The sequence below is a fragment of the Etheostoma spectabile genome, unplaced genomic scaffold, assembly GCF_008692095.1.
Source record: "Etheostoma spectabile isolate EspeVRDwgs_2016 unplaced genomic scaffold, UIUC_Espe_1.0 scaffold00018595, whole genome shotgun sequence".
Lineage (NCBI taxonomy): Eukaryota > Metazoa > Chordata > Actinopteri > Perciformes > Percidae > Etheostoma > Etheostoma spectabile.
The window spans coordinates 1-132,614 of record NW_022604340.1 but is presented as its reverse complement, the minus strand read 5'-3'; the positions used below and the strand labels follow the sequence as shown (position 1 = coordinate 132,614).

General features: G+C 41.8%; 2 protein-coding genes, 1 long non-coding RNA gene, 22 other non-coding genes and 1 pseudogene across 25 annotated transcripts; 16 read left to right on the top strand and 10 right to left on the bottom strand.

Annotated features, from left to right (window-relative positions):
• Positions 1–13,295: 13,295 nt before the first annotated feature.
• trnaq-cug (transfer RNA glutamine (anticodon CUG)) lies at positions 13,296–13,367 on the bottom strand. The gene has a single exon. It is a non-coding gene; the product is annotated as a tRNA-Gln (tRNA).
• A 364-nt stretch (positions 13,368–13,731) lies between these two features.
• trnas-uga (transfer RNA serine (anticodon UGA)) lies at positions 13,732–13,813 on the top strand. Its single transcript has one exon. It is a non-coding gene; the product is annotated as a tRNA-Ser (tRNA).
• A 3,590-nt stretch (positions 13,814–17,403) lies between these two features.
• LOC116681210 (U5 spliceosomal RNA) lies at positions 17,404–17,517 on the top strand. Its single transcript, XR_004329982.1, has one exon. It is a non-coding gene; the product is annotated as a U5 spliceosomal RNA (small nuclear RNA).
• Positions 17,518–19,744: 2,227 nt separating this feature from the next.
• On the bottom strand, positions 19,745–19,817 carry trnak-cuu (transfer RNA lysine (anticodon CUU)). The gene has a single exon. It is a non-coding gene; the product is annotated as a tRNA-Lys (tRNA).
• A 3,763-nt stretch (positions 19,818–23,580) lies between these two features.
• Positions 23,581–23,653, bottom strand: trnak-uuu (transfer RNA lysine (anticodon UUU)). Its single transcript has one exon. It is a non-coding gene; the product is annotated as a tRNA-Lys (tRNA).
• Positions 23,654–28,014: 4,361 nt separating this feature from the next.
• On the bottom strand, positions 28,015–28,085 carry trnag-gcc (transfer RNA glycine (anticodon GCC)). The gene has a single exon. It is a non-coding gene; the product is annotated as a tRNA-Gly (tRNA).
• A 3,078-nt stretch (positions 28,086–31,163) lies between these two features.
• trnak-cuu (transfer RNA lysine (anticodon CUU)) lies at positions 31,164–31,236 on the bottom strand. Its single transcript has one exon. It is a non-coding gene; the product is annotated as a tRNA-Lys (tRNA).
• A 5,472-nt stretch (positions 31,237–36,708) lies between these two features.
• LOC116681205 (uncharacterized) lies at positions 36,709–39,643 on the top strand. The gene is made up of 3 exons (XR_004329977.1): positions 36,709–36,721; positions 37,714–37,720; positions 39,573–39,643. It is a non-coding gene; the product is annotated as an uncharacterized LOC116681205 (long non-coding RNA).
• trnag-ucc (transfer RNA glycine (anticodon UCC)) lies at positions 37,594–37,665 on the top strand. Its single transcript has one exon. It is a non-coding gene; the product is annotated as a tRNA-Gly (tRNA).
• A 230-nt stretch (positions 39,644–39,873) lies between the features above and the next one.
• Positions 39,874–41,578, bottom strand: LOC116681203 (tripartite motif-containing protein 16-like). The gene is given in 2 exon segments (XM_032509582.1): positions 39,874–40,064; positions 40,067–41,578. Coding segments are annotated over 2 exon segments (1,665 nt in total). The 5' UTR covers positions 41,556–41,578; the 3' UTR covers positions 39,874–39,888.
• A 4,406-nt stretch (positions 41,579–45,984) lies between these two features.
• On the bottom strand, positions 45,985–68,238 carry LOC116681204 (zinc finger protein 271-like; the record flags this gene model as incomplete). Its single annotated transcript, XM_032509583.1, has 3 exons — positions 45,985–46,935; positions 63,213–64,003; positions 68,161–68,238. Coding segments are annotated over 3 exons (1,794 nt in total), but the record flags the coding sequence as incomplete, so codon positions are not given.
• Positions 68,239–74,708: 6,470 nt separating this feature from the next.
• Positions 74,709–74,780, bottom strand: trnaq-cug (transfer RNA glutamine (anticodon CUG)). Its single transcript has one exon. It is a non-coding gene; the product is annotated as a tRNA-Gln (tRNA).
• Positions 74,781–79,425: 4,645 nt separating this feature from the next.
• trnam-cau (transfer RNA methionine (anticodon CAU)) lies at positions 79,426–79,498 on the top strand. Its single transcript has one exon. It is a non-coding gene; the product is annotated as a tRNA-Met (tRNA).
• A 409-nt stretch (positions 79,499–79,907) lies between these two features.
• trnak-uuu (transfer RNA lysine (anticodon UUU)) lies at positions 79,908–79,980 on the bottom strand. The gene has a single exon. It is a non-coding gene; the product is annotated as a tRNA-Lys (tRNA).
• A 1,397-nt stretch (positions 79,981–81,377) lies between these two features.
• On the top strand, positions 81,378–81,593 carry LOC116681215 (small nucleolar RNA U3). The gene has a single exon (XR_004329985.1). It is a non-coding gene; the product is annotated as a small nucleolar RNA U3 (small nucleolar RNA).
• An 8,854-nt stretch (positions 81,594–90,447) lies between these two features.
• LOC116681209 (U5 spliceosomal RNA) lies at positions 90,448–90,564 on the top strand. The gene has a single exon (XR_004329981.1). It is a non-coding gene; the product is annotated as a U5 spliceosomal RNA (small nuclear RNA).
• Positions 90,565–90,839: 275 nt separating this feature from the next.
• Positions 90,840–91,031, top strand: LOC116681206 (U2 spliceosomal RNA). The gene has a single exon (XR_004329978.1). It is a non-coding gene; the product is annotated as a U2 spliceosomal RNA (small nuclear RNA).
• A 7,406-nt stretch (positions 91,032–98,437) lies between these two features.
• Positions 98,438–98,553, top strand: LOC116681208 (U5 spliceosomal RNA). The gene has a single exon (XR_004329980.1). It is a non-coding gene; the product is annotated as a U5 spliceosomal RNA (small nuclear RNA).
• A 275-nt stretch (positions 98,554–98,828) lies between these two features.
• Positions 98,829–99,019, top strand: LOC116681213 (U2 spliceosomal RNA). Its single transcript, XR_004329984.1, has one exon. It is a non-coding gene; the product is annotated as a U2 spliceosomal RNA (small nuclear RNA).
• An 11,334-nt stretch (positions 99,020–110,353) lies between these two features.
• On the top strand, positions 110,354–110,470 carry LOC116681207 (U5 spliceosomal RNA). Its single transcript, XR_004329979.1, has one exon. It is a non-coding gene; the product is annotated as a U5 spliceosomal RNA (small nuclear RNA).
• A 5,888-nt stretch (positions 110,471–116,358) lies between these two features.
• On the top strand, positions 116,359–116,539 carry LOC116681214 (uncharacterized; annotated as a pseudogene).
• An 8,822-nt stretch (positions 116,540–125,361) lies between these two features.
• On the top strand, positions 125,362–125,433 carry trnaa-cgc (transfer RNA alanine (anticodon CGC)). Its single transcript has one exon. It is a non-coding gene; the product is annotated as a tRNA-Ala (tRNA).
• Positions 125,434–127,469: 2,036 nt separating this feature from the next.
• trnas-aga (transfer RNA serine (anticodon AGA)) lies at positions 127,470–127,551 on the top strand. Its single transcript has one exon. It is a non-coding gene; the product is annotated as a tRNA-Ser (tRNA).
• Positions 127,552–128,813: 1,262 nt separating this feature from the next.
• On the top strand, positions 128,814–128,929 carry LOC116681212 (U5 spliceosomal RNA). The gene has a single exon (XR_004329983.1). It is a non-coding gene; the product is annotated as a U5 spliceosomal RNA (small nuclear RNA).
• Positions 128,930–129,729: 800 nt separating this feature from the next.
• Positions 129,730–129,800, bottom strand: trnap-cgg (transfer RNA proline (anticodon CGG)). Its single transcript has one exon. It is a non-coding gene; the product is annotated as a tRNA-Pro (tRNA).
• Positions 129,801–131,048: 1,248 nt separating this feature from the next.
• LOC116681216 (small nucleolar RNA U3) lies at positions 131,049–131,264 on the top strand. Its single transcript, XR_004329986.1, has one exon. It is a non-coding gene; the product is annotated as a small nucleolar RNA U3 (small nucleolar RNA).
• The last annotated feature ends 1,350 nt before the right edge of the window (positions 131,265–132,614 follow it).

The following is a 132,614-nucleotide window of genomic DNA, read 5'->3' as shown; positions in this document are numbered from 1 at the left end:
TCAGTTGAGGTCAACAAATCCCATTCTTACTGTACACAGCTTGGATGATTCCTCGCTTCCCTCTCCTGAGGTGGCGAACAGCTTTCCGAAGACACCTTGGTGCTGACCGAAAGTCCTTCTCCATATCTTCTCTGAACATCTCCCTTTCTATATAAATATCATCAAAAACAAAATAATAAAACAATAGGCAAACAATAAAATATCAGAGAGGCTCAGTCTCTGTGGCGCAATAGGTCAGCGCAGTTGCTGTTAACCAGGATGGTGGTCAAAGTCCACCCAGGGACGGTGTTGTGCTTAATTTCTTCTATATTTACATCTTCTTCTAGTATTTGCGTTAATCAAAAAAGAAAGTTTATGTGTATATGTATTAATATAATAGAAATTTGATGTGTTTGTCCATTAATCTAAAACGAAGTTGATGTCATAATGAACGATGATGATATATATGAAAAGAAAGTTGATTTGTATATGCAAAATCAAAAAGAAAGTTGATGTGGTATATGTATTAAGAAAGAAGAAAGTTGATGTGTATACGCATAAATCAAAAAAAAGTTGTGTGTATATGCATTATCTAAAGAAAATTGATGTGTGATGGCATTAATGAAAAAGAAAGTGTATGCGTATATGCATTACTCAAAACAAATGTTGATGTGTGTATGCATTAATATAAAAGAAAGTGATGTCATAAGGAATTGTGATGATGACAATGAATGGTAATGATATAACGAAAAAGAAAGTGTATGCGTATATGCATTACTCAAAACAAATGTTGATGTGTATATGCATTATATAAAAGAAAGTTGATGTCATATATGAATTGTGATGATGACATAATGAATAGTGATGATCACATAATGAATGGCAATGATATTAATGAAAAAGAAAGTTGATGTGTATGATCTAAAAGAATGTCGATGTGTACATGCGTTAATCTAAAAGAAAGTGATGTGTATGAGGGGCCGTTAGGGACTTTATTCAGAATTACCTCTCACAAAACACATGTGAAATGCTCTTACACACACTACTGAAACGCTCTCACACACTACTGAAACACTCTCACACACACTACTGAAACGCTCTCACATACACTACTGAAACGCTCTCACACACACTACTGAAACGCTCTCATATACCATACTGAAACGCTCTCACACACACTACTGAAACGCTCTCACACACTACTGAAACGCTCTCAACATACACTACTGAAACGCTCTCACATACACTACTGAAACGCTCTCACATACACTACTGAAACGCTCTCATATACACTACGAAACGCTCTATACACTACTGAAACGCTCTCATATACACTACTGAAACGCTCTCACACACACTACTGAAACGCTCTCACATACACTACTGAAACGCTCTCACATACACTACTGAACGCTCTCATATACACTACTGAAACGCTCTCACACACACTACTGAAACGCTCTCACACACACTACTGAAACGCTCTCACACACACTACTGAAACGCTCTCACATACACTACTGAAACGCTCTCATATACACTACTGAAACGCTCTCATATACACTACTGAAACGCTCTCACACACACTACTGAAACGCTCTCACACACACTACTGAAACGCTCTCACACACACTACTGAAACGCTCTCACACACACTACTGAAACGCTCTCACATACACTACTGAAACGCTCTCATATACACTACTGAAACGCTCTCACACACACTACTGAAACGCTCTCACACACACTACTGAAACGCTCTCACATACACTACTGAAACGCTCTCACATACACTACTGAAACGCTCTCATATACACTACTGAAACGCTCTCACACACACTACTGAAACGCTCTCACACACACTACTGAAACGCTCTCATATACACTACTGAAACGCTTTCACACATATAAGTGAAATGCTCCGGAAGAGTATTGAACAGTGTTATTACAGGTGTATCAGTATACAACCAAAGAATTGAGAGACTATGGGCAGAACTCAATAGATTAGATAGTGCATCTAAACACTTTATACATTTCTTTAACTTCAAAGAGGAACAGTGTGTACTGGAATCAGTGAATAAACAACATGTATTTTGTCTGCATTATGTTTATTTTAGGATTGAAAGAACAGTAAAATTCATCAATCAATCAATCAATCAATGGAACAACCATGCCCTTTCCACACAAGGAGGGCAGACACCTCTCCAGCTGTGGCATTCAAGTGTCAATAATAATGAAGGAATCCATACATCATTTTTGATGCAGATAACTGCTATGGCATTGATAAAGAAGGGCCATTACCTGAACTTCAAACCAATAATAATGTTGTAATTCCAGACATAGATTAAAAAATTAATGAGACCACAATGAACATTATTCAACAAGTGAACCCACTTGAAAATGATGGGAATCATGGGATAGATGTTTTTTCGTCACTTCACAAACAGAGAAAGCAAGACACAGACAGAATTTTTTTTCAGAGCATGACATGTTCACACCCTGCCAAACCCATACGTGTTTCAACAATGTGTTTGACAAGAAGTCAAACTTTTCCTTGAACAGTTGGTAAGACACATGTAGTTGCAAATTGGTACCACATTTGCTCCACTTGTGAAGGCCAAAATCTTCTCTAGTTTGGATGGCCCTTCTTCTGTAAAAACAAAATTATCATCAGTGGTAATTGGTCCAATTAATGTGTATGTGAATCATCTCTAAAGCAATTAACATCACCTGATACTGAATAAATTGTCCACTAAGAGTATTTCACGTCTCAAAACCAAAGCGTCTAAAATCTGAATGCATCTTATTGCAATGGATTTATAACAGGTCTTTCATCTTTCAACATTCACAGGTTGCTTTGTAATAATGTTAAGACTACGAAGATAATAAATAAATATAATGATACTAAAAAACAGATGCAGCAGTTTATTTGACCATTAAACAATTACCTTCTGCATCTTGGAGATAATTCCTACAGAAAGTCTTGTTGCTCCTTTCTGGAGTGAGATGAATGCTGAAAAAATCCTCCACCCGGTCAGCAGTAAGTGTGTTTGGCTCATAGCAGAACAGGGTCGGAAGCTGTCTGGATCTCGTCATATTTGGTCCAGAACCCCAAAGAGTTTACAGTCCTTCAAAGAATCTGTAAAAACAACATGGAAGAATTGTACAATCCATAATTCAATTGTACATTGTCAAATGGTCCCTTAGTTTTATACAAACAATAGATTTTGCGAAGCTAGTCTTACACCTTGTCGGTCAATTAATAGCACTTATTTACATGATTTCTCTCTGATCCATGAATCTTACATAAAAAAACCACATATCTGCCCAGACTCCTTAGCTACTGTAGGCTGTGGACAGGGCATGGAAGATCATAATTTGTCCACTGAGGTGTCAATCGCAAGGTCACAGTTCAGCAGCCACCTTGAATTAGGACTAAGTGATATAAATGTAATGTAAAAAGGGGGTATGTAATAAACAGTCATTCCTTCATGCTGAGACATAGATGACAAATAAGCAAAAACACAAAAGGGGGCATATATGAAAAATATTATGTATAAATCAGTATTTTTTCTAAATTACTTGACTTAAAACTGCAAATAATCAATAATAATCAAGTAAACAACCAATATGGCCAAATAACAACAGTAGATTATGTTTGGTGCAACAGCAGTGCAGAAATTACATAACATAATAGAAGTGATGAAGACACATTTAGTAAATGGAAGTTAGTCTTTGGAGAGATATATAGTACAGTAAACGTGAATTCTTTTAGGTGAGCTTTAGTTACATTTCAATGGGTAAAACTTGTTTAGCTGCAGCTGCTCTTACACAGCAGTTACATTTTTAACTTTATCATTCTTTAACTTTAGCTTCCTGAAGCAATGCTCCTGCTGCTTCTCCAAACTTACCCACATATACTGTAAGCTTTGTTTTCACTGTCTGCTTTGCTCTTTTTGCAGCACCTCATTATCATAACAGCACCAAAAAATAACCTTCTCTGACTCACTAGCTTCTCAGACTTTTTTCTGTCTTGTCTGTGTCCAACCCACCCACTCAAGTTGTGCTATGAGTCCTGTCCCCTGTGCTAGAGAGAGAGAAAGAGAGAGAGAGACGCTGGTTTGTGTGTATTGCAGCCAAATGTTCCGGCAGTCCTAAAACATTGAGTCAATGTGTGTTATCGATATCAAGCGGCATTCACACACCAGGTAAAAAACAGCTGATTTCACTACCTTCTGATGTACCACCACGTGACTCACATTGCCGTATGTTACCATAGCAGCCACGCTACAAACGATCCTAAGTTAGCTGGCACCTACATGCACCTAATTCAAACCTATCTGGGCCCCCTGCAAGACATACTTCAAGTTTGCAGTAGATCTGAGACTCTTGGTTGTAGTGGAGGCACCAACTGTTGTACTCACTACCATGCCTTGTTGCGTTACGTTGGATTAAACAATAATTTAGAAGAAAAAAAACTATTTATAATTACCTTTTCCTCCTTGTGACTGATGTCCAAGAGTTGCGCTTGGTAACGCGGAGCAGACTCTCTCCGGACTGGATCCACAGCTGGCAGTGTGACGCTGCTGTGCTGTCCGGGGGGGGAAAGCGACGCTATGTGACAGTCCAGTGTGTCGCGGCTTGAAGTTGCAACGGTCTGTTGTTGCCCGACTGTTGCATTTGACGAGGTTCTGATGGTCTCCGTTGACGCCAGTACAGTCTGAAGTAACGCTGCGGCCTCGGTTAAGCTGCTTGCAGGCTGTTGGGCGGACATTCGGGTTGCAAACAACGTGGCTGGCGAACAACAAGCGAATCGCGTTGTGAATTCCTGTGAATTGCGCATTTTCGTTGAACGGAAGCCCTTCCTTTTTTACTGAAACACCTTCCGTTTTCACTGAAATGCCTTCCGGTTTTACTGAAACATCTCTCACACACTATAGTGAAATCCTTTCACACATTATAGTGAAAAGCTCTCATACATTATAGTGAAATATTATAGTACATATGTATATATATATACATATATACTTATTATATATATAGCCTACATATTATATATACATATATATATATATATATATATATATATATATATATATATATATATATATACATATGTCCCATAGGGAGGCCATTCCTCCAACTTTAGGCTGGACAGCCCTGTTGCAGGCACAGCCTTAACACTGACACCTATTTGTCCTACTTTTGAGAAAATAACAAAAAGGTCCGCCTTTTGACATATTACCTTGTTAGTTTATTACTTATTGGCTAAAAATCTGTGTCAAAAAATCTGTGTCAAAATAAGTAATTTCATTGGTTACATTTCCATGGTAACCTATCAACACATAGCTAATTTTAATTGATTTTTCACAACACATGCTCACCTGCTGCACCACCAGGCTGGCAATCAAGAACATAACGTTAACGTTGGTTGTTGGGCTGAAATTCTGCTCATACTTATTATATGTATAGGCAAAGCCTATAGATCTGAAACAGAATTTGCTGTATTTTTTACCCTTTATCTTTCCAGATACGAACATTAACAACAGTTTCTGTATGATGTTTATTAGACCTATGTAATCTAAATTGGAAGACACATTATCATGAGCTGTATCTTGTACATTTATTATTATCTATGGGGTATGTGTATGCATCTTAAAATAAGATGTGATATTCCTTTTACTTGTCCCACAATGGGAAATTTCCAATGTTACAGCAGCAAAAGATAGAGGAAAAAACAGTAAGCTAGGAAAATAATAAAAAATATTAAAACACTATGTACAAGGGAAAAAAGTAAGAATTCACAAACAACAGATAACACAAATTGTAGCAGCAGCAGCATCTGCACATGGGCAATAGATTGCACAGTGAATATGGAATGGTATTGTACAATAATTATTGCACAGTTACATATTAAAATTCTCGTTATCAATAATAATAATGAATGAATATATTCATTCATTATTATTATTGATGACAAGAATTTTAACATATTAAAATTTAAAACGGGATCATACTAAACAAATATCTGTTTGCGTGTCCCTGTGTATGCAAAGTGTACTCCTTTTTTATTGTGGCCACCCTCGTGACCTGGTGGAAGCAGCATTAAAACATTAAATAAAACACAAAAACTCTCTTAAACAACATCGTTAGAAAGGCAGGACTTCAGAGAGTTACAGTGAGAAAATAAGAACAAACAAAAAGAGAAGAAAAGTTAAAAAATAAAAACAAACTCAAAGGGTGGAGTAACGTAACAGGCAGAATGCATCTTTTGTGCATGCTTACTAGGCTACTGATCATCTTAATGTACATATAAAAGCGTTTCACATGTATGTATGAGAGTGTTTCAGTAGTGTATATGAAAGCATTTCAGTAGTGTATATGAGAGCGTTTCAGTAGTGTATATGAGAGCGTTTCAGTAGTGTGTGTGAGAGCGTTTCAGTAGTGTATATGAGAGCGTTTCAGTAGTGTATATGAGAGCGTTTCAGTAGTGTATATGAGAGCGTTTCAGTAGTGTATATGAGAGCGTTTCAGTAGTGTATATGAGAGCGTTTCAGCGTCAGTGTGTGTGAGAGCGTTTCAGTAGTGTATGTGAGAGTGTTTCAGTAGTGTATGTGAGAGTGTTTCAGTAGTGTGTGTGAGAGCGTTTCAGTAGTGTGTGTGAGAGCGTTTCAGTAGTGTGTGTGAGTGAATTATCCTCTACTTGTTTATGTGAGAGTGTTTCAGTAGTGTATGTAAGAGCATTTCACATGTGTTTGTGAGAGGTAATTCTGAATAAAGTCCCTAACGGCCCCTCATAGATGTGTATATGCGTTAATCTAAAAGAAAGTTGATGTGTATATGAATAAATATAAAAGAAAGTTGATATGTATATGAAGAAATCTAAAATGAAGTTGATGTGTATGATCTAAAAGAAAGTTGATGTGTATATGCATTTTTTTTAAAGAAAGTTGATGTGTATATGCATAAATCTAAAAGAAAATTGATGTGTTTATGCATAATTCAAAAAGAAAGTTAATGTGTATATTTATTAATGAAAATGACAGTTGATGTGTATAAGCATTAATAAAAAAGAAATTAGATGTGTATATGCATTAATATAAAAGAAAGTTGATGTGTACATGCATTAATCTATAAAAAAGGTGAAGTCACAATGAATAGTGATGATGACATAATGAATGGTGATGATAAATCAAAAAGAAAGTTGATGTGTATATGCATAAATCTAAAAGAAAGTTGATGTGTATGCATTAATCAAAAAAAAAGTTGATGTGTATATGCATTTATTATAAAGAAAGTTGATGTGTATATGCATTAATCAAAAACAAAGTTTATATGTATGTTTATTAATGAAAACAAAAGTTGATGTGTATATGCATTAATCAAAAAAAAGTTGATGTGTATATGCATTTATTATAAAGAAAGTTGATGTGTATATGCATTAATCTAAAAGAAAGTTGATGTCATAATGAATTGTGATGATCAGATAATGAATAGTAATGATGACATAATGAATGTGCATATGCATAAATCAAAAAGAAAGTTGATGTGTATAAGCAGAAATCTAAAAAAAACGGTTGATGTGTATATGCATTAATGAAAATGAAAGTTGATGTGTATATGCATAAATAAATAAAAAGTTGATGTGTATATGCATTAATCTAAAAGAAAGTTGATGTTTATGTGCATTAATGAAAAAGAAAGTGTATGCGTACATGCATTACTCAAAACAAAAGTTGATGTGTATATGCATTACTATAAAAGAAAGTTGATGTCATAAGGAATTGTGATGATGACAATGAATGGTAATGATATAACGAAAAAGAAAGTTGATGCGTATATGCATTTATTAAAAAGAAAGTTGATGTGTATATGCATTAATCTAAAAGAAAGTTGATGTGGATATTTATTAATGAAAATGACAGTTGATGTGTATATTCATTAATCTAAAAGAAAGTCTATGTGTATAAGCATTAATAAAAAATAAATTAATTGTGTATATGCATTAATCTATAAAAAAAGGTGAAGTCATAATGAATAGTGATGATGACATAATGAATGGTGATGATAAATCAAAAAGAAAGTTGATGTGTATATGCATTAATTTCAAAGAAAGTTGATGTGTATATGCATTAATTTCAAAGAAAGTTGATGTGTATATGCATTAATCCAAAAGAAAGTTGATGTCATAATAAATTGTGATGATGAAATAATGAATAGTGATGATGACATAATGAATGGTGATGATAAATCAAAAAGAAAGTTGATGTGTGAATGCATTAATATCAAAGAAAGTTGATGTGTTTATGCATTAATCGAAAAGAAAGTTGATATGTACATGGATTTATTAAAAAGAAAGTTGATGTGTATATGCATTAATCTAAAAGAAAGTCGATGTGAACATGCGTTAATCTAAAAGAACGTTGATGTGTATATGAATAAATCAAAAAGAAATTTGATCTGTATATGCATAAATCAAAGGGAAAGTTGATGTTTATATGCATAAATCTAAAAGAAAGTTTATTCATATCTGCATTAATATCAATGAAAGTTGATGTGTATGATCTAAAAGAAAGTTGATGTCATAATGAATTGTGATGATGACATAATGAATAGTGATGATGACATAATGAATGTGCACATGCATTAATCAAAAAGAAAGTTGATGTGTACATGCATTAATGAAAAAGAAAGTTGATGTGTATATGCATTGATATAAAAGAAAGTTGATATGTATATGCAGAAACCAAGAGCTACAGAGGTTAGAACACAGAATTTCTATTTCCGTCCAAGTAAATCATCTGAAAAATTAATAAAAGCACTACTGTAAGCATATTACATGGGCTATATACTAAAATAGTACCCTAGCCACATGTCTCAACTTAGAACAGAAAATATCCAGAAAAAAATGACTTATAAAATGGATTTTATATGAATGTATTTCTACAGATATGTCTGTGCATTTGTCTTATTTCTTATTTCTAAAAATGTGCTAAATACAAAACTTCTGAAATACAAAACACATCCACATCACTCACACATATACCTAAAAGAAGTACATACATAGATTTATAGGAATAAGTAATCATAATTTGATGAAATGGTGAAATGCCATAAGAAGGTCTTAGTTTTGCTTTGAAAGGGCTGGAGCCATCACAGAGATAGTTTTTTCTGGCCATATTTGATATCAATCAACTCGTCTTCTTATTGGCTACACAGGGATGCAAGTTTTATGACCTCTTTCTCTAACTGGTGGGATATGCTGTCAGTTTTTCCCACGTGGGCCCAATGGGGACTGAGAGATTTCATTGGCTTAGCTTGGGAGTATCTTGAGAAATACTGAAGCTATTGGCTGGGAACAAAGTTCAGTGGAATCTGCAGAAGCCACAGAGTCTGGCGGTGTGCGGCGTGAGGTTGTAGCGCGCAGAGGGAAAAAGATACACACAATCAAAACCGAGAATTGATGCACTATCTAGATTTCTCTACATCGAAACTTGGCCAGAAACTACAAGATTGTGAGGGGACCAGATAATTATGGATTACAAGGCTTGGATATTCTAATAGCTTGGAGTGTTGGCGATGTAGGAAAACAAAGTCTTTGGCGATCTTTCACCGCTGTGATTAAAGACACAAGGAGACAGGTAGGAAAGCACACTCGATTTAGACTCAAATCTTTCTGTCTTTCTTTACTTCAGAACATGATTATAACCGTTGTGAGTCACCTTATTGCTTTGTGTGTGGGCTGGATAGATTTATGAGACTTTAAGCTTTCAAATGATGTATGGCATGAGCGTGTTTATGACTGTTTAATGCTTACAATTTATGAAGGAAGTCAGCACTTCCAAAAAATGGCGAGGATACGTCCCGGTGCCGGGAGCTATACTCCCAACATGTTAAGTCCACACAGAAAGCATAAGATGACTTACAGCGGTTATAATCCTGTTATAAAATAAAGAAACGCAGAAAGAAAATAATTTGGATCAAAAGCATCATGGGATCAAAAGCATCAAAGGATCAAAAGCATCATGGGATCAAAAGCATCAAAGGATCAAAAGCATCATAGGATCTAAAGCATTATAGGATCAAAAGCATCATACGATCAAAAGCATCAAAGGATCAAAAGCATCATAGGATCTAAAGCATTATAGGATCAAAAGCATCATACGATCAAAAGTATCAAAGGATCAAAAGCATCAAAGGATCAAATGCATCATAGGATCAAAAGCATAATAGGATCAAAAACATCATAGGATCAAAAGCATCAAAAAATCAAAAGCATCATAGGATTAAAAGCATAAAAGGATCAAAAGCATCAAAGGATCAAATGCATCATAGGATCAAAAGCATCACAGGATCAAAAGTATCAAAGGATCAAAAGCATCAAAGGATCAAATGCATCATAGGATCAAAAGCATCATAGGATCAAAAACATCATAGGATCAAAAGCATCAAAAAATCAAAAGCATCATAGGATTAAAAGCATCAAAGGATCAAAAGCATCAAAGGATCAAATACATCATAGGATCAAAAGGATCATAGGATCAAAACATAAAAAATCAAAACATCAAAAAATCAAAAGCATCAAAGGATTAAAAGCATCATAGGATTAAAAGCCTCAAAGGATCAAAAGCATAACACTAGCGATCGGGACCAAAAACTCAATATGAAGATGTTTACTGAGATAATAAATCAAGTGAGAAGTGGGTAATTTTCCATAGACGTCTATAGAAACCAACCTCCTTTTGCATCCACGCGTGTTGCCCTCTGCAGGAATTCAGATAGAATGCAGGTTTAAATTACTTCCGCAGTTGCAGCACTTTGCCGAACCGGATGCTCTGTCCATTAATCTATATACAGTCTATGGTTGGAACAAAGTGCAACTTTGAAATAAGCCTTTGAGATACAAGAACAATTCAATTGGCAATAACAAAATAAGATCTAATCAACTCACTTTTCCTTTTAAGCACAGTACATTCACATTAAGTACTTGCTTCTCCTAGTGTTGAAGCTAAATCCTGCTCCATTCTCAGGGTTCAGTCAATTAGTAGTCAAAATCTCAGATGTTGATGTGTGAATCCTTTTTATTACATAAGATATCCTGAGACAAATACAGAGTCAAGCTAACAGCTCTCCCCCAAATTTGTCTGGCTCTTTGGCTCTTGGACCCCTAGTCTTATTCACAAAGGGTGGGGTCCCCAGGTCACAGTGGTGTGATGTGTTTGTGTGCTTATTTGTTATCTTTCAGTTGGAATGTGACTGAAAGTTTATGACCCTCAGTTTAGGAATTGCAGAGCAAAAGAACAGTGGACGTAAAAGTGGGACTGCAACCAGGGACAGGATGTGTTTCTAACATAATCAATTCTGCTTCTGACACGTTTGTAGAGCTGGGTTATAACAAAATGTACCAGAACATCTTATATTATATAATGGGAAAATCCCATTTAACCAATGATTTTCATATTAATTATTCATAATAAGATCTCCAATGCCTCTCAGAGTATAAGACTTCTGTATTTGTCATCTGTGTGTTTCTCCTTTATGGGAGACAACTGGGCTTGTTATGACTCCACACCATTTCCTTGAAGAATAGATGACGTGGACCCTGACAGAAACAGTATTCTAAAGTGGTCACTCTGTAACTCTGTTCATTGTGAAAGCTGTTCTTGTCATCAAATTGTTTTCTCGAGAAAACAATTAAACCTTTTCACATAATACCAAAACCTGTAATTCAGTTTTTAGACTGTCTTTATTCTGTTTCAACAGAGTCTCACTTCAAACCAAATTCCTCCTTCGCTGTTAAAGAAACTTCCACAACAAACTTGGCGTTGTCGGCAGGATTTCAAGGAGGGATCAGATCGGGACTCCACCGGTGACTGATGAGGGCATGCATCCAAGGATCTGATGATCACCTGCCTCTAAACCTTGCCAAACATCTTTGAGAGAGAGAGGGTCAGAAACCACTGAGGGCTCGCTGACTCCACTCTGAAATCCAAATGACAAGGAAGCAATTTCAAACAGCGGGGGTAAGTTAAAGTTTCAATTCTGTTGGATAAATGATTTTAATTGGACATTGAGACAGTTTGTGAGACAAATATTGACTGTGATTTAACTGAGGGATTTAGTGAAAGTTATCTTTTGTTTTGTAAAACTTTGGGTTGTGTACAAAACAGGAGAAAAGAGAAGCTAGTTTTTTTTCTCCAATTCTTCTGGTCTCAATTGACACTATTTGACATCTTTTGTCTGTATTCTGTCAGGGCTTTACTCTATCTCCCCCACCTCTTCTTGTTGTTTTTTCTTGTTATGTCTCGCCAATAAGTAATATACCATGTCTCAGAAAAACGGTAGCTGTCGGAAGTGGGATTTGAACCCACGCCTCCAGTGGAGGCTGCGACCTGAACGCAGCGCCTTGGACCGCTCGGCCATCCTGACTGATCCAACAGATTTTCAGTAGGACCTGTTTAAAAAATTATAATATAGTAAATTAAACATGATATAGTAGGTTCTCAGTCATCCATGTCATAGTTAACTAGGGAAGTTTTCTCAACTGTCTATGTCCAAATCCTATGGTGGGAATCAAGATCCACCACTGTCCACCTGAATCCAGAAATGTCCCTGCCAGATGGGAAATAGACTGACAATTGGGTCAACATTGTGCAATTATCTTCAAAATGTCCAACTGTGTCCACAGATATACCTGCCAGATGGGAAATATACTGATAACTGTCTTCATGGTCTAAACGTGTAAAATATTGCTGTACAATGCCCACATTGAGTCCAGATGTGTCCGTTTTGGTTCCTGATCCATGTTATTACCCCAAAAGTTCACAACTAGGCCAAGGGCAACTGGACTTGGTAAAAGATTCTCCGCAAAAGTTTTGTCTCTCATCCAAGAGACTTCTTTAGTTGTTTTTTTTACACAGAAAGGGGTTGGACACACTGCCCACTACCCCACCCATATCTGACAATGGAGAGCTGTGGGTTGTTCCAAAGCTAATAGACCATTCATCAAGCAATTCTGATGCTCTATACTGGCCCATTCAGGATGAACACTGTATACTCAGACTGCAGCAACACAAGTTCAAATTTCAATGATAGCTTATTTTTATGGTGATTATGAGACTGAATACAAAGTTTGTATCCCCCATGCAACTCAAAGTCTATCACTTCCAGTCAATACTGTCAAATTTGGAGGTCCTTCAAGTTACATTAACAACCAGGTGACTCCTCAACATGCCCCCACCAACATAAGCTTACTTTAAACTAGATGTGGAAAGTTGAAAGGTTGAATGTTTTCACCTGTGCTGTGGCTTAAAACCAGGTTCCACCGAGATTTGAACTCAGATCACTGGATTCAGAGTCCAGAGTGCTAACCATTACACCATGGAACCTTCAATAGAGTTTGCTAGGCAGTTTCTTTCATTATATCCACATGTGTGATATTAAAGGCACACAACAATCACAACAATTAAAATATCACACCCCAATATATTCTCGGTTTTGAGTCCTCGCCCCTACTATTTACGACATGGCCGGACGTAATCCGGCTAAGAAGCAGGACTTTTCAGAGGTGGAGATTGAAACCCTGACATCTCAGTTTAATTTGCAGTAAAGTATACACCTACATGTAAAGTGTACCCATATTTAAATAAACACACGGTAGCAAAGTTTATGCAGTGTTTTTTAATTTTACTCGTGTTTTTTTCGTGAGTCAGTGTAAATATTAGTGCAAATCAGTATTGCACTGCTTTTCAGGTTGTTGTGGCCGAGTGGTTAAGGCGATGGACTTGAAATCCATTGGGGTCTCTCTTCGCAGGTTCAAATCCTGCTAACAAGGAGAGGCGCTCTTTAATTGTGGTCATACATCTCATTATAACAAATGGCAGATGTACCTTCATGGACAATACTATAATATCAAATAGTTACTGGAAGCCACTGATGCATCTCTGAGCATTTATTTTCATTCTCAATGCCCAGATGTGTTGCAGTTGATATGGCTTTGGTTCCCAGCCAGTAACTTTCTTTGAGTGACGTTACTTACTTTATCTGTCAAGAAGTAACCAGAAAGGTTACTCTCCCAACCAGGTTTGATAAAACATTAGATCTCTGTTATATCGCACAAATAAGGGAACATAACAATCAATCAAGCTGCCTCCATGAGGATCCACAGACATAGACATGTTCCACCACCCGCAATTAAGCCTGTCTCCTCAGCTTCTAGACGCCGCTGCATCACCTCGCATCTGCGTTTGTGACAGTTTCTCACAGTTAGCAAAGCTCACATAAAGCAAATGCTTCTGGCTTAAAGATCGAGCTCCCTGGAGTGATCCAACTCTGGGATTTATCCTTCTGCAGAAGACCACAGAGGCAGCTTCTCCAATTTCTGAGTAACAGGAAAATAGCCTGATAAGCATACATGTGCAGCACAACCTCAAAAGGCCATAAAGCAAATGCTTGTAGCTTAAAGATCAAGCTGGCGCTCATAAAACTTCAGCCAGGCGCAGTCTCTGTGGAGCAATAGGTCAGCGCGGTCGGTTGTTAACTGAAAGGATAGAAGTTCAAGTCCAACATGGGACGTTTGTTGCTTAAATAACCTGGAGAGAGCCATCTCTAGGATGTATGAGCCCTAAGTGGCCTTACCTATATTAGAAGGTACAGTTTTGCAAACCATATGCATATTAATCTTTGCAGTCATTGGTATGCAGGTCACTTGATGTAATACAAGCAAATACATAATGTCATACCCAACAGTTTTGTGATACGTGGCGTGCAACTGTATGTCAATGATCAAGCTTGTTGCTGTGACCAAGAAATCACCAGCAAAATGACTGATACATCATCAGTTCAGAAATGTTCTGCCAAATATTTGAATTCAATTGACATGTAAGAACAATACAATGCACGTGGCGATTGTTGAACCTCCTTGCTCATTAAGATAATGTAATTAATAGTGGGTTTATTGTTATTATCTACTAGCATATATTATTCCTATGCATTGTGTATGGTAGCCTTTACAATGTTATTTATTTCTTTTATTACCACACACACAGCCATAGCAGAGCTACCCCCCCCATGTTTATCCTGATGCTAGATAAAGCATCAACAGAGAGAAGTCGTCTCTGTCTGTGTTTTAACAGACACACCTGGGCCAAGTTGGAAACCAGAATCAGCTTTAAATCCAGTCCTAATCTAGTCCTCACTAAATTTCAAATAATTTCACGGGAGTTAGTTATTATTTTTTTGTCGTCAATACCAAATTGAATCTAATTAGATGGGAATATACACAGACTTGTCACAAAATCACAGCTAAATTCATATCTTGCTACTTAGACAGAATCTTATTAACCTGGAGTCCCAGTCTCTGTCAATATAAATAGGCTATATGTTTTTATATGTTTTAGGCCTATTGGCAGACGGCCATTTAAAATGTAGGCAATGGCATATAAAGAATAACGAATAAAGAGTCTTTTCTCCATGTCCACTGAAGATTCTCAGCAGCTCTCTAGTAACATCTGTCTGGTCCAAGTAGCTTTGTCATTAATAAGGCTACTTTTACTTTTATACTTTAAGTAAATTTCTAAGCCCTTACTTTGTTACTTTTACTTGAGTAAAGAAGTTAAATCAGTACTTCAACTTTTACCAGATTATTTTTTAACACAATTTTCTGTACTTCTACTTGAGTACGGGCAGTGAGTACTTTTGCCATCTCTGCTAAAAAGAGGAATTTAAAAAATCATTGTTTTGGAAATTGATCTTAATGCCTTAAGTTAATAAAAAGGAAAAATCCAACTTTTAAGGACATCGACTGTGTTGTCCAGTGATGGTGGTATAGTTATAGAGCATTGGTGCCTTCCAAGCAGTTGACCCACTAGCCGTTGCAGTAAATTTTGTTGTGTGGTTACTTTCTTTTATTTGTCAAGAAGTAACCAGAAAGGTTACTTGCACAACCCAATTTGATAAAACATTAGATCTCTGTTATGGTACAAAAAAGGGAGCATATCAATCAATCAAGCTGCCTCCATGAGGATCCACAGACACAGGAAGTGCACTACGATTTGCACTTTGTCAGTGTCTGGTAACTTCTAATAACCAATCGAAAAGTTTATGAACATTTGTTCCAATAGGTCTGGCACTAAATTGCAGGTAGCTGTGGCCAAGCGGTTAAGGCGATGGACTAGAAATCCCATGAGGTCTCCCCGCGCAGGTTTGAATCCTGCTGACAACGAGAGGGGTTCCTCCAGAGTGGTAGCAAAGACAGTGTTATCTCAGAAGTAGTGGAAGCAGCCCATCTCCACCAATGCATCTCCTATCATTTATTTTCAGTCTGTGTTGCAAAATTTGCAGTGAACATTGTATTGTCCAGCAGAAAGGCAACAGGTGTGTTACTTTTCAACTATGATTTATACTTATACCATAGCAGTACAATCATTTTGCCCAGGTTTGATTTCCAGCCACCGCAGTTGCATTTACAGGTTTTGAAGTCATAAACAACATTAACATTACATGTTTTACCCAGGTTTCTTCTTTTAATTAGTGATATTTCAATTTCCTTGCGGGAGTTATCCCAAAAGGATTAATAAAGATAAGTCTAAGTCTATCTCAGAAAAAAGTAAAAAAAATCTGAAGATCTTCAGGGGATGTAGCTCAGTGGTAGAGCTCATGCTTTCCATGTATGAGGACAAGACATCTCCAGCAGGTATTATGGTAGAGTCTTTAAAAGAGCTGCAGAAGATATTACCTCCTGTGCTAATCTGACTGGTAGGGTTATAGAACGTAGTGGTAGACTAAGACCTCCTGTGACACAAACTAAGCGGTATGCTCTCTCTTTTATACCTCAGACTATCAGCCAGCACAACAAGCACTTTAAATGTACATGTTTTACAGTCTCTATTTTACTGTATTTATGTACTTGTACCGTTGTGTAGCATATTTATTGTATTATGCAATTGCAGAGATTTCACTTCAGACACAGATGCATTGTTAAACATCAACAAACAGGAAATAGGCTTGATTTGAAACAAAGCACAGTAATTAGCAGAGGATGGTTTCGATCCATCGACCTCTGGGTTATGGGCCCAGCACGCTTCCGCTGGGCCACTCTGCTCCGCTTTTCTGACCTTCAGGTTCAGGAATCTGTGGCAACCAAGGTTCCAACCGCTTACGGGTTTTAAAGTTAAACATTTGGTAGACCTTGCAACTATCTTTTATGTGAGCTTCCTGATTACTCACACAGTGATTATTCACATTTGACACTTGAGATTGGCTGGTGTTTTAAAACAGGGCATTGTGAGTACAGATATAAACATCAGTAAGGAGTCTACCATGTTTCCTCTTATCATTTTAGTTTGGACACCCAGTGAGGCTTACCGCGATGGTTTGGACTGGGTCGACTAGGGTTTTCTGCTGCTCTCGAGCAGACGGCTGTACTCACTCTGGTTTCTCTTTATAACGCACAAGTCTTTTGCCTTTTACTAAAGACTTCCTTGGAGGGGAAAGCCAATGAGTATAAACTATTTTTGGTGGGCTTTGCTGTTTAGCCAAGCCTTTTGTACTTGTTAAAAACAAATATGCTGTCCTCAACTAGACTCAGATTCTTAACAGCAGCTAAATAATAGAAGCAAGAGCCTTGCCAATTTTCATGGGCCGTGGACAGCGGCTGAGACGACAGGACTCCCCCTGACTGAAAAATGGCTAGAATCTCTTTTCTGGGTGGGATACTTGTCAATTGATCTACGATTTTATGTGAATGTTTTTGTTTCCCTCCAGGGGATCCTGTAGTAGCTCCCTTCGATAGCTCAGTTGGTAGAGCGGAGGACTGTAGAGGCATAAAGTTGAAATCCTTCGGTTGCTGGTTCAAATCTGGCTCGAAGGAGCACTTTTTTCCAGAGTTTCCCTTCGGGGATCTATAAAGTATTTCTGATTCTGATGTAGAGATGGACAGACGACCCAAAAGCATAATACTTCTTGCCGACACATAACAAGAATCAAAAAGAAGAAGTGTGGGAGATAGAGTTAAAGAACCTTTTTTCAGGACACCTAAATTTTGTCGCTCAATATGGCAGGCATTCTATGCATCCAGGGCCAAATGTTTTACCATTTCATCCACTACGGGCCCCTAAGGAAACGTGTGACTGTGAACTCTTGTTACCCATAGCAACGCCAGGTAACAACGAGTGGAAGTACTTCTCTCTTTTCCTATAATCGTCACTATACGGCCCAGTTTAATCTCGGTAAATTTTGCGGAAATCCTGCAAACAGCTACGATGACTGTTTATCTGTAAGGATTTTAAAATCTATCTGTCAACCCCGTCTGGTCCGTATTGGATGGAATGATGTCAATTTGCGCTTTTTATCTGTTATACATAACAGCCTGGATGCAACAAAGAACCCTTTTCTCCTGTTTTGTGCACAACCCAAAGTTTTACAAAAAGAAGATAACTTTTACCAAAACCCTTCAGTTAAATCACAGTCAGTAACTTTATATGTGGTGACAATAAAGATGCTCACAAAACGCGGTACTTGCAATTGCGTTTCTCGTGCACATTCATGTCCTCTTGAATACAAAGAACTGCTATGTTCTTAATTCCCAATATCATGTCTTAGATGTTAGTTCCAAATGAAAACAATTTTTGTCAGAAGTGGGATTTGAACCCAAAATGAAGACCACTGTTCAGAAAGCTTAATGAAGCTTCATTTGACCATAACTATTAACCACCTGAACCTGGTAAAAGGTATGAGGTACTCTTGCAATTTTGTATCAAATGTTTCCTGTTGTCAAATGAGATCGGAAAGCTGAATCGGGCCGTGGAGCCATGAAAGCACCCCATGACAGTCTACTAGACTTAAATAGCTTTTAAGTGGCTCGTTGGTCTAGTGTTATGATTCTTGCTTCGGGTGTGAGAGGTCCCGGGTTCAACTCCCGAACGAGCCCTGATGGCAGGAGCTGTTAAAACCCTAATCTGTAATTTAAAATCCAGTTAATTTAACACAGATTAGGAGCAAGCAATGTGTTGGCAATTTTTCATATCCTGCTTCGACTGCACGCAATAGAAAAAACTGGGTAAAAATGTGAGGAACAAACGAGCAGGACAGGACTCTCCTTGTTCGTTGGTCTAGGTTTATGATTCTCCCTTAGGGTGGTGCGATAGTTCCTGGATGAGACTACTTTGCATAGAGGTGGAGTTATGGATTGAATAATCTGGTTTATTTATTGAGTGTGATGGACGAGAAAGTGTCACCTATTTGGCAAATTCATCACAATATTACTATTACTTTTTACTGGCAAAATCAAGTCTGTGTTTTGGTAATAATATTCTGTATCAAATGTTTCCTGTTGGCAAATGATATCGGGAAACTGACTCAAGCTGCATTTCCTTTTTACGAATATGAATGTTAACCTGCAGTCCTGGAATGTTAAGTTGCAGTTCTGGAACAATAGGTTGAAGTTGTAGAATTTCAAGAGTTGCGGTCCAAAACTGTTAATTACAGTTCTAAAATGGTACATTGTACTTCTAGAATGTTAAGCTGCAGTTCTAGAACAACAGGTTGAAGTTTTAGAATTTGAACATGCATTGTCACCAGACTTTAGTTTGATCTGAGGAACAGGAGTTCAGCACAGGCCATGATTGTAGAATGCAGGCACATTTAGTCTGGTAAATTACAGGGATTTTTACACTGGGATGGAACTGCTATTCTTGCGATTGACAGACCCAATACAGCCACATTATACAGTGCAGAACTCAGGCATTCCTACTCTCTAAAACACCACAGCCCAACGTGGGGCTCGAACCCACGACCCTGAGATTAAGAGTCTCATGCTCTACCGACTGAGCTAGCCAGGCACTTCTTAACCCTTTTGTTGTCCTTCGGGTCCTGGGGACCCGTGCAGTTTTACCCATAGTGTTGTCCTTCGAGTCCCCGGGACCCGTGGCGTTGTACTTTGGGTTCCAGGGAGCCGTAGCATTGTCCCTTGGGTCCCGGGGACCCAAAGGACCACGTCAAGGGTCCTTTGGGTCCCGGGGACCCTTGACATTGTCCTTCGGGTCCATAGGACCCGTGGCATTGGCCTTGCGGGTCCCAAGGACCTGTGGCATTGTCCTTCGGGTCCCGGGGACCCTTTACGTTGTCCTTCGGGTCCATAGGACCCTTGCCATTGTCCCTCGGGTCCATAGGACCCTTTACATTGTCCTTCGGGTCCATAGGACCCTTGACGTTGTCCTTTGGGTCCCGGGGACCCTTGCCGTTGTCCTTCGGGTCCATAGGACCCGTGGCATTGGCCTTGCGGGTCCCAAGGACCCGTGGCATTGTCCTTCGGGTCCAGGGGACCCATGACGTTGTCCTTCGGGTTCCAGGGACCCTTGGCATTGGCCTTATGGGTCCTTGGGACCCGTGGCATTGTCCTTCGGGTCACGGGCACCCTTGACGTTGTCCTTTGGGTTCCAGGGACCGTGGCATTGGCCTTATGGGTTCTTGGGACCTGTGGCATTGTCCTTCGGGTCCCAGGGACCCGTGGCATTGGCCTTATGGGTTCTTGGGACCCGTGGCATTGTCCTTCGGGTCCCTGGGACCCGTGGCATTGTCCTTCGGGTCCGAGGACCCTTGACGTTGTCTTTCGGGTTCCAGGGACCCGTGGCATTGACCTCATGGGTCCTTGGGACCCGTGGCATTGTCCTTCGGGTCCCGGGGACCCTTGACGTTGTCCTTTGGGTCCTAGGGACCCGTGGCATTGTTCTTTCGGGTCACATGGACCCGTGCCGTTGTCCTTTTGGGTCACGGGGACACGTGTTGTTGTCCTTCGGGTCCCTAGGACCCGCGACATTGTCCTTCGGGTCCCAGGGACTCGTGGAATTGTCCTTCAGGTCACAGGGACCCTTGGCATTGGTGGTACACTCAATCGGACGTATTAGTTCTGCTACCCTCCCATCGTCCTGCTTTTGAGTCCCGGGATTCTGGCCAGTGGCTTGTAGTTGTAGTAAAAACAGGAAAGGCAAAGGCGAGTGGAAAGGGAGGTTAAAAAATAAAACTAAAGGCTTGACATCAGTCTACTCATTATTTTTATTACACACACACACACAATATACACTTTAGACACATTTGTCTTCTTGTTGTCGTCATTTTTTTTCACGTCATCTTGTTTTGGACCTGTGCACTTGTTGCACGTGGCTCGGCACAGCCGGGGGAGCAGCTGCAGCATGGCCCGTCGTTTGACTCTGGAGTTGAAGCTGCATCGGATTCTCGTGAGCGGCGTTGCCGCTAGCAATGTCTCCGCTGAAGTCAAGGTACAAAAAGGAGAAAACCCACAAGAGGCCTGCGACAAACACGACGACGACAACCACCACCGTGACTGTGATGGCGGTGGGTGTGCGTCACAAGAGGACCAACACATACACGACCACAGCGGCGAAAAAGACTACTGCTGCTACGACGACGACAACAAAGATGATGACCAAGGCCAAGTGGACGTTGACGTTCAAGACAAAGAAGGAGAACAAGTGAATGAAGAAGAAGAAGTAGAGGAAGAAGAAGACAAAGACAAAAAAGTATAAGTAGGAGAAGACGACGAAGAAGAAGAAGAAGAAGAAGAAGAAGAAGAAGAAGAAGTGAAGACGAGGGCAAGAGGAGATGAGGAAACATTTGTGTCAAAAGATGGCAAAGATGGTCCTCGAAAACGTGTCATCCCAGTGTCCCTAGACCTCATTGCCATGCTACCGAAAAAGACAAACCCGACCAAGAAGAGGACACAACAGACGCTGCTGTTTGTGGCTGCCACAAATCTCGAGGGTCAAAGGAGATGCGCCACAGCCGGAAAGTGGAAAGAGATGGACGTCACGGACCTGCGAGCCTACCTCGGGCTGCTGCTCCTCGCGGGCGTGTACCGGTCCCGCAACGAGGCCTTGGAGAGCCTGTGGCACGAGAGCGGCAGGGCCATTTTCCGTGCCACGATGCCAATCAAGCAGTTCCACGCGTACTCTAGACTGTTGCGATTCGACGACCGTGAGTCAAGAGCTGTCCGCCAAGCCTTGGACAAACTGGCGGCCGTACGAGAGGTGTGTGACGGTGGACGAGCAGCTGGTGCCCTTTAGAGGTGTTGTATTTGTTGCTTTGTTGTTGTTTTCGGGTTTTTTTTGTACCATTGCCGTACAATTGTCTTAGTGTGTGTGTGTGTGTGTGTGTGTGTGTGTGTGTGTGTGTGTTAAATTTTTTCTTCCATCTCTTTCCATCATGTTCCATCTTCTTGTTTGGACACGCCACTTTCACACACCCGAGAGGAATCTGGTCGCCCGCGTGGTGCTGGACGTGACCTAGGGCCTGCGTAACGTGACGTGCGACAACTTTTTCACCTCCTACGTGCTGGTCCAGCGGCTGCTGGTCCAGCGGCTGCTCGTTGAGCGGCGCCTCACCGCGGTGGGCACGATGGGCAAAAACAAGCCTGAGCTGCCGGGGGCGTTGCTCGCCACAAAGGGCCGTGCGGTCTTCTCGTCCAAGTTTGCCTTCACGCCCGTCCCCACTCTGGTGTCCTACGTGCCCAAGAGGCACAGGAACGTGGTGCTGCTGAGCACGCTGCACACGGGGGATGCGCGCGTTGGCGCCGGCAGGCAAGCCAAACCTGACATCATCCTCCACTACAACCACACCAAGAGAGGCGTGGACAACCTGGACAAGCTCGTGGACACATACAGCTGTCGCAGGAAGATGGTGCGCTGGACCCTCGCCGTGTTCCACAACATCCTCGACGTGTCCGCCTACAACGCCTTTGTGCTGTGGCGAGAGCTCAGGCCCGAGTGGATGCGCGGCAAGCTCAACAAGAGGAGGGTGTTCCTCGAGCAGTTGGGAAGGGCGTTTGTGAATCCGCTCATCGAGAGACGGCGGCGTCTGCCTCGCACGGAGGCGTCCGCCGCACTTGTCAAAGCCGTCATCAAACCGAGGAGGTCCTGTGGTGGTGGCGGCTGTAGTGGCGGCAGCGGCGGCGGCACAGTCACAAGGGGCCTAGAGGAGGACGGGGATTCTGAACCGGACACACCGAGGGTGCAAAGCAAAAGGAAGCAGTGTCAGCTCTGTCCAGAGGGAAAGGACTGCAAATCACACATTGTGTGCGGTGGCTGCAAGAGATACATCTGCGGGAGCTTTACGCGGGCCTACTACTGTGCAGACTGTGTTTGTCCTTAGCCTCTTGGCCCGCGTGGACAAAGCCCCGAACAAACCTTGAACCTTTTGGATAAACACACACACACACACACACACACACCCCTGGGTCCCAGGTACCCGCATGGCGAGGCTTAGGCATCAAGGGTAGGAGAAAGATGACATTGAAGGATGAGGGCGCCACGGCATTGGTGGAACTTACGTATAATGGCATGATAAATAAGACAGGGGGTCTCCGAGACCCGAAGGATGAGGCCACGATGGCATTTGACATGGAATGAAAGCGGAGTCTGGGGAGCCCGAAGCGGAACAGCAGGCTGGTACAAAAGGTCCCAGAAGCTAAACATGTCCCTGTGACACAAAGGCCAATACAAGGGTTAAATGACACAACAATGTCTGAAAGTGTTCAGGCATGCCAAAGTGTACAACTCATCATGGCAGCAAGCAGAATGTGCAACTCTACGCCTGAACAGGGACTTGAACCCTGGACCCTCAGATTAAAAGTCTGATGCTCTACCGACTGAGCTACCCAGGCTTCTAAACTGAGTGCCTATGGAAAAAAAAATCTCCTGAACTACAGATTGAAGTGCAATTAAGTGAAGACCATTAAGCTGTTGCCATGATCACGGTCTTCTGGACAGCAGGAGGGTAGACCATAATTTACACAATGCCTGAGAACACCAATTGTTATTGCACAAACTGGTTGAAAATTGGCTAAATTGGCCATAAAACGGTTAAAAAGCTCAAAGTCACAACTCATCAGGGCCACTAGCAGACTGTGAACATCTTGCAAACCTGCATTACAGATGACGATAGCGAGCACTTCATACATATCCCACAGTCAAGCTGTTGCTTTACCAGGGACTTGAGCTGTGGTATTCTTTTTCGCTCAAAACGTTGATAACCTAATGCAATTTTATGGCTACAGACAAATAAACTTTACTGCTAGTGGGTACAATAAAACAACTCTCCCTCTGGTTCCGCTTCTATTCTCTTAGTGTCCTCATGCGGAAGCACTATACGTAAATCAAGCAAAAGCCCTCGTGACAGGAAAATCCACCAGATGACTTGCCATCCAGCAGGGAGATCAGCACAAAGATTTGGATGCTAGCAAGATGGATGTAGGTTGCCCATTGTTCATTTAGACGTACCACCAACATTGAAAACAGAGGTCTGTGGAAAAAACAATCTCCTGAACTACAATTGAGGTGCAAGTAAATGAAGAAGATTAAGCTGTTGCCATGGAAAGACAAATCCACCAGATGACTTGCCATCAAAGCATAGAGATCAGTACTTTATACATATCCCACAATAAAGCTGTCGCCTTACCAAGGACTTGAGTTGTGGTATTCGTTTTTACTCAAAACATTGATAATCTAATTCAAACAACACAGCTTTAGACAAGTAAACTTTACTGCTGTTTGGGTGCAAAAAATAACTCTCCCTCTTGTTCCGTTTCTATACTCTTAGCCCTCGTGACAGGAAAAAGGCACCAGATGACCTTCTATCCAAGCAGGGAGATGACTACAGAGATTTGGGTGCTAGCAAGATGGATGTAGGTTGCCCATTGTTCATTTAGACTTACCAGCCACATTGTTTTGATAAAAAACCTGATTGAAAAACAGGCACAATTGTTTTTAAAGAATTATGCATGGAACACAAATTATATGGCAGTGTCTGAAGTGTTTAGGCATGTCAAATGGACAACTCATCTAGCAGAACGTGCAACTCTACACCTGAACAAGGACTTGAACCCTGGACCCTCAGATTAAAAGTCTGATGCTCTACCAACTGAGCTACCCAGGCTTCCAAAGCAAGGGGCTGTGGAAAAAGCAATCTCCTGAACTAAAAATTAAAGTGCAAGTAAATGAAGACCATTAAGCTGTTGCCATGATCACAGTCTTCTGGACAGCAGGAGGGTAGACAACAATTTGCACATTGCCTGAGAACACCAATTGTTATTGCACAAACTGGTTGAAATTGACCAAAACGGTTAAAAAGCTCAAAGTCACAACTCATTATGGCCACTAGCAGATTGTGAACATCCTGCAAACCTGCATGACAGATGATGATAGCGAGCACTTCATACATATCCCAGAATCAAGCTGTTGCCTTACCAGGGACTTGAGCTGTGGTATTCTTTTTCGCTGAAAACGTTGATAGCCATAATGCAATTTGTGGACAAATAAACTTTATTGCTGGTGAGTACAATAAAACAACTCTCCCTCTTGATGGAAAAAATCCACCAGATGACTTGCCATCCAAGCAGCGAGATCAGCACAGAGATTTGGGTGCTAACAAGATGGATGCAGGTTGGCCAATGTTCATTTAGAGATACCACCCGCATTGTTATGATGCAAACCTGCATGAAAAACAGCCACATTTCTTTTTAAAGACTTGTGCATGTTACTTAAATGATACAGTGTCTGAAAGTGTTAAGGATTGCCAAAGTGTACAATTTATCATGGCAGCCAGCAAAATGTGCAACTGTACGCCTGAACAGGGACTTGAACCCTGGACCCTCAGATTAAAAGTCTGATGCTCTACCGACTGAACTACCCAAAAAGAAGTGCCGTTATTGCTTCCTAAACCCACCGTCCCATTGTTGTCCCGCGTGTCATGGTTAACACAAATATGCCCGTTCGTACAAGGGCTAATCCCGAATATTAGTAAAGGAAAGTTGCATTAGCCGGGAATCGGACCCGGGTCTCCCCGCCCCCACTCAGGAATTCTTCAGCTAAAACGCCCTAAACTGACTCCCATTCATTTCCTATGGTACTGCTAAACCACTACGGATGTAATATATCCTCGGCCACTAGTCAGAGCACTGGAGGCGTTTGGCGCCCTGGAGCAGTTCAGCGAGTGAAGCTTCCGGCCCCTCTCAGTGCTCGTGTGGACAGCGGATTTACAGCACACATCGATTGAGCTCCGCTGAACATTATACTAAAAGCTAAGTTATTTAAATGATATGAATGAAAAGATGTTAAATGACCAAACGTGTAATTAATGTTATGTTGTCCCTGTCTGACGTTTTCTATTTTAACGGTACATGAATGCTATAAAGTTAGTCACTGTTCATGTTAACACCACTTTCGGATGGATAACATGTTAACTACAGTTAATGTAACGCTAACCTTAAACCGTGGTTTGATTCATGTGGTTCTTTATTGTCTATTTATGTTCGTGGTGAGTAGAAATTGGCATTATATTAAGTCGAAAGCATTACTGTGTGACTTAAGGTTAACGCAGGACAGGCATGAACTCTGGCACTCTCTGACCAAGGGGAGTAAGACTACCAGTGTGCCAGTTGTTACCATGTCTGCTGCAGTTGTTCATCCACCACCACCACCACCTGTGCAGACCCAGGCTACGCCTCTAACTCCAGACTCTATTGAGAAAATAGTTAGAAACATAATGGACAAACAGCAGCAACAACAACAGCCAGCAAAAAAAAAAATCCGGACAAAAACATGTCTTTCCTGTGGCCAGCCAAAGTCGCGGTATGAGAATGATGGTTCTTCCGTCCACTTCTTTTACCAGCAAGGACCTGTCAGGTATTTCTACTGCTCCACTAAGGTTTTTAAAGCCTACAGTGCTGAAGGTCTGACAAACCCAAAAATGCCCTTTAATGACTTTGCGCAGACAGAGTTCTTTCAGCAGGAACTGGATGCCACAAGGAAAGGGTGGAGGACAGAGGACAGCAAAAGAGGAAAAGGACCCCCACACAGGAGCCCCAGCTCACAGGTCGCAAGTGTCGGTTTTACAGAATGGAACTGAAGCAGGCCCAAACAGTCCTCACATTCACACCGGATTCCCTGGAGTAGCAGGGATGTACATTTACTGCCCTGCTAAAGTCTTTTCTATTTACAAAGACCAGGGCATGGAGAAGGAGATGTCCTGGAAAGAGTTTCAGGAGTCTGCTTTTTATGAGTCAGAAAAACAGAGGTGGGAGGGGAAAATGGAAAATGATGGGCAATGAGGGAGGGTGTTAAGTGTGTATCTACTGTATATTTTGCCCATTTCTTATTTATTTTACATATTATTTGGTTTTATGTTTTATGTGTGAACTTGCACTATTGGATTTTGTGTGTTAAACTGTCATTGTTGTATTTAGTAAACAAGACATTACATTGACCCATGTTTACGTGTCTCATTAATAAGTGTATGACTTTAAGAGAACAGTAAGATTTCTATAATTGAATGCAAAGGTTTTAAGAAATTGTAATGTTACACATACTAAGAAAATATCATATAAGTGGTTAATAGCCATGAGTAAGTCAAGTGCAACCATGTTATTATATGTTTTTAGTTTTGTTCTGCTTTAGTATTTTTTGTAATCATACCCTACCTTAAAATGAATAATTTAAGGTATTTACTTGACTTAAGATAAAAAAATTATAATAAATACTTATTTATCTTTAATACTGCATCACAGACATAGCCCCAACTGGGATTCGAACCTGCGTCCAGATAATAATTATTAAATATACAGGAAAAAAAACTCGGCCGGTTCAGCACCTCGGACAGCACTAATAATGCTGCAACTTCATTGGCTGTCAGCGAATGCCACCTATACGCGACAGGCCCCCCGCTGGCAGGCGAGAATTCTACCACTGAACCACCAATGCTTGACGCGGTATACATTCCCCCACTGAAAAAAGTCAGTCTGCATGGCCACAGTACGGTTTCACAATTGTCAGCATAAAGGTAATTTAATCCATCTTCCATCAAACACGGATGACAGTCTCTTGGGCTGCCTATTGCCCAACAACCAAAACGGAGCTAACATGCATGACTGAAATCTAGAAGTTAACATCACCAGAAATTTGCTGTTTGCCTTCACACAAACATGCCCCTGCGTGCAAGGGCTAATTCAGAATAGTACTAAGGGAAACCTGCATTGGCCGGGAATCGGACCCGGGTCTCCCGCGTGGCAGGCGAGAATTCTACCACTGAACCACTAATGCTTGACGCACATTAAACTGCACCACTGAAAAAAATCAGTCTGCATGGCCACATTATGTTTTCACAAGTGTCAGCAAAAGGTAATTTTATCCGTCTTCAAGCAACCCCGGATCCCAGTCTCTTGGGCTGCCTAGTGCACCAACAAACAAAATGGAGCTAACATGCATGACTGAATCAAGTGGTTAACATGACCAGAAATAAGTTGTTTGCCTTCACACAAACATGCCCCTTTTGTGCAGGGGTTAATTCCAAATAGTAGTAAAGGAAAAGTTCATTGGCTGGGAATCAGACCCAGGTCGCCCACACGGCAGACAAGAATTCTACCACTGAACCACCAATGCTTGATTGGGTCAAAATTGCACCAGTGAAAACAATCAGTCCGCATGGCCACATTATGTTTCACAAAAGTCAGCAAAAAAATCTAATTACAAAAAGAAGTAAAGGAAAACTGCATTGGCCAAGAACCGGACCCCGGTCTCAAGACTACGGGGTTGAGAGGGCACAAGTCTCCAGGAAAGGGAAGAAGTTGAGTTAGTAACATGCATTAATGGGATGAGATTGCATACAGATGGAGAGAAGGAGGAGAGAGGTGCTTAGTGCTCAAATCAAAATCAAAAAGAAGCAGAAACAGATAGTGGCAATACAGTCAGATATTTTAATAAGTGGCAGAAACAATATGATTATTATTAGAGTCTACTTGAAGCTTTTTATATTTGTCTCTCTCTCTCACTCACAGACCTACACACACACACACACAGTGTACTACCACGTTGTTCTGCATCCATCTCCTCCCAGCCCTTGACATTTAGCAGCCCCACTCCCAACACACACACACACACACACGCACACAAGCCACAAGGTCTACTTACTAATGCATATACACATCAACTTTATTTTGGATTAATGCATATACACAACTTTATTTTGGATTAATGCAAATACACATCAACTTTCTTTTTAGAATTTGAACATGCATTATCACCAGACTTTAGTTTGATCTGAGGAACAGGAGGTCAGCACAGGCCATGATCGTAGGATGCAGGCACATTTTAGTCTGGTAAATTACAAGGATTTTTACACTGGGATAGAACTCCTAATCTTGCGATTGACAGCATATCCACCCCAATACAGCCACCTGATACTGTGCAGAACTCAGGGATTCCCACTCTCTAAAACATCACCACCCAACATGGGGCTCGAACCCACGACCCTGAGATTAAGAGTCTGATGCTCTACCGACTGAGCTAGCCAGGCACTTCTCAAGTTTTAAGTTGCGGTCCAAAAGTTTTACTTAAAACCTCTGAAATGTTACAGTTCTAGAATGTTACTTGGCAGTTCTAGAATGTTAGGTTTAAGTTCTAGAATGTTAAGCTGCCATTCTACAATGTTAGCTTTAAATTATAAAATGTTAAGCTGCAGTTCTAGAATGTTATGATGAAGTACTAGAATGTAAGGATGCAGTTCTAGAAAGTTAAGCTTTCATTCTAGAAATTTGAGCTGCAATTCAAGAACAATAGGTTGAAGTTTTAGAATTTTTAAAAGTTCCGTTCCAAAAGGTTGCTCATAGTCCTAAAATGTTACATTGTAGTTCGAGAATGGTAAGTTGCAGATCTAGAATGTTAGGTTTAAGTTTTAGAATATTTAACTGCAGTTCTGGAATGTTCAATTGCAGTTCTAGAACAATAAGATGTAGTTTTTGAATATTAAGAGTTATGGTCCTAAAATGTTACTTACAGTTCTACAATGTTATTTGTAGTTCTAGAATGTTAGGTTTAATTTCTAGAATGTTAAGTTGTCGATCTAGAATGTTAGGTCAAACTTCAAGAATGTTAACCTGCAGTTCTGGAATGTTAGGTTGCAGTTCTGGAACAATAGTTTGAAGTTGTAGAATTTTAGAGTTGTGGTCCTAAACTGTTAATTACAGTTTTAAAATGTTACATTGTAGTTCTAGAATGTTAAGTTGCAGTTCTAGAACAATAGGTTGAAGTTTTAGAATTTGAACATGCATTGTCACCAGACTTTAGTTTGATCTGAGGAACAGGAGGTCAGCACAGGCCATGATTGTAGAATACAGACACTTTTTAGTCTGGTAAATAACAGGGATTGCTAATCTTGTGATTGACAGACGATCTGCCCCAATACAGCCACATTATACGGTGCAGAACTCAAGCAATCCCACTCTCTAAAACACCAACGCCCAACGTAGGGCTCAAACCCACGACCCTAAGATAAGAGTCTCATGCTCTACCGACTGAGCTAGCCAGGCATTTCTCAGGTTTTAAGCTGCGGTCCAAAATTTTACTTAAAGGTTTTGAAATGTTACAGTTCTAGAATGTTACTTGGCAGTTCTAGAATGTTAGGTTGAAGTTCTAGAATGTTAAGCTGCCATTCTACAATTTTAGCTTTAAATTCTAGAATGTTAGGTTGAAGTTCAAGAATGTAAAGATGCAGTTCTAGAAAGTTAAGCTTTCATTCTGGAAATCTGAGTTGCAATTCAAGAACAATAGGTTGAAGTTTTAGAATTTTTAAAAGTTCCGTTCCCAAAAGGTTGCTCATAGTCCTAAAAGGTTACATTGTAGTTCTAGAATGTTAGGTTGAAGTTCTAGAATGTTAAGCTGCCATTCTACAATGTTAGCTTTAAATTCTAGAATATTTAACTGCAGTTCTGGAATGTTCAATTGCAGTTCTAGAACAATAAGATGTAGTTTTTGAATATTAAGAGTTATGGTCCTAAAATGTTACTTACAGTTCTACAATGTTATTTGTAGTTCTAGAATGTTAAGAGTTGCGGTCCAAACTGTTAATTACAGTTCTAAAATGTTACATTGTAGTTCTAGAATGTTGAGTTGCAGTTCTAGAACAATAGGTTGAAGTTTTAGAATTTGAACATGCATTGTCACCAGACTTTAGTTTGATCTGAGGAACAGGAGGTCAGCACAGGCCAAGATTGTAGAATACAGACACTTTTTAGTCTGGTAAATAACAGGGATTGCTAATCTTGTGATTGACAGACGATCTGCCCCAATACAGCCACATTATACGGTGCAGAACTCAAGCAATCCCACTCTCTAAAACACCAACGCCCAACGTGGGGCTCGAACCCACGACCCTAAGATTAAGAGTCTCATGCTCTACCGACTGAGCTAGCCAGGCATTTCTCAAGCTTTGAGCTGCGGTCCAAAAATTTACTTAAAGGTTTTGAAATGTTACAGTTCTAGAATGTTAGGTTGAAGTTCTAGAATGTTAAGCTACCATTCTACATTTTAGCTTTAAATTCTAGAATGTTAAGCTGCAGTTCTAGAATTTTAGGTTGAAGTTCAAGAATGTAAAGATGCAGTTCTAGAAAGTTAAGCTTTCAGTCTGGAAATCTGAGTTGCAATTCAAGAACAATAGGTTGAAGTTTTAGAATTTTTAAAAGTTCCGTTCCTAAAAGGTTGCTCATAGTCCTAAAAGGTTACATTGTAGTTCTAGAATGTTAGGTTGAAGTTCTAGAATGTTAAGCTGCCATTCTACAATGTTAGCTTTAAATTCTAGAATATTTAACTGCAGTTCTGGAATGTTCAATTGCAGTTCTAGAACAATAAGATGTAGTTTTTGAATATTAAGAGTTATGGTCCTAAAATGTTACTTACAGTTCTACAATGTTATTTGTAGTTCTAGAATGTTAAGAGTTGCGGTCCAAAACTGTTAATTACAGTTCTAAAATGTTACATTGTAGTTCTAGAATGTTGAGTTGCAGTTCTAGAACAATAGGTTGAAGTTTTAGAATTTGAACATGCATTGTCACCAGACTTTAGTTTGATCTGAGGAACAGGAGGTCAGCACAGGCCAAGATTGTAGAATGCAGGCACATTTCAGTCTGGTATATTTCAGGGATTTTTACACAAGGATGGAACTGCTAATCTTGCGATTGACAGCATATCCACCGCAATACAGCCACCTGATACTGTGGAGAACTGAGAAATTCCCACTCTCTAAAACACCACCACCCAACGTGGGGCTCAACCCCACGACCCTGAGATTAAGAGTCTCATGCTCTACCGACTGAGCTAGCCAGGCACTTCTCAAGTTTTAAGTTGCGGTCTAAAAATTAGGTTGAAGTTCTAGAATGTTAAGCTGCCATTCTACAATGTTAGCTTTAAATTCTAGAATGTTAAGTTGCAGTTCTAGAATGTTAGGTTGAAGTTCTAGAATGTAAAGATATAGCAGGGCTGCCAACTTTTCCAAAAACCTTGGAGTGAGATTTGGGAGGGGCCAACCCATATTTTTCCGCGTACAAAGCAATTTCTTTGGGTCTTTATCCTTTAGGGCAGGGCTATTCAATTAATTTGGAATTGGGGCCAGTTCATGAAACTGAGGCAAAATAAGGGGCCGGAGAATATGAGTAATTATAGTAACAAATAAAGAAATTACAACAACATACTGAAGGAGTCAATATATTCTATTTTGTAAATGCAGAACAACGTATGCATATTGTGGTACACTAAGACACACAGGTCCATGACATTGTTCCATTCAAAAGACAATACAATGTTGAAAAATCAGAGACAGACAATTAGAGAAATGCAGTTAACTAACAGAAAACATCCACTTAATTGCACATAACTGTACAAAATTTACAGCTCATTATCCTCAATTGACAATGAAGAGATACATTTCAGTGTTACAAGTAAAGAGGAAATAATCCTCAGAAATATCAAACTGTCCCCGTTCTCCACTGGTTGAAAATAGAAATGCAGCTAAATGGAAACTTAATACAACACACGCTTTTTCCTTCTAAAAAAATAAAATAGACTGCCCCATAAATCCTCACATGGACTACTACTGTACTCACTTTGTCCAGTTTGAACATAAATCAGACACCTTAACAATCAGTCTAGGTCAGCCATATCACAGATATTTAAGAATGCAGTCATTTGAGTGACAGGCAACGACCAACAAAAATAAACCAAAGTGCATAGTGTGGTACAGAATAGAATTAAAACAACATAACAGTGCATGGCACTTTATCAAGGCAAAAGATTTCAAACTGCATTCAGCAATAATACTACATCAAGAAAAATTGAAGTGCATAACATGGAGTGACAAACATGTTAATTGCATCATAGTGTTCAAAATCCTCATTTCTTGCTTGACTAATTATGCCTGTTACCTTGCATGTAGTTTGCCAACATTTGTCATCTAATGAGAGAAATGGCATTTTTTTGACTTGGCAAGAGCAGTGAAGTCAGGTGTATATGTTGTCAAGGCAATGCGCAAGCAGTGTTGCAGATGCTGGTCAGTGAGGGATATGCGATTGTGAGTTTTAATGGCATTCATGTGTGAGAATGATGACTCACAAGTGTATGTTGAGCCAAACATTGTCAAAAGAAAAAGTGCAAGACCCCTTGAATGTGGAAATTTCTCTCGGCTGACTTCACGGGTCCAGAATTTTTCAAAACCTGCTTGCTGTAATGACTGTCGCAAGTCATCTGATGACTGAATGTCAATGATTTCCAGTTGAAAAGACCCCTCATCCAATGACGATACCAGCTCCTTCCCTTTCAATGCAAAGTCTGCCTCAACATTCACACAGAAAGGGTCCTTCACAAATCTCATCACTTCACTAGAGATGCTGAAATCCTCAAACCTAGTGGCAAAGTTGTTTTTCAATGAATCAATAAACCCTGACATCACCTCAGTAATTTGCAGGCCAGATTTCCTCAATGTGGGGAAGTGGAGCATCTTGGCTGGACAAAGATCAGCAGAGAAGAGTGAGAGCTTTCTTTGAAAAGCATGAAGTTTCTCCACAAGTTCTGCGACTGTTTTATCTCTGCCCTGCAACTCCATGTTAAGTTGGTTCAAATGATGGAAAACGTCACTCAAAAAGCAAACAGCGGCATTAAACTCATCATTTTCCATCAGAGACAGAAACTTGCCAGCTTTTTTCAATTTTGAAGACCGGAGAAACACCAGAATCTCCTCTTTTAGTTCACAAAAACGTTTCAAAGCGTTTCCTTTGCTAAGCCATCTAATGTCATTGTGAATGAGCAAATCTTTATATTCAGCAGACATGTCAGTCAACAGCTTGCGGAAAAGTCGGTGCTGTAAACTGGAGGTACAACGGATGAAGTTTATGATTGCCATAACAGAGTCCATGGTCTCTTTTAACTCACCACTGAGCTTGGCACACAGGAGGCTTTGGTGGATGAGGCAATGCAGAGATCTCACCTGCGGAGCCGCAGCTGCCATCCTGCCGGCGAGCCCCTGATCCCTGCCCGCCATCGAGGGCGCACCATCCGTCGCCAACATGTTGACGCGTGCCAAATCCAAGTTGTTCTCCTCAAAGAATGAAGCAATTTTAGTGAAGATAATCTCACCGGTAGTGTGCCCCTCCATGGGAATTAGTCCAAGCAGATCCTCACGAAAACATTCCCCATCAAAAAATCGCACATAGAGGCACAGCTGTGCAACATCACTGTTATCAGTCGACTCATCCACGGCCAAAGACATCACCTCGGCCTTCCTCAGCTTGTCCAAAAGCGTCTCGAAAACGTCCGATGCAAGGGACTCGACTCTCCTCATATTTGACGTGTCAGAAATTGGAATTTGCTTGATCAAATCGATAATGTTTTTTCGGGTTTTCTCATCTGTTACCACCTCCTCAATGGATGCCAGCATACACTCCTTGACTGTCTCTGAGTCTGTAAACGGCTTTTTCTTTTTGCCCAATATCCATGCCACTCGTAACGACGCCGCAGTTGCTCTCTCTTGATCTGTACAGGCCCGAAACAAAATGCGACGTCTTTGCTCGTAACAAGATGTAAGCCCCGTTATCTTCTGCCCCCGAGCAGCAGAGCCCGGAGGGAAAGTAGCATCAAAGTTAGCATGCGTTGTCTTGAAATGCCTTCTCAAATTATACTCTTTGCACACGGCAAGGCACTCGTTGCAGATTAAACACACAGGATTCGCATCAACGGCAATAAACGCGTATTTCTCTGTCCATTCACTGTTGAACTGCCTGTTCTCTGAGTCAACTTTTCTTTTTTTTAAGGTAGTGAGAGACATTTTTCTTGTTAGCCAAACTTTGCGCTTGGCTTGAAAGAAAGTCAGAGCGCGGCACTAGAGCGCGAATGGGCGGCTTTGATTGGTCATGTGTGGTTCCCCAAAATATATGTCCGGCCGAAACAGGTAGATATTCTACCTGTTTTGCCACCATGGCTGAAAGGGGTGCATACCGCTACTGCCTCCTACCGTACGAAAGAATGTACAATTAACCATAGTCATGCGATGTATGAGACTACCCATATGTAATAACTACACTTCACTCCACGGGCCTGTACAAAATCCCTCAGGGCCGGACCCGGCCCTGGGGCCGCCAATTGAATAGCCCGGGTGTAGTGTTAGTACTCTGCGTTGTGGCCGTAGCATCCCCGGTTCGAATCCGGGTTGCGGCAGCTTTGTAAAGCTAGTTCTCTGTTATGCCTCCAAATTGTTCCATCCTCCGCTTCATTTTACATTGATAGAAACTTCAAAGCAGGGGGGGCCAACTAGTCAAGGAACAGCAAGAGACTTGGTATTTAAGAATACAAACTGACTATGTGACAGATGTGTAATCTGTCATGTCCTGCCCTCTGAAGCTCTAGCCAGGAGCCATTCCTCGCCTAAAACAATATGAGTCATTCCAGTAAGTGAAAAGGAAACTCACATCTACAAAGATAAATTTGATGGATGTGACTCCCTGATGGTCTAGTGGCTAGCATTCGGTGCTCTCACTGCCGCTGCCCGGGTTCAATTCCCGGTCAGGGAATGGTCAGGACTTGAAAGATTCAGGTGTAAGATTTGAAAGAATAAGTTTGTGGACTTGTTTTCGGTTCATTTAGATTTGTCAAATTCTTCCTCATTAGTTTAACGCTAGAACCCCAACGCTTTTAAAGAGTACCATTTCCTTTAAATCAGACCTTTGACAGTGGATGTATCCTTTTGTCCTCATTGATGGGTCATAAACACTTCATCTGCCTCTATCTCAATAACAATTCTTTTCCTTTTTTCAAACAGTAACTTGTAATGGAAAATTACATTTAACCAATGATTTTCATATTAATTATTCATAATAAGATCTCAAATGTTCCTGAGAGTATATGACTTCTGTATCTGTCATCTGTGTGTTTCTCCTTGTAGGAGACAACTGGGTTTGTTATGACTCCACACCATTTCCTTGAAGAATAGATGACGTGGAAACTGACAGAAACAGTTGTCTAAAGCTGTGTTTATCATAGTTGATCCTAGTTCGAGACCATAGCCTATCCAAGAGACAAGATGTCCTTTTTCAGCTAAGATAGAATGACCGGTCAAGAAACTTGAAACAAGGAGTGGCAGATTTAGAAAAATGTAAGAGCTCCAACTGTCTGCCTGAGGTCCACTTTCAGATTAAACCGTTTTCCAAACAAGGGATGTTTTCTCCTCTGGGGGCACTAGATATAAAGAAGTGTATTACTGATTGTATTCACACAGAAATGTGGTCACTCTGTAACTTTGTGCATTGTGAGAGCTGTTCTTGTCATCTGATTGTTTTTCTTGAGAAAACATTTAAACCTTTTCACCGAATACGTAGACCTTTAATTCAGTTTGCAGCCTGTCTTTATTTTGTTTCAACAAGGTCTCTTCTCCAATCCAAAATTCCTCCTTTGCTGTACAAGAAACTTCCACAGGAAACTTGGTGTTGTTGGCAGGATTTCAAGGAGGGATCAGATCGGGACTTGCTGGTGACTGATGAGGGCATGCATCCAGGGATCTGATGATCACCTGCCTCTAAACCTCGCCAAACATCTTTGAGAGACAGAGGGTCAGAAACCACGGAGAGCTCTGATGATTCAACTCTGAAATCCAAAAGACAAGGAAGCAATTTCAAACAGCGGGGGTAAGTTAAAGTTTCAATTCTGTCGAATAAATTATTTAAATTGGACATTGAGACTGTTTGTGAGACAAATATTGACTGTGTTTTAACTGAGTGATTCGGTGAAAGTTATCTTATGTTTTGTACAAAACAGGAGAAAAGAGAAGGTATTTTTTTCCCCAATTCTTCTGGTCACACTTGGCAGTATTTCACAACTTTTGTCTGTAATTCTCTATTCTGTCGGGGCTTAACTCTATCTCCCCCACCTCTACTTTTTTTTTCTTGTTATGTATGACAAGAAGTATTATGCTTTTGGGTTGTCTGTCCATCTCTACATTAAAATCAGAAATATTTTCTGGATCCCTGAAGGGAAACTCTGGAAAAGAGTACTCCTTCGAGCCAGCGACCCTAAGGATTTCAGCATTACAACTCTACAGTCCTCTGCTCTACCAACTGAGCTACCGAAGGGCAATAATGTAGATGAATGCACTTCCCATTGTTGTGTATGTGAAAACACAGGACCCCCTGGAGGGAATTTCTGAATCGTCAGGGGCTGTAGCTCAGTGATAGAGCGCACTTCACAGTCTCAATGCCCAGATGTATTACAAGATTTGAAGTGAACATTGTACTGCCCAGTGATGGTGGTATAGTGGTGAGCATAGCTGCCTTCCAAGCAGTTGACCTGGGTTCGATTCCCAGCCATCGCAGTAGCTTTCTTTGAGTGATGTTACTTGCTTTATTTGTCAAGAAGTCAGCAGAAAGGTTACTTGCTCAACCTGGTTTGATAAAACATTAGATCTCTTTGGGCTGAACGATTATGGCCAAAGTGATAATCACGATTCTTTTGATCAATATGGAGATTATCACAATTATTTGTTGATGTTCTAGTCCAAAGTGCTGGAAAGGAAGGTTTAACCACCGTAAAACCTCAGGTTAACAAGGAACAATCTCAGCAAGGTGATGGATGGATGATTCTAGTTACTTCACCAAGTTCAGCCCAAATGACACAGCTGTAAGACATCACATTGGTTGCCTTCCAGCTATGTAATATATGTAAACGGCAGAGGTGGGATTTGAACCCACTCAATCTGACATCAAGTTGGAATAATTTATCATTAGAAGCATTTGATTTGCATTCCATACCAAAAATGTCAAGCTGAGAAAATGAGAAAGAAAACATAACAGTTACAAGAAAAATGAGAAAATGAGATTATTAAAAACCATCATACCAAAATACACATTTAGGTGATCATTTTACCAAACTATGTCTATTTGCACGTTCAAAGTAGTAATCCAAAAATCTGTAAAATTTCTCTGTGTTAATGTAAGTAATTAACTGGGGAAGTTTCCTGTTGATATGTGTTAGTTCATTAATTAGACCCTTTTCTCCTATAATAACCAGATGTTAATGTTATGTTATGTATTATCCAGATGTTCAAAGGCCGTTTTCTCTAAATGGGTTTTTCCTCAGACTGAGCCAAAAATCTCCACTTCAGCAGCACTTCCATGCACCCAACTTCCCAGTTTCACTCCAATCTATATTATGAAGGTTATTACAGAGGGGGGTGTTCACACATCATTCAGAAACTGATTTATGGAACATTTCATATCTAAAAACCTGTCAACAGGTGTTTTTTATGGCTGTTGCCACCATATTGTGATTGATGCAGTGATGAAAGGAGATCTCCAAAATCACACAAAACGTTGAAACACATGAAAAATATAAAAAAATAGAATGACAACAATCAGCTGTCAGCAACAAACATGGAGACTAAATAAGACGAAGAGTTAAAACTCAGAATTTAACCCTTAAATGACTTCTGTTTATTTCACTTTACACAACTCAGCAGAGAATCCAGAAAACCAAGACCAAGACCAAAAAAACCCTAGTCCAGCGCAGAGCGGCTGAGTGAACGTGGTCTGGACTCTGTGGAGGAGAGTCATGGTTTCAGAGATGCTGTAGAAGGACAGAATACCTGCACTGTGATCCAGGTCCACTCCCACTCTGGAGGACTCAGGACCTGAGACGGGAGTTTGGACTTTGTTGTACTAAAATATATAACTGTTGTTGATACAATATAACACCCAAGATTTGTCATTAAAACCAAATCTACATTCATCCGACCCCCCACTCTCCTTATATTCTTGTATGTGACTGCTACATAAACTCTCCCTCTCATCTCCACCTCCCAGTAACAACGTCCAGTCAGACTCTCTCTACTCAGGACCTGAGACCTACAATAAATATAAAAGAATTGGTGACTTCTTACTGTATGATACGTTGCTTTCCTGTTCCCATCAGATAATAACAGATATGTGAATACTGTGTTTGGATCCAGTGTGATTTCATTCAGTTATTATATTTTATAACAATTTCCCTGTTGTGTTTAATTTATCGATAATAACGACAGATTTCTGTTAACCAAAATGTTTTTGTAAACATCCATGCCATTCAAAACAGGGATAACTGAAACAGATGTACAACACACCGTGTTTACATGTGTATACACATATGTATTGCAAACAGACCTAAGTACTACCCCTACCCCTTGGTTTCAAGGGCCAAGGGGTATGGGTAAGATGGAGAAATGGGATTCAGCCTTACCCTCTGCAGGTAAAATAACAGATCTAAACCAAGCTCATTCAGAGCTTCTGGGGCTCCCCGAATGATTTTCTCAAACAAAACAAATTTCATCACTTCTAAAACCTCAATACAAGCAAAAAACCTCAAACTAATTTACAAAAACCTTTAGAAAAGAAAAGAAATGTGAAGAAGGTGTCAAAAAATTTAGATAAAAGCCACAAAAAAAGAAAACCAACACGGAACGTGGAAACACATGAAAACTAGAATGACAACAATCAGCTCTCAGCAGTAACCATGGAGACTTAATAAGACGAAGAGTTTAATTTAACCCTTAAATGACTTCTGTCTACTTCACTTTACACAACTCAACAGAGGCTCCATACCAATCAAACCCTAGTCCAGCATAGAGGGGCTGAGTGAAAGTGGTCTGGACTCTGTGGAGGAGAGTCATGGTTTCAGAGACGCTGTAGAAGGACAGAATACCTGCTCTGTGATCCAGGTACACTCCTACTCTGGAGGACAAAGAACCTGGGACGGAGTTTGGACATTGTCTGACCAAAATGCATAACTGTTGTTGTCACAATCTAAGGCCCAAGATTTGTCATTGAAACCAAATTCACATTCCTCCAACCCCCCCGCTCTGCTGATATTCTTGTATGCGACTGCTACATAAACTCCTCCCCCTCTCATCTCCACCTCCCAGTAACAACGTCCAGTCAGACTCTCTCTACTCAGGACCTGATTCTCTTCAAGGAATCTGTCTGGGTGACTAGAACAAGACTGTTCTTGTCTCATTAACGTTGCTTTCTTGTTCCCCTCAGATAATAACACCTGTTTGTTTGCTGTGTTCGGATCCAGTGTGATTTCACGTGAATATTGTAAGAATCCAGCTCTGGTCTTGGGCTCTGGTTGTACCAGTAAAACGTCCACTTCAGTCCCTGCCAGTGAAACGGTTGTCCACTTCTCTCTCAGGACGTCCTGTAGTTTATCTCTGAGCTCTGACAAGGCCGCTGTCACGTCCTCAAAGCAGCTCAGAGGACAGATCTGGATGCTGGATGCTGATTGGCTGAGTGGTGCCAGTGAGGGGTAGTTGTGTAGAAACTGGTTGTGATCCTCTGTTTGTGAGAGCTTCTTCAGCTCAGCGTCTTTCCTCTTCAGCTCAGCGATCTCCTGCTCCAGCTTCTCCTGAAGCTCTCGGACTCGACTCACTTCCCTTTCCTGCTGGGATCTGACCTGCTGCTTCACATCAGAGCTTCTTTTCTCCAGGAGACGGATCAGCTCAGTGAAGATCTTCTCGCTGTCCTCCACTGCTTCATCAGCAGAGAGATTGATGGCCTCCGCCTGCTGTTGAAGCAGCTTCACATCTTTCTCTCTGTCCTGGATTCTCTGCTGGATGTTGAGTCGACTCCCCTCGAGCTCTCTCTGCCTCTCAGCTCTCTCTGCTGCAGCTGAGACTGTGTCGTGGCCTTTATGTTCCTCCACAGGGCAGAGATAACAGATAAGCTGCTGATCAGTACGGCAGAACATCTTCATCACCTCATCATGACGAGAGCAGACGTTCTCCTGGAGCTTCTTTGACGGCTCCACCAGCTTGTGTTTCTTAAAAGCTGGGGATTTAAAATGAAGCTGAAGATGTTTCTCACAATAAGAGATCAAACATTGCAAACAGGACTTGATGGCTTTGAGTTTCCTCCCGGTGCAGACATCACAGGCCACATCTTCAGCTCCAGCATAGCAGTGATCAGCAGGAGCAGCTTGGAGTCCAGTCTTCTTCAGCACTTCTACTAAATCTGCTAACATGGTGTTTTTCAGCAGGACAGGCCTCGGTGTGAACGTCTTCCTGCACTGAGGACAGCTGTAGCTGCACTTACCATCCTCTCCATCCCAGTGGCTTTTAATACAGTTCATGCAGTAGCTGTGTCCACAGGGAGTAGTCACCGGATCCTTCAGTAGATCCAGACAGATGGAACAAGAGAAGGTTTCCCGGTCCAGCTGAACACCTCTCTGCGCCATCTCACCTCTCAGTGATGACTGACTCTGACTGTGACCTACAGTATGCGTGACTAAGTTATCAAGGGATCCAGGTCCAAGGTTCAGCTTTATTTCATCATACAATACAGGGAGGGTTTTCAAATATTGACTCATGCCAGGATGAGTACTGGCACCTTGACGTTGGACTTTGTTTCCTCATTTTAAATGACACCTCAGTTAAAACGTCCTCTACATTAGAAAAAATGACATTTCTAGTTGTAAAATCCTTTTCTTCTCCTCAGGTTTTGTTGATGTCTCCATACGTCTCTGACTCAATCTTAAATGTTCCTTTTACTGGTTTAAAATCAACTAAAAAGTTATCAAACTAAAATGTCATAAACCCTTAAATTGCTGTATAATAATCTCACAATCCTAGAATGTGTGTACAAGGTGTCAGAGATAAATTCTCTGAACACAGGTGCATAACAAGATACCATTTCATGCCCTTTGTTATTTCCTCTGTAATCCACTGAGTTTAAAACCCAACACTAACACTTCACCTTTCTACAACACATTATCTTATCCAGCAACACACAAGATAAAGTGGAACCTTTGACCATCACCCTGTAGAAACTCTCAGGAGTTTCAAATATGTCTTTACACAAAGAATCCGGTAAACATCAATAGCACAAAAACCTTAAGTGTAATTCTCACAAAGATATAAATAAAAAACACAGGAGACAATACAAACAATAAAACAACAGATTCATTACGTAAAGAAATAAAGAGTTACATGTAATCATATGAAATCCCATTTAGTGTGAGGTTTCATGGAAAAAGCTCTACAGTTTCTACAAGTTTAATACTTGTTGTTTGTTTAACAATCAAAGTGACTTGAGTAGAGTTTTTAGTTCTATCACAAAAGGTTCAACATTAGGGAAGTGAGTTACCTAAAATGAATGCCATAAAGAAAACTGGAACATATTACCACTGCATTCAACACAAATTACAAGTGAGACCAGTTTAAAAAAGGAAGTTAAATCCTCACGGCTAATTCCCGCCATTAGAGCTTACTCACTATAAACACAACTACCAGAAAAGCAAGCACCTAACAATACTCTCTCTGGCTAGGCGGCTCCCACGCTTGTTAGTGTCATTTTAGTGGGCTGACGATGGATTTTGCCATTTGGTTTTTTCATTAAAGCGGTCGAATCAGACATGTTCCGCAAAACTTTCTTACCTCATGGTGCTGAAACAGAGCCTTGTTACCATGTGACGTGATCAAAGTCAAAGTCAAAGTCTGCTTTATTGTCAATATCTTCACATGTCAAAACATACAAAGAAATGATGTTTACGGTAAGCGTATTGTCTCATTTCCGGTGCTCCAATCTCACGGACAATATTTTTTTGCTCCAGCAAAATCTTACTCACCTCTGCTTTATTGCTTAGGTCTGGTGGCTGAGTGCCTGATTGTATTTAAACACTAGTTATACTCAAGCACTTATAGTTTCATTATTTTACAGCGACTCCCTCTGATCACACAGTTCACACTCCAGTTTAGCCATAAGCTATGGCTTATTTCTGTCCTTCTCCTGCTCTCTCCTGCTCTGTGTGTCAAATGTTTAGCTATTCCTCTGCCTCCTTTAGTGACAATGGTACATGTAATAAATGGAGTATATTCGCTGCTCTGGAGGCGAGGCTTAATGAGTTTGAGGCACGTCTCTGCACCATGGAATCAAACCATTTGCTTCCATAGGTAGCTGGTGCGGCGGGCATTCAGCTGTTCTGCTCCCCATCTCTGGAACTCATTACCACCTGCTGGAATTTAAAATGTTATATGTGTTTAAACATTGTGAGGGAGTTGCAATATAGATTATACATTTAAGCCAAAAGGCAAAAGCATTATTTCAATATAAAAGAAGACATGTTGGTCATGCATTAAGTTGTTTTGCAATACTCCTTTTCTCTAAGATAAGGTGGTCTGGTACATTCCATTATAATCCAGCCTCTCCTAAATGTGTCGGAAGTAATTGATTGTTAGGGACGCATCCTGAGTCTGGTTTCAGTCCCTCTTTAACAGCTCATTGATCTTTTGCTTTGCAAGTCCTGAACTGAGGGTCATAAACTTTCAGTCACATTCCAACTGAAAAGATAACGAATAAGCACACAAACACATCACTGTGACCTGGAGACCCCACCCTTAGTGGATAAATCTAGGGGTGTTAGAGCCAAAGTGCCAGACAAATTTGGGGGAGAGCTGGGTTAGTTTGACTCCATATTTGTCTCTAGAATATTCTACTTAATAAAAAGGATTCACACATCAACATCTGAGATTCTGACTACTAATTGACTGAACCCTGAGACCGGAGCAGGATTTAGCTCCAACAGTATTAAAAGCTAGATGTAAAAGTACACGTCGATGTATATGTCACACGGCGGCCACTTGGAGAGATACCTGCTGCTGTACAAGTTGCTGATCTTTAGCTCATTAGATGGTCAGTTAGCTCCATCTAGTGGACAGATAGTAGAACTCCATCACCTGATGGGGGACTTCTCTCACACTGAGTGGCTCTGGGAACAGGTTGGACTGGTTCTGACGTCTCTCTGACTCTGAAGTTATGAAGACGTCACGGCGTCATCGGATCAAATGCACATCGACACCTGAAATTCATACGTTGTAGAATTATTCTATTAATGTCAAGAAGTAACACAGATGTAGAAGAAAGACATCCCTTTATACGTATATCTGGTGAGGGGAAATTCCCATTGTTCACTCAGTTTGGAACATTTAATACACACTGGACAGTGAGGTATTGGCAGAGGTGGAAAATAAGGAAATACATTACTTATGTTACTGTGTTCAGCAGTTCTGTTGTGTAGTTTTCAAGTAGTTTTTAAAATGTACTTGATTTTAAGGTGAAGGCTTGTATTTTGCTACATTACAAATCCTATTGTTACTGAGTAAAAAGAAGTTAGACTAATGAAAACTGAAAGCTAGAAAAATAATAAATCCCACCGTCTATAACCACTACACCAGACCTGGGCTTTCTTTTCTCGTAGGTGCACTGTGAGACATAATCTAAAAAAAACATCCAGAAATCACAATGTATGATTTTTTTTAACTATTTGTATGATACAGCTGCAAATAACTTTTGAACACCTGTCTATCAGCTACAAGTCTGACCCTAAAAGACCTGTTAATCTGCCTTCAAAATGTCCCCCCCCCCACTCCATTTATTATCCTAAATCAGATACACCTGTTTGAGGTTGTTAGCTGCATAAAGACACCTGTCCACCCCATGCAATCAGTAAGAATCCAACTACTAACATGGCCAACACCAAAGAGCTGTCCAAAGACACTAGAGACTAAATTGTCCACCTCCACAAGGCTGGACAGGACTACGGGGACATGTCCAAGCAGCTTGGTGAAAAAAGGTCCACTGTTGGAGCAATCATTAGAAAATGGAAGAAGCTAAACATGACTGTCAATCTCCCTCGGACTGGGGCTCCATGCAAGATCTCACCTCGGGGGGTCTCAATGATCATAAGAAAGGTGAGAAATCAGCCCACAACTACACGGGAGGAGCTGGTCTAGGACCTGAAAAGAGCTGGGACCACCGTTTCCAAGGTTACTACTGGTAATACACTAAGACGTCATGGTTTGAAATCATGCATGGCCCGGAAGGTTCCCCTGCTTAAACCAGCACATGTCAAGGCCCGTCTTAAGTCTGCCAACGACCATTTGGATGATCCAGAGGAGTCATGGGAGAAAGTCATGTGGTCAGATGAGACCAAAATAGAACTTTTTGGTCATAATTCCACTAACCGTTTGGAGGAAGAAGAATGATGAGGACCATCCCAAGACCACCATCCCTATTGTGAAGCATGGGGGTGGTGGCATCATGCTTTGGGGGGGGGTTCTGCACAGGGCGACTGCACTGTATTAAGGAGAGGAGGACCGGGGTCATGTATTGCGAGATTTTGGGGAACAACCTCCTTCCCTCAATTAGAGAGACTGATCTAGAGAAGATCTGTGTGGAGGGGGGGGCAAAATCCCTTCTGCAGGGTGTCAAACCTGGTGAAGGACTACAAGAAACGTTTGACTACTGGAATTGCAAACAAAAGCTGCTGTGCCAAATATTAACATTGATTTTCTCAGGTGTTCAAATACTTATTTGCAGTTGTATCATACAAATAAATAGTTAAAAAAATAATACATTGTGATTTCTGGATTTTTTTTTTTAGATTATGTCTCTCCCAGTGGACATGCACCTACGATGACAATTTCAGACCCCCCGTGATTTCTAACTGGGAGAACTTGCAAAATAGCAGGGTGTTTAAATACTTATTTTCCTCACAGTATGCACATTAATAAAAATTTTACCAGGGGTTCCCAAACTTTCAAACCCCACCATAGTTATTGTTTTTTTCTTGAAGCTGCACTTTCATGTGTCTCTTTGTAGTTTTGCTTATTTAAAGCTAATGTATTTGTTCAGACTATTTCGGCTTCTCTCCGGTGTGAACACGTTGGTGAGATTTAAGGCTACTTCTCTGAGAAAACATTTTCCCACAGTGTTCACACGAGTACGGCTTCTCTCCGGTGTGAACACGCCGGTGTATTTTAAGATTACCGCGCTCAGAAAATGTTTTACCACATAGATCACAGCTGTACGGCTTCTCTCCAGTGTGAACACGTTGGTGAGATGTAAGATTACTACTCCGTGAAAACATTTTCCCACAGTGTTCACACCAATACGGCTTCTCTCCAGTGTGAAGACGCTGGTGAGCTTTAAGGCCACCAATCTGAGAAAATGTTTCTCCACAGTGTTCACACCTGTGCGGCTTCTCTCCAGCGTGAACAAGCTGGTGTCTTTTAAAGTCACAATTATCAGTAAAGGTTTTACCACATAGATCACAGCTGTACGGCTTCTCTCCAGTGTGTCTGCGCTGGTGACGTTTAAAGCCACTACTATTAGTAAAGGTTTTCCCACATTGATCACACCGGTACGGTTTCTCTCTGGTGTGAACACGTCGGTGGATTACTAGGCTCTCCTTCCTAATAAAGGTTTTACCACATAGATCACAGCTGTACGGCCTCTCTCCAGTGTGACTGCGTTGATGTAACGTTAGGGTTTTCTTCAGTGTGAAAGCTGCACCACATTGATCGCACCGGTACGGTTTCTCTCCGGTGTGAACATGTCTGTGGATTACTAGGCTATCCCTCCTAGAAAAGGTTTTACCACATAGATCACAGCTGTACGGCTTCTCTCCGGTGTGAACACGTTGGTGGATTACTAGGTTATCACTCCTAAAAAAGTTTTTACCACATAGATCACAGCTGTACGGATTCTCTCCAGTGTGACTGCGTTGATGTATTATTAGGAAACTCTTCACTGTGAAAGCTGCCCCACATAGATCACAGCTGTGTCGATTGTGTCCAGTGTGAACTCTCTGATGAATCTTTAAAGTTCGAGATGTTGTGAAGGATTTGTCACAATATTGACAGTGGTGACATTTTGGTCCCTCTCCTCTTCTCTGTTTCTATAGCAACAGACAAACACAGAGAGAGAGAGAGAGAGAGAGAGAGAGAGAGAGAGAGAGAGAGAGAGAGAGAGAGAGAGAGAGAGTTAGTGAACAACCTTTATCAGATAATTTAGACAGAAAAACTATTTACATATCAAACAAGTTAGACTAAAAGATGATATAAATACAGATAAAAATATATTGTGACACTATGCAGCATCTGAATATTTCAGGGTAGTTATTAGTGCTGCACGATATCAGGAAAATATGAGATATGCCTTAACGTTGTTGAATATCAAGATAATTATATAACTTGTAATAAATAAACATATTAAACTGTAGCCTACTCAGTTCTGCTGATTTCAGTTGTTTGCTAAAAAATGAGTTGCACTCATTAAGTTCTCATCTGAGCAGATTTCTGTCATTCAAACTCTGAGATGTAGTTAAAACCAATTTGTATTAATTAGTCAGGGCTGGCTCAGAAGAGTCCTGAACCATCCCTTAGTTATGCTGCTATAGGCCTAGACTGCTGGGGGACTTCCCATGATTCACCCATGATGGAGGTTAGACCGCAATCACAGAAACAGAGGATGGGGACGGAGGTTAGAGCGCCAACACAGAGACAGAGGACGGGGACAGACATCTGGAAACAGACATTCGAGAAGAAGAATTTCTGGCAGAACAAGAGCAACACCGGAAGTTAAACATTGTGGGTATAGACCGGGCCGACACACACTGACAGCTAACGAGGGAACACACACACACACACACACACACACACACACACACACACCCCATCTGGATGCACATCTGACAGATTATAATACACGGATGGTTTCTATGAACTCTGATACTTCCACTGTGAAGACCACCCAGAGGCTGGTTCAGGGTCACTTTATATATATATATATATATATATATATATTGATCTCATACAGTCACTCAGTACAAGATCAATAGAGGCCGGGGTCTACCACACCAGGCAGGACCCCAGGTGCAGACTGTGCAAGGATGCCCCTGAGACAGTACAGCACATAACAGCAGGGTGTAAGATGCAGGCAGGAAGTGGTACATGGAACGGCATAACCAGGTAGCTGTCATAGTTACAGGAACATCTGCCACGAGTATGGGCTGGAAGACACAAGGTCAACATGGAAGACACCTCCTAAGGTATTCCAGAATGACCGAGCTAAGATCCTGTGGGACTTCAAGATCCAGACTGAAAAACTGGTGATGGCTAACCAACCAGACATCATGTTGATGGACAAACAGCAGAAGAAGGCAGTGGGGGGGCAGCAGTGATTGATGTGGCGATCCCAAACAACAGCAACATCAAGAAGAAGGAACACCAGAAGCTCGAGAAATACCAAGGGCTGAAAGAGGAGCTGGAGAACTTGTGGAAAGTAAGAGCAACAGTGGTGCGGGTGGTAATCGGAGCACGGGGGGGGGGGGGGGGGGGATTCCAGGTAAAACATCAGCGGTCTCTGTCCAGAAGAGTGCAGTCCTAGGAACAGCTAAGATACTGAACCCTCAAACTCCCAGGCCTCTGGTAGAGGACCCGAGCTGAAGGATGACACATACCCCCCACAAGGGGTGAGAGGGGGATTTTTATAGATAGTTGCAGGTACATACATATAGCCCATAAATTATACATTTAGCCCATCTATTTTATATATATTATACATATAGCCCATAAATTATACATTTAGCCCATCTATTATATATAAATTATACATTTAGCCCATCTATTATATATAAATTATACATATAGCCCATATATTATACACATAACCCAAATATTATACATCTATTATACATATTATCCATGTATTATAAATACATAATCCATATATTATAAATATATAATACATATAACCCACATGTTTCAGTCCATTTGTCTTTTAATTGTTTAACCCTGTGCTTGTTGTTGTGTGTCTGTTGTAACTCTTGCAGCAAAGTTACTCAGTGTCCCGAACTAATGTCTCCTCAGGGAGACTAATAAAGACATTTTGACTTTGAGGACATTTGGTCCGTGCGCTCCGAGTGCCGTTGCTAAGTGACACGCGAGCACTCCAGATTACTTTCAACTGAGTTAAAATAAAACCGAATAAAATGTAATTTCCCCCCAAACAGCAGCTGGTGGAGATGCTGAGTGGCTGCTGGGTAAAAACTTGAAAATGTTCCCTCGATCCAAGAATCCGTGTGACATCATTTCCTGATGAAAGAACGTTGATGTGAGAATCAGAACCAGAACCATCATTGTGACATCATCACTGTGACATCATCATTGTGACATCATCGGTGCTTCTGAGCAGTCTTTAATACAGGCTGTCCGTGCACATTCATATGTCTTTTCCACCGAGGCGGTTCTGGTGCTGGTTCTGGGCTGGTGCTATTGCCAGTTCGGTGCTGGTTCTACTCGCCAGTTATCTAAGAACCAGCTGGATTTTCCACAGCCTGAGAGCCAGAGCAGGGCTACGTCACAACGTCACTGCAAGTACCTCCGTTGTCATAGCAGCGCGTCATGACAGTCAACAATAATGGAGGACTACATGCCGATACTTTTGCTCCTGGCTTTACAAATTCACCCTGGATTTCAAAGACGGGCCTTGACAGCTCTTCGTGACCGCTATGGACCGAGGACGCGTTCAAGAAGAAAGGGAATTATCTCGCGTGATTTAACGTTTATTATTATAATCTTTTGCTCGCCGATGGCAACATCAGTAGCGTCAAGCAAAACACTGTTAGGGTAAACAGACGTCCCGGTTTGACCGGGGCAGTCCCACTTTTCCCGACAAAAAGCCTATCGGGACGCTAAAATGTTCCGGTTTACCAACTACTATGGAATTGTTTTTCGGCGATAACATAGCGGACATGGTCTTATTATAGCCCGATCATTTAACCCATGTAGCACATATACACCATAGCCTACATCCAGCATATGATTATAACTGTGTGTGTGTGTGTGTGTGTGTGTGTGTGTGTGTGTGTCAATCGTAGCGGATCGTCTGCATAATCTGTGCAGCGTTACATATATATATGTATATTTGTAACCACTGTGGCTATGTCTCATCTTTTCTGTCACGTTAACGGTGATATCGCTAGCCAGGGACATGCATGTACATGTTGGGCGGCAGGGTCCAAGGGAAAAAAGCCTCATAATTAATATAGGAAACGTAAACAAAAAGAATGATATTTTTGCAATCTTTTTTTATAAAGAAATCTCAACATAAATCTTCACACTAATCTGAAAAACATTTTGTTAATTATTCTGGAAAACCACTGTTATTATTGTTGTATGTAATACTGTACAAAACCAAAGCATACATGTTAACAAAACAACTGATTAATTTTTATTTTTGCAGGTTGTATTATGGCTGAGGGCGAGGCAGAGGAGGACACATGTGGTCTGGGCATACCACCGATCACACTATTGGTGGAATACAGTTGTGCCGGATTTTACCCCTACACAGTTTGTTCGAAACTTTCGAATGTCCCGGGAGTCGTTGGAATACACATGTGGTCAGGTCAGGCCTCTCATGGGCCGAATGAACACCAACTACCGTCTGTTCCAGTGAGAAAACGTGTTGCAATTTTTCTGTGGAAGCTGGCTACTGGCATTGAGTATAGGACCATTAGCCACCTTTCTGGGGTAGGTCTAAGCACAGTGTTTAACTGTGTTCAGGATTTCTGTGACTCCGTTATAAAGGTCTTGCTCCCTCAACACATCACCACTCCAGATGCTGCAAAGCTGGTTGAAATTGCCACCTTCTTCCATAACCGCTGGAGAATACCACAGTGTGTTGGTGCAATCGATGGAAGCCACATCCCAATCATTGCCCCTGAGGAGTATCCCCGTGACAACTTTAACAGGAAAGGGTGGCACTCGATTATATTGCAAGGAGTTGTGGACGGCAGAGGCCTGTTTTGGGATGTGTGTGTGGGCTATGCAGGGAGTGTGCATGACGCACAGAGAGAGTGCGTCATGAGTGCTAAGGCAGTCACATTTATGGGAGCAACTAAGTGATGGTGAATTACTTGGACAAAACAAAAAGATCATCTCTGGCATTAATGTTGGACACTACCTCATCGGTGACCCTGCTTACCCAATGCAGAACTGGCTTCTGAAGCCCTTCTCCGACACTGGAAGACTCTGACCTGAACAACACACCTACAGTCACAGACTGAGGAGTGCACATTCGGTTGTAGAGACGGCTTTTGGAAGGTTGAAGGGCCGTTGGAGATGTCTCCTCAAAAGAAATGACTGCAAGTTGGAGCTCAGCAAGAAAATGACGTTGACCTGCTGTGTGCTTCATAATATTTGTGAAGAGCATGGTGACAATTTCATGGAGGAGCGTGTAGACGGGAAGTTACACATTCAACCTCCAGGTCAGGCACTACCTGAGCATGGTGAGCCAGAAGGGGCAGATATTAGAGCAGCCTTAATCAACTATTTCAGTAGAGAGGAGTGATAGTTTTTACAGTGATTGTTGTACATCATTACTGCCAGTTGCCTGTTTCTAAATTAACCAAAGGTTGGCAGTAGTAAAAGACTCATTTGCATATTCAGACAGGAGAAATTTCAGAAAACTTGTAATACAATAAAATGTCAGTAACCAACTGGGGAAGTTTCACGTTTGTTCAATGTTTTTACCCGCTGTTTGGTATATGTATCTGTTGATAATCCCTGTAATTTTGGATAGGTAGTTAATGTGGAATACATTCATCAAATTATATCTTTTAACTGGTTGTGCCTATGTGTGTTGTGCCAAATAAGGATTGTTTGCACTTCACATTCACATTTTCAAAACTGTTATTTTATCTTTTTAATGAATAACCAGTCTGGTATTGTGTTATCTGACTTAAATAAATAAATAAATAAATTACATGTTAATTATTTGTTGTCTTTGTTGAGCTGCAGGAACTTATCGTCAGCCTTCTCCATCTAGTCCAACAGCTCCTCATGTTCACGCTTTTTTCCTCACATTACTGCAGACAAGCTACAGTTTGTTTTCTATTGGCTGCCATCATTTAATCTAACTGCAAACAATCCAAGCGCCTCCATGTGACCATAGTGGACCTACCGATGGTTTCAGTAGGACATACTGACCATTTAAAGAGGCTAGGTTAAATGCTTGTTAGACAAAATGGAACCTATGAGGCAATGTAGAACATGTTAACATTAAGGAAACGCTCAATACACAGCACATCATAGCTTAGCTCGTCTGGCTTGGCGTGATGACACGGAGGCAGATGGGACCGGCGAGCTGCCGTCCTGTGGGGGTGATGGTGGTGGTGGTAGCTCCGTGTCATCATCATCCTCACCAGTAACAGACAACTCTATAAACAACAAACACAGGGAGCAGGTTTAGTTTATAAAGCTCATTCAAGACAAAATATACACAGTAAGACCCGAGTCTGTTGTTAAGTCTCATAAACAAAAAAAATCTTCAAACAGTAAATAAAAGCGGTCGTGTGTTTGCTCCTATAACCATCCCCTGATTTATTTATTAATTTATCAGTGAGCAAACCTCCCTCTTGATTAAAAGTGTTGCACAATCAGGACCTTTAGTTGGTGAATAACGGTCAAATCAAAATCTGATGCATGGACAAAATAGTTGAGTACAAAAGTGAAAATTAACGTTATCTGAAAACAGCGTGTAGTTTCTGTCTAGCATCTCACATCACACTCTCAGTCACTATAAGACTACTACTACTACTACTACTACTACTACTACTACTACTACTAGTATTACTACAGTCACAAACACTGTGCCAGAATATGAACAATAACGTTGCTGTCAACGGGCTTATCTGCTAACGTTAACTAGCTCCGGACCGTTGAACGGGCTTCAAACAGTAGCCTAACGTTAATACGCCGTTAACGTATAGCTACGGTACCCAGCTAGCTAAGCTTGCTAGCGGTAGCCTACCTTGTTAAACTTTGCTTGTCGTCACCTAACTAAAGTTAACCTTGCAAATATAACATTGAAACAAGACATATCTGTCTACACAGTTAAAAATACATAATAGAAACATTTGAAATATAAGACCAACCTGAAGCATTGGGATGGTCTGCCTCTCCGTTCACCGTAGCCTCTACCAAGGCTGGGGCGGAGTTGAGCGCCCCGGTGGTTTGGCATGCCGGTTGGTCCCCCAGGATGGAGTCCAGGATGTTAAAATTTGGCGATCTTCTTTGCTGATCGCCGCTACCACTTCGCCCAAGCTTCTTTTTTTGGTCCCGATAATCTTGTTTTAATTTTTTTATTTTGTTTATCAGCTGATCTACACTTCTCTGGTAACCCGCTAAAGACATCTCATGTTGAAGCCTTTCAAAGATGGGTTTCGTCCGTACAGCTCCATCCAGTTTATTTTGAATTTCTGTGGAGGACCACAGAGACAGCAGACAGTTGGTTTCCTCCACAGACCACGGTTGTTTTTGTTTCCCATCCATGTCCAAAGCTAACATTAACAGCTGTCTATAGTTAACAGCTGATCTGTGTTTTAAAAATGGCGGCCCAATTTTCTTTTTCAAACGTCATGATACCCTCCCACCCCCCCAGCACCTGACGTAACCGGTTCTTATCTCTAGACCAGCACTAAGTTGGTACCGGTTTTCTTGGCCCAGAGCCAGGTTTATTTGTGTGGAAAAGCAAAGAACCGGTTCAATATCTGGCACTTACTCCGAACCAGCACCAGAACCGCCTCAGTGGAAAGGACATATCTGTCATTTCACAACGTTGAACTGTTGGTGGAACGCGCTCAGAGACGTCTGTAACCAGGAGTTATTTTACCGACCGAGCTGAAGAACATAGAGATCCAAGAAGATAACGGAGATCCAGAAGCCCCCCCCCACACAGGCCCAGGTCTGCTCTGGAGATGCCCGGCCCAAACAGCGCTCGCTTTGGAAGAGAATTAAGAGTTTCTTCAGAAAGAAATTCAAACGCACCAAAAGCCAAGGTGAGTCTCCGAGGAAAGAAGAGTCTGATGAGTCCACAAGAGACAAGGAACCCAAACCGGACCGCTCTGATATGAATGATGAGTTCAAAGACATATTCAATGACTCAGAGAGCGAAGACGGGTCCAAAGACCTCGACTAGAAGTCTGATGAGGCGTCAAACAGTCAAGTCTTCACCAACGGATCAGAACAGGACTCTGAAAACAAAGGAGACTACATCAGAAAAGACCTTGACTGGAAGCAGGGGGGGTCTGATGAAGACTCTGAGAGCAAAGGCGAATCCGACAGTGAAGACGTGGACTGGAGTTGGGGGGAGTGAGATGACGAGTTAAACAGTCAAGTCATTGCACTGTTGGGACGACCCTCTCGACTGGGAGTGGTGGGGGCTGGGTGGTGAGTTCAGGGGTCTACGTGGGTTCCTGAAAGGCGAGTCCCTCTATGACGTGAACAAGAAGAGGGGGGTCGGAGGAGAAGATGGAGACTACCGGTGACACCAAACACCAGCCGGATAGCGCTGATGTGAATGTGGACGGGTGGACCGCCTACGGGGCCTTCAAGGCCTGGGAGGCATCTCAGGTCTTTAGTTCATTCAGACATCAGAGGCCAGACTATGTGTGTTGGATTAGACGGTTTGTCATATAGCATTAAAACCGAAATCTGCAAATAAAGGCCAGAAAAATTAAATCCATATACCCGTGTCCTCTATTTAACAGGAAATCATGTTTAAATGCACTGGTTAATTCTGCAAATTCCAGGACTTTTTTTTTTTACGGGAAGTGTTGCTCCTTAAAGGGGAATTCCTCTGTGTGTGTGTGTGTGTGTGTGTGTGTGTGTGTGTGTGTGTGTGTGTCTCTCTCTCTCTCTCTATGTGTGTGTCTCTGTGTGTGTGTGTGTGTGTGTGTGTGTGTGTGTCTCTCGCTCTGTCTTTGTGAAAGCGTCTGTGTGCATTCATTAATATTGAGATTAGATTCCTGGTCTCTTCAGTCTGGAGTAACCTCTTTCCTTCACTCACCTCCTCCTTCATCCTCTTGCTCCCTCGCTCCTCTGAGTCTCCCGAGGCCTCCCTGACACCTTTCCTCTTGCCGCCCTCCTCCTCCTCCTCCTCCTGGTATCTCTGCAGGTACTCGGTGATAAGGTCCAGGTCCAGGTGGTCTTGCGGCTCCCATGTGTTCTCCTCACTGGAAAGGTGAGTGCAGACAGAAGAACATCTCCTCACACTTTGTTTTTAGGAAATACATTCTCACTCTAGCTGCTAATTTGGATTATTCCTTTTATCTGTTGCCATGGTGATAGGTTATTTGCGGGTCTGTGTGTGTGTGTGTGTGTGTGTGTGTGTGTGTGTGTGTGTGTGTGTGTGTGTGTATATATATATATATATCAGGACCAAAATCACCAATTATTAATATTCTAGACTCATACTTACTCTGAGAACCCCTTCCATTTCAGCAGAAACTCTACTCTTCCCTTCACCACTCTGCGGTCCAAAACCTTCTCCACCACATACTCCTCCTCTTCCTCCTTCACTGCTACATGCTCCTCCTCCTCTTCCTCCTTCACTGCTGCAGGCTCCTCCTCCTCCTCTTCCTCCTTCACTGCTGCAGGCTGCTCCTCCTCCTCCTCCTCCTCCTCTTCCTCCTTCACTGCTGCAGGCTCCTCCTCCTCCTCCTTCACTGCGGCCACAGGCTCCACCTCCTCCTCCTTCACTGCTGCAAGCTCCTTCTCCTGTTCCTCCTTTGCTGCTGCAGGCTCCTCCTCCTCTTCCTCCTTCACTCCTGCTGCAGGCTCCTCCTCCTCTTCCTTCTTCACTGCTACAGGCTCCTCCTCCTCTTCCTCCTTCACTGCTACAAGCTCCTCCTCTTCCTCCTTCTTTCCTGCTCTGGTCGCCAGCTTGACGTCTGCCCCAAGAGGGGGTGGGAGGTTCAAATTGAGTAACCGGGGTAACCAATGATTTTTCTTGATTGGGGTTCACTACTTAACTCTCAGAGGAGAAACCCTGGAAAGCAGAATCACGGAGTCAGTGAGTGAGAGAACGAACCGCCGTCCTCGTCTCCAAATCTCTGTTTATTACAAATTCTCCCAAACACAAAAGCATAAAACCGTCCTCAACAACAACATTTCCCTCGTGGATACATGTTTCACTTCAATTTAAGAACCGGAACACCATTTTCTTTACTCCACATTTTTCAGTGGGCAAAATCTTCCACACTCAAATTCCCAGAAGTAGTCTCGTCCTTCCCAAAATAAATATCACCCTTACTGTACCGTTTCAATAATAATATATATATCTATTCTTTCTACCTCCAAAACTCCTCCATTATACTAATGTCATCATGGAAATCATAAACCCTCTTTGGCTGGAAATAAATATTCAAACAACTTCAGAGTCAAAACATGAGCCATCATACACCTGGAGATAATAGTTCAACTTATAATACATTCCTTTACTAATACTCTGTACAACTTTTAGGAGGAACTCCCCTTTAAGAGTTAAACAACATTTAACATTAACAATCCTGTCAGGATACGTTAAAAACCACAAAATAACTCATTACCAGGGAATGGAAGCACCAGCACCCAGAATCACACACACAACCCTACGCTAACTAGCATGTTAGTTAGCAGTAATTAGCCTGTGTCTATGTTAATGTTAACTAGCATGTTAGCTAGCAGTAATCAGCCTGTGTCTATGTTAATGTTAACTAGCATGTTAGTTAGCAGTAGTTAGCCTGTGTCTATGTTAATGTTAACTAGCATGTTAGTTAGCATTAATTAGCCTGTATCTATGTTAATGTTAACTAGCATGTTAGTTAGCGGTAATAAGCCTGTGTCTATGTTAATGTTAACTAGCATGTTAGTTAGCAGTAATTAGCCTGTGTCTATGTTAATGTTAACTAGCATGTTAGCAGTAATGAGCCTGTGTCTATGTTAATGTTAACTAGCATGTTAGTTAGCAGTAAATAGACTGTGTCTATGTTAACTAGCATGATAGTTAGCAGTAATTAGTCTGTGCCTATGTTAATGCTAACTAGCATGTTAGTTAGCAGTAATTAGCCTGTGTCTATGTTATCTCCTAACATATACATACCTCTCCATCTCTGCTGATTGGGAATGATTGAGATTTGTCTTGCACAGCTACCAGAAGACTTACAGCTTTCAGACAGGTTGCTCACGTCACATCTACGTCTTCAAGCTCAGTTGGAGGCTGCGCAGTAACGCTCAGCATCACCGGGAAAGAGCTTCTAATAGACTTCACTGGTCTCCGTCCATTTCTTTAGCTGTCTATGATCCCACCCCGATACACACCTGTTAGCTAGCCGCGAGCTCTATTGTTTACGAAACCCGTTTCCGGTTACAAACGCGGCTCTGTAGCTCGCCTTTACACATCATAACCTCCATAACTACCCCCCCACAGCTTCAGTACACCATACGCACGTCAGAAGGAAACCGTCGTTTGTCATTTTTACCGAGTACCAACCTGGAAAGCAGAATTACGGCATCAGTGAGTGAGAAAACAAACCGCCATCCTCATCTCCAAAGAGTGTCCGTCAGCTGGGCCCCGTGGTGTACCGATCCCCGCACATTGGTTCCGCTTTCTTTGTTTCCCCGCTACGTTAATATTGCTTACCAATAAAATTTGAAATTCGTACTTAACGCTACGCTGGTTATTATGTTATCCCTTAAGGGTGTATCACACATTCAAGCTGAAATAAATGTAACCATATGCTGCTCTTTACACGCTAAAAGTGGTGATTATTTAAATGGAGTCTGGTGGAGATATGTTGCTCTATACACACTAAAAGTACTGATTATTTACATGGAGTCTGGTGGAGATATGCTGCTCTATACACACTAAAAGTAGTGATTATTTACATGGAGTCTGGTGGAGATATGCTGCTCTGTACACGCTAAAAGTAGTAATTATTTACATGGAGTCTGGTGAAGATATGCTGCTCTATACTCACTAAAAGTAGTGATTATTTACATTGAGTCTGGTGGAGATATGCTGCTCTATACACACTAAAAGTAGTGATCATTTACATGGAGTCTGGTGGGTTTGGTGATGGTGATTTCGGGGCTGATTCATGTTAAACTAAAAGGATCTTACTCCTTAACTAAAGGTCTATCTCTGTAGGGATCCATCCCATAATATTATTAGAATAATAATCTATAGTAATAATAATAATAATAATAATAGTCAGACAACAACTGAACCTTTAGTGGACGCAAACTTTACCTTTTAATTAGGAGTTGAAAATAAGACACAACCTTGGGTTCAACATGGGGGGGGGGGGACACTTCATTTTCTGCAACAATTTGTGTCTTTTCTGCATTAAATTATGGTGCAAATGTCTTTATGTATGTACAGGAAATATAATAGTTATTTTGAGTAGGCTGCACTGAGGTACACAGTTTTTATTGGGGGGATGTATCAATCTCAGTAAAGAAAGACAACTGATGAATGAAATCATGATATGATCAAATGAACAAATGATGAAACGTATAGATTTTATTAAAAGCATTTAGAAACATTAGACTATATGATGATTGTTTATAGAAACATTTGTTTACCACATTTTAAATATTTTACAATATGATTGAAAGTATAAAGGACATAATAGTGACCAATACAAGTTGATTAATTTTTAGATGGGACATATCATGAAGTGTTTTAGTCAAACAGTTCAAATGTTGATAATCAGAGATGATATCAGATGAATGAGTGTTTGAGTCTCAGATCTGCTTCACAGTGCAGAGTGTGTGTGATGGTGAACAGACTGAACTTTATTTCAGCAGCTGGTCTTCAGTCAGTGTTTCTGTCCACAGGAGAGACTCTCAGTCCTGCAGAGGACACAGAGACACTGAGGAACCAGACCAGAACCCAAACCCAGGATAGAGAGGCTGAGTGAATGTGGTGTTGAAGGTGTGGAGGTGGATCAGTGAGTCAGAGGAGACTGTGTAGAAGGACAGAGAGCCAGCAGGAACGTCCACATACACTGCTACTCTGTTAGAGACAGAGCAGGAAGTGAGGGCTGTTCTTCTGTTACTGTGCCAGACAGAGTAACCATCTTCATCAGAGCAGACCAGACTCCAGGAATGATCATTATATCCAAACACACAGTCATCACTGTCTCCTTTCCTCCTGATTCCTCTGTAACTCACTGATATATCAACCCTTCCTCTCCTCTCGATCTCCCAGTAACAGCGACCAGTCAGACTATCTCTACACAGCAGCTGAGGCCAGTAGTTAAATCTGTCTGGATGATCAGGATATGACTGATCCTCCTTCACATTTGTCACCTTCCTGTTGTCAGACAGTTTGAGGTCTCTGTGTACTGAGTTTAATCAGATGATGGACTTCTACTATCTGTCCACTAGATGGAGCTAACTGACCATCTAATGAGCTGAAGATCAGCAACTTGTACAGCAGCAGGTATCTCTCCAAGTGGGCTCCGTGTGACATATTACTTTGATACTTAAAGTACATTTAGCTGTTAATATTTAATACCTCAGTACTTTTTTTTTTAACACTGCTTGTTTTTGTCTAACATTTACCTTCACATGCACCGCTCCCTCCCTCTTGGGTGAGGAGAATATCTCCAAATTAAAACAATAAAAGCATCTTTCTCCTGACTGCAGCTCGCAAATAAATACAGCAAAAGCAGCGGTGTTATAAATTAATTTAATATCTACTCACATTTGTTGACGGGTCTCTGGAGCACAGGCTGCGTCCCACTTGTGTGACCTCATGTTGCAGTGGATTGTGGGATACGCTTCATGCTGGAAGCTTTATGTTCTAGCTGGAAATAAATAAAGGGGATGCATGGGATTACCCATAGACTGTATAGATATTGATTATATTATTAATATTATCGGTCAATGGGATTACCCCCTTTCTGGTGTACATGTCCCTGACTCTACTGAATTATTAAAGGCCCGGTGGGGACAAAATGTGCCCCCCCTTAAAGTGATTAATGATGCTTTACCAGTAGACCATATATTATATTCCTCAAATAGAAGTATTTTAACTCTGCAAGCCGGCTCCATTGCACGCATAACGTGAGTGGAGCTGATGTTCAACACTACGGTTCACCAGAATCACCAAACTGGCGACAGCGGCAGAGAGCAGCGTGGTGGTGCGTATTAGAGGGTTGGCGCTCCTATCCCATCCCAAGCTTCAGTGTTGCCGGGTAGACCTGACCGGACTCCAGACCAACCAAAGAGATCTAATATTGGCGTTTGCAGCTGAGTTAACCACACAGGCCTATTACAGCCAGAACTTAACTATCTGCTCTACAAGCGGACAAACACGACAGTCTGTATGTTTTTTACGAGGTGTGTGCGGCCCTTTCACACAGAAAAGGATCATAAGTGTCTGTATTTCTTTTACATTAAACTACCGATATACAGGAAACAACTTCATAACTGTCAGTGAGCGGATCTGCAGTTTGGTTTTGAGAGTTTGTGTTTTTATTTCTTGGTCCCCCCCCCCCGCATCAACAACACAGAACGGATCAAGTGTTAGGAACATTACTAAAATAATCATGGGAAGTAGTATTCATCCTCAGCCCTTTAAGATAGAGAACAGCCCTGGCAGCGAGAACTCAGGGTCCACCTGCCCTGCAGCTCAGCACCAGATCAGACTCGGACTCACTCCTCTTATTTTTAACAGCCCGACCTTAAAGAGTTCTTCAGGTTCTGCAGAATGACAAACTACGTTTCTCGAAAAAAGACACATCAGAAAAACTAGTAAAATATTCTACTCAAGAAAAAGTACCAATACTTTGATAAAATAATGATTAAGTACAAGTAAAAATACCTATTTTAAAAATTAAGTAATAAGCAGTTATTTTAAAATGTACTTTAAGTAAAATTTACTAACCTACATTAAAAAAACTGTAAAAGGGGGCGGGGGGGGATCTCTCCCATGTAGTGAAAATAGGATAAGGGGTCATAAATTTCAACTGTTTTGTTTTTAATTAAAGAAAAATCTATAGAAATGCATACACATGTTATAATGTGGGATACATTATTAACATTAACAACAGATGTCACACATGACCTTTAAGACTCTTAGAAAGGTATAATGTGCAATTTTAGTTCAGACCGTCCCATAAAACGTCTTCAGACAGTCGTTTGAAAGTGAAAGTACCAAACATGGTTAGTTCTGAGGGCCGTCCTTCTTTTCTTCACAAACATAAACAGTTATAATGCTAATCACCCAGACAAGCAGCTAGCTTCTACAGCTAATGTCCACAGCCCAGACTAGCAGCTAGCTTCTTCACACCTAAATAGCCCATATGAGCAGACGTATGTGAATTAATTTAGCTAGTCTCCTACATATGTTGCCCTAGGGAAAGGGGGGGCAATTCATTTTCCCAAGGGGCCACATGAGAAACAGGGGCTGTTGTGGAGGAAGTATCAAGGTAGTAAGTATTAAAAGCTAAATGTACAACGTATACGTCGATGTATATGTGACCCGGAGGCCCCTTGGAGAGATACCTGCTGCTGTACAAGTTGCTGATCTTTAGCTCATTAGATGGTCAGTTAGCTCCATCTAGTGGACAGATAGTAGAGGTCCATCATTTGATGGGGGACTTCTCTCACCCTGACTGGGCCCAAGAGTGTATGGCTGCAGCCTGGAGCGTCCCATGTCATGCCGTCCCGCCTTGTGCCATCCCCGAGCTTCTACTTTTCAAAATAAAAGCTTGCATCAAGAATAAAATACTTTAAACAATAAGCCATCTGTCTTACTTTTCAAAGTAAAAGCTCACGTCAACTATCATGCTAATGAATAAAAACACTTGGATTTTTTTTAAATATATATGTCCGTCTCTAAAATAAATAGGCAAACTAAAAGATTCCTGATGGAGGACTTCTCTCACACTAACTGGCTCTGTGAACAGGTTGGACTGGTTCTGACGTCTCTCTGACTCTGACGTTATGAAGACGTCACAGCATCATCGGATCAAATGCACATCGACACCAAAAATTCATACGTTGTAGAATTATTCTATTAATGTCAAGAAGTAACACAGATGTAGAAGACATCCCTTTATACGTATATCTGGTGAGTGGAAATTCACATTGTTCACTCAGTTTGGTTCATTTAATACACACTGGACAGTGAGGTATTGGCAGAGGTGGAAAATAACAAAATACATTACTTACGTTACTGTATTGAACAGTTTTGTTGTGTATTTTTCAAGTAGTTTTTAAAATGTACTTGATTTTAAGATGAAGGATTGTATTTTGCTACATTTCACGTTACTGAGTAAAAAGAAATTATTAACAAAAACTGAAAAGAATAAAAATAAAAATAAATAAATCACACCGGCTATAACCACTACACCAGACCTGGGCTTTCTTTTTTGAGCCAACGTATGCAGCTTCTTCTTCTCTGGTGGCAAGGCGCAATTAAAAAGCAGTAGAAGAAGTTTGAGGTGTGGGAGGGTCGGACCCATGGATGTATTAAGAGAACGGTCGGACCCCTGTGGCGGCGAGCTGAGACCTGAACGGGAGACATTAACATGGACGGGAATCAGCTGTTATCCCTCAAAAACATCAGCTTATGGGAAAGAAAGAGAGGTCGATACAGAGCGCCGAGGTTTTAACCAAACATGGACGCACAACATCGCCACAACACTACGCCATTTTCTGAAGGGGAGTTTCTAATTACTTTTCAGGTTTTTCCCTTCTTGTCCAATGAAAACCACGTATCTCCAGATGTGTGTTGATGTTGAATGTTTGTGATAAACTGAAGTATGATGTCATAAAAAAGAATAAATCTGTAAAATAAGAAGAAACTAAATGTCAAAGTTCTACTCAGTTCAGTTTAAGAAGAAGACATATCAAATTAATAAAACAAATGATTATACATGGGTTAAAAATCCCAGAATTAGCCAAAAGCTCGCAAACCAACAAGTTCTTAACTCTGCAGGGGGCCCAAACTTTTGCAGACGTCATTTATTTGTTTTGTTATTTTGAAAGTATAAATGATGAAATAAAACCTAACTTTTTGTGACATATTTAATATCTAATCTGTCATTTGGAGATTTTTCCATCGTTTTTGGCTTCTTTATGCACATTAATACACATTTTTACCTGGGGTGCCCAAACCTTCGAACCCAACTGTAGTTATTGTTGTTTTTTCTTGACGCTGCACTTTCATGAGTCTCTTTGTAGTTTTGCTTATTTAGAGCTAATGTACGTGTTCAGACTATTTCGGCTTCTCTCCGGTGTGAACACGTCGGTGGACTACTAGGCTACTCGTCCAAGAAAATGTTTTACCACATAGATCACAGCTGTACGGCTTCTCCCCAGTGTGAATGCGTTGATGTCTTTTAAGCTGACAACTCCGTGAGAAAATTTTCCCACATTGTTCACACCAGTACGGCTTCTCTCCGGTGTGAACACGCTGGTGAGCTTTAAGGCGACCAATCTGAGAAAATGTTTTCCCACAGTGTTCACACCTGTGCGGCTTCTCTCCAGTGTGAATGAGCTGGTGAGTTTTAAGGCGACCAATCTGAGTAAAGGCTTTCCCACATAGATCACAGCAGTACGGCTTCTCTCCAGTGTGTCTACGCTGGTGGCGCTTAAAGCCACTACTCTCAGTAAAGGTTTCCCCACATTGACCACACCGGTACGGTTTCTCTCTGGTGTGAATACGTCGGTGGATTACTAGGTGACCCCTCATAGCAAAGGTTTTACCACATTGATCACACCGGTACGGTTTCTCTCCGGTGTGAACACGTTGGTGGACTACCAGGCTATCCCTCCTACAAAAGGTTTTCCCACATTGATCACAGCTGTACGGCTTCTCTCCAGTGTGACTGCGTTGATGTATTACTAGGTGACTCTTCAGTGTGAAAGCTGCCCCACATTGATCACAGCTGTGTAGATTCTCTCCAGTGTGAACTCTCTGATGAATCTTTAAAGTTCCAGATCTTGTGAAGGATTTGTCACAGTGTTGACAGTGATGACATTTTGGTCCATCCGCTCTTCTCTGTTTCTATAGCAACAGACAAACCAAGAGAGAGAGAGAGAGAGAGAGAGAGAGAGAGAGAGAGAGAGAGATATAGAGAGAGAGAGAGAGATAGTGAACAACCTTCTTAAACCCTGGACTTGCTCTCACTCTTCATACAATAATTTGTGACAAAATGAAGGAAAATATGTTCCGGTTGCAGACATGTAGAAGATTTGTGGATAATTGGAATTCTGCTGGGAGGTTTTCTAGCCATGGGACTTGGAATCTTCCTGAATCATCGTAAAATTGGTAGGACAGCAGCCAGTAAATTTGCCTCAATGCTGCCTGGGGAACTTAAAAAGGGTTTGAATGTATTGGATGAGAAGCTGAAGGTTTTACATCAGAGGGCTGATCAGAACGGTGAACTGTGTCGTAACATCTCAGACCGGGCTGTAGAGGCTCAGAGGAGGATGGACTCCATCAGGGCTCAGTTGGTGGACCTGCTTCGTGCAACCACCGGACTGACAATGAAGATAGGGGAACTGTCGAAATCAATACATGAATTGGATGCACGGATGAAGCTGAGGATGACAGAATTGGATGGACACTGATTCGGACAAACGCCACTGAATCAGCCTAAATTGGATTTAAACTGACTGTCCTTTTTTGCCCCCCCCCCCCCCCGAGCGGGTAAACAACCTGCAGCTGGCCTCTCTTCCTTAGCTGTCTTTATCTCTCCCAAGGACAAGGCCAAACTGAACTGAACTCTCTGTAACAACAACAACACAGACAGTCTGCCGCCTCACACCTTATCACACACACACATATACACACACAAGCCCACATACACACATACACACCCCGTCCCTATTCCTACCCCCTCCAAACTGACTGCCTCGGGGACCGACTTTTTTGTGCTTCTTCACCCCCCAAGTTAGACTAAAAGATGACATAAATACAGATGAAAATATTGTGACACTATGCCATTGCAAGACTTGGCCTCCACAAGCTGAAATAGTTTCACAGTATTTATTATATTACAAAGATGATGGCAATAGGCTTTTTAAAAAACTAGTGAAAACTGGCTGCTGAAACACCGCCCCCCCCCCCCATGTTTGATTTGGAGATCCAGGAAGATTTATTTCTCCAACATGAAGGTAACTACCAAGTTGGATTTGACGTTACATGTGAAGTTGGATGTGGTTCAGAAATAGAAGAAAATATTAATGCACATTAATAATCATCTGGAGTATGTGGAAAATGCGGAGAGGGTTAACAACCAAACTGATAAATGATGTTCAGGGAGCTTTCACAGCAGCGTCGCCCTGTTGTTTCTACAGTTTTATTAGGACAGTTAATCCCATTGCAAGACCACCAGCAGCATTAGGGCTGCACAATTAATCGAATTTTAATCGCGACTTCCCACGATCAAATTTGCGTGATCGAGCGATTATTTGTTATAAAGCGTCATTTCATAGAACGCTCCAGGTTTTTTGCAAAGCCCATCTACCGCTCCGTAAAGCCGTCTGCTCATGAGCCAGTCAGAGTAGTTCACTGCACCGTGCAGCTTATTTTCTAGATGTAGACAGTCCCAGAGGACAGAGTAACGGGAGGAAAACTCAACAGATAGCAGTCGGTTATACTTCAGTCTCGAGGTTTACCAGTTTACCAGTAAACGCAACACTTTGTCCCGTCTGTTGTTTTTCAGACAACAGCAGTGACCATTGTTAGTCGGAGCTAGTAGCGTCTGTTAGCTGTTAGCTCTTCTAGGACGCACCGGTGCTACTAGCGTCTGTTAGCTCCTCAAGGACGTACTGGTGCTAATGTCGCATCTGCTGCAATGCTGTTTATATGGATATGGTTTAATTTTCCGTTACATGACCCATTTTGTCTGTAAAGCCGTGCCTGTTTTGAATCTCTCCTTTACTCTCTCTCCTCTTACTCTCCGTGCCCTGCCACACAGCGGCCGCCGGTCCACACTTCTGACATTAGTCCACAGTTTTAATTGTTATTAACACATCTGTATATTGTTAAGGATGAAGGGCAAACCTGTATTTGTACCAGTGTTTCCGCGGGTAACTGCTATCGCGGACGCCATGGCGAAGAACACAGAAGTTATTGAATGCAACTAACTTCAGTTGGTAGAGTAACAGCGTGAGACGGAGCTGCTGGACCTGGGCCAGAGATGTGACCCATTGCGAGAATATCATAGTTCATAAAAATGCAGCCCATTGACGATACAGACATTTCATACACACGACGTGTGTATGCGCCGTGGACCCGTGCTGGACCCGTTCATAATGATCAGCCGTCTCTCTGTGAGTAGCGTCCATCACACACCCTCTCGCAGTTATTAATAGCCTATGTGACGACAAAATTTGTTTTGGTTAAAATCAACAAATAATCGTGAGAATAATCGCGATCAAAATTTTGATCAAAATAATCGTGAATATCATTTTGGCCATAATCGTGCAGCCCTAAGCAGCATGCTACTAACAATAGAATAGGGTCAATTCATAAAAAACATAACATTTCCTTCCATTGTTTTGCAGACGATGAACAAATCCATTTGTCTGTAAAAATCAGTGATGAGGACACACTTCAGCCTTTGCTGAACTGCCTGAGGGATCTGAAAATATGGTTGGATCAGAATCTTCTCTGTCTCAATGACAATAAGACGGACATCGTTGTGTTTGGTTGTGCTGAACATGTTAGTGCCTGTTCTTTAGCTTCCATATTCATTCTTTTACCAAGAATCTGGGTGTGAGCTTTTAAATTTGACAAACAGATTAGTTCTGTTGTTAAAACCACTTTCTTCCAGCGTTGACTTTGGGCTAAGGTCAAGCCTTACCTGTTGCGTAATCACTTAGAAAGTCATATATGCATTATTAAGTCTGGATTAGACTACTGTAACTCTTTGTGTGTTAGATTGAATCAACTTTTAACGTGGACCAAGAACCACATTACCTCTTTTGGCCCCGCTCCACTGTCTGTTTAAGGATTATTCTAAAATTGTATTGCTTATTTTCAAGCACTGAGGTCTTACAATCAGATTCTCCTCAATCTGGCCAGATCAAGGTTAAAAATTAAAATAAATTGAGGCACCTGGCACCGTTGTTAGGAAAGAAAATTGAATTTTTTCACCTGGGCAGTCTCAATTTATGTGGCCGGTGCACCCAAGGAGAACATATGGGAAACTGTGCTTCTGACCCCAGGAGTGGGGATGTGAGGTGTAAACATAGCTAAAGATTTTGTATGAAAATGTAACATCGCTCATAGTGAACACAATTATCACGGTTTTTGATATTATCGCAGTATTTTCAAAAGTGTGTTTAATATGTTCAGAAAGCACTGTTTATCATATTACAAAAATAAAGGCAATAGGCTTGTAAGAACTATTGAAAACTGGCTGCTGAAACTCCGGCCAACATGAAGTTAACGATGAAGTTGTATTTGACGTTACATGTGAAGTTGGAAGTTGTTCTTAAATACAAAAATTAATAATGCACTTTGAACGTTATTTACCAAACTAAATGTTAAAGCCACCGGCAAACAATATGAAGAATTATATTAATTTCTCTGTATTAATTAACATAACTAACATATTGCTCAGTAACACAAACTGAGAATAAGGCACATTTATTATGGCACACATATCTATAACGGAGCAAACAGTGTAATACACCTTTAACAGCGAAGCACGTGGCTCCACAGGCTGGTGATAACACGTTGCTAGGCATCAACACATGGCTGCACAAGGAATATTAAACCATTTGCACATCTGTCAGAGACGCAATAAGATACACAGCAACAGCAATAATGTGAAGGCAATAGTCTCTCTCTCTGGCTGTGTCTCTCTCTCGTCTGAGCAGAGCATCCTGGCGTTCAAGCGAGGACGAGGAGCGACTAGGTCGTTTAACGGCAATTTACTCATGAAATAAGTTACTTATTACTGTCATGTTATTATTACATGTTTAATGAAAAAAATTCCTCCCTTTTTTGCAAACCAATCCGTGAGGTTGGTGATCCATTGCAGCCCGACTACTAGACATGGATGTATATGCATGTTCATATCACAATGTCGAGAGTCATTTATATAAAAATCCTAAAAGACATTAGTGAAAGTGTCTGTGTGCATTCATTAATATTGAGATTAGATTCCTGGTCTCTTTAGTCTGGAGTAACCTCTTTCCTTCACTCACCTCCTCCTTCTTCCTCTTGCTCCCTCGCTCTTCTGAGTCTCCCGAGGCCTCCCTGACACCTTTCCTCTTCCCCTCCTCCTCCTCCACCTCCTCCTCCTCCTCCTCCTCCTCCTCCTGGTGTCTCTGCAGGTACTCGGTGATCAGGTCCAGGTCCAGGTGGTCTTGTGGCTCCCATGTGTTCTCCTCACTGGAAAGGTGAGTGCAGACAGAAGAACATCTCCTCACACTTTGTTTTTTAGGGAATACATTCTCACTCTAGCTGCTAATTTGGATTATTCCTTTTATCTGTTGCCATGGTGATAGGTTATTTGCGGGTCTGTGTGTGTGTGTGTGTGTGTATGTATATAGACCAAAATCACCAATTATTAATATTCTAGACTCATACTTACTCTGAGAACCCCTTCCATTTCAGCAGAAACTCTACTCTTCCCTTCACCACTCTGCGGTCCAAAACCTTCTCCACCACATACTCCTCTTCTTCCTCCTTCACTGCTACATGCTCCTCCTCCTCTTCCTCCTTCACTGCTGCAGGCTCCTCCTCCTCCTCTTCCTCCTTCACTGCTGCAGGCTGCTCCTCCTCCTCCTCTTCCTCCTTCACTGCTACAGGCTCCTCCTCCTCTTCCTCCTTCACTGCTGCGAGCTCCTTCTCCTCCTCTTCCTCCTTCACTCCTGCTGCAGGCTCCTCCTCCTCTTCCTCCTTCACTGCTACAGGCTCCTCCTCCTCTTCCTCCTTCTTTCCTGCTCTGGTCGCCAGCTTGACGTCTGCCCCAAGAGGGGGTGGGAGGTTCAAATCGAGTAACCGGGGTAACCAATGATTTTTCTTGATTGGGGTTCGCTACTTAACTCTCAGAGGAGAAACCCTGGAAAGTAGAATCACGGAGTCAGTGAGTGAGAGAACGAACCGCCGTCCTCGTCTCCAAATCTCTGTTTATTACAAATTCTCCCAAACACAAAAGCATAAAACAGTCCTCAACAACAACATTCCCCTCGTGGAAACATGTTTCACTTCAATTTAAGAACCGGAACACCATTTTCTTTACTCCCCATTTTTCAGTGGGCAAAATCTTCCACACTCAAATTCCCAGAAGTAGTCTCGTCCTTCCCAAAATAAATATCACCCTTACTGTACCGTTTCAATAATAATATATATCTATTCTTTCTACCTCCAAAACTCCTCCATTATACTAATGTCATCATGGAAATCATAAACCCTCTTTGGCTGGAAATAAATATTCAAACAACTTCAGAGTCAAAACATGAGCCATCATACACCTGGAGATAATAGTTCAACTTATAATACATTCCTTTACTAATACTCTGTACAACTTTTAGGAGGAACTCCCCTTTAAGAGTTAAACAACATTTAACATTAACAATCCTGTCAGGATACGTTAAAAACCACAAAATAACTCATTACCAGGGAATGGAAGCACCAGCACCCAGAATCACACACACAACCCTACGCTAACTAGCATGTTAGTTAGCAGTAATTAGCCTGTGTCTATGTTAATGTTAACTAGCATGTTAGCTAGCAGTAATCAGCCTGTGTCTATGTTAATGTTAACTAGCATGTTAGTTAGCAGTAGTTAGCCTGTGTCTATGTTAATGTTAACTAGCATGTTAGTTAGCATTAATTAGCCTGTGTCTATGTTAATGTTAACTAGCATGTTAGTTAGCGGTAATAAGCCTGTGTCTATGTTAATGTTAACTAGCATGTTAGTTAGCAGTAATTAGCCTGTGTCTATGTTAATGTTAACTAGCATGTTAGCAGTAATGAGCCTGTGTCTATGTTAATGTTAACTAGCATGTTAGTTAGCAGTAAATAGACTGTGTCTATGTTAACTAGCATGATAGTTAGCAGTAATTAGTCTGTGCCTATGTTAATGCTAACTAGCATGTTAGTTAGCAGTAATTAGCCTGTGTCTATGTTATCTCCTAACATATACATACCTCTCCATCTCTGCTGATTGGGAATGATTGAGATTTGTCTTGCACAGCTACCAGAAGACTTACAGCTTTCAGACAGGTTGCTCACGTCACATCTACGTCTTCAAGCTCAGTTGGAGGCTGCGCAGTAACGCTCAGCATCACCGGGAAAGAGCTTCTAATAGACTTCACTGGTCTCCGTCCATTTCTTTAGCTGTCTATGATCCCACCCCGATACACACCTGTTAGCTAGCCGCGAGCTCTATTGTTTACGAAACCCGTTTCCGGTTACAAACGCGGCTCTGTAGCTCGCCTTTACACATCATAACCTCCATAACTAACCCCCCACAGCTTCAGTACACCATACGCACGTCAGAAGGAAACCGTCGTTTGTCATTTTTACCGAGTACCAACCTGGAAAGCAGAATTACGGCATCAGTGAGTGAGAAAACAAACCGCCATCCTCATCTCCAAAGAGTGTCCGTCAGCTGGGCACCGTGGTGTACCGATCCCCGCACATTGGTTCCGCTTTCTTTGTTTCCCCGCTACGTTAATATTGCTTACCAATAAAATTTGAAATTCGTACTAAACGCTACGCTGGTTATTATGTTATCCCTTAAGGGTGTATCACACATTCAAGCTGAAATAAATGTAACCATATGCTGCTCTTTACACGCTAAAAGTGGTGATTATTTAAATGGAGTCTGGTGGAGATATGTTGCTCTATACACACTAAAAGTGGTGATTATTTAATGGAGTCTGGTGGAGATATGCTGCTCTATACACACTAAAAGTAGTGATTATTTACATGGAGTCTGGTGGAGATATGCTGCTCTGTACACGCTAAAAGTAGTAATTATTTACATGGAGTCTGGTGAAGATATGCTGCTCTATACTCACTAAAAGTAGTGATTATTTACATTGAGTCTGGTGGAGATATGCTGCTCTATACACGCTAAAAGTAGTGATTATTTACATGGAGTCTGGTGGGTTTGGTGATGGTGATTTCGGAGCTGATTCATGTTAAACTAAAAGGATCTTACTCTTTAACTAAAGGTCTATCTCTGTAGGGATCCATCCCATAATATTATTAGAATAATAATCTATAGTAATAATAATAATAATAATAATAGTCAGACAACAACTGAACCTTTAGTGGACGCAAACTTTACCTTTTAATTAGGAGTTGAAAATAAGACACAACCTTGGGTTCAACATGGGGGGGGGGACACTTCATTTTCTGCAACAATTTGTGTCTTTTCTGCATTAAATTATGGTGCAAATGTCTTTATGTATGTAAAGGAAATATGATAGTTATTTTGAGTAGGCTGCACTGAGGTACACAGTTTTTTATTATGGGGGGATGTATCAATCTCAGTAAAGAAAGACAACTGATGAATGAAATCATGATATGATCAAATGAACAAATGATGAAACGTATAGATTTTATTAAAAGCATTTAGAAACATTAGACTATATGATGATTGTTTATAGAAACATTTGTTTACCACATTTTAAATATTTTACAATATGATTGAAAGTATAAAGGACATAATAGTGACCAATACAAGTTGATTAATTTTTAGATGGGACATATCATGAAGTGTTTTAGTCAAACAGTTCAAATGTTGATAATCAGAGATGATATCAGATGAATGAGTGTTTGAGTCTCAGATCTGCTTCACAGTGCAGAGTGTGTGTGATGGTGAACAGACTGAACTTTGATTTCAGCAGCTGATCTTCAGTCAGTGTTTCTGTCCACAGGAGAGACTCTCAGTCCTGCAGAGGACACAGAGACACTGAGGAACCAGACCAGAACCCAAACCCAGGATAGAGAGGCTGAGTGAATGTGGTGTTGAAGGTGTGGAGGTGGATCAGTGAGTCAGAGGAGACTGTGTAGAAGGACAGAGAGCCAGCAGGAACGTCCACATACACTGCTACTCTGTTAGAGACAGAGCAGGAAGTGAGGGCTGTTCTTCTCTTATTGTGCCAGACAGAGTAACCACCATCAGACCAGTTCAGAGTCCAGGAATGATCATTAAATCCAAACACACAGTCTTCACTGCCTCCTTTCCTTCTGATTCCTCTGTAACTCACTGATATATAAACCTCTCCTCTCCTCTCGACCTCCCAGTAACAGCGACCAGTCAGACCATCTCTACACAGAAGCTGAGGCAAGATGTCAAATCTGTCTGGATGATCAGGATATGACTGATCCTCCTTCACATTTGTCACCTTCCTGTTGTTGTCAGACAGTTTGAGGTCTCTGTGTACTGAGTTTCATCAGATGATGGACCTCTACTATCTGTCCACTAGATGGAGCTAACTGACCATCTAATGAGCTAAAGATCAGCAACTTGTACAGCAGCAGGTATCTCTCCAAGGGGCCTCCGTGTGACACATTACTTTTGTTACTTAAAGTACATTTAGCTGTTAATATTTACTACCTTAGTACTTTTTTTTTTTCACTGCTTGACATTTACCTTTACATTCTCCGCTCCCTCCCTTTTGGGTGAGGAGAATATCTCCAAATTAAAACAATAAAAGCATCTTTCTCCTGACTGCAGCAGAAATAAATTTAATATCTACTCACATTTGTCAACGGGTCTCTGGAGCACAGGCAGCGTCCCACCTGTGTGACCTCATGTTGCAGTGGATTGTGGGATACGCTTCATGCTGGAAGCTGTACTTTATATTCTAGCTGAAAGAAATAAAGGGGATGCATGGGATTACCCATAGACTGTATAGATATTGATTATATTATTAATATTAACGGTCTATGGGATTACCCCCTTTCTGGTTTACATGTCCCTGACTCTGCTGAATTACTTTAGGCCCGGAGTATTATAATCCACCAATAGAAGTATTTTAACTCTGCTGGCCGGCTCCATTGCACGTGTAACGTAAGAGGAGCTGATGTTCAACACTACGCTTCACCAGAATCACCAAACTGGCGACAGCGGCAGAGAGCAGCGTGGTGGTGCGTATTGGAGAGTTGTCGCTCCTATCCCATCCCGGGCTTCAGTGTTGCCGGGTAGACCTGACCGGACTCCAGACCAACCAAAGAGATCTAATATTGGGGTTTGCAGCTGAGTTAACCACACAGGCCTATTACAGCCAGAATTTAACTATCTGCTCTACAAGCGGACAAACACTATAGTCTGTATGTTTTTTACGAGGTGTGTGCAGCCCTTTCACACAGAAAAGGATCATAAGTGTCTGTATGTCTTTTACATTAAACTACCGATATACAGGAAACGACTTCATGACTGTCAGTGAGCGGATCTGCAGTTTTGGTTTTGAGAGTTTTATTTCTTGTTTCCCTCCCCTGCGTCCTCTGACAACAGCTGACAGTAGATCAACGTTTTCACGATGCTGTGCCAGCTCCAAAAAACTGAAGAAACAACAACATTCCAGGGAACAGATGCTCCGCTAACTAGGGTTAGGCCCAGACTAGCAGCTAGCTTCTACAGCTAATGTTCCCAGCCCAGACTAGAAGCTAGCTTCTTCACACCTAAACAGCCCGTATGAGCAGACGTATGTGAATAATTTAGCCAGCCTCCTATATACGTTGTCCTAGGGAAAGGGGGGGGGGGCAATTCATTTTCCCAAGGGGCCACATGAGAAACAGGGGCTGTTATGGAGGAAGTATCAAGGTAGTAAGTATTAACAGCTAAAAGTACAACGTATACGTTGATGTATGTCACATGGAGGCCACTTGGAGAGATACCTGCTGCTGTACAAGCTGCTGATCTTTAGCTCATTAGATGGTCAGTTAGCTCCATCTAGTGGACAGATAGTAGAACTCCATCATCTGATGGGGGACTTCTCTCACACTGACTGGCTCTGGGAACAGGTTGGACAGGTTCTGACGTCTCTCTGACTCTGAAGTTATGAAGATGTCACGGCGTCATCGGATCAAATGCACATCAACACCAGAAATTCATACGTTGTAGAATTATTCTATTAATGTCAAGAAGTAACACAGTTGTAGAAGAAAGACATCCCTTTATACGTATATCTGGTGAGGGGACATTCACATTGTTCACTCAGTTTGGAACATTTAATACACACTGGACAGTGAGGTATTGGCAGAGGTGGAAAATAAGGAAATACATTACTTACGCTACTGTAATGAGCAGTTTTGTTGTGTATTTTTCAAGTATCTTTTAAAATGTACTTGATTTTAAGGTGAAGGATTGTATTTTGCTACATTACAAATCCTATATTGAAGACCCATCTCTTCTGTTCTGCCTATCCTTAGTTTTTTATTTTATTTTATTTTTTTATCTACTGTGTCTAATCTACCAAACAACAATAACTGGAGAGTATCCATTTAAACATGGCCGACTTCCAGTATGTCAGTAATGAAGAGAGGAATGTTTGGACATATTACAGATTCATTTTATTTTGATTAAACCTTTATTTAACCAGGAACAATCCCATTGAGCAACAGTAACTCTTCTTCCAGGGAGTCCTGCCAAGACAGACGGCAATAAGTTTCATAATACACAAAAGACAGGACAATGGTTCCATTCTACACCACAAATCTCTATAGATACTACAACACAAACAAGATATTACACTTAACTTCAACCGAAGCATACATGAAACTTAAAAACAGGTTCCACTGAGATTTGAACTCAGATTGCTGGATTCAGAGTCCAGAGTGCTAACCATTACACCATGGAACCTTTAAAAGTGTTGCAAGGGTTTGCTAGGCAGTTTCTTTTATAATATCCACATGTGTGCTATTGTAGGCACACAACGATCACAACAAAGATGAAAAAGCAACAATTACAGGCCAAATTAAGTCATTTAGTTAGCTAAGCGTTCAGAGGATGTGGGACAAAGCGAGTAAAGAGCAGGTTTTCAAAAAGTAGAATGGGAGCCAGAGTGTTCAGCTCCTCTCCTGTGGAACCAGGTTCCAGTTTGGGTTCAGGAGGCAGACTCCATCTCCACATGTAAGAGTAGGCTTAAGACTTTCCTCTTTGATAAATCCTATAGGTAGGGCTGGCTTGGGTGAGTCCTGAACCATCCCTTAGTTGTGCTGCTATAGGCCTAGACTGCCGGGGGACTTCCCATGATGCACCAGGTACCTCTCTCCTCCTCCGTCTCTCCATCTGTATGCAACCTCATATGCCTTTGAGATACAAGAACTTCTTCACTTGCGTAAATAGCCTATTTGTGCAAACAAAAGGTGGAAACAGATGATCTTAAGTGTAGGCTTTGGTGATTTTATTACCCCTAAAGTGTCTGCCAGTGCTTAGCATTATTAGCACCACCCTCAAACCATCTGAGCTAACCGGCCTGCTTTTTAAGTGTTTGAAAAAGAAAGATTTCCGGAAACAAACCAGGCGAAATCAAGCAAAATTGGGCCAGTTCTGGATGGGCTACCTGGTTGTGTATGGTTTGTAGGGACTGCATATGTTTTCGGCCTTGCAAAAAAGACATGGGAATCCAAGCCAAGATGCTACATGCTCCCATTCTATATCTGGAAGTAGACAGGAGTTTCTAACCACGAAAGGACTCGAACCCTCAATCTTCTGAGCCGAAGTCAGACACCTTGTCCATAAGGCCACATGGTTACAAAAAAAAAGGAATATTTCCAAATCTGAATTGCCACGGTTTATCTGAAATTCAAGCGCAAGGTAACATTTGTAAAAAAGGCAGACTAATTAGGTGGCCAGTTAGCTTTTGGTGAAGGAAATAGATTGAATGCTAGGCACATTAGTTACCTGTGACTCATATTTGCACTTACTGAGTAGACAACCTTACAACTGTATGGTTTTTGGCCTTGCTACAAAAGACGTGGAAAGTAGAGCTATAGAGATTGAGACTTGTTTTGCGCTAATGGCCAATTTGTGCATAAAAAAGGTGGATACAGATGATCTTGGGCGTAGGGTTTGGCGATTTTAGTACCCCTAAAGTGTCTGCCGGTGCTTAGCATTTTTAGCACCACACTCAAACAATCTGAGCTAACCGGCCTGCTTTTTAACTGTTTAAAAAGAACAGATGTCCAGAAACAATTAAGGCCAAATTGAGCAAAATTGGCCGAGTTCTGGATGAGCTGGATGAGTTGTACACTTTGGCAATTCTGAACACTTTCAGACACTGTTGTCTCATGTAAGTAACATGCACAAGTCTTTAAAAAGAAATGTGGCTGTTTTTCATGCAGGTTTGCATCATAACAATGCGGGTGCTATCTCTAAATGAACAATGGGCAACCTACATCCATCTTGTTAGCACCCAAATCTCTGTTCTGATCTCCCTGCTTGGATGGCAAGTCATCTGGTGGATTTTTCCCGTCAAGAGGAAGCGGATCAAGAGGGAGTGTTGTTTTATTGTACCCACTAGCAATAAAGTTTATTTGTCTAGAGCCGTAAAATTGCATTAGGTTATCAACATTTTGGGCAAAAAAGAATACCACAGCTCAAGTCCCTGGTAAGGCAACAGCTTGATTCTGGGATATGTATGAAGTGCTCACTGTTGTCATCTGTCATGCAGGTTTGCAGGATGTTCACAGTCTGCTAGTGGCCATGATGAGTTTTGACTTTGAGTTTTTTAATCGTTTTGGCCAATTTAGCCAATTTTCAACCAGTTTGTGCAATAACATTTGGTGTTCTCAGGCAATGTGCAAATTATGGTCTACCCTCCTGCTGTCCAGAAGACCGTGATCATGGCAACAGCTTAATGGTCTTTATTTACTTGCACTTTAATTTGTAGTTCAGGAGATTGTTTTTCCCACAGTCCTTTATTTTAGAAGCCTGGGTAGCTCAATTGGTAGAGCATCAGACTTTTAATCTGAGGGTCCAGGGTTCAAGTCCCTGTTCAGGTGTAGAGTTGAGGTTCTTGAACACTTCAGATACTGCCATATTGTTTGTGTTCCATCCATAAGTCTTTAAAAAAGAATTGTGGCTGTTTTTCAAGCAGGTTTGCATCATAATAATGTTGCTGGTAAGTCTAAATGTACAATAGGCAACCTACGTCCATCTTGCAAGCACCCAAATCTCTGTACTCATCTCCCTGCTTGGATAGAAGGTCATCTGGTGCATTTTTCTTGTCACGAGGGCTAAGTGCTGTGGTGCTGGTGTCGTGTTGAGCGAAAAAGAAAGAATGGTCTTCATTTACTTGCACTTTAATTTGTAATTCTGGAGATTGTTTTTGTTGTATTTGAACCCACACCTCCAGTGGAGACTGCGACCTGAACGCAGCACCTTGGACCGCTCGGCCATCCTGACTGATCCAACAGAACTTCAGTAGGACCTGTCTCAAAAATCATAATATAGTAAATTAAACATGTCATGATATAGTAGGTTCTCAATCATGAGAACCTGCTATATCATGACATGTCTGACGGGGCGCTACCTATACCATCCAAAGACTGAGACTGCAGCAGTATGTTCAATGCCCGTATATGTTTAATGTATTCATATTTTCGTTATTTTCACAATGTTTATTCTTCTCATCGGGTAGGATTGCATTTTTCTTAGGCGGCATATTCCCCTGGGCCTGGTGGTATCTGGCTGCACCAGAGCACCTGGGATGTCAGGCTTTAAATCCCCACCTCTGAAAAGTGCCGCTTCTTAGCCGGATTATGTCTGGCCATGTCATAAATAATAGAGGCGAGGCCTCAAAACTGAGAATGTATTGGGGCGTGATATTTAAATTACAATCGTTTCTAGCCGCTGCATTTATCAATGTACGATCATTCTTACGCTCTGATTGGTGTGATACGAACGTTTCATTAATCTCACGTGAAGCCTGTCGTACGTTAGGTTAATAAATGAGGGCCATTAGCTCTAAGGATGTGCTTCAAAACATAACTGAAGTGGACACACTAATGAGTAGCACAATGGTGCAATCTGTTTACCTTGTCATAAGCTAAAGCCTTTTCCCAAGCTAAAAGAAAACAAGGTGCTCTTCTGCAAAAGCACAGCTGGGAGTGCTTGAGAGTCCTTTGAGGTACAGGTCCTTTTAGGCTGAGATGCTTCGGGTGTGTTAAGGTGTGAGCCCAAATAGTCGTTGAACGACAAAGACAAGACAGCGATCAGGTGATAGAACCGGGGTATTGATGTCCCATCCATGCAACCGATGGATATGATCAAAACCTGTAAACATCACTGGAAAGTCAGCATTACTACAGGATCCTGACAGGGTAGTGGATGTCAATTTTTTAATCTGCCAGAACACTTTTTATGGGCTGTCAACAACTTTTCCAGCATTTATATCATGATTCACCTTACCATGGAAATCAGCGTTAGCAGAGGATAGTTTCAATCCATCAACCTCTAGGTCAGAGGCCCAGGACGCTTCCATTGTGCCAATCTGCTGAAAGTCACCCCAGATGGGACTTGAACCCACAAATTTACATCTCCAAAGCTCACCAGGTCAGGAGAAATGAAATGAAACAGTAACCTTGACCTTTGACCTCCAAAATCGAAATCAGTTCATCCGCGACTAAGAGTGGTTATGTATGCCAAATTTAAAGTGCTTCCCTCTAGGCGTTCAGGGATATTGCATTCACAAGAATCGGATGGACAGACATGAGGACACAGTCACCTTGACATTGAACCTTTGACCTCCAAAATCTCATCAATTAATGTGAATGTTTTTGCAAACTTTGAAGAAACACAAACATGGGCGTTGTGATAAGATGGTGCTGTCTATCGTTGTTTCTGAAATCAACAATACCTTCTAAAGTTGAATAGCTATTGCGTACCCGGTAATATTAGAGAAGAGCTCTCGATGCCACTGTAGGCGGACAATTTAGAAAATTAAGTTACTTTACACTTTAAACTGTTACATCTCCTCTGAATTACCATCTGCAAATTTCCAAGCCTCGTTGGCATGCCGACCACCACCTACAGCAGGTAAATCACTAGCTACCTATTCATGAGAACCTCATACCTTTTACCAGGTTCAGGTGGTTAATAGTTATGGTCAAATGAAGCTTCATAAAGCTTTCTGAACTATGTTCTTCATTTTCTGAACGCATTCACTCAGTAGTGTTTTATTATTGGTTGTGCATCTGTGATTGCCCTAGAGGTCTCTCAGTCCAGCACCTCTCCCGCTCATCTTTGTTAGTTTTACACTGTCCAGCATAAATCACTGACACCATACCTCACACTCATCCATGCATACACCTTGCATACATGTATACAACCTTTGCACACGGTCTTTTGTCTCCCCTTTTCATGGGGTCATGACAAAGCATCTAGTGTTGATCTTAGCCTTTGTGTGAGTACATATGTCTCCACAAACATTGTTTTTATTAAGATTGACGACCAAATGGTTAGTTTTTCTGAGATTTTCCCAACCATTGCAATGCCTTTCATAGCCTCGTTGGCGCAGTAGGCAGCGCGTCAGTCTCATAATCTGAAGGTCGTGAGTTCAACCCTCACACGGGGCAGGTGTTTTAAAAAAACTAAAAAACACTACTGCTGCTAACAGTGACAGGTGGTTGAACACAAGCACATGAATGAAATTTGTCATTCTTTGGTTATTTCTGAGATTGATACAATGAAAGGAATTATTTAAGAGTCGTAGCAAACCAATGAAAAGGGTTATAGAACATATGTGGTATGTCCTTGGACATACTATCCAAGCAGGGAGATGAGTACAGATATTTGGGTGCTAGCAAGATGGATGTAGGTTCCCCATAGGTTGTTCATTTAGACTTACCAGCAACATTGTTATGATATACGACTCTTTTTAAAGACTTGCGCATGGAACACACATGATATGATAGCATCTGAATTTGTCCATGTCCATACAAGCACGTCAAATGGACAACTCATCTAGCAGAATGTGCAACTCTACGCCTGAACAGGGACTTGAACCCTGGACCCTCAGATTAAAAGTCTGATGCTCTACCGACTGAGCTACCCAGGCTTCAAAAGCAAGTGACTGTGGAAAAAACCATCTGCTGAACTACAGATTAAAGTGCAAGTAAATGAAGACCATTGAGCTGTTGCCATGATCACGGTCTTCTGGACAGCAGGAGGGTAGACCATAATTTGCACAATGCAACACCAAATGTTATTGCACAAACTGGTTGAAAATTGGCCAAAAAGGTTAATTAAAAAGCTCAAAGTCACAACTCATCATGGCGACTAGCAGACTGTGAACATCCTGCAAACCTGCATGACAGATGACGTTAGCGAGCACTTCTTACATATCCCAGAATCAAGCTGTTGCCTTACCAGGGACTTGAGCTGTGGTTTTCTTTTTCGCTGAAAACGTTGATAACCTAATGCAATTTTATGGCTCCAGACAAATAAACTTTACTGCTAGTTGGTACAATAAAACAACTCTCCCTCTTGATCAGCTTCCTCTTGACGGAAAAAATCCACCAGATGACTTGCCATCCAAGCAGGGAGATCAGCACAGAGATTTGGGTGCCATCAAGATGGATGTAGGTTGCCCATTGATCATTTAGAGATAGCACCCGCATTGTTATGATGCAAACCTGCATGAAAAACAGTCACATTTCTTTTTAAAGACTTGTGCATGTTACTTAAATGATACAGTGTCTGAAAGTGTTAAGGATTGCCAAAGTGTACAATTTATCATGGCATCAAGCAAAATGTGCAACTGCATGCCTGAACAGGGACTTGAACCCTGGACCCTCAGAATAAAAGTCTGATGCTCTAACGACTGAGCTACCGATGCTTCTAAAAAGAGGGCTGTGGGAAAAAGAAGTGCCGTTATTGCTTCCTAAACCCAACCGTCCCATTGTTGTCCCGCGTGTCATGGTTAACACAAATATGCCCGTTTCGTTATTTCGTTAATTATTTGGCTGCTGGCTTTTCCTCCTCTTCCTCATCCCAGTCAGTCGCCGTAGTTCTAGTGCCAGGCTGAGACTTCGCTCCCCAGTGTGACGTCATCGCCGAATTGACTTAATAAACCAGCGAATACTAAAAATTACCAAAAACTGACTTTTAACATTATTTGGAGACATTTAAAAAATGATATAAATACATATCTTGAGTGCTTTTTGTACCCAATAATCAACAGTGGTGGTTAACCCGCAACATTCTGAGACCAATTAATGCAAAGAAAGGACTGGAGCATTTATTGGAGAGAATAAGTAGGCTGACACTGAAGTATTGAGACAACAGTGACTGAAAATCTAATTCAATCTACATATCGGTCTTCTTAAAGATCTAAATAGATTTTCTCACCTCAGAGTCATCTGGAGCACGTAACGATTAGCTTCTGTCCCTCTGAACCCTGAGTGACAATCACCCTGCAGTGAATGAGATGCAGTTCCCCCCCTCAGCCTAACCAAGACTATACTTTCAGGGATCATTTCTAGAGTTTCTGACTTGGGGAATGTGTTTCTAAAGTGTTTGGTCTCGCTGACCACGATGATGAGTCGTGATATTCCTTTCTGAGCGTGAGGCTGACAGAGAGTAATGATTCACTTCATATGTTCTCTGTCATTGATGATTGTTCTTTGCTTCTTTATGGAGTATTGAAGAAGGGAATATGTTCAGAGTGGTAGTAGCAGGTATGTGGAAAACTAACACGTGTGAAAGTAATAAAACATACTAAGCTTTCTATTTAACTGAAGTTATAGTCAGTCTTGAAGAATGTCCAGTCCATGCTGGACAAGGTTACTTGAAAGGGTTAACACCTACTTTCTTGACTTTGTAATGCCTTATGTCCGGTGTAAAAACGTAAACTGAGTTAAGCCATAATTCATTTTTATTTCTACCTTTGCTTTTCCTACTTTGACATGTCAAAAAGGTACATTGTTTGAAAGCCCATCTCTACACATCCATGTTCCACTCCCACAGGTGTTTCCACTTAACTAATCAGACTGTATGGCCTTTACAAGCTCAGCTTGATTGACATGTATTAAAGGGTTGGAACGGTACACTGAAGTCCCGGTGGACGGGATGGCATGTTGGAACGAGGTTTGCGTACATACAGCAAATACTTGAAGCCAGGTTACTCTACGAGTGGATACGGGGCATTGAAGGTGATGTGGAAATCCTGATTGATTCACTGATTTTTTGGCCCTATTTGTATTTGGATCTAAAGGCTTGTTAACCACTGTAGGGAGGAGACGTTGGACAGTTTTTTTTGTCTCGTTCCAGTGATTGGCATGTCTGGGTGATGGCGTTGGATATGCGTTAGCATGTTGGATGTATTTCCACTCACGTACCAACAACGCCGACCCACAGTCCTCGTTTTATCCACCACTTTCTCACCTGTACTACTGGAACTGACTGGGAAACCAAAGTTTCCCCGTGGGTCGCCACCACTCGCCGTAGGAGAGGCTGCTCTTCCTTAGTGCTGCTGGCTCTGACTCATATGAAGGGAAATATGAGGCCAAAGGTGAGAGCTTGCAGAACAAAAAAATCTGAACGTATATGTTTAAATTATAGCCGATAGATATCAGAGGTCCACCCATTACCTTAATTTTTATGCGTTGTACTTTTCCCTTGCCGGGTGAGTTAGGGAAACTGTTACAGCATAGCAGAGTTTTCTGTCCACCTCCACACGCGTAGTCTTCTCTTCAAGCAGACTTACTGCCTCCTGGTCTTGTCTTGACCTGGTTACCACTTTCTCATTTTTGTGTGGCAGCACATCCAGCTGCAAGAGATTCTCAACAATCTGGAAGAGCTCCATGCTGGAAGGAACAGTGGACGTCAAAAGGTACTGTTGCGGCCGTAGCTGTTGCTCCACGATCCGTGCTGGGCTCTGAAACGTTCCCCCCCAGTCTGGTTCGAATGGTGAGTGTTCCATCTGGTGGACCGAGCTTCACTGGCTCTATGGGGGTGAGATGTGGATGATCAGCACCAATGGGAAGGAGTGGGCTGGCGTTCTCAAACTGCTGAAGGGAGAGACCTGCCAGGTACTTCTACCTCTTCTGCAGACTGACTGGATAGGATTGATCCGCCAAGCCTAGGCAAGCTAACCCGTACTCCGATTACTGCTAGTCAGTATCTGTATGTTTAGCTTATACAAGGTAAAAGACAAATTAAGACTTAACAGGGTAGTCATCACGGTATGAAGTGTTACCACATGGTTGCCGATACTTAACGTGTGCAACCCAGTTATTGCCTGATTTTTTTAGATCACTAAAGTGACATGTGGTGCTGTTTTCTACCATAACATTACATGTGTCCATGTAAAGCGAATAAAAGCCTTTTGTTGGAGGTGTTTTTGCAACTTTAGTGTGAAGATTATAAAGGTTTTATTATCATGAATTTCAGTCTTACCTTGGAAGCTTAGGGCTCCTGCACACTGCCTGCATGGCGTGAGCGTGTCAGCTGAGGTTAGAATGCCTACCGTATTGGTCAATACTGTTAACATGAGAGAAATAAAAACAGACACGCCACACAGCAAACGCTATGTTGACTGTTGAGGAGGACTAAACTAGGACTGTGTTTTAAGCTTTCCATGGCTTTCCATGAGAAATGGCATGATGGGAAAGGGTCTCTCATCTCTCAAGGTCCTTGCATAGGACTTCTGTTGTTCTCGGTAGGCCTGCCTATGAACAGTGAGTCCTGAGGCGTCGCTCAAGGACACGTCCAGCTGTTTTCATTTGCCGGAGTTTGTAGGGGTCCCCTACTGGAGCTGCTGGACAATGATGGATGGATGGAAGCAACCCTGTTCATTAGCTCATTGTATTCTTGCAAGACAGGCTTATCTGTAGAAGGCGCTGTAGCTTAGTGGTTAAAGCGCCTGTCTTGTAAGCAGGAGATCCTGGGTCCAAATCCCAACAATGTCTCATTATCAGTTAATATTTATGTTATCTGCACTACAAAGTGTATATATTTGTTATTTATTTTTGCTAAAGTTACTTATAGTTCTCAATGCAAAACACACACTAACTAACCTGCTTGCAAAGAAGTAAATGCTTTCACACGCTACAGCCCATAAACATCACACTCTTCCTCACACGATAGGGATAATTCTAGACGCAATATTGTAACCTAGAACAAAAAAAATTTAGAAGGTATTCCTACTTATGTAATGTTTTTATCTGAGGTGTATAAATTGGCTGCTACAATTTTAAAAGGTGCATGGAAGGGATGTAGAGTTGGTTTAGAGGCATAATCTGTGGGTTGGGTTTTGTGTTTAGAGTGCATGTAGTTGGGTTTTTTAGGTGCAACAAATTATGTGCTTCAAAAATCTTTATTTTTCTGGTAGAATTGTTCTGTGCAGGAGTGCAAGTGGAGCACTGGCACTCCCAGTTGTCCCAGAAAGATTTTCAACCTCATGATGTGGGTACATAGGAATCTAAATGATTCGGAGCAGGAGAAAAGGGCAACATGTTCGGTTTTGCTCTCTCCTGTGTCCTGTGAATTTGTTAGGTAGGGATCTAATGTTCGGCATAGGAGTTTTCTCAAACTCCTACAGGTCTCAAGGTTGTGAGATTAGAAGTCACAGCCAGCCTGACTCATTGTTTTTCACACACACACACATCTCAGCTGATTTTTTCAGTGGTGAATCTCTCTCTGGGTCATGCTGCAAGCCTGCTGCATGAGGCCAGAGATGTGATTTAACCCCTTGCTGACTTCATGTCAGAACTAAACCTACATTGCACTTATTTTGTCTTATCAGAAAAAGATGACATGTTTGTTGAAGATTTTTTTTTTTTTTTTTTTTTAAGAAGATACAGATGAGCTTGAGTGTGCTTACATATACTGGCATGAATATAGATGTGCAGTAGAAGTAACCTTGATAAGAAGAGAATGTTTTTCAGAATCCAGCACTCATAAGCTCATATCTCTCTTTTGTCTAAACCTCACACAGATCAGTGGAGAAACTTGGGACAATGTGTCCTAGACTGTGACCAGCTGACTGACCGGACTGAAACCGTGGAAGGGAACGTGTACACCTCCCCCTCCACGGGAGTTTATCCAAACTCCTGTCACACGATGGCTGCCGCTGTGACCGCCGCGCGCAGTGTGTTCCAGCAGAAAGAAGCTGACACACACACACACATTTTTGAATAATGTTGTGACCGTCTCTCCCTCAGATATCTCTCCGTTGCTGTCCCAAGTGCCGACTCACCTGTGGGCAGCGCATAAATATGACGTGGGTCTCATAAAAATTGTCAGCCTGATGTTATCACCGCGCTCAGACTTCAGGCCCAAAAAACCTCAGTACCCACTGAAACAAGAAGCGATTAATGGAATCAGGCCGGTCTTTAACTCTCTTTTGAAAGCAGGAGTTATTGTTCCATGTCCTGATACACCTGTTCGCACGCCTATTTCCCTGTCAAGAAAATTTGTGATAAGGGAAAACCGGTCGACTGGCGTTTGGTTCAGGACCTCAAAGCAGTAAATGCAGCGGTCCACGCACGTGCTCCCAACGTGCCAAACCGTACACTAAACTCAAGGAATTCCAGGGGGGGCACAATATTTTTCTGTTGTTTATTTGTCTAACGCTTTTTTCAGTGTTCCAGTGGACAAAGACAGCCAATTCTGGTTTGCATTCCTGTTTGATGGTAAGGCATACACATTTACATGTTTAGGACAAGGAATGGTCGAGAGCCCTACCATTTACAATGAGGCACTGAGAGAGAGCCTTGAAAGCTTAACCCTTTCCCCAGGCTCTGCTCTCCTCCAATATGTTGATGACTGCCTAATGTTATGTCCAACAAAAGCTCAGTGTGAACAGGACACTATTGCACTGTTGTGCCACCTGGCAGCAGAAGGGAACAAAGCTAGTTTAGCTAAACTGCAATTTGTGAAAAAAGGAGTGCATTTTTTGGGTCATGACATTTCAGCGTCAGGGAAAAACATTGTCCTCATCTCGGATTGAGAGATAGTTTTTCTCCCAAAACCTGGAACAAAGAAACAAATGATGTCATTTCTAGGAATGTGTTCCTATTGTTATGTTTCATCCCAAATTATGCTTAGTTCAACCTTTAGCTGACATAATACATGGCAAAAATCTATCTGCACATGACCGCGTCACGTGGACGATCGAAGCGAACCAGGCGTTTGTAAGTCTTAAAGAAGCTTTTCAAAACCATCCCACTTTAGGTTTGCCAAACCCTAAACTTCCATTCACTCAGACAGTGGGTGAACATTTGGGCTGCATGACGTTTGTTCTCTTGCAGCCTCACGGTGACAGGCTCCGGCCTGTGGCCTATTTTGCTCCATTAACATTGTTAGTGCCACATGTAGTTTCTCTGATCCTATTGGAGCAACAATCTTCACAATTATCTGCAGCATGTTATCTATGGTATCACACATGTCTGCTTGATATGCCTAATGTCACTGTTAAACATTTTACAGTGCTTAACCCTGCTTCTCTTATGCCTATGCCAGGAAAGGGAAAGCCACATGATTGTTTGGCTGAGTTGCAACACACCTGTGCTCCGCGCCCAGATCTGACTGACACACCGGTGCCAAACTCAGATCTGGTTTTGTATGTGGATGGGTCAGCCTCACGCTGCCCTGACACCGGACAGGGACAGGTAGGGTTTGCTGTAGTATCAGATTCAGAAACCTTAATTGCTAAACCTCTTCCCAAACACTTCTCTATGCAGGCTGCTGAACTCATTGCTCTCACTGAAGCATGTAAAGCTGGCTGAAGGTTCGTCTGTTACAACCTACACAGACTCCAGGTACGCCTTTTGGGGTTGTACATGATTTTGGGGCATTGTGGAAACACCGAAACATCCTGAAGTCTTATGGTAAGCCCATTTTGCATCACCAATTGATCAGTGATCTTATTTCCATCTTAGCTTGGCTAATACAAATGTTCTGCACACACACAGTGCAGCTGACTGATCTTTCACTTGCAGAATCAGTAGCTGCAGAATACAGTGGAAAAGAGCAGAGTGCACCTTTAAAGAGGATGTCTGGCAGGGGCCGGATCCAACACCTTGCCTTCCACACCATTTGTTCACACATTTTGCAAAGTTGGCACATGGGCCCATGGGACCATGTGTCAAAGGGGCGAGTGCTAGTATTGTTAAAGAAAACATGGTACACAAAGGCCTTCACATCATTTGCAGAAAAGGAAAATTTTGTAAAGCAGGCATTTGAACATATCATGATGAAATTTGTAGATCTCACACCGTCACAGGTGAAAAAGTTTTGTTTGGTGATGGTTGGTCAAAATGGGTGGAGGTGTTTCCCGCTTCAAAACAAACTGCTTCAGTGTTAGCAAAAGCTCTAAATGACAGAAATTATTATATTATATATTACTAATAATATCAAGTCGGTTGTCAAATGATAACGGCACGTTAAGAACAAAACTATGTACATGTGAATGAGGGTAAGAACGCGCAGTAACCTCAGTCATTTTGAGATTCTCTTCGGCAGACCGCCAAGTGTGGGGATAGAAGCTCCTACAGCACCCCTTCCCTCCACAGCTCTGTGTGAGCATGAGATGTTGCAATATTGTGTACAACTGTCTTCTGCTCTCTCTGCCATAAGAATCCAGGTTTCTGCTGCCCTGCCCCACCCTGCTGAGGGACCGCTCCACACGCTGCAGCCAGACTTTGTGGTCGTAAAAAACTTCAGGAGGAAAAACTGGCAATCCCAACGCTGGCAAGGTCTCTTCCAGGTTCTTCTGGTCACCCACACGGCAGTGAAGGTTGCTGAGCGGGTTCCGTGGATCCACGTATCACACTGCAAGAGGGTCCCAGCGCCAGAGGACGAGCCAGTCCCGCCAGACGCCTGGAAATCCGTGGCCTGACAGACTAAGTTCTGTGCCACCAACGCTGCAACACAACTCACCAGAAACGAGGCAGTGGTAAAGACTGACTCCAACGGTGTGTCACGTGCTGGTGGACGAACCTCTGACACCAGAAGAAATCCCGCCACCAGAAGCAAGACAGCCGGGTCAACAGCCTGATCCTGCATCAATTATCCAGTCACCCACACGCACAACACCCCTGAAGCAGCAGACTTGCTGCAACGATGGAAGGGCACAAGAAAAGACAGACGTGGTATCCGCCTCACATTGTGGGGGGTTCAAAATGTATTCTTGTTCTCTGTGTCTTGTCTGTGTCTGTGGGGGTATCATTTTTGTTGTTAGACAGATATGATAGAGATAAATCTGACATCATTTATTCTAACACCACTTCTTCTCCCATTAAATGTTACTACAGATGCACGGTACACACGCACACTCAGTTTTCAGTCATCAAATAAAGGGGTAAAAAGAGTAGAGCGCTCTTCACCTTTCTCTAGACAGTATTGGAAACCGGGGTACGAGAAATATAAACAAAGCAACAACCTTAAGACAACAGACTTCATGGTAGTAGCTAATGCATCAACTACCTTTCTGTTGTAACCATGCGATTACTTTCAGTCCAAAAATGACAAAATCAACTCAAATGATTAACATTGTGTAAAATAAATGAGTTCTTTCTTCTGACAAAGACAACGCATTCATATTCCAACGTATGACTGGGTTCAATCAGCAAATTTACACGCGATGTAGGGATCAATGATTAATGTTGATTAATGATTAATTGTTTCCCCACTCACAGAAACGGGCTTCACCCATAAAACCACTCGTGCTAAACCTAATTAACTATTTGTGCACTGACTGCATTTTACTTCAAGAGCTTAATGTAAAATGATGAGTTACAGTAGCAAATTTGTTTCGGGAATTCTTCCGTGGTAGGGTTTAGTTAATAACGCACATGATATTGATAAGATACATGAAAGTTTGGAAAATCTGACCGCCGTCATGTTTGCGGGGTTCAGCGATTTTCCTAAAGCCTTGTGAGCAATGCGTAACATGTTACTTCAGAACCAGATGGGTCTAGATTTACTGTTAGCAGCTCAGGGGGGGGGCTCTGTCATGTATTAGGTGATCAATGCTGCACATTAATCCCAGACATTGAAGGTAACCTCACTGACACCGTCCATCAGCTAAACCAACTCGCCACTAGTCTTAGGGCTCAAGATGTCCCTCACACTTATTCGGGGGGGGATTGGGGCGCTTGGATATTTGGGGAGGGGTGGAAGGCTTGGATGGGGAATATTGTGGTTCCAGTAATCTCTGTGATCTGTTTCTGTTTTGAAGCATTTGTTGTATTATCCCATTAATATGAATGATTATTTTCTTTGTTTACTTTTGAAAGGGTTCAGTATCAGGCAGTGCAAGTAAATGATGATGATCTTGGTCTGTTTGATCTGCCCACCTACAAAGACGACGAATTTAACTCAGACTCAGCTTCCAAATTTCAGTAGTTCCTGATTCATAAATTCCATTTTACTTCTCATCTTTCTTTTAGACTAAGATGTAGTGGTAGCTTAAACTAAGAGGTTCATCACAAAAACATTTTTTTTGTCTTTTCAGTAATTTTCAATTGTGTTGTGATTAGTATGTAATCAAAAGGGGGGAATGTAATGGGAAAATTACATGTAACCAATGATTTTCATATTAATTATTCATAATAATATCTTCAATGCCTCTCAGAGTATTTGGTTCCTGTATCTGTCCTCAGTGTGATCTCTTTGTAGGAGACAACTGGATATGTTATGACTTTGCATTTTCCCACCAAGGATAGATGACGTGGAGCCTGACAGAAACAGTTGCCTAGAACGGTGTTTATCATAGCAGGTCCCAGGTCGAGACCAGAGCCTATCCAAGAGACAAGATGTCTTTTTTTAGCTAAGATAGAATGACCGGTCAAGACACTTGGACACACGAGGGGCAGATTCAGAAATACGTAAGAGCTCCAACTGTCTGCCTGAGGTCCACTGATTGTTATGTTTGAGATTAAACTGGTTTCCAAACAAGGGTTGGTTTTTCTCTGGGGGCACTGCATATAAAGAAGTGTATTACTGATTGTATTTACCAGAATGTGTAATGTCACCTTGTTACTCTGTTGCATTGTGAACTGCCATTCTCGTCATTTTGTTTGATTGTTCTCTCGAGAAAATAATTAAACTCTTTCACCGAATATCCAAACTTTTAATCCAGTCTCTAGCCTGTCTTTAATTTGTTTCAACAAGGTCTCTCCTTCATTCAACAAATTCCTCCCTCGCTGAACAGAAACTTCCACAACACGATGCACGTGGAGCTGCCCGTTGCCCAAACTGTCAACGGACCTGAAGAGACATGGCTGGCAGATTTTACCGCCAGAAATTGTCCTAAAAACTGAATGATCTGTGAAACCTCGTTGGGTTCCTGGTATCAAAACGTTGTTATAATACTTGACAAGATAAAGCCATACAAAAGTGTAGCAAGATTTGCACTTTTGATTGGCAGAAAAACAGCAAGGACAAAATATTGGCCCTGTGACAATGGGGGAATAGGTGAGGCCTTGGATTTGGAAAGCGGCACACCAAGTGAGAATTACCGCGAGGGTTGGGACTGGGAAGACTGGCGTTTTCGGCTGCTCTCGAGAGTGGGCTGTACTTACTCTGGTTTCTCTTCATAACACACAAGTCTTTCGCCTTTTACTAAAGACTTCCGTGGAGAGGAACGCCTATGAGTTGAAATTATTTTTGGTGGGCTTTGCTGTTTGGCTAAGCCTTTTGTACTTGTGAAAAACAAATGTGCTCTCCAAAAGGAAACTCAGATTCTTAAACGTAGCCAAAATGTGACAGCATGGGAATATTGCACGTTGGCAGGAGCTTGACCAATTGGGAAAACCAAAATTGCCGTCTTTAACTAAAACTTTTTGTGCTTCCCCATGAAGCGCTTGGACGGGGGTGCTAAGCAGCAGCTATGTCCATTTAAAATTACTGGACCGTGACAACTGAGAACCGTCCGGGGAGGTCGCATCTGACAGCATAGAGGTGGTGGTCATTGCTTCTCGGCCTTTTGGCTAAGATCAAGTGTAGTATCTGTTCTTATCAGTTTAATATCTGATATGTCCTCTATCAGGGGACAACATATTAAATGGATTTTTAGCAATGGGAGTTGAAAAAGGGGCTTGCTCCGTTCACTCCACGCATCAACCCTGTGATGTTATGGATACATTGGGTTAAGAACTCCATTACCCAGCATGCCACGGTAGTGGAAGCCGGAGGCAGGGTGTGAAATAACAGTAGTAGCCATGCGGGTAGCACAGCAGCGTTGTTCGATGAAAGCTGTTGAGTAAAGTATGTTCAACCAGCAAATACGCCTCGTCTGCTTATTATAAAGTCTAAGCAAAGCAACACATGGTGTCAGAAGTGGCCGCGAGCAGCTACGGAAGGAAGATTTGTCGCGGGTGAAAGACGGAAAAGAAAGAAAAGTCTCCGGTCGCGTAAAGGTGATGAACAGCAACATGCTAGGAGAGTTTGCTACGGCGTGTGATGGCTACAAGTGGCAGTGGAAGTGAAGCGGGGGACGAGGGACAGATCGTACAAGTAGAAGAGGATCTTGTGCCCGAATTGGAGGACATCCAGCAACAAGAGAGGGCTGGGGAAGTCCTGATACCCCGACGTTCAGTAATGGAGAGGCTAAGTCCACCCACTTCCATGCAACTGACTGGTAATCTTGCTGATAATTGGAAGCGTTTTAAGCAAAGATTTAATATATATTTAGCAGCAAGCGGAGCAGGGGGTGAGGACGAAAAATTGAAAGCTCACATCCTTTTGCATGTTATGGGAGAAGATGCTTTGGACATATATAATAGCTTTCAGCTGGATGAAGCTAATCTGACATTAGCAGATCTAATGACAAAGTTTGAAGAGTACTTCGTGCCTAGTCAGAATGTGACATTTGAGAGGTATAAGTTTTTCACCCATGATCAAAAGCAAGGAATACCTTTTGACCAGTACTTAGCAGAGCTTCACATACTAAGCAAAACATGTGAATTTGGCACCCTGAGAGATTCACTAGTGAGAGACAGGATTGTTTGTGGCACAGTGGATAATGCACTTAGAGAAAGACTGCTCAGAGAGACTGGACTTACACTAGACAAGTGTGTCACTATGTGCAGAGCAGCGGAAACCACTCGAGCACAAGCAAAAGAGCTTCGGAGAGGTGAAACTACAGTGCATGCAGTACATAAAGAGCTGAGGAAAAAGACAACATTTACCAAACAAAAAGATCAGAAAGAGAAATCTGAAGAATTCAAATGTGGTAAATGTGGAGGCAGCCACAAGCCAAAATCATGTCCTGCCTATGGAAAATCCTGTAACAAATGTGGAAAGAGCAATCACTATGCAAGATGTTGCAAGTCAGCTTTTAAACAGAAAGTTCACGCAGTTGGTGAGGATGAAGAGGAGGATGATGAGTTCATCGTAGATGTGGTACGTGCCCATAAAACAGAAAAAGAGGAATGGATTGTGCCAATAGAGGTGAATGAGACGATAATACCGTTCAAGTTAGATACAGGTGCCCATGTAAACCTGTTATCTTTTGAAGACTATAAAAAATTGACAGTGAAAAGTAAAATTCATCCTATAAAAACAAAAGTGACAGGATACACTGGAGAACGGGTTCCTGTTAAAGGCGGATGCATCGCAACCTTTAAACACAGAGGCCAGCAGATAAGAGCATTGCTGCTGATCGTGGATACGAGTGCACAACCAATTCTGGGACTCAAGACATGTACAAAGCTCAATCTGGTTAAAAGAGTGTTTGTTGTGACATCAGATACTGCAAATGACCATGACTCACTCATGGAGGAGTATAAGGACTGTTTCGAAGGACTTGGATGTCTACCTGGAGAACACAAAATTCGTGTGGATAAAAGTGTGCCTCCTGTTGTGCATCCTTGCAGGAAAATTCCTTTTGCGCTGCGTAGTAAACTGAAAGAGGAGCTAGCGCGCATGGAAAAATTGGAGGTCATCAAGAAAATAGACGAACCAACTGAATGGGTCAGCTCGCTGGTTGTTTTGCAAAAGAAAACAGGTGCTCTGAGAACGTGCTTGGACCCAAGGGACTTGAACAAAGCGATAAAAAGGGAACACTTTAAGTTACCAACCAGAGAAGAAATCATGGCACAGTTTGCGGGAGCTAAATGGTTCAGTAAACTAGACGCTTCGTCAGGGTTCTGGCAGCTGAGGCTGGACGAGGAGAGTTCGAAACTGTGCACATTCAATACACCTGAGGGCAGGTACAGGTTTCTTCGTCTGCCGTATGGTATTTTGTCAGCACCTGAAGTCTACCATAAGACTATACACATGATCTTCGAGCACATACCAGGAGTGGAGACAATGATGGATGACATCATAGTCTGGGGGTCGAATCGAGAAGAACATGACGAAAGACTGAGACAAGTTTTAGACAAGACAAGGGAAGTGAATCTGAAACTTAACAAAGACAAATGTGAGTTTGGAGTGAAAACACTTACCTTTGTGGGAGATGTTGTCAGTGAAGAGGGAGTGAAGCCTGACCCGAGAAAAACGTCAGCAATCAACAACATGGAAAGACCAAACAACAAAGATGAGGTCAGACGTTTTCTGGGAATGGTCACCTATCTGGCCAAGTTCGTCCCACAGTTGTCAGCGCAGTCAGCACCTCTCAGGAGTCTTCTTGAACAGAAGAATGAATGGATCTGGTCTCATGAGCAGGAGAAATGTTTTGTGAAACTGAAAGAGACTCTGACACAAGAGCCCGTGTTAAAGTTTTATGACCCAGAAAAGAGAACAAGAATCTCAGCAGATGCGTCACAGTACGGCCTGGGAGCGGTGCTGCTGCAGCAATACGACGAGCAGTGGCTACCTGTCGCCTATGCGTCCAGAGCCTTGACAAGCGCGGAGTCCAGGTACGCTCAAATTGAGAAGGAGCTATTAGCAAGCATGTATGCATGTGAACGCTTTCACCAATATGTCTATGGTCAAGCTTTTGAAGTAGAAACTGACCATAAACCTCTGGTGTCCATCATGTCCAAACCTCTGAATGACTGTCCTGTGCGGATACAACGCATGCTAATCAGGCTGCAAAAATATGACGTGCACATGATATATACACAAGGGAAATACATGTACACCGCCGACACCTTGTCTAGAGCAGTGGATAAAGGGGAACGTACGGACAGCGAGAGCAATGCAGAAATACAGGCATACGTGGACATGATTGTGACAAATCTGCCAGTAACAGCTGACAGAACAGAACAGATAAGGAGAGAGACAAATGCTGACGAAACTATGAAAGAACTCAAGCGTGCGATACTGAAAGGATGGCCTGAAAACAAAAAGGATTGCCCCATGAACATAAAAGACTACTGGAACTGCAGAGCCGAGTTCACTGTGGTAGATGACTTAGTGTTGAAGGGGAGCAAGTTTGTTATTCCATCGTCACTACGTAAACAAATGCTCCAAAAGATACACGAAGGCCACCTCGGAGAAGTCAAGTGTAAACGACGGGCAAGAGAAGTAATGTACTGGCCGAGAATCAACCAAGATATCAGCCAGACAATAGCGTCATGTGAACTTTGTCGCATCCACAGGCCAAAACAACAAGCTGAGCCGCTGATGACTCTCCGGTGCCCAGACTGACTTACTACAAGGTTGGAACTGACCTATTTGACTGTAATGGAAAGAGTTACATCAGTGGTCACTGACTACTTTTCAAATTACAGGTAGGGTTTGCAGTCAGTATCAAGCAAGGCAGTCATCAGCTACCTCAAAGCTGTCTTCGCCAGACATGGTGTCCCATGTGAAGTTTTCGGACAATGGGCCTCAGTTTCCAGCAGCGAGTTTGCTGCCTGGCTGAAGGTGGGTCTTTCAACACTCTACGTCGAGTCTCCAGGTACGCCTTTGGGGTTGTACATGATTTTGGGGCATGTGGAAACACGAAACATCCTGAAAAGTCTTATGGTAAGCCCACTTTGCATCAAAAGTTGATAGTGATCTTATTCCTCTAAGCTGGCTAATACAAATGTTCTGCACCACACAGTGCAGCTGAAGATCTTTCAAAGCAGAACAGTAGCTGCAGAATACAGTGGAAAAGAGCAGACGGCACCATTAAAGAGGATGTCTGGCAGGGGCGGATCCAACACCTTGCAGCCACACCATTTGTTCACACATTTGCAAAGTTGGCACATGGGCCACAGGACCATGGCAAAGGGCGAGTGCTAGTATTTTGTTAAAGAAAAAGGTACACAAAGGCCTTCACATCAGTTTGCAGAAAAGGAAAATTTTGTAAAGCAGGCAATTTGAACATATCATGATGAATGAAATTTGTAGATCTCACACCGTCACAGGTGAAAAAGTTTTGGTTTGGTGATGGTTGTCAAAATGGGTGGAGGTGGTTCCCGCTTCAAAACAAACTGCTTCAGTGTTAGCAAAAGCTCTAATGACAGAAATTATATATTATATATTAATAATATATCAATCGGTTGTCAAATGGCGGCACGTAAGAAACAAAACTATGTACATGTGAATGAGGGTAAGAACGCGCAGTAACCTCAGTCATTTTGAGATTCTCTTCGGCAGCCGCCAAGTGTGGGGATAGAGCTCCTACAGCACCCTTCCTCCACAGCTCTGTGTGAGCATGAGATGTTGCAATATGTGTAAACTGTCTTCTGCTCTCTCTGCCATAAGATCAGGTTTCTGCTGCTTCCCTGCCCCACCTGCTGAGGGACCGCTCCACACGCTGCAGCCAGACTTTGTGGTCGTAAAAAACTTCAGAGGAAAAAATGGCAATCCCAACGCTGGCAAGGTCTCTTCCAGGTTCTTCTGGTCACCCACCGGCAGTGAAGGTTGCTGAGCGCGGGTTCCGTGGATCCACGTATCACACTGCAAGAGGGTCCCCGCGCCAGAGGACGAGCCAGTCCCGCCAGACGCCTGGAAATCCGTGGCCTGGCTGACAGACTAAGTTCTGTGCCACCAACGCTGCAACACAACTCACCAGAAACGAGGCAGTGGTAAAGACTGACTCCAACGGTGTGTCACGTGCTGGTGGACGAACCTCTGACACCAGAAGAAATCCCGCACCAGAAGCAAGACAGAGGGTCAACAGCCTGATCCTGCATCAATTATCCAGTCACCCACACGCACAACACCCCTGAAGCAGCAGACTTGCTGCAACGATGGAAGGGCACAAGAAAAGACAGACGTGGTATCCGCCTCACATTGTGGGGGGTTCAAAATGTATTCTGTTCTCTGTGTCTTGTCTGTCTGTGGGGGTATCATTTTTGTTGTTAGACAGATATGATAGAGATAAATCTGACATCATTTATTCTAACACCACTTCTTCTCCCATTAAATGTTACTACAGATGCACGGTACACACGCACACTCAGTTTTCAGTCATCAAATAAAGGTAAAAAGGTAGTAGTAGAGCGCTCTTCACCTTTCTCTAGACAGTATTGGAAACCGGGGTACGAGAAATATAAACAAAGCAACAACCTTAAGACAACAGACTTCATGGTAGTAGCTAATGCATCAACTACCTTTCTGTTGTAACCATGCGATTACTTTCAGTCCAAAAATGACAAATCAACTCAAATGATTAACATTGTGTAAAATAAATGAGTTCTTTCTTCTGACAAAGACAACGCATTCATATTCCAACGTATGACTGGGTTCAATCAGCAAATTTACACGCGATGTAGGGATCAATGATTAATGTTGATTAATGATTAATTGTTTCCCCACTCACAGAAACGGGCTTCACCATAAAACCATCGCCTGTCTAAACCTAATTAACTATTGTGCACTGACTGCATTTTACTTCAAGAGCTTAATGTAAAATGATGAGTTACAGTAGCAAATTTGTTTCGGGAATTCTTCCGTGGTAGGGTTTAGTTAATAACGCACATGATATGGATAAGATAGATGAAAAGTTTGGAAAATCTGACCGCCGTCATGTTTGCGGGGTTCAGCGATTTTCCTAAAGCCTTGTGAGCAATGCGTAACATGTACTTCAGAACCAGATGGGTCTAGATTACTGTTAGCAGCTCAGGGGGGGGGCTCTGTCATGTATTAGGTGATCAATGCTGCACATTAATCCCAGACATTGAAGGTAACCTCACTGACCGTGCCATCAGCTAAACCAATCGCCACTAGTCTTAGGGCTCAAGATGTCCCTCACACTTATTCGGGGGGGATTGGGGCGCTTGGATATTTGGGGAGGGGGAAGGCGGGATGGGGAATATTGTGGTTCCAGTAATCTCTGTGATCTGTTTCTGTTTTGAAGCATTTGTTGTATGTATCCCATTAATATGAATGATTATTCTTTGTTTACTTTGAAGGGTTCAGTATCAGGCAGTGCAAGTAAATGATGATGATCTTGGTGTTTGATCTGCCACCTACAAAGACGACGAATTTAACTCAGACTCAGTTCCAAATTTCAGTAGTTCCTGATTCATAAATTCCATTTTACTTCTCTCTTTCTTTTAGACTAAGATGTAGTGGTAGCTTAAACTAAGAGGTTCATCACAAAAACATTTTTTTTGTCTTTTCAGTAATTTTCAATGGTGTTGTGATTAGTATGTAATCAAAAGGGGGGAATGTAATGGGAAAATTACATGTAACCAATGATTTCATATTAATTATTCATAATAATATCTTCAATGCCTCTCAGAGTATTTGGTTCCTGTATCTGTCCTCAGTGTGATCTCTTTGTAGGAGACAACTGGATATGTTATGACTTTGCATTTCCCACAAGGATAGATGACGTGGAGCCTGACAGAAACAGTTGCCTAGAACGGTGTTTATCATAGCAGGTCCCAGGTCGAGACCAGAGCCTATCCAAGAGACAAGATGTCTTTTTTTAGCTAAGATAGAATGACCGGTCAAGACACTTGGACACACGAGGGGCAGATTCAGAAATACGTAAGAGCTCCAACTGTCTGCCTGAGGTCCACTGATTGTTATGTTTGAGATTAAACTGGTTTCCAAACAAGGGTTGGTTTTTCTCTGGGGGCACTGCATATAAAGAAGTGTATTACTGATTGTATTTACCAGAATGTGTAATGTCACCTTGTTACTCTGTTGCATTGTGAACTGCCATTCTCGTCATTTTGTTTGATTGTTCTCTCGAGAAAATAATTAAACTCTTTCACCGAATATCCAAACTTTTAATCCAGTCTCTAGCCTGTCTTTAATTGTTTCAACAAGGTCTCTCCTTCATTCAACAATTCCTCCCTCGCTGAACAGAAACTTCCACAACACGATGCACGTGGAGCTGCCCGTTGCCCAAACTGTCAACGGACCTGAAGAGACATGGCTGGCAGATTTTACCGCCAGAAATTGTCCTAAAAACTGAATGATCTGTGAAACCTCGTTGGGTTCCTGGTATCAAAACGTTGTTATAATACTTGACAAGATAAAGCCATACAAAAGTGTAGCAAGATTTGCACTTTTGATTGGCAGAAAAACAGCAAGGACAAAATATTGGCCCTGTGACAATGGGGGAATAGGTGAGGCCTTGGATTTGGAAAGCGGCACACCAAGTGAGAATTACCGCGAGGGTTGGGACTGGAAGACTGGCGTTTTCGGCTGCTCTCGAGAGTGGGCTGTACTTACTCTGGTTTCTCTTCATAACACACAAGTCTTTCGCCTTTTACTAAAGACTTCCGTGGAGAGGAACGCCTATGAGTTGAAATTATTTTTGGTGGGCTTTGCTGTTGGCTAAGCCTTTTGTACTTGTGAAAAACAAATGTGCTCTCCAAAAGGAAACTCAGATTCTTAAACGTAGCCAAAATGTGACAGCATGGGAATATTGCACGTTGGCAGGAGCTTGACCAATTGGGGAAAACCAAAATTGCCGTCTTTAACTAAAACTTTTTGTGCTTCCCCATGAAGCGCTTGGACGGGGGTGCTAAGCAGCAGCTATGTCCATTTAAAATTACTGGACCGTGACAACTGAGAACCGTCGGGGAGGTCGCATCTGACAGCATAGAGGTGGTGGTCATTGCTTCTCGGCCTTTTGGCTAAGATCAAGTGTAGTATCTGTTCTTATCAGTTTAATATCTGATATGTCCTCTATCAGGGGACAACATATTAAATGGATTTTTAGCAATGGGAGTTGAAAAGGGGCTTGCTCCGTTCACTCCACGCATCAACCCTGTGATGTTATGGATACATTGGGTTAAGAACTCCATTACCCAGCATGCCACGGTAGTGGAAGCCGGAGGCAGGGTGTGAAATAACAGTAGTAGCCATGCGGGTAGCACAGCAGCGTTGTTCGATGAAAGCTGTTGAGTAAAGTATGTTCAACCAGCAAATACGCCTCGTCTGCTTATTATAAAGTCTAAGCAAAGCAACACATGGTGTCAGAAGTGGCCGCGAGCAGCTACGGAAGGAAGATTTGTCGCGGGTGAAAGACGGGAAAAGAAAGAAAAGTCTCCGGTCGCGTAAAGGTGATGAACAGCAACATGCTAGGAGAGTTTGCTACGGCGTGTGATGGCTACAAGTGGCAGTGGAAGTGAAGCGGGGGACGAGGGACAGATCGTACAAGTAGAAGAGGATCTTGTGCCCGAATTGGAGGACATCCAGCAACAAGAGAGGGCTGGGGAAGTCCTGATACCCCGACGTTCAGTAATGGAGAGGCTAAGTCCACCCACTTCCATGCAACTGACTGGTAATCTTGCTGATAATTGGAAGCGTTTTAAGCAAAGATTTAATATATATTTAGCAGCAAGCGGAGCAGGGGGTGAGGACGAAAAATTGAAAGCTCACATCCTTTTGCATGTTATGGGAGAAGATGCTTTGGACATATATAATAGCTTTCAGCTGGATGAAGCTAATCTGACATTAGCAGATCTAATGACAAAGTTTGAAGAGTACTTCGTGCCTAGTCAGAATGTGACATTTGAGAGGTATAAGTTTTTCACCCATGATCAAAAGCAAGGAATACCTTTTGACCAGTACTTAGCAGAGCTTCACATACTAAGCAAAACATGTGAATTTGGCACCCTGAGAGATTCACTAGTGAGAGACAGGATTGTTTGTGGCACAGTGGATAATGCACTTAGAGAAAGACTGCTCAGAGAGACTGGACTTACACTAGACAAGTGTGTCACTATGTGCAGAGCAGCGGAAACCACTCGAGCACAAGCAAAAGAGCTTCGGAGAGGTGAAACTACAGTGCATGCAGTACATAAAGAGCTGAGGAAAAAGACAACATTTACCAACAAAAAGATCAGAAAGAGAAATCTGAAGAATTCAAATGTGGTAAATGTGGAGGCAGCCACAAGCCAAAATCATGTCCTGCCTATGGAAAATCCTGTAACAAATGTGGAAAGAGCAATCACTATGCAAGATGTTGCAAGTCAGCTTTTAAACAGAAAGTTCACGCAGTTGGTGAGGATGAAGAGGAGGATGATGAGTTCATCGTAGATGTGGTACGTGCCCATAAAACAGAAAAAGAGGAATGGATTGTGCCAATAGAGGTGAATGAGACGATAATACCGTTCAAGTTAGATACAGGTGCCCATGTAAACCTGTTATCTTTTGAAGACTATAAAAAATTGACAGTGAAAAGTAAAATTCATCCTATAAAAACAAAAGTGACAGGATACACTGGAGAAGGGTTCCTGTTAAAGGCGGATGCATCGCAACCTTTAAACACAGAGGCCAGCAGATAAGAGCATTGCTGCTGATCGTGGATACGAGTGCACAACCAATTCTGGGACTCAAGACATGTACAAAGCTCAATCTGGTTAAAAGAGTGTTTGTTGTGACATCAGATACTGCAAATGACCATGACTCACTCATGGAGGAGTATAAGGACTGTTTCGAAGGACTTGGATGTCTACCTGGAGAACACAAAATTCGTGTGGATAAAAGTGTGCCTCCTGTTGTGCATCCTTGCAGGAAAATTCCTTTTGCGCTGCGTAGTAAACTGAAAGAGGAGCTAGCGCGCATGGAAAAATTGGAGGTCATCAAGAAAATAGACGAACCAACTGAATGGGTCAGCTCGCTGGTTGTTTTGCAAAAGAAAACAGGTGCTCTGAGAACGTGCTTGGACCCAAGGGACTTGAACAAAGCGATAAAAAGGGAACACTTTAAGTTACCAACCAGAGAAGAAATCATGGCACAGTTTGCGGGAGCTAAATGGTTCAGTAAACTAGACGCTTCGTCAGGGTTCTGGCAGCTGAGGCTGGACGAGGAGAGTTCGAAACTGTGCACATTCAATACACCTGAGGGCAGGTACAGGTTTCTTCGTCTGCCGTATGGTATTTTGTCAGCACCTGAAGTCTACCATAAGACTATACACATGATCTTCGAGCACATACCAGGAGTGGAGACAATGATGGATGACATCATAGTCTGGGGGTCGAATCGAGAAGAACATGACGAAAGACTGAGACAAGTTTTAGACAAGACAAGGGAAGTGAATCTGAAACTTAACAAAGACAAATGTGAGTTTGGAGTGAAAACACTTACCTTTGTGGGAGATGTTGTCAGTGAAGAGGGAGTGAAGCCTGACCCGAGAAAAACGTCAGCAATCAACAACATGGAAAGACCAAACAACAAGATGAGGTCAGACGTTTTCTGGGAATGGTCACCTATCTGGCCAAGTTCGTCCCACAGTTGTCAGCGCAGTCAGCACCTCTCAGGAGTCTTCTTGAACAGAAGAATGAATGGATCTGGTCTCATGAGCAGGAGAAATGTTTTGTGAAACTGAAAGAGACTCTGACACAAGAGCCCGTGTTAAAGTTTTATGACCCAGAAAAGAGAACAAGAATCTCAGCAGATGCGTCACAGTACGGCCTGGGAGCGGTGCTGCTGCAGCAATACGACGAGCAGTGGCTACCTGTCGCCTATGCGTCCAGAGCCTTGACAAGCGCGGAGTCCAGGTACGCTCAAATTGAGAAGGAGCTATTAGCAAGCATGTATGCATGTGAACGCTTTCACCAATATGTCTATGGTCAAGCTTTTGAAGTAGAAACTGACCATAAACCTCTGGTGTCCATCATGTCCAAACCTCTGAATGACTGTCCTGTGCGGATACAACGCATGCTAATCAGGCTGCAAAAATATGACGTGCACATGATATATACACAAGGGAAATACATGTACACCGCCGACACCTTGTCTAGAGCAGTGGATAAAGGGGAACGTACGGACAGCGAGAGCAATGCAGAAATACAGGCATACGTGGACATGATTGTGACAAATCTGCCAGTAACAGCTGACAGAACAGAACAGATAAGGAGAGAGACAAATGCTGACGAAACTATGAAAGAACTCAAGCGTGCGATACTGAAAGGATGGCCTGAAAACAAAAAGGATTGCCCCATGAACATAAAAGACTACTGGAACTGCAGAGCCGAGTTCACTGTGGTAGATGACTTAGTGTTGAAGGGGAGCAAGTTTGTTATTCCATCGTCACTACGTAAACAAATGCTCCAAAAGATACACGAAGGCCACCTCGGAGAAGTCAAGTGTAAACGACGGGCAAGAGAAGTAATGTACTGGCCGAGAATCAACCAAGATATCAGCCAGACAATAGCGTCATGTGAACTTTGTCGCATCCACAGGCCAAAACAACAAGCTGAGCCGCTGATGACTCATCCGGTGCCCCACAGACCTTACTACAAGGTTGGAACTGACCTATTTGACTGTAATGGAAAGAGTTACATAGTGGTCACTGACTACTTTTCAAATTATCCAGAAGTTGGAGCGCTGCAGTCAATATCAAGCAAGGCAGTCATCAGCTACCTCAAAGCTGTCTTCGCCAGACATGGTGTCCCATGTGAAGTGTTTCGGACAATGGGCCTCAGTTTTCCAGCAGCGAGTTTGCTGCCTTTGCCAAAGAATGGGGGTTTCAACACTCTACGTCGAGTCCCACCTATCCCAAGTCCAACGGCTTAGCAGAAAGCTCAGTGAAAACAGTGAAAAGCATGATGAAAAAAGCACAGGACAGAGATGACTTTCAGAAAAGTTTACTGATCTATAGGAGTGCACCTCTACAGAACGGGCTATCACCAGCCCAAATGCTGATGGGTAGACGCATTCGCTCTAACCTACCAATAAATGAAGACCTGCTGACGCCAAAAAGTGCTCACAAAGTAAGAAAAGTAAAGGAGGAACAGAAAGCGAAACAAAAACATTGGTTTGATCGAACGGCAAATCAATTACCGATGCTGAAGCCTGGAGACATGGTGCGTCTCAGGGACATCTCTACAGGCACATGGAGACTAAAGGGACAGGTGGAGGAGGAAGTTGCTCCACGCTCCTACAGGATCCAAGGCAAGGCAAGGCAAGGCAGCTTTATTTGTATAGCACATTTCAGCAACAAGGCAATTCAAAGTGCTTTACACAAAATCAGTTAAACAGATAAAACACAAGTAAAAACAGTTAAAAATCACAAGCATTAAAAACCGGTAAAACACATGAATAGACAGTTAAAAACAAAGAGAAACATAAAACACAAGAATAAAATTTACAGTGCAGCATAAGAAATTTAAAGAAATGATTAGTCATTTAAAGAAAGGCAGCATCAAATAGAAAGGTCTTCAGCCTTGATTTAAAAGAACTGAGAGTAGCAGCGGATCTACAGGTTTCTGGGAGTTTATTCCAGATATGAGGAGCATAGAAACTGAAAGCTGCTTCACCCTGTTTAGTTCTGACTCTGGGGACAGAAAGCAGACCTGTCCCAGATGACCTGAGAGGTCTGGGTGGTTCATAGTGTAGTAGCAGATCAGCAATATATTTTGGACCTAAACCGTTAAGTGATTTATAAACTAGCAAGAGTACTTTGAAATCAATTCTTTGAGACACAGGAAGCCAGTGTAAAGACTTCAGAACTGGAGTGATGTGATCCAGTCTCTTGGTCTTAGTGAGGACTCGAGCAGCAGCGTTCTGAATCAGCTGCAGCTGTCTGATTGATTTTTTAGGGAGACCTGTAAAGACCCCGTTACAGTAGTCAAGTCTACTGAAGATAAAGGCATGGACAAGTTTTTCCAAATCCTGTTGACACATAAGTCCTTTAACCTTGATATATTCTTAAGGTGATAGTAGGCTGACTTTGTAATTGTCTTAATGTGGCTGTTAAAGTTCAGGTCTGAGTCCATGACTACACCAAGATTTCTGGCTTTGTCTGTTGTTTTTAACATTGTTGTTTGAAGCTGAGCGCAGACTTTTAATCGTTCCTCTCTTGCTCCAAAAACAACCACCTCAGTTTTTCCTTCATTTAATTTCAGAAAGTTCTGGCACATCCAGCCGTTAATTTGTTCGATGCACTTAGTCAGTTTTTGTATTGGACTATAGTCCCCTGGCGATAAGGTTATGTAAATTTGTGTGTCGTCCGCATAACTATGGTAACTTATTTTGTTTTTCTCCATAATCTGAGCCAGTGGAAGCATGTAGATGTTAAACAGAAGAGGCCCAGAATGGAGCCTTGCGGAACTCCGCACGTCATATTTGTACGCTCAGATGCATAATTACCTATAGACACAAAGTAATCCCTATTCTTTAGGTAGGATTCAAACCAGTTTAGTACTGAGCCAGAAAGGCCAACGCAGTTTTCCAATCGGTCTAGTAGTATATCGTGGTCGACCGTGTCAAATGCAGCACTGAGATCAAGTAATACTAAGATTGAAATTTTGCCATTATCTGTGTTAAGGTGGATGTCATTAAAGACTTTGACAAGAGCCGTTTCAGTGCTGTGGTGTGGTCGGAAACCCGACTGAAAGGTATCAAAACTGTTGCTTAGTGACAAGAAATGGTTGAGTTGTTGAAAGACTACTTTTTCAATGATTTTACTTAAAAACGGAAGGTTTGATATTGGCCTATAGTTGCTCATTAGTGACTTGTCTAGGTTGTTCTTTTTTAAGAGTGGCTTGATTACTGCAGTTTTCAGGGCCTGTGGAAAGATACCTGAAAGAAGAGATGTGTTCACAATCTGTAGAAGATCAGAAGTCAAACAATTGGAAACATTTTTGAAAAGTCCCGTTGGTAGAACATCAAGGCAACAGGTCGAGGTTTTCAGATGTTGAATAATGTCCTCCAGGTTTGTATGGTTGATCGTGTGAAATTCTGTCATATTGGAACTATTTTTGCTTGAACACTGTGACAACACATATCCTGGACTTGATATGGAGGCACTGACTGTTTGTCTAATCTTTTGAATTTTGTCTTTGAAGAAGGAGGCAAAGTCATTGCAGGCCTTGGTAGATAAAAGTTCAGATGCTACTGGTACTGGAGGGTTTGTTAACCTATCAACAGTAGCAAACAAAGCACGGGAATTATTATTGTTTCTAGAGATAATATCAGAGAAAAAGGACCTTCTTGCATTCCTCAGTTCCAAATTATAAATGCGAAGTCTCTCTTTATAGGAGTTATAATGGACCAGGAGATTTGTTTTTCGCCACCTTCGTTCAGCTTTCCTACACTCTCTTTTTTCTGTTCTCACCAGTAGGACATTTCTCCATGGAGATCTTTTCTTACCAGATACAACTTTGACCTTAGTGGGAGCAATGGCATCAATAACATTTGTGATTTTACAGTTGAAATTATCTACAAGCTCACTGACTGATAGCCCAGAGAGGGCTGGTGTGGAGGAGAAAAGCTGTATAAATGTGTCACTGGTGTTTTCAGTGATATACCGTTTTCTGATTATCTTTGTTTGGACACTTTTGGGCACAGAGATAGTACCGTTAAAGAAAACACAGGAATGATCTGAGAGAGCAACGTCAGTCACCACAACCTTGGAAATGTTCAGACCTTTGGAGACAATCAAGTCCAGAGTGTGCCCCTTATTGTGGGTGGGCTCCGTCACATGCTGAGTCAGTCCATAGTTCTCAAAAACACAACACAGCTCTTTTGTCCCCCTGTCCTGGGGGCTGTCAACATGAATGTTAAAATCACCCGCAATGATTACACAATCAAAGTTAATGCAGATAATAGACAGCAGTTCAGTGAAGTCATCAATGAAGGTTGCACAATATTTAGGTGGCCTGTAGATATTAGAAACATCGCTTGAGGGGAAGATCTTAATTGAAGAGCAACATATTCAAAAGAAACAAAATTTCCATAACATATTTGCGTACAGTGGAATGAGTCATTAAACAAAATGGCGACTCCACCTCCTTTCTTATTCACTCTATTCTCACTCATAAAACTGAAGTTAGGGGGAGCTGACTCGATGAGAACAGCAGCGCTGTTATTATGGTCTAACCAGGTTTCAGTTAAAAACATAAAATCTAGATTGTGCTTAGTAATAAAATCATTGATTAAAAATGATTTTCCTGCCAAAGACCTGACGTTTAGTAAGGCTAGTGTTAGTGTGTTTTCATTTTTGGGACAGGCTGTAGCTGACGAGGAATGGATGCTAAATTTGCTAAGTTTGCAGTTAAGTGCTTATTCACCATTCTTTTCCTATTACCTATCACAACAGAAATTGAGGAAGAATTGAATCCACAGGGCCCGGGCTTGTCTTGAAAAGAGTCATTAGTATCACTAGTCCTGCAGCCAAGGCCCGGCACATATCAGATAGTGCTTGCCAGATTTTGCACACAAGCGTCCTTATCAGTCTGGGGGGAAGGAGTTTTCTGACATCCTGGTAGTGGTGCTTGGCGTTTTACTTTTGCCCGGGGTTGAGCCATGGGGGTAGGAAGGGGTGCATAATTGATGGGGGAAATAAGGGAAAGGGTGTGTGGAGACATCAGTAGAGACAGCGATGAATCCTCAGAAGGTTCGGGGTTGGGAAGGTTTGAGGGGTGCTGGACGGGTGAAGAGGGGAGTGGAGGTTTCGTGTCTCTGCTCTCTGGTCTCCCATGGTCAAATCTTTGCACAGGCGGGGGCTGTGCTGGATCACTGCCGCACTTTGTTGTGTCTTCCTTTGTTTTGTGACCTTGGCAGAGGGAGCAGATGTGTAGCGCAGAAAGTAAAGCAGATTAGAGGTGAACAGCTTTACTCCTGGCTTGTTAAGGGAAAGTCTATCTGCTTTAAAAAGATGTCTGCGCTCCCAGAAAATGTTTAAATTGTCAATGAACTTCAGAGAGTGGACGGTACATTCAGTTGAAAGCCATTTGTTTAGTCCCAACAGTCGGCTGAATCTCTCATCTCCTCTTCTGACTGACGGTATAGGACCACTGATAAACACATTTGCGCTTAGGGGGGTGACTGTGTCAAGCAGTTCCCTAAAGTCCAGTTTCAGCAATTCAGACTGTTGCTTTACAACATCATTTGACCCTATATGCAGAATAATGTTCTTCACAGTTGGGTGTGCTGCCACGATATCTGGGATTTTTGGGTCAAGTCAGACACCATGTCTTTGGGAAAACATAGTATTTTGGTGTTTTTACTGTTTTTAAATCTTTTACAGCAGAGTCACCCACAATCAGGGTTTGAGGCCCAGTTGTTAGCTTTTTACTTTTTGAATTGCTCTCAGTCCTTACCCTGCTGTGTGGTGATGAGACGCAGTCCCGGTCATCAGATGACTGTCCAGCGTCTTGCAGCAGAGGAGCAAATCTGTTATCCAGTTGCACACCAGGTTGTTGGGGGGGCATTTTGTTGCTTATTTTCCCTTTTGCAGCTGTCCACGGCTGTGTCCTACTAGGTACAGGGGTTGAAGAGGCGCTCTGCCCAGATGATAATGCAGGCCAGCCGGTCATATCACAAATCTCAGGGCGCTGTGCCCGGCCCGTTAGTCGTCCTCCCATTTCCCAGGAAAATGATTTACTCTTAGGCTTCGCACCAGACAAGTTCCAGGGAGGACCGCCACTTGTTGATTTATTACCAGTTCCACCCTCCTGTTTCTTTGTAGTCTTGTTGGTGCTAATTAGCCGTGTGTTAGCATACTTCTGTCCATTGTTATGGGTCCATGGTAAAGTGGTGTCATTTCCACAAGATCCGTTAACTTCCACGTTCACTTCTAGAAGGTGAACCTTGGTTTCCAGAAGTGCAATCTTCTGAAGGAGTTTGTAGTAGTCTTCTACGGAGAAAGGAGGCATCTTGCTGCTAATTAGCTTTAGCTACAATCACTGTAGGACAGGCTTGAGCTATTGGTAGGCCACGCTCACGCAGAAAATTTTTAAATATGGCAATAGCCTACTATGTCTACAAAAAATGTATAGTCCAGTGTTTTTGAAGTGTCCAAGAGCCGCTGCTCATAGTTTCTCAGAGGAAAAGCACGATTATCAGCAAAAATATGCAAGCAGAAGCAGGAGCAAGCAGCAAAGCGTCTGCACTGTAAGAAGCAGGAAGACGGAGAATGGAGTGTTTCTGAGGAGGAACCGCACGGATCTTCAACTACAGCTGACTGAGAAGGACAATACAGCACAGGAGACAGTTCAGCGGGACACAGCTGAATCTATGGAGCTAACTGACAGTGGTCTCACAGCAGCGTCTGCACCACCAGCTGTTGAGACACCTTCCAAACTGTCGAAATTGCCAGCTGCTGGAGTACAGGCTAGACCTAAGAGACATGTTCAGCCACCTAAACGGTTGATTGAAAGTTGCTAAAGTTTGTTTAGTTTATTTGGAGGAGCAAAATGCAACATGGACCTTTAAGATGAAAAGAAAAAAAAAAAAAAAAAAAAAAAAAGTTTAAACTGAAACATTTGTTTACATGTATAGTTAAGAACTTGAAGATGGCTATGTTTCTACGGGGGTAAATGTTATTTAGTTATAGAGGTAAAGATTGTTTTATTAAAGGGGGAAAGATGTGATGTTATGGATACATTGGGTTAAGAACTCCATTACCCAGCATGCCACGGTAGTGGAAGCCGGAGGCAGGGTGTGAAATAACAGTAGTAGCCATGCGGGTAGCACAGCAGCGTTGTTCGATGAAAGCTGTTGAGTAAAGTATGTTCAACCAGCAAATACGCCTCGTCTGCTTATTATAAAGTCTAAGCAAAGCAACACAGACCCGGTATTGCAGCATCGCTGGGAACGGTGCACCCATCTTCTGTCTTGTGGAAAAACAATTAACGATGCACGTTGAGCTGCCCGTTGCCAAAACTGTCAATGGACCTGAAGAGCAATTGATATGAGTTGATCAAAAATTGTTATATTTATTGCTGATTTGAAAACTATTTACATGACAGCATCGAGCTTCAGATCAATGGTGTTGTCATGGTAACAAACAAACTATATACAGAACGTTTTGCAACAATTAATACAACACATGCTGTTGCAATTATGAAGTAAAATGTAATGAAAAAGAGTTTTCATATTCAATATAACTTTCTTTTTTTAACTTTTTATTTTTTTATGATCAGTGTGATTTTTTTTTTTTTTTGGTTCTTTTTATTTTTTTTATTTCCACACCAGGTATATGTGTGTGTGTGTGTGTGTGTGTGTGTGTGTGTGTGTGAGTGTGTGAGTAAGAGAGAGACACAGAGAGAGGGGGGGCGGGGGGGCAGCTGACAGTAAAAAAAAAAAAAATCTCCGATGGCAGAGACGCAACTTGAGTCGCATTTAAAACAAGCAGCATGTCTGAAACCCACGTTCACCAGAAATCTACTGGTTACTATGTAAGGACTACAAACCCCACGTTCACCAGAAATCTACTGGTTACTATGTAAGGACTACAAACCCCACGTTCACCAGAAATCTACTGGTTACTATGTAAGGACTACAAACCGAAGTTAAAAACAAACCTGAAGCTGAAGAAACCCTAAACGTTAACGGAACAGATCTGCAGACCGATTGACTGACGGAGCAGGAGAGAGCGAGAGAGAGAGCGAGAGAGAGCGCATTTCTCCATGTTCTGTGTGTGTGTGATTGATCCGAGCGGGTTTGTAGGCGGGGGGGGGGCGCTGTGATTATCACAGAACGCTGCGCGGCCAGTTGAGGAGTTTTATTCAATCCGAGCACGGATATTGACTCATATTACTCGGATAATACTTGTACTCGGCAAAAGTGCTTTAACCGTACCGGATACTCGTTTCAGCCGGATACTCGGATCACCCCTAGTGTATATGCAGTAATATAAAGAAAGTTGATGTCATAATGAATTGTGATGATGACATAATGAATAGTGATGATGACATAATGAATGTGATGATGAATCAAAAGAAAGTTGATGTGTATATGCAGTTGAAATGCACAAATCCCCACGCATCGACCCGGTATTGCAGCGTCACCGGGAACGGTGCACCCATCTTCTGTCTTCTGGAAAAACAATTAACGATGCACGTGAAGCTGCCCGTTGCCCAAACTGTCAACGGACCTGAAGAGACATGGCTGGCAGATTTTACCGCCAGAAATTGTCCTAAAAACTGAATGATCTGTGAAACCTCGTTGGGTTCCTGGTATCAAAACGTTGTTATAATACTTGACAAGATAAAGCCATACAAAAGTGTAGCAAGATTTGCACTTTTGATTGGCAGAAAAACAGCAAGGACAAAATATTGGCCCTGTGACAATGGGGGAATAGGTGAGGCCTTGGATTTGGAAAGCGGCACACCAAGTGAGAATTACCGCGAGGGTTGGGACTGGGAAGACTGGCGTTTTCGGCTGCTCTCGAGAGTGGGCTGTACTTACTCTGGTTTCTCTTCATAACGCACAAGTCTTTCGCCTTTTACTAAAGACTTCCGTGGAGAGGAACGCCTATGAGTTGAAATTATTTTTGGTGGGCTTTGCTGTTTGGCTAAGCCTTTTGTACTTGTGAAAAACAAATATGTTCTCCAAAAGGAACTCAGATTCTTAAATGTAGCCAAAATGTGACAGCATGGGAATATTGCACGTTGGCAGGAGCTTGACCAATTGGGAAAACCAAAATTGCCGTCTTTAACTAAAACTTTTTGTGCTTCCCCATGAAGCGCTTGGACGGGGGTGCTAAGCAGCAGCTGTTATGTCCATTTAAAATTACTGGACCGTGACAACTGAGAACCGTCCGGGGAGGTCGCATCTGACAGCATAGAGGTGGTGGTCATCGCTTCTCGGCCTTTTGGCTAAGACTGCGATCGCCTCCTATGTCCGGACAAAACTTTTGCCTGTTTGTGGCCTAGTTTTGTAGCGGGTTTTTGGAGGATAGTGTAGTCATTCTTTGTGAACAATTTCATCTTGTTTGTAGTTGAAATACTTTCACTGAGGAATTCATTGGTCTAGAGGACTGCTTACTACTCTGTGGGGATTACAACATCGACCAGACCAAACAAGAAAGGTAAGTGCGTTTTAGTATTTATTAGGCAAGCTTTATTTTGCTTTTAAATCAGTGTTTTACCTTATTTTTAGCTTACTTGTTGTTTTTTAGACTTTTTTAGGCATTTTTAGCTTCTTTCATCCCGTTTGAAGTGTGGTGCCTCCACCATGTCGGCCAACCATGCCGGCATGCGGAGGCACCACAGTGTCCGATTTACATTTAACGAAAATGAACCCCTTGTTATATCAAGGCTTGACTTCTCCAGGAGGCTAGTCCAGAAAATCTTGAAATTCAACCCAGAAGACATAAACTGTATCTTGACTTTACCTTTTAATAAAGGTTTTGATATAAGCTTTTGTTCCGCTGCCGTGCTGAGAGAATTTTGGATACGTTTCGAAAATGCAAAACACCAGTTTTCTGCATTTAATGTTGAGAAACTGACTGACAATGCAGCTAAAACTGTAATTGTCAGAATGTTCAATGAAACCGTAAATGCAGATGACATTTGTTTATGGCTGGGCAGATTTTGCACTGTGAAAGGCCAGGCTACCAAGGTGAGAGATGAGGATGGCATTTGGAATTGTGCTTGGAGGGTCCCCATCCAACAATGGCAGGACCCCCAAGGCTTCCAGGGCCTGAAACATCTGCCATCCATGATAGTTCTGGGAACAACAGGGGCTACATCCACTACCAGGGCAAGCCCAAACTCTGCCGCAAGTGTGGTGAGAATGGGCACCTGGCAGAAGCGTGCCAGCAGATTATTTGTGGCAAATGTAGAGAAATTGGGCATACCTTCACGGAATGCACCAATGGCAGGAAGTGCAATCTCTGTGGAGAAACAAACCACCTCTTCAGAGATTGCCCAAAGTCATTTGCCAACAAATTAAAGACGGCAGCAAAAAGAACGGAGAAGGAACAAGATGATTTGTTTGGAGAGCTGTTTGGGCTGGAAAATTCAAATCTCCCGCCAAATCCTGTGATTGGAGGAGAAGGATCAGGGGAGGCGGGAGAAGGGGAGGGGCCTGCAATTGCCCCACCAGTGGTGAACAGGGAGGAAGTGGTGGCAATGCAGGCAGAAGGCGGAGCTAGCCCAGTGGCTGGCTCAGAACAGGAAACTGACCAGTCACAGGGTGATAGTGAGGATGTCCCCCTCCCCAATGCCCAGCCAGGCAAGAGGCTAATTTCAGAATTGTCTTCTGAGTCTCCTGGAGTCTCGGAAAAGAGGGGAAGAGCTGGGACTGACTCAGACAGTTCATCTGTGGAGGGGCCCAGAGTCTTCCCCTCCGATTCACCCATGAAGTCTCATTCCTAAGCATAGCTCTGCAATCAACCCCTAAGGTCTCTAAGCTCAACGCAACCCTGCGTCAGAGGCCAACTCCCAGAGTCCGAAAGGGAAATGGAGTTCAACCCCGTCCTCTCTCACCTGTGAGAATGAAGGAAGAGCCCCATTCACAAGAAATTCAATAATTGTTGTTTTAAATATTTGAAGTCCCTCCCTTTCTGTCTTTAAGATGTCATACTTTTTCTAAACCATACTCATGGCACTCACCTTCTCAACTATCAATGTGAGAAGCGTCAAGTCGAGAGTTAGAGCCCAGACGGTTTTATCCTTTCTTAACTCTTTTAAGTCAGATGTGTTTTTATTACAGGAATGTGGCCTTCCATTTTTAAGCACTACAGGGAATGGGAGGAGTTATGGCCACAAACGTCACTATGGAGCGGGTCAAATGAAAACAAGAGTGATGGAGTGGCCATTTTATAAAAAACCCTCTAGTCTTGGTAAAGGGCAGCACTGTGGTGAGAGATGGTCGGGCACTTTTAACACACCTGACTTTTATGGGGAGGGATTTTAAAGTCTTAAATATTTATGGCTTTAATGACAAGAATGACAGGTATGACCTTTTAGAAGACCTGCAGCCCCACATGCTAGGTAGGCTACCTTTAGTCGTAGGGGGGGATTTTAATTGTATTTTAAGCAAGAACGACAGGAGAAGAACAGGGGATGATTTAAAGCAGACAAGACTTCACTTTTATTACAAAGTATATGTAGCGATTTTAAACTTGTGGACTGTTTTAAAACCATGCATCCCAGAGAGGAGGGCTTCACCTGGTTCAGTAGTGACGGCACCCAAGCCTCTCGCATAGACTACATTTTATCACGTGACTGCCCACCAACCGATGCTAGATTAGTACCTGTTTTCTTTTCCGATCACGCAATGCTTTCCTGCACCTTTCACTCTCTTCCGGTGTGACGGCAGGAAGCGGTCTGTGGAAGCTCAATTGCTCCCTGTTAGAAGACAGGGAGCTAGATAGGCAGTACAGGGAGCAATACAAAGAATGGCAGACCCTTCAAGACTTTTACGATACACGCGCACAGTGGTGGGAAATGGTGAAGGGGAAGACTAAGACTTTTTACAGACAGGCAGGTAAGAGGAAAAAAGATAGGGACAACAGACGCATGATGGGACTGCAGAAACGACTTCAGAGGTATTTTAAATTAATCCAACAGGGAATGGATTTTAATGAGGAAATAAAACAAATTAAAACAGAGATGTCGGTTTTAGCAGAAATTAAAAGCAAAGGTGTCATACTAAGAAGCAAGGAGAGGGAAATAGAGGAAGGAGAGAAGTGCACAAGATATTTTTTTTAAGAAAATCATAAATAAAGGGGGGGGCATGTTAAGACTTAAAAAAGAAAACGGATGCATAGCTAACACAACAGAGGAAATTAAAGAAACTGTCGAAGACTTTTACCGTGAACTGTACACGGAAAAAGCAGTTAATAAGGACACCATGACCGAAGTTTTAAAATCAATTGAACAAGCAAAAAATGACAATGTGCTCTTAACTCAAGATTTTACCATGATTGAACTAAACAACTGTGTAAAAACTTTTAAGAAAGGGAAGTCACCAGGAGAAGACGGGCTTCCCTTGGAATTTTACTTGACATTTTGGGACATTTTAGCACCAGACTTGCTTGTTGTTTTTATGGATTTGAACAACTGGACCGACTTCCTGACAGTTTTAGAGTAGGGATAGTGACGCTTTTACATAAAGACAGAGACAAGACAGACTTGAAAAACTGGAGACCCATCACACTTTTAAATGTCGACTGTAAACTTTTTAGCAAATTATTAGCTTCACGTATGTCCCTGTTTTTAGGAGAGCTGATTCACCCGGATCAAGCCTGTGCCGTCCCGGAGGAAGATCACCGACAGCCTCGTACTGATCCGAGACACCATCTGTTATGCGAGAGACAGAAACATTCGGCTAGTAGTCCTGAATTTAGATTTTGAGAAAGCCTTTGATCGGGTCTCGCACCAGTACCTCTTTCAGGTACTGCAAAAAATGGGGTTCCCAAGAAGGTTTATAGCCTGGGTGGGACTGCTGTACCGGGGGATCAACAGCAAATTCATTGTTAACGGGCATCTGACAGCAGCAGTGGATATAACTGCGGTGTCCGTCAGGGTTGTCCGTTATCTGCCCTCCTTTACGTCCTCTCAATAGAACCGATGGCACAGATCTTGAGAAGGGACCAACGAATCCATGGGGTAAGAGTCCCAGGGAGCGGGGGACTCGAGACAAAATGCATTTATATATGGACGACATCAACATTTTATGCACTGACCTTTTATCTGTCAACAGGACGCTGGACTTGACTGACTGGTTCGGACAGGCCTCTGGGTCGAAGCTCAACCGAAGCAAGACCCAAGCCCATTTTATGGACCATGGAAGGCGACTGAGACGACAGGACTCCCCCTGACTGTGACCCGGACCGACCAAAAAATACTTGGGATCAAGTTTGATAGGGAGGGGGAAGGGAAAACAAATTGGGCAGACAAGGTAGGGAAAGTCAGACAGAGACTAGGATACTGGACACTTAGAGGACTGACTTTAGAAGGAAAGGTTTTAATCATTAAAGCAGTGATTTTACCTTTGCTTTTACTAATCAGTTCTGTTTTTATCCCGCCTAGGAGAACGATTTTAGACCTGGAACGAGCCATCTTTTATTTCTTGTGGGGCTCTAAGTGGGAAAGACTGAAACGAAGCGTGATGAAGAAGCCAAAGGAGGAAGGAGGAAAAGGAGTGCCTGACCTGTACTTGTTTTTAGGGAGCAGATACACCGCCCTGCACATTTTATCCGCCACAGCCCCATCCAGTAACCCCAAGACCGCAGCGATGACAAGGTTCTGGATGGGGTCGTACCTCAGGAAAATCAAGATTTTACCCACAGACCTCAGAGTTCCAGTGTCTTTTAACCTGCCACCAGCTTACGCTTTTATCCAGTCATTTTTAAGGCATTTTAACCTTGAGCAGGAGGAGTTGCAGGTTTTAACTACTCACCGCTCTCTCATTTCTGTTGTGCAGGAGCGGGAACCAGTGAGTCCAGTGCGCGGGCTCGCATTGGGCGAGCCCTCAACAGTTTGGCGCAACGTAAACCATCCCGCTCTTCCAAACAGACTCCGGGACCTGTCATGGATGGTGGCTCACGAGATCCTCCCGGTCAGGTCCGTAATGCACTCCCGGGCATGTCGGCGCACGCAACTTGCCCCCGACCAGGTTGTGGCGCGCCTGAGTCGGTGAGGCACCTGCTCTGGGAGTGCAGCGCTGCCGTAGAACAGTGGGCAATGGCCGGCTCCTTGCAATTCCCGTACTTGCCAGCAAGGGAGGTCCTTACACCACAGCTGGTGCTGTACGGGGTGAGCCAAGGAAAACAGATACCAGCACGAACATTTGCCAAACAGTGGCTCACCCTAGCCGCCATCAAAGACGCCATATGGACCTCCAGAAACTTGCTGGTAAGGAAGCACATGCAGATCCCCCCCGAGGCTGTGATCCGGATGGCCGCAGCGACGGTCCGAATGGCCGGAGCTGCAGGCGGCGGGCCTAGGACACAGCCTCAAAGAAGAATCGCCTCTGTGCCCATTCGGACGAAGGAGCCGGAGCCACACAGTACAAGTTCAAAGCAGCGGCGGCCTGACCCTCCGGGTGAGGTCGGTGGGAAGGAGCTACAGGGTGAGGGTCTCCTCTGAGCACCTCGACAGGATCCCGAGAGACCAAATCTGTTTGGGGGAGCGGAATGAGTTCCCACTTGGTAGGGACTCACCCCACTCCTGCACAACAGTGGACTTTTTATTCATAACATATGCGCTCCCTGCTGAGGAGTTTTTAACATAGACACTCATTTACATTGAAAACCTTTATACCTTTTAATCTATGACAATGTTATCTGTAATGCATTTTTAAAGCAATTGTTTTGGATGTTTTATGGATTATTTATGTATAACGCATCTCTTGAAGGTTGTTTTGGATGTCTTATGGTTTATTTATTGACTTGTTGTATTTTAAAAGGTAACTTTCATGTGACATGTTAAATGACAAAAGTATGAAATGAGTGTCAATAAATTCTTTTCAAAAGAAAAAAAAAAATCTGTTCTTATCAGTTTAATATCTGATATGTCCTCTATCAGGGGACAACATATTAAATGGATTTTTAGCAATGGGAGTTGAAAAGGGGCTTGCTCAGTTCACTCCACGCATCGACCCGGTATTGCAGCATCGCTGGGAACGGTGCACCCATCTTCTGTCTTGTGGAAAAACAATTAACGATGCACGTGGAGCTGCCCGTTGCCCAAACTGTCAATGGACCTGAAGAGACATGGCTGGCAGATTTTACCGTCAGAAGTTGTTTTAAAAACTGAATGATCTGGGTTCCTGGTATCAAAACGTTGTTATAATACTTGACAAGATAAAGCCATACAAAAGTGTAGCAAGATTTGCACTATTGATTGGCAAAAAAACAGTAAGGACAAAATATTGGCCCTGTGACAATGTGGGAATAGGTGAGGCCTTGGATTTGGAAAGCGGCACACCAAGTGAGAATTACCGCGACGGTTGGGACTGGGAAGTAGTAATATACTGGGAACTGCTAAGTAGCAGCTGTTATGTCATTTTAATGAAAAAGAAAGTTGATGTGTTTATGCATAAATAAAAAAGAAAGTTGATGTGTTTATGCATTTATTAAAAAAAAGTTGATGTCATAATGAATTGTGATGATGACATAATGAATAGTGATGATGACATAATGAATGGTGATGATAAATCAAAAAGAAAGTTGATGTGTATATGCAGTAATGTAAAAGAAAGTTGATGTGTATATGCATTAATCAAAAGAAAGTTGATGTGTATGTGCATTAATATAAAAGAAAGTTGATGTGTATATGCATTAATCTATAAAAAAGGGTGATGTCATAATGAATAGTGATGATGACATAATGAATGTGTATATGCATTAATCAAAAAAAATTTGATGTGTATCTGCATTTATTAAAAAGAAAGTTGATGTGTATATATAAATCAAAAAGAAATTTGATGTTTATATTAATATAATAGAAAGTCGATTTGTATGTGCATTAATCTAAAACAAAGTTGATGTCATAATGAACTGTGACGATATAATGAAAAGAAAGATGATTTGTATATGTATTAATGAAAAAGAAAGTTGATGTGTATATGCATAAATCTAAAAGAAAATTGATGTCATAATGAATAGTGATGATGACATAATGAATGTGTATATGCATTAATCAAAAAGAAATTTGATGTGTATATGCAGAAATCAAAAAGAAAGTTGATGTGTATATGCAGAAATCTAAAAAAAACCTTGATGCGTGTATGCATTAATCTAAAAGAAAGTTGATGTGTATATGCGTACATCTAAAAGAAAGTTGATGTGTATACAGTGGTATGAAAAGTGTTTGCCCCCTTCCTCATTTCCTGTTCCTTTGCATGTTTGTCACACTTAAGTGTTTCGGAACATCAAACCAATTTAAACAATAGTCAAGAACAACACAAGTAAACACAAAATGCAATTTGTAAATGAAGGTGTTTATTATTAAAGGTGAAAAAAAATCCAAACCATCATGGCCCTGTGTGAAAAAGTGATTGCCCCCTAAACCTAATAACTGGTTGGGCCACCCTTAGCAGCAACAACTGCAACCAAGCGTTTGCGATAACGTGCAATGAGGCTTTTCCAGCGTCCTGGAGGAATTTTGGCCCACTCATCTTTGCAGAATTGTCCTAATTCAGTTACATTAGAGGGTTTTCGAGCATGAACGGCCTTTTTAAGGTCATACCACAACATCTCAATAGGATTCAGGTCAGGACTTTGGCTAGGCCACTCCAAAGTCTTCATTTTGTTTTTCTTCAGCCATTCGGTGGTGGACTTGCTGGTGTGTTTAGGATCATTGTCCTGCTGCAGAACCCAAGTTCGTTTCAGCTTGAGTACACGAACAGATGGTCGGACATTCTCCTTCAGGATCTCTTGGTAGACAGCAGAATTCATAGTTCCTTTTATCACGGCAAGTCTTCCAGGTCCTGAAGCAGCAAAACAGCCCCAGACCATCACACTACCACCACCATATTTTACTGTTGGTATAATGTTCTTTTTATGAAATGCAGTGTTCCTTCTACGCCAGATATACTTGGACACACACCTTCCAAAGAGTTCCACTTTTGTCTCATCGGTCCACAGAATGTTGTCCCAAAAGTCTTGGGGATCATCAAGATGTGTTGTGGAGAAATTGAGACGAGCTTTGATGTTCTTTTTGCTCAGCAGTGGTTTTCTCCTTGGAACTCTGCCATGCAGGCCATTTTTGCCCAGTCTTTTCCTGATGGTGGAGGCATGAACGCTGACCTTAACTGAGGCAAGTGAGGCCTGCAGTTCTTTGGACGTTGTTGTGGGGTCTTTTGTGACCTCTTGGATGAGTCGTTGCTGCGCTCTTGGGGTAATTTTGGGCGGCCGGCCACTCCTGGGAAGGTTCACCACTGTTCCATGTCTTCGCCATTTGTGGATAATGGCTCTCACTGTGGTTCGCTGGATTCCCAAAGCTTTGGAAATGGCTTTATAACCCTTTCCAGACTGATAGATCTCAATTACTTTCTTTCTCAATTGTTCCTGAATTTCTTTGGGTCTCGGCATGATGTGTAGCTTTTAAGGATCTTCTGGTGGACCTTACTGTGTCAAGCAGCTCCTATTTAAGTAATGCCTTGATTGTGAACAGGTGTGGCAATAATCAGGCCTGGGTGTGGCTAGAGAAATTGAACTCCGGTGTGGACAACCACAGTCATAACATGTTTTAACAAGGGGGGCAATCACTTTTTCACACAGGGCCATGATGGTTTGGATTTTTTTTCACCTTTAATAATAAACACCTTCATTTACAAATTGCATTTTGTGTTTACTTGTGTTGTCCTTGACTATTGTTTAAATTGGTTTGATGTTCCGAAACACTTAAGTGTGACAAACATGCAAAGGAACAGGAAATGAGGAAGGGGCAAACACTTTTTCACACCACTGTATATATTAATATTATAGAAAGTTGATGTGTATGTGCATTAATCTAAAACGAAGTTGATGTCATAATGAACTGTGACGATGACATAATGAACGGTGATGATATAATGAAAAGAAAGTTGATTTGTATATGCATAAATCAAAAAAGAAATTGATGTGTATATGTATTAATGAAAATGAAAGTTGAGGTATATATGCATACATCAAAAAGAAAGTTGATGTGTATATGTATTACTCAAAACAAAAGTTGATGTGTATATGCATTAATATCAAAGAAAGTTGATGTCATAATGAATTGTGATGATCACATAATGAATGGTATTGATATATTGAAAAAGAAAATTGATGTGTATATGAATAAATATAAAAGAAAGTTGATATGTATATGCAGAAATCTAAAATAAGTTGATGTGTATATGCATTAATAAAAAAGAAAGTTGATGTGTATAAGCATTAATAAAAAAGAAATTAGATGTGTATATGCATTAATGCATAAAAGAAAGTTGATGTGTATGTGCATTAATCTAGCAAAAAAGTTGATGTCATAATAAATAGTGATGATGACATAATGAATGGTGATGATAAATCAAAAGAAAGTTGATGTGTATTACATTAATCAAAAGAAAGTTGATGTGTACATTTATTAATTAAAAAGAATTTGATGTGTATATGCATTAATATAAAATAAAGTTGATGTGTATATGCATTAATCTAAAAGAAAGTTGATGTGTATATGCATTAATCAAAAAGAAATTTGATGTGTATATGCATTAATATCAAAGATGTTGATGTGTATATGCATTAATATCAAAGAAAGTTGATGTGTATGTGCATAATATCAATGAAAGTTGATGTGTATGTGCAATAATAAAAAAGAAAGTTGATGTGTATGTGCATTAATCTAAAAGAAAGTTGATGTCATAATGAATAGTGATGATGACATAATGAATGTGTATATGCATAAATCAAAAAGAAAGTTGATGTCATAATGAATAGTGATGATGACATAATGAATGGTGATGATAAATCTAAAAGAAAGTTGATGTGTATATGCATTAATAAAAAGAAAGTTGATGTGTATATGCATTAATCTAAAAGAAAGTTGATGTCATAATGAATAGTGATGATGATATAATGAATGTGTAGATGCATCAATCACAAAGAAATTTGATGTGTATATTATTTATCAAAACGAAAGTTGATGTGTATATGCATTAATTAAAAAGAATGTTGATCTGTATATGCATTAATATCAATGAAAGTTGATGTGTATGTGCAATAATAAAAAAGAAAGTTGATGTGAATATGCATTTATCAAAAAGAAAGTTGATGTCATAATGAATTGTGATGATGATATAATGAATAGTGATGACGACATAATGAATGGTGATGATAAATCAAAAAGAAAGTTGATGTGTATATGCATTAATATAAAAGAAAGTTGATGTGTATATGCATTAATATAAAAGAAAGTTGATGTGTATATGCTGTTGTGAAATGTTTAGTTTAAAACGGAAAAGGAAATGTTAAATATAGTTTATAGCTGATACTTGAAAAGGTACACAACTTTATTTGTTTTATACTGAAGAACGTCACAGAAAATGCATTTATTTTGAAGTAGCCTTCACGGAAGTTGTGTGTGTATTCTTGCTAGTTTTTGCAGATGAACGTGAGATGCTAGACGTAATCCGTGTCCGCCAGGCCTAAACTGTTCTTTTCTTGTATAAACTGCAGCATAGAGAACAATAAATGTTCTTAGTAAAAGACAAGCGTTTTCGGTCGTCATTCGAAGCCATTCCACTACATTCTGTTAGACGTGCTAATCAAGTTCAGGCTCCACCAGATAGCCTTTACTGCAGACATTACTAAGGCATTCTTGCAGATAGCTCTAACAGAAAGGGACAAAGATGCTGTGAGGTTTTTGTGGCTGCATGGACCTCCAACCAGTGACTGTAAAAATGAGCTGCGCATCATGAGGATGAATAGAGTGGTATTTGGTGTGTCACCCAGCCCATTCCTGCTAGCGGCAACCATAAGACAACATATCAAGCAATATGAAACTGAGCAACCTACAGCTGTGAAGGCACTTAATGAGTATCTCTATGTAGATGATTTCATCTCCAGCTCAGACAGTGTGGAAAAGGCCTTTTCAGTCACCACAACAGCAAAGGAGATTCTGTCCCATGCCAGCATGAATTTGTGCAAATGGGTAACAAACTCACCAGAACTGAGGGCTAAGTGGACAGAAAGTGGACTAGAGCCCACACCAGAAACCGGCACTTGTGGAAATGTACTGAAGGTGTTAGGATTAGTCTGGAGATCTGAAAATTATAACTTTGTGTTTGATCTGAAAGGACTGCTGGACATCTTAAAGGGAAAGGAAAACACAAAGAGAAGTGTATTAAAGACATCAGCTCGCATCTTTGACCCCATCGGGTTTCTCACCCCATTTACCATACGGGTAAAATGCCTTTTTCAAGGACTATGGGAAAGGGGAATTGATTGGGATGAACAGTTGCCCCCAGACCTGGCTGAAAAATGGGATCAGTGGTGTGCAGAGCTGCCGCAGCTCCACTTGGTTACAATTCCAAGATGGTACCAAGTTAAAATACAGCCAAACTCACCGACATCCAAGTTGCATGTCTACTGTGATGTCAGCGAAAAGGCATACAGTGCAGTTGCCTATCTGCAAGGAGAGAACGAGGAAGGACAAGTTATCACCAGTTTTGTGGAATCAAAGTCAAAGGTGGCCCCACTAAAGAAAATGACCTTGCCACGCTTGGAGCTCATGGGTGCCCTGATTGGAGCAAGATTAGGGAACAACCTTCTCAAGCCATTGAACATGGAAAGAAATCAGCTTAATATGTGGACTGATTCCATGATTGTATTTCATTGGATACGTAGCACAGCACATAGGTGGAAGCCATTTGTGGCAAACAGAGTGACTGAAATTCAAGGTCTCAGTAATCCAGAACTTTGGTCCCACTGTAGTGGCAAAACTAATCCTGCTGACTTACCCATGAGAGGCCAGAGTGTTGAGAATCTCATCCAAGAGCAGCTGTGGTGGAAGGGACCCACTTCCCTGTCATCGGCTGATGAAGCAAAGAACATTGATGAGGAAGGTGGCTTAGATGAAGTTAACACTGAGCTTAGGTCTAAGTTTCAGGTTGTAGTGCAGCTTACCAGCACTGAAGAAGCAGAGCCACTATTAGACCTAGAGAAGTACAGCAGGTTAAAAACAGTGTCTAGAATAACTGCATGGGTGAAAAGGTTTTAAGCTAATGCACGTTCTGGTCAAAGGATTCAGGGTGAACTCACTTCTGAGGAGCTTACTGCAGCAGAAGTGTATTGGGTGAAGGTGACACAAGGGCATAGTTTTAGCCAGGAAATCTGTCAACTTAAAGAGGGACAAAACCTGAGAAGAGATTCAAAAATCAAAGACCTGAAACCTTTTTTGGATGAAAATGGTCTCATTTGTGTGGGAGGCAGGTTGCAGCATTCTAATATTAGTTACAGGGAACAACACCCATGGGTACTGCCTACAAAGCACAGATACTCTGAGTTAACAGTTCAGTCCTGTCATGAGAGAGTGATGCATTCTGGTGTCAGAGATACTCTAGTGAAAATGAGGGAGAGATTCTGGGTTTTAAGGGGTAGACAGCTAGTCAAGCGGGTGGTGTTACATTGTAACATGTAACACCACCTAACTAAAACTAAAAGTGAGACCAGCCCAGCAAGTTACAGCTCCGTTACCCAGAGATAGAGTCACAGAGTCCCCACCATTTGAAGTTACTGGGGTAGATTTTGCAGGACCCTTGTATGTCAGATCAAGTGGTCAGCCTAAGAAGGCATACATCACACTTTTCACTTGTGCTGTGACTAGAGCAGTACATCTAGAGTTAGTTTCAGATCAGACTACTGAAAGTTTTCTTTTAGCTTTAAAGAGATTTATTGCAAGACGAGGACTATGTAAAGTTATTTACACAGACAATGCTAAGACATTCAAGAGAGCAGAACAAGACCTAAAACAACTATGGAGGTCATTTAAGGAATCAGAGCTTACAGAGTTGTTTACTGAGAAAGGGATCACCTGGAAGTATATTGCCGAGCGAGCTGCTTGGTGGGGCGGCTTCTGGGAGAGGCTTGTAAGATCTGTAAACACATGTCTAAAGAGGGTCCTGGGGAGGGCTTCACTAAACTTTGACGAGCTGACAACCATGCTTGCAGAGGTGGAGGCTGTGCTGAATTCCATGCCTCTTTCTTATGTGGACAGTGATGCATCAGAACCCCAGCCACTCACACCTTCTCATTTTCTAGTTGGGAAAGGCTGACTTCCTTACCACCAAAGACTATGCTTCCTCCATCTCAAGCAATCAATGTGAGTCGAGAAGACATGTGTAAGAGATGGAGATACCGACAGAGACTAATAACCAGCTTTTGGAACAGCTGGAGAAAGGACTACTTGCTGAAATTGAAATCAGCTCACAAGTGTGACATACCCACACCCACTTTGCTAAAGGTGGGAGACGTCATATTGATCGAAGAGGATAATGCCCCCAGGCAGACCTGGAAAATGGGCAGGATAACAGAGCTATTTTCAGGAAGAGATGGACTTGTTCGATCCTGCACTGTTCGTACTACTACAGGAAGTTTGTTAAAGAGACCTGTTCTGTTGATTTACCCTTTAGAGATTAATTAGGTGATAGGCTGAATAGTAATGAACAACAGTTCATTGTTGTGAAATGTTTGTTTAAAGCAAAGGAATGTGTGGTGTTTAGTTTAAAACGGAAAAGGAAATGTTAAATTATAGTTAATAGCTGATACTTGAAAAGGTACACAACTTTATTTGTTTTATACTGAAGACTGTCACAGGAAATGCTTTTATTTTGAAGTAGCCTTCACGGAAGTTGTGTGTCAATTCTTGCTAGTATTTGCAGATGAACGTGAGCTGCTAGATGTGATCCGTGTCCGCCAGGCCTAAACTGTTCTTTTCTTGTGCAAACTGCAGCATAGAGAACAATAAATGTTATTAGTAAAAGACAAGCGTTTTCGGTCTTCATTCGAAGCCATTCCACTACAACATATACAGTTCTGGAGACGTAACAAAAAAGTAACCTTGACCTTTGACCTCCAAAATCAAAATCAGTTCATCCGTGACTCCAAGTGGTTGTGTATGCCAAATTTAACATTGAACATTTAAACCTCCAAAATCTCATCAATTGATCTGCAAGTTCATGTAAAAAAGTTTGCCCAATTTAAAGAAAGTCCCTCCCTGGGGTCCTGTGTTATCACATTCACAAGAATGTGAAGTGCGTACGTATGTAGAGATGGACAGACGACCCAAAAGCATAATACTAGGATACTAGTAATAGTAATACTAGGAACTAGGAACAACTGGTGCTGAGACATAACAAGAGACAAAAAAAGAGGTGGGGGAGACAGAGATAAGCCCTGACAGAGTAGAGAACTACAGACAAAAGACGTGAAATAGTGCCAAGTGTGACCAGAAGAATTGGAAAAAAACTAGAACTATGAAGGACAAACCTTTCTTAAGCAACATGTCACCCAAAAGCTTTCCCCCTCGGAAACACCAAGGCTAACACAAGTGGCCAATAGTTTACTTCAACATTTTTCCCGGGTAGGGGTCCCCACAGAAATCTTAACCAATCAGAAAACTAAATGAACATTGAAGGAGGTATACTCCCTGTTAGGGATCCGGGCATTACCCTACATAGTTTGTGGCTTCATGAACAATATTGTATATCTCATAGGTACTGGAAGCCACACGTTTCCAACAATGCATCTCTCAATGCCCAGATGTGTGACAAGATTTACATTGAGCGTTGTATTGTCCAGCAGAAAGGCAACAGATGTGTTACTTTTTGACTAGATTTGTACCATAGCAGTGCAAGCATTTTGCCAAGGCTCAATTTCCAGCCACCGCCATGTTTTGAAACCATATACAACATAAATATTACACATTTCACCCAGGTTTCTTCTCTTATTTGATGATTTCAGAAAAAGTAAAAAAAACTCCGGAAATGATCAGGGGATGTAGCTCAGTGGTAGAGCGCATGCTTCGCATGTATGAGGCCCCGGGTTCAATCCCCGGCATCTCCAACAAGTGTTATTGTTTGGTCTGAAGAAGAGTTACAAAAGCTCTTATTCTGAAAGAGAAAAGTATTAAAAGGCAATTTCCTTGTGTTCATGGTAACTAATGCAAAAATCAGTCTAAATGACCACATGTTTTGCAAGATTTGCAGTGAACAGTCCATTGCCCAGTGATGGTGGTATAGTTGTCAGCATAGCTACCTTCCAAGCAGTTGATCGGTGTTGGATTCCCAGCCATTGCAGTAGCTTTCTTTTAGTGATTAACTATGATTTATACAATAGCAGTGCAAGCATTTTGCCATGGTTTGATTTCTAGCCACCACCAGGTTTTAGAATAGAATAGAATGCCTTTATTGTCATTATACACAAGTACACGGTACTTGTGCAACGAGATTAAAGCAATCCCTTTGCAGCGTTGACACAAAAAAATATATGAATATAACAGTATAAAATATCAAAAATATAAAGTCAAAGATATAAAGTGTAGTGACTGTCGAGTATACATATAAATCAGCTTGAATAAACATAGATAAGTGTTAACACTCAATAAATAATATTGCACAGTGATGGAATGAAATGATTAAGTACTAATATTAAGTAAATAAGTATTGCACAGTAATGGAAAGGTTAATGTATTAAATATTGCATTGTATGAAATGAAATTGCACAGATTCCAGTGTCCTATGAGGTATTATATAACAGTAACAGTATAACAATAATATTGCACAGTCGGACGGAATGAAGAAGACAGTCCGGGGGGGGGGGGTTTGGAGTGGAGTCAGTGCATATGTGAGTTCAGGGGTGAGTTCAGGGTCGTTATGGCCTTCGGGAAGAAACTGTTCTTGAGTCTGTTGGTCCGTGCTCTGATGCACCTGTAGCGCCTTCCTGAGGGCAACAGGTCAAACAGATCAGAGCCGGGGTGGGAGCTGTCCTTTATGATGTTCTCTGCTCTGCTGAGGCAGCGGGAGGTGTAGATGTCCGTCAGGGAGGGGAGAGGGCAGCCGGTGATCTTCTGTGCTGACCTTACAACCCTCTGCAGCCTCTCCCTGTCTGCCACGGTGCAGCTGCCGTACCATACTGTGATACAGTAGGTCAGCAGGCTCTCGATGGATGAGTGGTAGAAGGTCAGCAGCAAGTTGGAGTCCAGGTCGTACTTCCTGAGGACCCTCAGGAAGTGTAGTCGCTGCTGGGCCTTCTTGATGACCGCTGTGATGTTGGCTGACCAGGAGATGTCAGCTGAGATGAGGACACCAAGAAACCGGAAGGTGTGGACCCTCTCCACACACTCGCCGTTGATGTACAGGGGGCTAGGTCGGTGCTCTTCTTCCTGAAGTCAACGATGATCTCCTTGGTTTTCTTGGTGTTCAGAGACAGGTTGTTCTCCGAACACCAAGCTGCCAAGTTCAGGACTTCCTCTCTGTAGGCTGCCTCGTCTCCCTTTGAGATGAGTCCGACCACTGTGGTGTCGTCAGCAAACTTGACGATGAGGTTGTTGTTGTGGGTCGGACTGCAGTCGTGGGTGTAGAGGCAGTACAGTTTGAAGCCATATACAATATTAACGTTACATATTCCACCCAGGTTTCTTCTCTTATTCAGTGATCTCACAAAAAAGTCCAAAAAATCTGAAAATCATTAGGGGCTGGAGCTCAGTGATAGAGCACATTTTGAGTCTCAAACAATCCAGATGTGTTACAAGATTTTCAGTGTATATTGTGCTGTCAAGCGATGGTGGTATAGCGGTGAGCATAGCTGCCTTCCAAGCAGTTGACCTGGGTTCGATTCCCAGCCATTCTTGTGTGGTTGCTTGCTTTATTTGTGAAGATTAGCCAGAAAGGTTACTCGCCCAACACAATTTGGTAAAATATTACATCTCTGTTATGGTCCAACTAAGGGAGCATATCAATCAATTAAGCTGCCTCCATGAGTATCCACAGACACAGGCAGCGCACTACGATTTGAAAATTGCCCGTGTCTGGTAACTGCTTGCAACCAATTAAAAAGTTTATGAACATTTGTGCAAACAGGTATACTTCTAGGCTTTTCAGGTTGTTGTGGCCGAGTGGTTAAGGCGATGGACTAGAAATCCATTGGGGTCTCCCCGCGCAGGTTCGAATCCTGCCGACAACGAGAGGCATTCTTTAAGAGTGGTAGCAAACCAATGACACATCATAGTATACCAAATCACTGATGTGCATTCATTAACAATGATGTGTTATCTGTAAGTGTCCACCAATGTATCTCTTAGCATTTATTTTCAGTCTGTGTTACAAGATTTGCATTGAGCGTTGTATTGTCCAGCAGAAAGAGAACAGGTGTGTTACTTTTCGACTATGATTCATACCATAGCAGTGCAGGGTCCAGGTTTGATTTCCAGCCACTGCCGTTGCATTTACAGGTTTTGAAGCCATATACAACAATAACATTACCCCGGTTTCTTCTTTTATTCAGTGATATTTCAATTTCCTTGCGGGAGTCATCCCAAAAGGATTAATAAAGATAAGTGTATGTCTATCTCAGAAAAAAGTCAAAAAATCTGAAAATCTTCAGGGGATGTAGCTCAGTGGTAGAGCTCATGCTTTACATGTATGAGGACCTGGCATCTCCAGCAGGTATTATGGTAGAGTCTTTAAAAGAGCTGCAACAGATATTACCTCCTGTGGTAATCTGACTGGTAGGGTTATAGAACGTAGTGGTAGACTAAGACCTCCTGTGACACAAACCAAGTAGTATGCTCTCTCTTTTATACCTCAGACTATCAGACAGCACAACAAGCACTTTAACAGTACATGTTTTACAGTTTCTATTTTACTGTATTACATGCTTGTACTGTTATGTTTTTGTTTATTGTATTATACTCCAGTTTTTATGGGTGTTACGGCAGGTGTGAGCATTGTAGAGATTTCACTTCAGACACTTGCAGCAACAGATGCTTTGTTAAACATCAACAGACTGGAAATAGCCTTACTGATGATACAAAGCATAGGAATTAGCAGAGGATTGTTTCGATCCATCGACCTCTGGGTTATGGGCCCAGCACGCTTCCGCTGCGCCACTCTGCTCTGCAACTTCTCACCAGGCCTTGGAGAATCTGTGATTCACATTTTGACGGAAGGTGGCAACCAAGGTTACAACAGCTTACGGGTTGTAAAGTTAAACATTTGGTAGACCTTGCAACTATCTTTTATGTGAGCTACATTGATTATTCACATGTAAGACTTGTGATTGGCTGGCGTTTTAAAAATGTCATTGTGAGTACAAATATAAACATAAGTAAGTAGTCTACCAAGTTTCCTCTTATCATTTTAGTTTGGACACCCAGTGAGGCTTACCACGATGGTTTGGACTGGGTCGACTAGGGTTTTCAGCTGCTCTCGAGCAGACGGCTGTTTTCACTCTGGTTTCTCTTCATAACACACAAGTCTTTCGCCTTTAACTAAAGACTTCCTTGGAGGGGAACGTCGATGAGTTGAAACTATTTTTGGTGGGCTTTGCTGTTTGGCCGAGCCTTTTGTACTTGTTTTTGCTTACCTTTGCTTTTACTCATCAGCTCTGTTTTAATCCCACCCAGAAAAGAGATTTTAGACATGGAACGAGCCATCTTTTATTTCCTGTGGAGGTCCAAGTGGGAACGAGTGCAAAGAAGAGTGATGAAGAAGCCAAAGGAGAAAGGAGGGAAAGGAGAGCCGGACCTGTTATTGTTTTTAGGGAGCAGATTTACAGCTATACACATAACAGCAGCCACGACCCCATCCAGAAATCCTAAGACTGCAGCTATGGCACGGTTCTGGATGGGATCATACCTCAGAAGAGTGAAGACATTACCCTCTGATCTTAAAGTACCTGTTAGGGATGAGCGAGTACAGCATTATCTGTATCTGTATCTGTATCTGTACTCGGACTGGGCGGGGCCTAACCGGGAGTGGACAGGATTTAACCCGGAAGTGGGTCGGGTTGTCTTGAAATGGGCGGGGCTTTAACCGGTATGTTATTTTAAGCATGCAATTGATATGGGTTGATCAGAAGCGGGGGGGACTGTGTTCTACGGATTAAATAGATTTAATAAATTCGAAAATTAAAAAAAAAACTCTTGACAGTCAGAGACGCAACAAATGAAAAAGGAGAGCCATGTTCTGCTCATTGTTCCTCTTATTTTTTCCCAGTTTTTTCTGTTGCATGAAGTTGAAGCAGGACATGAAAAATTGCCAGCATGCTCTAATACAACTTTGACTGCTCCTAATCTGGGCTAATTTAATGATAAACTGGATTTTAAATTTCAGATTACGATTGCAACAGCTCCTGCCTTCAGAGCTCGTCGGGAGTTGAACCCGGGACCTCTCGCACCCGAAGCGAGAATCATACCCCTAGACCAACGAGCCACTTAAAAACAACATAATAGAAATTTTCTATCGAGTAAATGTGATCAGTGACTTGAAAGGCAATTGTTAAGTAGTTTTTTTGGCATGTGTTGTTTTTATGGCTCCACTACCAGATTGAGCTTTCTGACAATAGTGGACGAAAGACTACTTTTGAAGCAAAACATTTTACCAACATTGGAACTTGAATTTTGGTAAAAAGGAATTCAGCTTGAAAAAGGAAATGCAGCTTGGATTTGTCACTGACTTGAAAGACTATGGTCAGGTAGATTGTCATGGGGACTTTTCATGGCTCCACTGCCCGATTCAGCTTTCCGATATCATTTGACAACAGGAAACATTTGATACAAAATGTTTTTTACCAAAACACAGACTTGATTTTGTCAGTAAAAAGTGAAAGTAAAATCGGGGGAAGGGGGAATTTTCAAGCCCCACCTGCTCCCATCACCCCAACACAAAATGCTTCACCCTGTTTAGTTCTGACTCTGGGGACAGAAGGCAGACCTGTCCCAGATGACCTGAGAGGTCTGGGGGGGGTCATAGTGTAGTAGCAGATCAGAAATGTATTTTGGACCTAAACCGTGTAGGTTTATAAACTAGCAAAAGTACTTTGAAATCAATTCTTTGAGACACAGGAAGCCAGTGTAAAGACTTCAGAACTGGAGTGATGTGATCCAGTCTCTTGGTCTTAGTGAGGACTCGAGCAGCAGCGTTCTGAATCAGCTGTAGCTGTCTGATTGATTTTTTAGGGAGACCTGTAAAGACCCCGTTACAGTAGTCAAGTCTACTGAATATGAAAGCATGGACAAGTTTTTCCAAATCCTGTTGACACATAAGTGCTTTGACCCTGGATATATTCTTAAGGTGATAAAAGGCTGTCAGTTGTTGTATTGGACTATAGTCCCCTGGCGATAAGGTTATTTAAATTTGTGTGTCGTCCACCTTTTTATGGTAACTTATTTTGCTGTTTTTCATAATCTGAACCAGTGGAAGCATGTTAAGAACCAGTATTAATGCAAAGAAAGGACTGGAGCATTTATTGTAGAGAATAAGTAGGCTGACACTGAAGTATTGAGACAACAGTGACTGAAAATCTAATTCAATCTACATATCGGTCTTCTTAAAGATCTAAATAGATTTTCTCACCTCAGAGTCATCTGGAGCACGTAACGATTAGCTTCTGTCCCTCTGAACCCTGAGTGACAATCACTCGCAGTGAATGAGATGCAGTTTCCCCCCCCCAGTCTAACCAAGACTATACTTTCAGGGATCATTACTAGAGTTTCTGACTTGAGGAATGCGTTTCTAAAGTGTTTGGACTCGCTGACCACGATGATGAGTCGTGATATTCCTTTCTGAGCGTGAAGCTGACAGAGAGTAAAGATTCACTTCATATGCTCTTTGTCATTGATGATTGTTCTTTGCTTCTTTATGGAGCATTGAGGAAAGGAATGTGATCAGAGTGCTAGTAGCAGATATGTGGAAAACTAACATCAGTGAAGGTAATAAAACATGCTAAAGCTTTCTATTTAACTGAAGTTATAATCAGTCTTGAAATATGTTTAGTCCACGGTGGACAAGGTTACTTTAACGGGTTAACACCTACTTTCTTGACTTTGTAATGCCTTATGTCCAGTGTAAAAATGTGACCTGAGTTAAGCCATAATTCAATTTTATTTCTACCTTTGCTTTTCCTACTTTAACATGTGAAAAGTGCATTGTTTGAAACCCATCTCTACACATCCATGTTCCACTCCCACAGGTTTTTCCACTTGACTAATCAGACTGTGTGGCCTTTACAGGCTCAGCTTGATTGACATGTATTAAAGGGGTGGAACGGTACACTGTAACAAATTTCTGTAATTTCTACAGCTAAATTTTACAGTAACTTCTGTTTTGTCATTTTACAAAGTTTAGCTGTATATTGCAATGCATTATGGTGAAAACTATACAGTAGTTGACAGCTTTTTTCCATAATAATTACAGGCATACTTGCCCTTGACTGTAAATGATGCAGTACAGGTACAGTTATTTACTGTTGAATGCGTTGCACGAGGCAGTTGCTTTACACAAGACCATTTGATGGCGGATTGCAGAGGAGCAGCCACATTGCCACTCCACTCAGCCACAATACGTAAGTATACTATTATGAATAGCCTACATAATTAAATTGTGGTTTAACTTGTTAATGCTGGTTGAAATAACCTAATTGACCGTGTTTCAGTCTAGTGCAGGCCCTCAATAAAGTTCACTCATAGTTAGCTAACGTTGAGATGGAACTTTCCGAAGGATTCTGAACAAGCAATCCCAGGCGAAGCAGTTTAATGCTAAAGTTAAGGAAAGTATAGTGGGTGTAATGTTGGCGTTAACGGTTAACCCTTTTTATATTTATTTCAACTAACTAAGCGTAGTAGTCTGTGTTGTAACGTCAATGTTAACGTCACGCAGGCATGCAGCAGAAGTAGCTAACGCTACCGGACGGGTTAGGCGCCACGGAGTCGGGTCGTTGGTAAGTAACGTTAGCCTAACGTCACAGTGTTTTATTTAGCTATATTTGACTGTCTGACTGTACATTTCTTCACCGTTTAGCTTACACTAGCAACGAAGTCAACGTTAGTGGAAAAAAAGCTAGCTAGCTTGACCGTATGCATTAGCCACATCGCCTCAGATCAGGCTGCAGACGGCCCTTTAACGTTGATACAAGTCCAATAGTTAGAAAAAATTGCCTTTATTGAAGCGAAAGCCCATCGTTAATATATTGTTCGATTAACAGGTAAGGTATAAATTATAATAAACGTTTGACTTTGCACGACCCCT